The sequence below is a fragment of the Dermacentor albipictus genome, chromosome 1, assembly GCF_038994185.2.
Source record: "Dermacentor albipictus isolate Rhodes 1998 colony chromosome 1, USDA_Dalb.pri_finalv2, whole genome shotgun sequence".
In the NCBI taxonomy this organism is placed as follows: Eukaryota; Metazoa; Arthropoda; class Arachnida; order Ixodida; family Ixodidae; genus Dermacentor; species Dermacentor albipictus.
In genome coordinates this window covers 486297099-486441277 of record NC_091821.1, presented here as the reverse complement: position 1 = coordinate 486441277, position 144179 = coordinate 486297099, and the positions used below count along the sequence as shown (strand labels likewise).

Sequence of the window (144179 nt, the reverse complement as noted above, 5' to 3'; positions counted from 1 at the left end):
GGAAGCTTAGAGTTATCATTGAAAAGGAAGGTGTACAATCTGTGCATTTTACCAGTGCTGACATATGGGGCAGAGGCTTTGAGACATACAAAGAAGCTTGAGAACAAGTTAAGGACCGCGCAAAGAGCGATGGAACGAAGATTGGTAGGCATAACGTTAAGAGACAGAAAGAGAGCGGTTTGGATCAGAGAGCAAACTGGTATAGAGGATATTCTAATTGACATCAAGAGAAAAAAATGGAGATGGGCAGGTCTTGTAATGCGCAGGTTAGATAACCGTTGGACCATTAGCGTTACAGAATGGGTACCAAGACAATGAAAACGCAATCGAGGACGACAGAAGACTAGGTGGAGTAATGAAATTAGGAAATTCGCGGGCGCTTGTCGTAATCGGTTGGCGCGGGACAGGGGTAATTGGAGGTCGCAGGGAGAGGCCTTCGTCCTACAGTTGACATAAACTAGGCTGATGATGATGCTGAGACGGCCATTATTTACGATCTTGGCGCCTACGCCGCGCCAAACGCGATTGTCCTCAGCGAGCAGCAGTGCGCAGAGCCAGCGGACTTGCCGTAGAACTCCGCGGCAGCCGTGGCATCTGGGCAACGCGGCAGTCCACAACAACTTGCATCAGCAGTGTGCCTATCGGAGTGTTTGCTTTGTGCACGACCTGAGCGATCTAACATGGTCCGAGTGCTCGCTCGCGCTACTATGCTTCTGTCTGGTCGTGCTCGCAGTGCGGACTGGCTTGGTCGTGCACCAGCGTGAACGACGAATAGTAGGCACATCAAACTTACGCATTTTGAAGCGCTGTCAATGACCCACGAAGCGAAGTCTGTCAAGGCGTCTAACCAGGAGCGACCAAGAGTGAGCGTGCACTGGCGCGCATGTGTGTGGTGCTCCGACCTTTTGTTTCGTGCGGTTAGACGCTAGCTAAGTGTTCGAAACTAGCTAAAATTAGCGAGACCCAGGCGATAACGGCACCACTAAGGAGGGCGTACAAATTTCAATTCCTACGCAGGTGGCTACGGACCAGTGCGAGTTGACGATAGTCGGCTCATTCAGGAAGTTCGTAACTGTAATTGAAATTCGAAAGCAGATTTCTCTTATTGCAGCCTGTTTAATAAAGTATGCGTATAAATATACATTGCAACAGCAGGAATGAGTGCACTCATCCAAGCACACTCCTTTATTATTGTGAGCTATTATCTAATGGCAGTCGAGTATTGTAAAATGAACTCTATGATGAAATAAATCGGTCCGAAAAGAGTCAGGAGCAGACTTCTGATGAAAAGCTAACGTTTGAGAAAAAGGTGTCTTGGTGCTCCGCTTACAAGCTGCACAAGCCACGCACGACTGAAAAATTTGCCTGGGATGTTCACAGTAGCATATTCTGTCCGTGGACTGTTTTTTCACGAAGCCCGAGGGGTGGTTGAGCACCCTTTTAAATCCACAGAAGTATTTTTGGTTATTCTCCAGCAATCAAAACATTTACTGATGGCTGCACTTTTCATCGTCAAAGAAAAAAAAAGGTTATGTTTCTTTTGTATAGCCTCTTTCCAGCCAGACTGCTTAGGTTAGCCTCCATATCTCTAGGAAATGCGGTGGAACCAAGGCCAAAAGATCGCATGCGCTAGCAAGCACCTGTAATGGCCTGTAATTCTTTCTTCAGTAGTTTGATATCCTTCCTTTCAGTCTAATTTCAGTCGTTGAATAGGCACATGGAAAGCTAGAGGAAATTGTGGTTGCGCCGAAACTCTGTTGCCATGATTAGTTGTACTTTCGGCGAGTTGACGCATTTCTGATAGCTGAAAAGTATTCTCTATTTTCAGCAACACCTTGGAAGTGGCGTGTGATCTTCCCAAGCGTTCTCTCCACACGTGCTGTACTTACGCGATTTCCTTCCCTACTGCTGCATCAAGAAAGCAAAAGAAACCCACAATCAGGTCCCTATTCCATGCTCCCCTTGTAGTGCTTTAAAAGCCTCTTGCAGATCAGGTGACCATAGCTTTAAATTACTAACGAAGCATAGGTTCAATGAAACGCTTGTATCAATGTCTCAGTTGCCTTGGTATCCATCTTTATTTACAAGTCGCGGCGGTGGCTTGGCGGCCATGGTGTTTCGCTGCTAAGCACAAGGTCGCGCGATGAAATACCGGCCGCGGCGGCCGCATTTCGATGAGGGCTCAATGCAAAAACTCATGTGTGCCGTGCATTGGAGGCACGTTAAAGATCCGCTCGTGGTCAAAATTATTGCGGAGTCCCCTATTACCCTGTGCCTCATGATCAAATTTTGGTTTTGGCACGTAAAACACCAGAATTGAAACTTCATTACCCCCCCCCCCCCGTCCCTTCCTTTCTATAAAAAGGCTTTTCAAGTCGAACTATTGAGGTTACGCTTGTCATTTCTGAATTTCCTTTCTTAATAAGGTAATTTGTGTTAACGCGCCATTACGCTGTACCTGAGCCCATAGTGTATGCTGAGTGCCGCTAGGTTCCGAGAAACCATCCCATCCATAAGTTGCTACTGAAGTTACCTTCCTTTTAACTTCATTTTCTGTTAAATTATACTACAAAAATAAAGCATCAAGCACTAAACAAATACTTGCGTGCCGTCCGAGTGTCGTACGGTTCCAGAAAAGCACAATAACTTCGTTCAAGCAAAGCCTAACATTGCAATATATCGGGCTAGCTTCGATTCTGTTGTCGAATTCACAGAACACGCTCAACCCAGGAACGCAGTATGTATGCAACGGGAACATGCGCACAGGCGGTTTTCGCACGCTAAGTGGGGCCAGGAAGGCAGTGAACCATGTAGGAGAATGTAGATAAGGATAATGCAACAGAGATAACAGAACCATCTTCCATACACGGTTGACGAGACTGCAAATGTGTCAAACAAAAAGGACTCACAACTTACCTGACAAAACATTTTCAGTCGTTTGAAGTCCGTCCTTGTCAGCAGCTCCTGTTTCCCGTGTGTGCTTGAGGAGTGTGCAGTCTCGTGTGTGTTGGCAGTGAGTTGCTGATGGCCAGTTTTATATATATTGCCCCATGTCGGCAGCGCAACCCTTGCCCGTCTTTTTTTTTCCCTTACATAGAGGGCCTCGCGAGTACTACACCCTTCGCCAAAATGACGAGGAGGGCTTGGGTGAGAGAAACGCGCTAGAAATGTTTGCGGAATCGGTGACACCTCAGCCTTCGGGGTTATGCGGCGGGCCACTCGAAAGCAGACCGTGGCTGATCGAGGGGCGACCCCGCGGAGCTCTGGCGCTGCCAAGCAGGAAGCAAAAGAACGCGGGATATTTTCTTTGCTCTTCCTACTTCCGAGTCATATTATGAATGGGAGCAACAGCAGCACGTGCTTTGACACCTACAGCGCGTGTTCTTAAGAGAAAAAAAATGCTCGCTTGCTGTGTATGCCACAACAGAAATGAGCGAAAAGCATCAAAGCAGTAAACGAATCTCAATTTGATCTAGATCATAAGGTGGTTCATAATATCAGCTTCTTAGCGACGAGGATGCAATACACAACACTAGATATAGCGCAGCGTTTGGTGTTGCATGCGTTGCAGCACCCGCGTGCGCTCGAATAATGTCGCGGAGGAGCTCGTAGTTTCTTGAGCGCACGAGGTATGTAATTAGCGATAGCGATTCTACAGCGACCTTTAGATGTTCCTCAGCGAAGCGCCTTCGCGTTTGTTCATAGGTATTGTGTCGCATGCTTTCTTATTATTCTATGAACACTGTGATGCATATTACATGTCTTCGTGTCAAAAAAAGTTTGCCTGATTTTTAAAGGCTATAGTAGTCATCCCTCTCCTGTTAAACCTAGTTTTTATTTGTGGGTGTTGTTAACGGGTAGCGGCTTGACAATTGTCTCGAGTGTTCTTTCACAAATTTGAGATCTTTCAATGCTGGAACCAAATTCTCCAATAATTTAGCGAGCATTACCACTTTCGTTGTCTCTTGCAAAAATACCTGATTTTGAGCATGTATTGTATAATATAGTGATATAGTAAAATTAATATAAGCATATTAGTTCGTGTTTGTACGCACGGCAGTAAGCATGAGTGAATCAATGCATCTCCGCGCAGAGATTTCTTTTTATTGCGGACATCAGAACGCAGGTTTGTCATCCTTGCTTCTCAGTCAATGTGCGCTCAGTCAGCAATACATAGAGGCAGCTAGGCATATAAATGTGCAGTTAAATATACTAAGTAAATAAGTACTTTATTTGCCAGAAATAACATATCTGAATGTGGACAGATTCTGAGGAAAAGATGCGTCAGCAGCTTGACTAAGTCCTAAAACCTGTTTAATGGCAACAGCAGGGGAAACAACAATGCATGAAGAATGTTAACGATAAAGCAGAATAAAAAGAATAAAAATAATGCAAGAGAAACAAACACAAAAAAAAATTATAAACCATATCAAGTTACTTAGCTTACATAATATCACAAAATCAGCAGCATGGGAAAAATACGGCACTCAGATCAGTCGTGTGTACTTATAACAGATGATGCATCAAAACTAATATTGTGATCAACAAGTACAGGGTATTGAGCCCAAAACGAGGGCTAGAAGCAATAATAATTATACAGACTAGTTAACGAAGACTGCAAAACATGAATATCATCTGTGATCAGTGTGTGGAGTTAGGCAGGCAGCGTATAAACAATCATTTACGTTCCAGAATTAGCGTGCCTTGCGTTACATACCAGTATTCTGGAGATCATGTTTGATTATTTATTTATTTATTTATTTATTCATTTACCTCACAGGCTCCCGAAGGAGTATTGCGTGAGGGGAGGATACAGGGAATTACCAAAAACAGGAGTAAAAAAAATTATACATTGTTAGCGAGTAAATATGAAAGAACAAATATCTAACAATATAAATAACGGGATAAATGAAACAAACGACTGTGTGAAGTAACAAAAAAAAGTACCAAGAGATTGTACAAATGGTAGGAGGTGAAGGTGAAAGAACAAGTCTGTAATAGTGTTAAAGCAATTCAAAACAAACATTCAAACAAAACAAAAAGAAAAACCTATACAACTTCGCTACAAGTATTTGCTTAGGTGCGCAGTATGGTTTAGTTGTGACGAATTATGGAAATAATATGCATAAGCGTGCTTTGAAGGATACTGGGTCAAGAATGTCAACTATGTCATTTGGTAGGTTATTCCAATGTTGAATGGCACGTGGTAATGCGGAAGAATTGAAAGCATTTGTTCGGCCAAAGATACGCTGGAAACTGAGATGATTATGTAAACGCCGAGATGTACGAGATGGACGAGTGAGCGGCAGAGTGGACGGGTGCGTGCTATGGATTATCTTGTGAAATAGACAAAGCAATGCTATGGTTCTTCGTGATTCAAAAGATGAGAGAGATAAAGATGACTTAATGCTAGTCACGCTAGAGTCGCGGTGATAGTCTCTGACAATGAAGCGGGCGGCGCGGTTTTGGATCGATTCGAGAGATGCGATTAGGTAAGCTTGGCGAGGTGACCAGATAGGGGCTGCGAATTCCAGTTGTGACCTTACAAAAGTCTGATAAGCGAGTTGTCTGGTGAGGACAGGAGCATCACGAAGGTTGCGTTTAAGATAGCCGAGCGTACGTGAAGCTTTAGCAGTTATTTTTTCGATGTGCGCAGACCATGACAGGTTAGGTGTAAGGAGAATGCCGAGGTACTTGTATGAGTTGGAGCGTGTGACGGGGTTGTTATCAAGTGAGTAATCGAAAGCGGAAAATGTCTTTTTGCGGGTGAATGTTATCAGTTTGCATTTATCAGTGTTTAGAGTCATTTGCCAAGAAGAGCACCAGTTAGTTAGCGACGTGATCGGAAGTTGAGCAGATTTCACGATAGATCACACAATCGTCTGCGAACAGGCGAATGGATGACGTTATTTCGGATGGCAGGTCGTTAATATAGATCAGAAAAAGTAACGGTCCGAGTACGCTTCCTTGTGGGACACCAGATGTTACATCGCTAATACTAGAAATAAAGTTATCGACGACGGTGAATTGCTTACGGAATGACAAGAAATTTCTTATCCAAGATACTGTTAGGGAATCGATATTTAAGCATGAGAGTTTAGCTATGAGACGGCAATGAGCAACACGATCGAAAGCCTTAGCGAAGTCTATGAAGATGGAATCTGTTTGTATGCTCTTATCCATGTTTAGGAAAATATCTGTAGTCAATTCGAATAGTTGCGTTTCACATGATAGTCCTTTTCTAAATCCATGCTGATGTTTAAAGAAGAACTTGTTAGTTTCCAAGTGATTTGCTACGTTTGAAAAGATTATGTGTTCTAGTAACTTACCGGGAACGCTTGTTAGTGATATTGGGCGGTAATTGTTAACAGCGCTTTTATCGCCAGATTTAAAGAAAGGTATAACTTTAGCGACCTTCCAGTCATACGGAACTTCCCCTGTTGAGAGGGACTGTTGAAACAAGCAGGAAAGGACTTTGCTAGAGGAAACTACAGTATATTTTAAGATTTTTGAATTTATACCGTCCATGCCGGAAGAAGTTGACATCTTGAGGTTGTTGATCAGCTCAGCAACACCAGTGGTTGTTATGTTGATGGGGGCCATGTATGTACAATCGAGTTCGATGGGTGTTGGTATATTTGAAAGGTCTTCCTCTGTAAATACGGACGTGAAGTAATTGTTAAAGATAGATGCTGAAAGCTCTCGTGCAATCGGTAAGCCATAGCTATCACGTAGCTGTGAAATGTCGGAATCTTTAACGGGAGAGATCGTTTTCCAAAATTTTTTGGGGTTGTTTTGAAGTAGTGATTGCAGATCGCAAGAGAAATACTTTTGCTTGGCTTGACGCAGGGCATTACAGTAGGCTGCATCACAAGACTTGTGTTTGCTCCAAGACGCAGGTGTGTCAACACGTTTGGCCATCCTGTAAAGACGCTTCTTTTTATTCTTTAGAGTAAGAAGAGCTTTAGTGAACCATGGTTTCGATGAGTTAACGCGAAATGAAAGCTTTGGTATATGCGCATGTGCTAATTCCATTAACTTTTCCTTGTACAGGCACCAATTCTCGTTCAATGTCCGCTCAGAAAAAGTTGCTAAGAATGAGGACGTGAAGCTTTCCATACCATTGTTTATAGCGCTGACGTTTGCTCTTTTGTAATCAAATACTTGTTTAGTTTTCAGTTGACGTGAGCGTGAAGGTGTATGAACTGTGAATTGCAACAACCGGTGGTCACTGAACCCATCCGTAAAAGTGATAGCGTTAACCCTCTCGGGCGCGGATGATAGAACAAGATCTAAAATATTATTGATACGAGTAGGCTGGTTTATTAATTGCACAAATGAAAAATCAAGTGTTAGTTGAACGAACTCACAAGATGCACGTGATTGGCCTCGCAAGTTTTGCCAGTCAATGTCTGGAAAGTTAAAGTCACCAAGAAGAAAAATATCAGCTTTGTTATATTTGGATCGAATAGATGTAATGTTATCGTGTAATTCGGAAAGAAAATTGTAGGAGCTCTCGGGTGGTCTGTAGCATACACCATAAATTGTATTCGATTGGGGAAATGTTACGCTGACCCACAGAATTTCGAGACTGGATGACATCGGCACAAGAAATGACGGGATATGTTTTTTTGTGGCGAGCAATACCCCACCACCTCTTCTGTCGTCCCTATCTCTGCGATAGATAGTGTAAACATTAGAATCGGGTAGAACTTCGCCATCCGTAATTTCAGAGCTGAGCCAAGTTTCCGTAAGTGCTAATACATCACATTCGCAGTCGTCTAAGTATGACGAAACTTCATTGCGTTTAGGAAGAATGCTACGAATGTTAGTTAATGATATAGATAGGTGCGAGGGCACGATAGGCTCGTGTATTGAATTGGGTTTTTTCTTAAAGACACGTGTTCCCAGCCTAGGTCTTTGCTATCTGGGTAGGGGGATAACAGCGGCGGACGCTGCATCGTATGTGTACACATTGTTATCGATTCTTAGTTTATCGAGGGTTAGCTTAAATTGCGCGTTCTTGGTTTTTGCGAAGTCAATCAGTTTGCGCCGAGCGATACGGGTTTGCAGAGAAAAGTCCTCACGAACAGCATAATCAGTGTTCTTGAACTTGTGGCCTTTTTCTATTACGCGCTGCTTATCCTTAAAAAAGGCGAACTTGACTATGACCGGTCTATTCTTCTCATCGTTGTATTGACCGAGGCGATGCGCGCGGTCTATTTGAGCTGGATCGATAGTGATTCCAAGGTGTTGGTTACATATGTCAATGATTTTTGATTCTGATGATGACCATGATTCGCTTTTGTCATCTTTGATTCCAAAGAATAGCAAGTTGCAGCGGCGAAGTCTATTTTCTGTGTCTTCACAGCGCGATTGTATTGTTTTTAGCTGTGTAGAAATGCATTTTGCTATATTCAGTGATTCGGGCGATGTGTCGTTTACGGAACTTTTCATTGAAACAATATCGACTTCTACAGCCCGGAGCCTAGTCGACAGCTGCTTCAGCTCGACATCAACTGACGCCTGCCAATTCTTTAGTGCTCGCAGGTCATTACGAATCTCGTCCTGGCCGGATTCAATACGTTGCAAGGTTGCGAGAACGTTATCGAGCACATCCGGCCCGGGGTTTGATTCTATATCACCGGATAGAAGTAGGCGCAACCGACATATGCATAAACAAAACAAGTTTTTGCCACGCTTCAGTAATGACATTAGCTCACTGGGGCACGACACCGCAAAAAGACACCGGTTGCTACTTTTCAGACAAGAACAGCGGTTCAAGTAACCAACCTGAAACGTGAGCACGAGTGAGCACTCCATGTCCGAAGCGGTGTTGTGCCCCAGCGCGCCGGATGCGGATGGTCGTTTAAATACTGTGCAGCCTATGCTGTCTGTCGAAGCAGTTGGCTTTGAAGATCCTGGTTGCCAGCAGATGAACTGAGTTCCATCCAAGGCTGGCAGTTGCGTGCGATTCATGAAGCGGTCCGGTGGCTGTTTCCAGATAAATGGGCCAGTTGCGCACAGGGCAGCAGGCAACGCCAGAAGAAGGGACACCTGAAACGTGAGCACGGGTGAGCACTCCATGTCCGAAGCGGTGTTGTGCCCCAGCGCGCCGGATGCGGATGGTCGTTTAAATACTGTGCAGCCTATGCTGTCTGTCGAAGCAGTTGGCTTTGAAGATCCTGGTTGCCAGCAGATGAACTGAGTTCCATCCAAGGCTGGCAGTTGCGTGCGATTCATGAAGCGGTCCGGTGGCTGTTTCCAGATAAATGGGCCAGTTGCGCACAGGGCAGCAGGCAACGCCAGAAGAAGGGACACCTGAAACGTGAGCACGGGTGAGCACTCCATGTCCGAAGCGGTGTTGTGCCCCGTATGACGTATGTTCTGTTTAAGGTTAGCTATGGAACGGATATAATTGTTATTCGATTTACACTCCCCAATGTATGCACGGACAATACTTGTAATTGTATGAACTATGCACTTCGTGTATCTTCTTGGAACAGAGGTTCACTGGGGAGTCCCATTTGGTACATCACACAGATATTATTTTTTTTCTGAGGGTCAATAACCGACCTATACTTGTTACAGATGTTGTACCCCAAAAAAGGCAGCAATAATTCAGATGACTGATAAAAAGGGAGTTATATATGAGCATTTTTACATTGCCGTAGAAGGTACCTAAGGGAAAAAAACCAGTGCAACTATCTGTGAAATTTTAGTGACAAGTGATAGTATGTAAATATTCCATGATATATCGTAGTCAAAATGACCCCTAGGCTTTTAACTGACTTCACTGGTTATATTCTCTCCGAAGTAAGTGGGATGTCAGCACGCAGCGTGGCGTTTTTGTTCTTGGCTTGGAATAATATGGCCTTAGTCTTAGTATTGCTAATTATGAGACCATTTTAAACGGACCACTTATGAAGGTTTCTATCACTGCATTAGCAGTCCTTAATAAGTATGAGGTATAGCGAGAGGAAAACAGTATTGTAGTGTCTTCAGCACAGATTATGTATTTGGTGTCATTGTCAATATTGACAATATCATTACCATAGATATTGAAAAGGAGAGGGCCAAGTAGGTTCCCGTTGCGGCACTTCTATCCTTGTGTTCCTTAACTGAGAGAAGAGGTTATTTACGTGTGTAAACTGAAGTTTGGATCTTAGATATGATTTAAATAAATCAAAGGCAACGCCACGAGTACAATAGTTAGTCAATTAATTAAATATAAGTTCATGGTTAATGCAGTCGAACGCTTTCCTACAATCTATTAATACTGCAAGTGTGAGAATGCGCTCTTCGATGTTTTTGAGAATAAAGTCATTTTGATCCAACAGGGCAAGCTGTGTAGACCGATGTTTACGCAAGGCTTACTGACAGCGCGTTAGGAGGTTTTTATTTTCATGAAATACAGAAAGACGTTTAAATATACCCTTTTCAACGCCTTTTGAGAAGACTGGCAAAATGGATATGGGCTATTAATTTGTCATAAGAGTCCTGTGACCACGCTTGAATAACGGGTTTACTTTAGCGACTTGAATTTTATGCGGGAAGACTCCGGCATGGAAGTATAAGTTGTACATGTACACCAGCAATATGACAACAATGCATAGGACATATTTAATTGGTTTACCTGCAGATTATCTACATCCAGGCTACGGTTGTTTCTCAGTTCAGAGAGAAGGCGTGTTAACTCTGATTCATTGATTGGGTGCAAGAAAATCGTGTCTGGAACTCTTGTTCTTAGGAACTCACAGGCACTCATGCATACGGGAATATTATTATTATTACTGACTAGAAAATCATTGAATGCGTGAGCCAGTAACTAACCAGTTATTTGAACATCATTACTCACAATCTGCACAGGTGACTGGGGAGTAGGCGCATGATTGCGCAAATCATACAGCTGTTTCCATGTGCCCTGGCTGTCCCCTACACATGAATTGATCAATTCAGTATGATAACGGCTTTTTCGCGATGCTCAGCTCGTTCGTGAGACGATTGCGACAGCGGTTAAACTTGTTCCAGTCATTTGGATCTCGTCACTTGATGAATTTACCATAAAGGCTGCTTTTTGCTTTTATTTGATGGGGAACTTTTTTGGGACCCATGGCTTGCTTACTCTGGAAGGTTGTTTTTTCGTAATAGTAAAGAGAAAATGTCTGGCCACAAGAAGAAAATAGTCTGACGAAGAATTTCATATGGGAAATCCGGAATTTGCGTGCCATAAATATCCGTCCGGCCTGTGCTTCCTAATTCGGCACTGAAATGTTATAACGCATTTTGCGTGATCGCTTGTATGAAGGTATCAGTAGCACTTCATCATTGAAATGTATGGTTCAGACTTAGACATATAGGCGTATGGTCACTAAGGCCACTGGAAAACACCCCCATTTAATCTTACTTGAAGCAATGTTTGTAATGAATATGTCGATACACGTAGATGCATGATGATATGACATTGAAGCAAACGTGTGTGTGTATAATTGCTTCAAAATTTCGCTTCAAGGGATTGTCGAGCACCATATCGATATCGACATCGCCGCCCAACACGAGCTTAAGTTGCAATTCACACAAATAAAAAAAGAACTTTTCAAGAAACTCAAAGAAATGGTCTAAATTACCGCTTGGCGGACGGTAGAAAACTGAGTAGAGAGTTCGAGCCATGAAGACTGTAGGACTTCATAGTGATCATTAATAGAGCAAAATTCATTGATGCACCTTTCATCGGTGTTACCACGAACAAGCACACTAACACGACCGCCGCGCGATGCTTCTCGGTTTTTCATAAAGCATTGACATTTAGGCAGTTTCCATACGACTGAGTGCTGGTCATACCACGTTTCAGACAGCATGATGAAATCAAACTGACATGTCAAGCTGCTGAAAAAAAAGGTCGAGCGTGTCATGCTTGTTTAGCACTGACTGGAGATTGAGATGGAGGTATCGAGTAGATTTTTTTTGGTGTTGTCGAACAAAATGTAACAAGTCAGACGGGGATAACGAGTCAATGGAAGCCATGTCAAAACTAGAAAACGTGCGGACTTCAGTATCACACTTTAAGCTTTTCGAGATCGGTTTCGGCCTTGATTACATGTACACGGGCATGGTCTTCTTTTGGGGCTAATATTCTTGCATTGCAATGCCACAAAAATTTGAAATTGTTTACGGGAGCCCATTCCTTTGCAACCTTGAGCAACGATCTATTATACCCGGTTAGGTTTTCGGATATGTAAGTATTAGACTCTACCCTTGATATAGCCTTCCTTTTTTCGAGCCATTTGTGTCTTTTCGACTGTTGCGTGAAGCTAACAATCGCGGCTGCTGTCTCATCTTTTCGTGAAGGAAGACGGTGAACGGCTGAGACGGGCTGCTCGTTAAAAGGACCAAGTTCCAGTCCTTTAGCGAGGAAGTTTGTTCTGGTCATGAGGAACTCACTGTCACGTTTCGCCAGCCCATGGATTTCAAGTTTCAACTTTCGACTGTGGTATTCAAGGTCATTTACAGCAGCAGACACTCTCCTGAGTTCAGCGCCTGCTCTAACTTCTTCGAGTTTTGAAACTTTATTTTTAGTTGCTGAATTTCGCTTGAGAGCTCTGCGACGGTGACGAGTACCGTGCCATAGTGGGCGCACATGTGCGTTAAGAAAGCCTCCATGTCATGGATAGGGTTCTTCAGAGAAGCAGCTCATTTAATTTCCCGTTAATATCAAACAGAATCCCCGTGACGGTGCTATCACCGGGTTCCATATAAATGGGCACAGTTGCCTTAGTTTTGCGGCACGCCATACATTTCCAAGACTGCTTATAGTCGTGCCTCTTAGACTTATATATAGATTCTGACTAGCCTAGATAAATGTGATATGTTTGCTGTAGCAATGTAAACTGAACTTTCACTTTAGGAAGCCTTCCTTCCGCCCTTGTCGCGGGATCGAATCCCGGCCACGGCGGCCGCATTTCGGTGGGGGCGAAATGCGAAAACACCCGTGTGCTTAGATTTAGGTGCACGTTAAGGAACCCCAGGTGGTCGAAATTTCCGGAGTCCTCTACTACGGCGTGCCTCATAATCAGAAAGTGGTTTTGGCACGTAAACCCCCATAATTTAATTTAATTTTTCCTTCCGCCCTTGCGTCGGTGACGTCATGCTGCAGTTCTTCCGCGTACAATATTGCAGACACAAATTAGCTGTTTTAGCTTGTTCGCTCCGCCTTCCACGGCAGCAACATTGGATGCTGAAGATCAATTGAGCCGCGCTCAACCTTTTGGCGAATCATAATATTTTATTTCTATATAATTAACTCGAACCGGATCGATATCGAAGGAGCTTGATTCCCGTTCGGGAACAGAATCAGTATTTTTTTACACATATACCACAATTTAAATTGAAATTCAAATGCTTCGACTTCTTAACAGAAGCCGCTATAGTCGGTCAGCGGTAGAATGTTCGGTTGAACATTAGTAGCCGAAATATTGTTTTGGAATTAGTGGTAACCTGTACTTATCTGAGAGGAACGCAAATGTTTGGGGCGGGGACGTCAACATGTATAACATAGGTACGAATTGAGGCATGCCCTTAGTGTTTCACTCCTAGAAACATGAGGAACCGTTACGAATCGCCGGAATTGTTTCTCGTGCACTATAATGGCCAAATATTTGGTGCCAAAACTAAGACAAAAGTAGGCGAGTGTTCATGCGAATTCACTGCAGTGTGCTTCGCATCAATAATGTGTGTTTCTTAAAAAAAATATGATTTTCTTCATTTCACGTAAATAAAATTTCCTTTATTTGTCTGCAAGTATTGCCTTTCATACGATTTGTCAATTTTCATGCAACGTCTGCGTACCGCCTATACATTTTTTTCTATAGACTCCTATCCTATGACAACCAACAAAAAAAGCAGTTCTTTGGAAGCACATCACAAGATGACAGTGATCGCAGGATGCGCTATATGTAAGTGCTACGTGAAACTCGACTCCCACGTGCATACATAATTCACGTAGGATTTTCATGTGAAAATATACAAAGAAGCCGAACTCTCACAGTTCTGTTCAAGAAATGTAGCAGAGCTAGCCTCACATGTGCTCTGATCCATTCAAAGTGGTATAATTACGCGCAGACCGGCGACGTTCTCTCCGGTCGCGTGTTCTTAAGATGTGATGTTCTTTCTGATGAGCACATTGAGCACTTCGTTTCCGAGAATTCCACAATGACTTCCTAGTCATTCAAAGACCACGTGGTGTCCATTTAAACCAGGTTTCACATGGTTCCTGGCACATCTAAAAACTGTGTTTCATTCAAACTTCGCCTCAAGATATAAAATCAATCGTTTTTTGTTGCTCAAATTAATTTCTTCGGCTTAGCGGGAAAAAACTGCGATCTGATAGTGAAGTACCCTTAGTTGGAGACTCGGATTAATATTGGATACCGGTGACTCTTTAACGCGCAGCTAAACGTAAGTACACAAGAGATATTGCGGTTCACCCCCATCAAAATGGAACTTCCGCGATAGGGATCGAACCCGCAACATCAAGCTCAGCAGCGCAACGCTACAGCCACTGAGGTAACATAGGGAGGATATTTTGGTAGTCCTTGTAGCCACTTATACGAAAGTTATGAAGGCTAGGTCACAGTGATGTTAAGAACTAGGTGCACATGTAGTATCACTCGTAGCGAAAATTGAAACATCGCTTTCGCCATCGTTGTCAAACCGTCTGGCCACAGTCGTCCCAAAGCAGCAGTTTCAGAAACCATCGTCATGCAAACCTCGTCATCGGCCTCACACCTTCATGGCTTTTCCTTTATCGTGTCGTTGTGATCACGCACATTCGCCAGCCGTGTTCACCTGAGCATACTAGCCTTACACTGACATATTCAGCTATCGAGCAATACAATGATCATTCTTAAACTAAATAAATTGCCAGGTACGTGCAAAATGCTTGCGTTGAGACGTATTCTCCATTATGTGGGGTCTGTATAAATTAAATTCGCTATAATTTGCCTTTAAGTGAACTATTGGAGGCTTGATCTCTTCTACGCGTCAACAATTTTCCTCCACTTGCCCGCCGGCAAGTGTACAAACAATAATCAAACATATCAGTAAACATGTTCCATAGCACAGAAGTATCTTACTAATTTGCCCTCATCGCCCTAAAGACAGCTTCCCACGTACTGAACAATGCAAGCATCATCAGCCCTTCAACTATCGTTTATGTAAATAGGTCCCCATTTCACTCTATCCACTGTGTTATCTCTCCCCCTCTCTGATCCCATTCTTTAATGTTCTGTTCACTTCCTTAGCCTACAGATCCTACAGGTGACCACCGTTGAAATGTTATCAGACTGCGCTAGAAAGTTACAGCACAGTTACCAGTGATTTGCGTTGCTTAATTTTTATTTTTTTTTATTTTATTACGCAAGGGATATTTGCTTCGTATTTCAATTTCCTAGAAAGAACGGGATATCTATCAATATAAACAGAGGGACTAGGTTTCCTTTTTTGATCTCCTTTGCTTCAGTGATTTTTCAAATCCTGTGTTTACTATGGCAAGTGGCGCAGTAAGACTAGCAAAGTGGCGATCAGACTGACCTTTTTCACTTACAGCTGTGTGCTCGCGTGAGGCGCGTGTAAAAAGTATAGAGCATAGTTCAAATTCATCAACATTGCCAAAGAATAGCTTTCAAATTCAAAGAAATTGTGAGAGCATTGAATCAAATCCTGCTCGAATCTATGTCTTCTTTTGTCCATTTCGCCTGAAACGCTCGGGCTGAGCTTTTCGCAAATAAATATTTTAGTATCAAAGGTTCACTGTTGGGAAAGAGAACATAAGTTCCTGCAATTTAACGAACTCTTCAGGCGTGGCGTCGGTTAGTTCGCACATTTAAAGTACAATGCAATCACTTGAACAAGGGATTTCCATTCAGACATTCGCATCGTAGTGCCCAATTGGGTAGCAATGTCAAGGTCGACACTTTGACAAATGTTGCATTGGTCGCATAGTTTTCATGCTGTCATTCTTGGCTGAGAGGCGGCATCAGTATTTCATGAGCCATTATCAAAGTTACTTGGCAAAAGCAAGCACAACCCAGGGCAACGACCAGTAGGCACTTTGTGCACCCGCCAAAAGATTTCCTGGCGTTGTTTTTCAGGTTCCTCGGCAAAGTCTATTTCATAGAAAACTTAGCGTCTTATGTCTCTGGCTGAGGTCGGGGCCGGAAGGCAGTCGTCTTCCAATGTGGGTATCTGCCATAATGAATTGGGATTCTCAACGAATTCTGAAGAATCCACCTGCGCTAATGCCCTATTCGGGAATGCGTGTAGAGCAAGGCCATGGAACATTGAGGTGTTGATGCAAGCTTCCGCAGCTGCTTCGGTGTCTAACTAGAGCATATCACAGAGCAGACTGGGAAGTGGACAAACGAGAGGCGCTAAATTCCAACTAAAGTTTATTCAGGGCATGCGGCATGCCTATGCTATAAACATGCAAGGTAGGTACGCAGACCCGCCGCGTGAGAGCGTCCACGAACATTGTAGTCATCTTGCAATGCATACGCAAAAATGGGTAAGGCTGTACCATGGACGAAGCCGCGGTGGGGTACGTGCAAAATCTTGTACGCACTGGAGAGGGCGCGTGGGCACTAGGGTACAGAAATACATAACCAAATACACAAATTACATTTATTCTCGCATTAAGAAGCTTACGTGCTACAGTTAGCGAAATCTTGCAGTCTGATATTACAATTTCTAGTGGACCCGTTTGTTTTGTAGAGCGTGCGTGGGCACTAGTGTAAGGAAGCATTACGCTCTTGGTGGTGGCTCCCGATACTACCTTGCGCCACTCGAGCCCGCCGCACTCGTACATGTTTGCGGCTCCTCCGCTTGCCTCAACCTTCTGCGCTCTTGCTCGCCATAAAACGGACAGGTTCCGCCGTGGTCAAAGGAATTCTCTCTGTCTTTCTGCTCGAGTCTCTTCACGCCATTTCTGAACCACATGTTTCGAGTGCTGGGCGCCATAGCCGAGCAAGCGCGAAATTCCAGTAGAAAATTGCACAATTCTAGGCCTATTAAATCTTGATGATCTTTGAGTTTGACATGGAATACGCGTATTGTCGCTAAGTGAGCTCTCTCAAATGCGACCATTCCTGCTTGTTCTGACAAGCGTACTGCCGAGCCACGGGTCTCTGCGATTGTTCAATAGCAGTTCAGCTGCGATTGCAATATGCGTAGCAAAACGACAGTGAGGTCTGGTCTCATGTATAATCGAGTAAGGAGTTCTTTCCTCTACACAATGAAACCAAAGTAAAGCGCGGGGTTAGTGTGGTTACATTTAGAGACGATACTAACATAAAGTGTTTTTGTTACATGCGGTTTTAGAATCCGACCCCCTCTGACTTATTTCAAAGACGTTTTGTGTCAAGTCCAAATCAAAACAATCTTCTAAAAAGATTTGTCGCTGCCGATACAGAGATGTGTCACTAATACAAATCTTCTCGTTCTTGCTTATAAAACACGCTTCCAACAATTCGCGCGCAACCGTGTCTCCATTCTTACCCGGAATTCAGGCTCTAGGAATAAAAGGCTCGCAACCACAGGACCGGCCGACCGACATGCGATATGCCTTTATTGCTTTGAGACAGCTCGTATTTATGTGCTAAAATATTGATACAATGACCGATTGGTCAGATTCCGCATATAAACGAGACTTCGTAGACTATGCCAATGGCACACATGACATAAGGCCTGGCGTGCTTCTTCTCACAAGCGGGCTTCTTTGGCGGCCCAGAAGTAGGCGGGTATAGCCCAGTCAGCTTTTGACTGCGAAAACTGTAGGTACTCTGTACCTGTTCGGAATGTTTTTTTTTTAATTTGTGCGGTAGTTTTACCACGCAGAGCAGTACCAGAAGCTTCTTCGTTCTGATATTCGGCCCAAGGTTTAGTTTAATAAAGATGGCCTCGGTAAAAGCTGGGAAAGTTGAGCACGCGAAAGTAGCTGTCTGAATGGTTACCAATCAGATTACCAAACTAGCCTACACCAGGTAGGCGCTGGCCTTCAATAGGACCGATTCAAAGTACCAAAAATGTGTGCGTCATTTAACGATCGCACTATTGCGCTGAATCTAAAGGTAAAAGTATTTTACAGCACGTGAGGGTGCTTCATGTATATTTGTTAATGACTAAAATGCATGCTATTATATAAAATGTGGAAAGATTCATTATGAGGAACATTAACACTTTGCATTTTCCATGTCTAAATATAGATAAACTTTCTACCACTGCAATGCGGAATCGAGAGGGTTTGGTAAATAATAGCTCGAGAACACCAGGTATCTGAAAATAGCTAGAACTTTCCAGTTGGCGAAAATGATATTTAGGTCTCGGTCTCGCAGTCAAGAGCAGCTAAACATATTACAACCCAGAGAAGCAATACATGACCCTATACAAATGCCTACTTTGTTGCACGTACAGTTCTTTATCAAAAAAGGAAAAGATGGTTCTAATAAGATAAAGCTCGAATGCAACGATAAATTTATGCAGTGTGAGTGCCGTAGTATTTCGGAAGGTTATTTCATCTGTCTGTTGGATATAGGACTGAACACTGCAAAATGAAGTGGAATGTGACACTGTGTAAAAATTGACAAGGGTGGCGATTAGCGCTTGTTGGTACATCCTAAGTCAAGATAGTTGAGGACAGGAAAACACGAGGAGAAAAGAAACCACATTCTCATTCCACATCTGCGCCTGTGCGTCTAATGCGTCTTCTTTTGTAATCTTCGTTCGCTGCACTCCAACGTCGTGGGTGTATAGAATAAATATATGATACCCACTGCAAAGAAGAATGAGAAAGGAGGATACTTTATGCGACCCCCACCCAACCTTTCCGTCACGTGGCTATCGTTTTTTTTTTTGAACTTTCCCGGGCATTCTTTTTTACAACACCGAAAAACTGGATCGGTGGTTTCTGAAGGTGCTCTGCAAATCTGCTTACGATACTTCGGGTCCTGAGTGAATATTCAAAAAGTCGGTTAACTAAATTCGTAAGCTAGGGGCAAAATAATAAAAAAATGCCTCAATTACCCGGCCAGTGCGAATAGCGTTCGTTCGTTTCAATTCGCTGCCGACAAACCTTGCATTTTTAAAATCTCGGACCAAGTTACGTGGGACACCATCTATATACTCGCTATATCCCTTGAAAAAATGCAGTTTATATATATAGATATATTTAAATATATATATATGTATATATATATATATATATATATAAATATGTATGTATATATAAACGAGAAGAAAGGAGGTTAACCGAGGGACCCGATAATTATTAGTCATATAATGAGAAGCCAACAAACACTGACACCAAGTACAACATAGGGGAAATTGCATGTGCTTAATAAATGAAATAAAGTAATGATAAATTAATGGAAATTAAAGTGGATGAAAAAACAACTTGCCGCAGGTGGGAACCGAACCCACAACCTTCGCATGTCGCGTGCGATGCTCTACCAATTGAGCTACCGCGGCGGCGTTTCCCCATCCACTTTCTTGGGTATTTATGTGTACTAGTAGAACCCTGGGAGTGTTAGCCAGCGCCCCCACTCACAGACCTTGGCGGCGGACATGGAACGTCTTTTTTGCCGCAGGCGTCACGAGAACGTGATCTTTACGGGTGAAGGCAACTGGTCAATAAACCCACATATGCTACCTGAAGGCATCAATGTTGCCGGATTCGAGACCCTCGTTATAGAATAAACGAGAAGAAAGGGGGTTAACCGAGGGACCCGATAATTATTAGTCATATAATGAGAAGCCAACAAACACTGACACCAAGTACAACATAGGGGAAATTGCATGTGCTTAATAAATGAAATAAAGTAATGATTAATTAATGGAAATTAAAGTGGTTGAAAAAACAACTGTGAGTGGGGGCGCTGGCTAACACTCCCAGGGTTCTACTAGTACACATAAATACCCAAGAAAGTGGATGGGGAAACGCCGCCGTGGTAGCTCAATTGGTAGAGCATCGCACGCGACATGCGAAGGTTGTGGGTTCGGTTCCCACCTGCGGCAAGTTGTTTTTTCATCCACTTTAATTTCCATTAATTTATCATTACTTTATTTCATTTATTAAGCACATGCAATTTCCCCTATGTTGTACTTGGTATCAGTGTTTGTTGGCTTCTCATTATATGACTAATAATTACCGGGTCCCTCGGTTAACCCCCTTTCTTCTCGTTTATTCTATAACGAGGGTCTCGAATCCGGCAACATTGATGCCTTCAGGTAGCATATGTGGGTTTATTGACCAGTTGCCTTCACCCGTAAAGATCACGTTCTCGTGACGCCTGCAGCAAAAAAGACGTTCCACGTCCGCCGCCAAGGTCTGTGAGTGGGGCGCTGGCTAACACTCCCAGGGTTCTACTAGTACACATAAATACCCAAGAAAGTGGATGGGGAAACGCCACCGCGGTAGCTCAATTGCTAGAGCATCGCACGCGACATGCGAAGGTTGTGGGTTCGGTTCCCACCTGCGGCAAGTTGTTTTTTCATCCACTTTAATTTCCATTAATTTATCATTACTTTATTTCATTTATTAAGCACATGCAATTTCCCCTATGTTGTACTTGGTGTCAGTGTTTGTTGGCTTCTCATTATATGACTATATATATATATATATATATATATATATATATATATATATATATATATATATATATATATATATATATATATATATATATATATATATATATATATATATATTGTAGGCAAAGAGGTATTCTTCAGGCTGCCTTTCAAACGTAAGGAACTTGAGTGGTACTACAAGGTAAACAGAACACGCATTTAATTTCAAGAGTTTCGATCGGTGGACCGATCTTCATCAGGATTTACAAAAAAATGGCAGTTCGGCCCTGGTAGTGAAGCCACCAGACCGGGTGCCCGGTCGTTCTCAGATACATCAAACCGAGAGGGACAGTTGTGACAGTGATTGATTTTCGGCGCTTTGGCAGATTTACAGCTGCCTTTGGCAGCTATGCCGGGCAAGAGGAAAGGGGAGTCCCATGTATGTAGAGCAAGGAGGACAGTGAGAAAACAAAAAAAGAAAGATAGAGAAAAAGAAAAGAAAGAAAGAAAAAGCAAAACGCACACAGGAGGAGGGACACGTATGTCGGAGAGTGAGAGGGGCGGGAAGTAGCGGCAGCTAGGTTCCCGTTCACCCGAGGCAAGGAGGGAGAAAACGGTCGCTGCTCAGCACCAGTGCGCGTGCTGCCGTTCTAGCGGGAGAGAGGGCAAGTAGAATCGGGTGGCGGGGGGCACAATAGAAAAGGGGCCCAGAAGGAAGACAGAAGAGCGGCAACTTGTGGAAAGAAACACAGTGTCACAGTACACATATACAAGGCACGGCCCGTTCCGGCAACTCTGTGGTCCAGCTACGTTGTGAAAATATATATATATATATCCATAGTTTCAAAAAGAATATATGCGTGGGATTCGCAATGCAAGTGCGCCCCTGGGCTTAGATTTAGGGAGCAGAGTTAAATAACCTCCTTGTGGTCCATTTTTTGAACGTTTAACTGACAACTGACATCAAGTCAGCTTGTGCGTATTCCAAGAAGGGCAATAGGTCACTCAGAATGACCACTTGACTGGCAGGGTGCAGGAAAATGAACTTATTGGTATTCCGCTCGCCCCCTTGAAGCGCATGCGGAGGGATGAGCAAGCAGTGAATAGCCAGCGTCTCAATTTTAGAGTACAGAGCATGTATTCGTGTTTCCCATGCACTCTCACGGCATATCCCGGAGGCACGTCAGCCGCCCCAGACTCTCATTAATTCCTTTAGCTTGCGTTCCAAATATATGGATGAAGGGAGATTCTCTCTGCTCGCCTGCACGGGTGTGTTGGAAACCAGATTGCAAGAGCACAATGCTCACGCGTTCAAAAGCAGTGATCTGGCAGCCGAATGTGCCTGGAGAATGGTAAATTAGGGAGACTTTTCACATGCGCGCGGTGATTGTTGAACCGCAGGCGGTAAGGGGTCTCTGTTTGTCCGATATTTTCCTGCTTAAACACCTCGCATCGAATTTTGTACATGACGTTACTGGAATCACAGTCAAGATTTTCGTTAATTTTATATACGAAGGACGAGTTCGATGCCTGAGCCGTGTCTGTTGTTGTCATGTGACGGGATACCTTGCAACAAGGTTTCCCACACGCTCGACAGCCCTTGGGCGTGTTTGACTTCTGTGTCCTCGCCCTGGCTAACAAATCTCTTAAATTTTTGTTTCTTCTATACACAACCCGAGGCGGCTGTTTGAAGATAGTAGCGAGTCGGAAGCTCTGTTTCATGACATTGAAATGGCGGTTGAGAATGGCATTGACCCGCGGAGCACCGGTAGTGTATGTGAGGACCAAGTTCGGATCTGATTATGTATTGGTATTGCTTACCCTTTCTCCCATTATATGTGCTCCATCTAAGCTGCGGGAGCGTTCAATGGCATCGTCTACTATTTTTGGAGGATATTTTTGGCGTATGAGAGCAGATTAAAGTTCCTCCGCGTGTCGCTCAAATTGCGCAGATTCGGAACAGACTCTTCTGTATCTGTGGGCCTGGGAGTAGGGAATGCAATTTTTGCAGTGATGGGGGTGGCTACTATAAAAAATGCAGATATTGCTGACGATCTGTCGGGTTTTTGTATAGGGACGTGGAAATGCGACCACCACTCAGTGACAGAGTGACGTCGAGGAAGTGAATACTATCTTGGGAGAAGTTGTGCGTAAAGCAGATTGACGGGTGCAGAGAATTGAAATTGGAAATGAAGTCTAAGAAACTTTGTTCATTGTCGGCCCACACAAAGAAAATGTCATCCAGGAATCGCTTATAAAATATTGGTTTTACGGCCGAGTTTGCGAGGAAGGTTATTTCTAAAAATACCATAAAGATATTTGCATAATTTGGCGCCATCTTCGTTCCCATGGCGGTTCCGCTGATTTGCAGTTAATGCTTGTCCTCGAACTCAAAGTGATTATATTTCAGTACCAGATTTAGAAGAGTCTCAGCTGTATCTTTGTCTAATTGCCTAGGTTGGCTGGAGCCAGCATAAGCTGAAACTGCGGAAGCTATGCCTTCGGCGTGAGGTAAGTTGGTGTAAAAAGATGCGACATCCATTGTGGCCAAGTAACCCCCGGCCGGCACCGTCAGGTTTGATACCTCCCGAAGGAAGTGATTTGTGTCTTTAATGTACGAGGGGAATGGAGATGGGATGTCCCTAATGAGACTGTCAATAAAGCTGGATATTTTCTCAGTCACTGTTCCATTACTGGAAACGATAGGCCGACCGGGATTGTTTATTTTGTGAATTTTGGGTAGTAGGTAGAAACGGTCGGCCAGAGTTTCTTGGCATCAATGCTTTGAACGTCTTATCTGTTATCTGCCCTGTCTTGCGCAGAGTGGTTAGGGCGTCCTTTATTTGGCTTTCAAATTTCTCGGTAGGATTGCCTGGGAATACTGTGAAAAAGTTATAGTTGCCCAGTTGACGGAAACCTTCGGCTATGTAAACACTCCGGTCAAGTACCACCACTGCACCACCCTTTTCCGCTGGCTTAATGACAATTGTTTGATCATCACGTAGGGCACGCAGCGCCTGCTCTTCCTCTTTTGAGAGGTTACTGCGGATGGGACGATGCCTCCCGTACTCTTTTATAATGTCTTCTTGAAGAGCACAAATATACATGTCCAAGTATTTGTAGCGTGCCTCGCCAGGTGTCCATGATTTTTCGGGGAGTTCAGGTAGCTGATCAAGACACCCTTCTGTAGTTTTCCGATCATAAAGGTACTCCCGTAGTCGCAACTTTCTCGCGAAATCATCCAAATCTTGAAACAATTGGAACTCGTCCATCCTTCCTGACGCCGGACAAAAAGTTAGACCTTTCGAAAGGACATTTAGTTGTGCACTCGACAATGGGCTACTCGACAAGTTTATGACATTTGAGGGATTGCCCAGTGTCCCGTGTTTTTTTTTTTCGCTGATTACTTCAGAACAACCGGTTGCTTCGGATTCAAGGTTATGGCTTTGAGAATAACCTCTGATGGCCGTTGGGATATTGTCACGCTCCCGTTTTTTTTCTTTGTTGTTCTTGGATATTGTCACTTTTCTTTCCCTGGTAATTTACCAGTTCCAGCGTTTCCAATTCTGTGAGTTTTGACTGACGCAACAGCAGCTGCTCCTCGTTTTTAAGCTGCGATGCTCTACGCATGCTATGTTGTGCCACCAGCCGAGTGAGCCCAAGCGAGGCCTCCCGTAGTATAGCATTCCACTGCTCTCTTTCTTTTCCGTCAAAGGTGACCATTGCCAGCTTCTGTTTTACCTGAAGACCCTTCTGTGCGACGCCCGAGGCTAATTATTTATTCATATTAGAGGCATGCATCTCAAATCGCAGCCGCTTGTCAATTGTTTTACGCAACGTCATGAACTCGCGGGACCAAAAATGCTTCTCTGTCTTCCTTCTGGGCCCCTTTTCTATTGTGCCCCCCGCCACCCGATTCTACTTGCCCTCTCTCCCGCTACAACGGCAGCACGCGCACTGGTGCTGAGCAGCGACCGTTTTCTCCCTTCTTGCCTCGGGTGAACGGGAACCTAGCTGCCGCTACTTCCCGCCCCTCTCACTCTCCGACATACGTGTCCCTCCTCCTGCGTGCGTTTTACTTTTTCTTTCTCTCTTTTCTTTTTCTCTCTTTTCTCTCTATTTTTCTTTTTTTTGTTTTCTCACTGACATCCTTGGTCTACATACATGGGACTCCGCTTTCCTCTTGCCCAGCATAGTTGCCAAAGGCAGCTGCATATATATGCCAAAGCGCCGAAAATCAATCACTGTCACAACTGTCCCTCTCGGTTTGATGTATCTGAGAACGACCCGGTACCCGGTCTGGTGGCTTCGCTACCAGGGCCGAACTGCCATTTTTTTTGTATATCCTGATGAAGATCGGTCCACCGATTGAAACTGTGAAAATTAAAAGCTCGTTCTGTTTACCTTGTTGTACCACTCAAGTTCTCTCTCTCTCTCTCTCTCTCTCTCTATATATATATATATATATATATATATATATATATATATAAATAAATATATATTATAAAGGAGGTTTATCAGGGTTCGCAGCGGCCGCTGGTTCTACGATGCACCGAGTACAGTCCCCGAGCTCGAGCTTCTGCTGCGCGCTTGATGCTGCCGATGCTGCTGACCCAGCGCGCGTGTTCGTTATCTTCCTTACAATGGCCCCGCGGAAATAAAGGAGCCATCCTGGCGACTTAGGTTTCTGGAAGGACGGTAGGATCGTGATATGGCTTGAGACGCTGAACGTGAATGACTTCGCGGTTACGACGCCGCATGTCGGACGGCGGCGTTAGCGGCTCAATCAGGTAATTCACGGGTGATGTTCTCTCGAGAACGCGGTATGGCCCGTCGTACTTCGGAAGGAGTTTTGAAGCGAGCCCAGGCGTGCGGTGTGGCACTAGCAACCAGACGAGAGCGCCTGGGAGAAAGGTGGGAGTCGAGTTCTGAGCATCGTGAAGGGCCTTTTGACGGTTCTGGTCGTCCGAGGTGAATTGGCGGGTCAGCTGGCGACATTCCTCGGCGTGTCTGGCGGCTTCCGAGATCGGCAGGCATTCGGATGGGTCTGGCCGGTAGGGCAGAATGGTGTCGATTGTGTGCGAAGGATGACGGCCGTAAAGAAGGTAAAAGGGTGAGAATCCGGTAGTGGCCTGAGTCGCGGTGTTGTAGGCATAGGTGACAAACGGCAGAACGAGGTCCCAATTAGAGTGATCAGGTGAAACATACATGGCGAGCATGTCACCAAGAGTTCGATTAAAGCGTTCCGTGGTACCGTTCGTCTGTGGGTGATAAGCAGTGCATTTACGATGAACAATAGCGCATTCAGCAAGCAGTTGTTCGACGACTTCAGATAAGAAGGCGCGGCCTCTGTCGCTTAAAAGTTCACGGGGACCTCCATGACGAAGGAGAAAACGGTGAAGTATGAAATTGGCGACCTCTTGCGCTGTAGCATTTGGTAGAGCAGCGGTCTTCGCATAACGGGTTAAGTGGTCGACCGCAACGATTATCCACCTGTTGCCGGTAGGAGTCAACGGAAGTGGCCCGTAGAGATCTATGCCCACGTGATCGAAGGGTCGGGATGGGCATTGCAGAGGCTGGAGTTCACCGGCGGAGTTGTGTGGTGGCGCTTTACGGCGTTGGCACTCACGACAAGAGCGGCCGAACGTTCGAGCGAAATTGTACATTCCCCGCCAGTAATAGCGGTGGCGAAGTCTTTCGTAGGTTTTGAAGACTCCCGCGTGGCCACACTGAGGGTCGACGTGGAACGAGGAGCAGAGCTCTGATCGCAAGGTTCTCGGAATGACGAGTAACCAGGTGCGTCCCTCTGGGGCATAGTTGCGTCGATATAGTAGCTGGTCTCGAATCGCAAAATGAGGAAGTTGGCGCCGAAGCGTACGTGACGCTGGAACTTTCGACGTATCTGAGAGACGGTCGAGCAGAGATGCAGTCCAGGGATCTTTACGCTGTGCAGCAGCGATAGTGTCAACGTCCAGAGAGGATAGTGTACACTCGCAGGCGGAGTCGTCACGGGCCTTCGGGAGAAGCGGCGATCGGGATAGCGCGTCAGCATCGGAGTGCTTTCGCCCGGAACGATAAACCACGCGGATGTCATAGTCTTGGATTCGCAATGCCCAGCGGGCAAGACGGCCGGATGGATCTTTGAACGTCGACAGCCAACATAGTGCGTGGTGGTCGGTCACTACGTCAAATGATCGGCCGTATAAATATGGGCGAAACTTGCCAAGCGCGCACACAATGGCCAAACACTCCTTTTCTGTAACGCTGCAATTGGTTTCCGCCTTGGTTAACGTGCGACTCGCGTATGCGACGACGTATTCTGTGTGGCCAGGTTGACGCTGTGCTAACACAGCGCCAAGGCCCACACCGCTTGCATCGGTATGGATTTCGGTTGGTGCTTGAGGGTCAAAATGGCGAAGAATGGGTGGCGTCGTGAGAAGACGGCGCAAGGTTGCGATGGCGTCGTCACACTCTGGAGACCATGATGAGAGATCTCTAGCGCCACCAAGGATCTGCGTGAGAGGCGATATATTTGACGCAATGTTTCGAACGAATCGTCGGAAGTAAGAGCAGAGGCCGATAAAACTGCGTAGCTCTTTCATAATGGTAGGTTTTGGGAACGCAGTAACAGCACGTAGCTTCTCGGGATCCGGGCGAATGCCTTCCTTTGACACGACATGGCCTAAAATTGTGAGCTGACGAACAGCAAATCTACACTTCTTCAGGTTAAGTTGCAACCCGGCGTTGGTCACGAAAGTGAGTACGTGCTGGAGACGGAGCAGATGCGTTGCGAAATCAGGGGCGAACACCACAATATCGTCAAGATAGCAAAGACAGATGTTCCATTTGAGGCCACGTAGAACATTGTCCATCATCCTTTCGAACGTAGCAGGAGCGTTGCAAAGTCCGAAAGGCATGACGGTGATTTCATACAAGCCGTCTGGTGTAACAAAGGCAGTTTTAGGGCGATCGGCCTCTGCCATCGGAACCTGCCAGTAGCCTGACCGCAAATCCAGCGAAGAAAAGAACTCGGCTCCCTGTAAACAGTCCAAAGCATCATCGATGCGTGGTAATGGGTAGACGTCCTTCAGCGTGATCTTGTTCAAGCGTCGAAAATCAACACAGAAGCGGATGGAGCCGTCTTTTTTTGGGACGAGGACCACGGGAGAGGCCCATGGGCTTTGGGAAGGTTGAATGACGCCGTGACAGAGCATGTCATCGACCTGGTCTGCAATGACGCGACGTTCCGTAGCGGACACGCGATATGTTCTTTGTCGCAGCGGTGAGTGAGAGCCAGTGTCGATGTAACGCTCGACCGTCGATGTGCGGCCAAGAGACGGTTGCGCAACGTCGAAAGAACGGTGGAAGTGCTGAAGGAGGGCGAGAAGTTGAGATCGCTGCGAATGCGGCAGATCTTCGGCGATGAATGGGCTGAGGACACCAGTGCATGTTGGGTCGGGTACGGAGAGGGCACTCAGTTCATGGACGGTAGTAGCAGGCGCTTCGTCGAGGACGGAGACAATTCGTGTTGAATCGACCGACTCGACGTAACCAAGGCATTCGCGGCGGAGCATTGATAGCGGCGATGAAAGATGATTGTAAATGGGCATCGTGCTGACACCGGCGGTAAGGTCAAGAGCTGCAAAGGGCAAAGGAAACGCTTTTCGGCTAACAAAGTGATGAGAGGGCATGAAGAAGACCGTCCCGTCGGATATGATACTACAGAAGACTGGTACGAATGCTGAAGAGCGCGGAGGAATACAGGTGTCTTCTTTCACGATAATTTTAGCGGCAGGATGAGCATCGACGGAGGCCAGGTCACCAAGGTGGAAAAGTTCAATCTCAGCCCGAGCGCAATTGATGATGGCGTTGTGGCGTGAGAGAAAATCCCATCCTAGAATAACGGCGTGGGAGCACGATGAAAGAACTATGAATTCAATCGTGTACAAAACGTCCTGTATGGTCACACGGGCAGTACAAGCAGCGGTAGGGCGAATGGGTTGAGCACTCGCCGTTCGGAGCGACAAGCCAGACAGAGACGTCGTCACTTTACGAAGCGAACGGCAAAATCCTGCATCCATAACTGGAATAGCGGCACCGGTATCGACTAAGGCGACTGTAGCGACATCTTCGATAAACACATCAATGACATTAGCAGGTAAACGAGGAGGACTTCGGCATGTCGACACTTGCGCAGTTCTTGCCTCAGGAACTGCGTCGTCTAGTTTCCCTCTTCATTAGAGACGGGTCGCTAACGCATAGGGGAAAGCGATCGACGACGTGGGGAGGGTGACCGGAGGCGTTCAAAGCGAGGACGGCGATCAGTCGGGGAGTGAGCTGGAGGTGAGCCGAAGGGTTCGTGAGGCGCATTTGCATCAGGCGGCACATAGGGCGCTCGGCGATCGTCGTCGAACGCCTGCGATCGGCGGCGGCAGAACTTTGCGACATGACCGGGACACCTACATGCGAAGCATATAGGGCGATTGTCCGGCGTACGCCACGGGTTAGCGACGGCAGTGGTGGTCCAGGGGACGGAAGGGGGAGGGCGGTGCACAGGCTGCTGGAAGCGACGCACGGGCACACTGCGAGGGGCCATTGCAGCAACCGTAGCATAAGTGACTGGTGTAGTCACGACATCCTGCTGGTGAACAGCCGGTAGCGCTTCCGCGACCTCTTCATGGATCACGTTACGGATATGAGACGGCAAAGTGCTGGCAGACTCCTGAGTGACGGACACCAGAGATAGCTGTCGTGCGACTTCTTCGCGAACGAAATCCTTGATTTGCGTTATCAGGGGGGCGTGTTCTGGGCCGGTGGTAAGGCTGCAGAGGGATGCCGCATTTGGCGTGGGATGTCGCCTTGTCAGAGCTCGCTGCTTACGCAATTCATCATAGCTCTGGCACAAGCTGATGACGTCGCCAACAGTGCGCGGGTCCTTGGCCAGAAGCATTTGGAACGCCTCATCGTCGATTCCCTTCATGACGTGCTTGATCTTTTCCGCTTCCGTCATGGCAGCGTTCACGCGCCTGCACAAATCGAGAACGTCTTCTATGTAGCTGGTGAATGTCTCACCTGTGTCCTGTGCGCGTGTACGCAAACGCTGCTCGGCTCGGAGTTTCCTGATGGCGGGTCGGTCAAATACTTCTGTGATGGACGTCTTGAGCGCCGACCACGTTCGGATATCCCTTTCATAATTTCTGAACCAGAGACTGGCCACGCCGCGAGGTAGAATGAGACGTAAGTCAGCTTGTCCGAGTCGTTCCATTTGTTGTGAACGCTCACCCGTTCGTAGGACGACAGCCACTCTTCAACGTCGTTGTCGTCGGTTCCGCTGAAGATGGGAGGCTCCCGCTGGCGAACGGTGCCAGCGCAAGGGACGGGTGGCGATGGAAGAGTCTGCTGGTCGGCGTCCGGCATGGCGGAGGGTAGCGTCCGAGAACGGAGTTCCAGGATGGTAGAGTGGAACGTTACCTCGCACTGCTCCACCAATTATAAAGGAGGTTTATTAGGGTTCGCAGCGGCCGCCGGTTCTACGATGCACCGAGCACAGACCCCGAGCTCGAGCTTCTGCTGCGCGCTTGATGCTGCCGATGCTGCTGACCCAGCGCGCATGTTTGTTATCTTCCTTACAATATATATATATATATATATATATATATATATATATATATATATATATATATATATATATATATATATATATATATATATATATATATATATATATATATATATATATATATGGTATATGGTATATGGTAGGGCATCTTCTGAACGCTTATACATCTGCACATTTTGACTTATTCACCTGTACTCATAAGGTATTGCGTAGGATGTATATAGAAGGTAGCTCCGAACAATTTTCATCTTCAATTGTGCCAAAATAAGTATTTGCTTCTGTATCTAACATTTCATGTATGAGAGTGTGATAAGTAATAACAATCTTTTTATCCCTATGTTTACTCAGTGCTCTTGCGATGTATACCATTACATTTTTGTTCTTTTGTTTCGTTTATACGACACTTGAAGTTGAGTCGTTGTTTGTCTTCTGCTGCTGCCTGTAAAATGGGGGCTGCGGCTTTGTCAAGCTGTATTTTTTTTACAGCTTTTTCTGCAGCTCCTCTGTCCATGTATCTTTGAGGCAGAAATAAACTTTATTATTATTATCTGGAGGTGTTCTCACACCTCCTCCTGGCGTTGCGGACCGGTGTCTCTTTCCACTGCTCATGGACTGGTCTCGCCTGGACAGTTGCGTCGACAGGGCCTGCCGCTGCTGCTGCCTATTCTGCCGCTCTTGTTGCTGGATGACATAAGGCCTAATGAAGCGTTCCGGCCATCCTCTGGCACCCGCGACATGGCCTCCTCCGCACAGCATGCGTTTGGCCGCACGAGCGTGGCGTGGATCCTGGTCTCGTGTGCCGCACTCTAGGCAGGTTTGCGTTGACGGCGGCGGGCAGGCTGCGCCGTGGCTACCGCTTTGTAGCATACCCCGCAGGCTGACACGGTCTTCTTATGCAAGGTGCAAAAAGTTAAAAATCAACAAAGCATTGAGTATGCAACTTAACAAAAAATTTAGAAAAAATCATATTCATTGTTGTATGTCTTTTTCAATCAACATATTTATTTTTAGCATACGTATCACCGTCTGTAAAGCTCCGCTGGTCATCCACGTTCACAGAGTGGAATGACTGAATTTTTTCATAAGTAACGCTCCGTACCGCCAGAGGTAGCGCAGCACGTCTGGTCCCGCAAACGTTAGAATGACTGTTATCTAATCCTTTCCCCTTCTTCTTACCATGTCGATTTCCAATCCCTCCTGTTTTATGTTCTCATTACTCTCTTGGATAGTCAATCGCGGTAGCACACCTTGGATCCCTACTTTCAGGGGCGTCGTCGGGCGCCAGTGCGTACTTTTGCACCGAGTGTTGTGTTCGGTCTCCAATGTTGATCTTGCTCACTTCAATTATTTTCGTCTCCAATTCTTTGGTAGAAGTGCTTCCATTTGTCGTGTTTTGATTGTGGTCAATCTTTAGTGGAAAGTTTGCTTGTCGCCACGTCATATTTGTGGCCTGTAGTAGAGACAGCGACAGTAGAGACGGCGCGAGCTTACCCATGTCGAGTCCGGTCCACGGCCGCATCACTAGTTCGTAGTCGTACAAGGGGATAGGCGCTGGCCTGTGGGCTGGCTTCATCATCGTTAATCTAGATTGTCGCTCCGGGAGCGAAGGCGGTGAGGGCTGGCCGGCGGTTTGGTTTGGCTGTAGTAGGTATCGTCGGCGTGGCGCCATAGAGCAGGCCATGATCCATTCGCCTGCTGCCGTTGATTCCCTGCTCTTCTCGTTGTCGTCTTGTTGCATATGGTGGATTTCTTCCTCCGTGTCTTGCTTGTACTTCACTTAGCGCGTGGGGGCCACATTGCCAGCTTTGGCGGGCATCGCTCCTCGGCCGTACTCATAGCTAGGCCAAGCGACCCAACCAAACTTGTGTCTGAGCCTATCAGAGCAACGTTAGGCCTAGTCCACGTACATGGAAAACTGCCTTTGAATTCGCACAGCTCACACTCACCCGCGCAATTTTGGTGTACGGCGCGAGCTTCTCACGGGTGCCTCTCACTTGGCTGAATCCGATGGCTATAGTGTAGGCGCACGAATTATCGCTTTTTCGTGACTTCCGGTGTGTGATGTAGAGCTCATGGAACTCACGCATAGCTCAACGTGTTACGCAAGCGCTCCGCTTTGATATACATCTGAGTGCGCGTCCGTAAACTAGCTCCGCCGAACTAAACTCAGTTGCTTAGTGGGTGACTGATTGAAAAGCACAAAGCATAGCTAGGCGTGCCGCCTCCCGGTCGGTTGCTCTCTCCTAACAGCGCGCGCAGCATAACACGGGCGGCACCTAACACGGACGAAGATCGTGCCGCAAATGCCAAGTGTATGCACCTTGGGTTGGATAACCCGTACCGACTGCACTCCCATCGTAATTGTGGGTGATTTCCACATAGACGTGTCTCGGCCCAGTGGAAAGTGGTTCGTGGAGTTTCTCTTGGAAAGGTTCGCCATTCAATGCTATACAAACATCGGTGTGCCCACGACGCGTTATCGGCCCTGTATAGACCCCACATGGGCAAAGACCTATCCAGCGTCGTCACAGAGGCAGTGCGCGTATTTCATAGCGATCATAAAGCGATAGTCCCCTTGGTGACGAAATAATAAAATAAAAAAGGCAACAAAAGAACGTTAAAAATCAACAAAGCATTGATTATGCAACTTAACAAAAAATTTTGAAAAAATAATATTCATTGTTGTATGTCTCTTTCAATCAACATGTTTATTTTTAGCATATGTGTCACCGTCTGCAGAGCTCCGCTGGTCATCCACGTTCACAGAGTGGAATGACTGAATTTTTGCATAAGTAACGCTTCGGGTCTGCGCTAGAGCACTAGCACAAATTTAGTTTATGTAATAACAAAATTTAGTTCGCAAAATCCCTAATCAGCGCTTTTATTAGCGGAGTGGAATTCCTCGTGCTGTTTTTGCTTTCCTGAGCGGAATAAGGTAAAATTTAACATTTTTTTCTGTAACATCTATATATGGAAATAGACGCATACATACAGTCGCAGAGCTCTACAGTTTCTTTCGAACCGGACCTGCTCAATACCAAGAGGGAAAGAAACAGCAGACATAATGGCGTTGTGTTGACTTTGACAAAAAGAAGTCGCAGTTCCACTTGAAAAACGAAGCATTCACAATTGTAGAAAAGCGCTAGGCAGATACACAAAGTAAGGTTCGTAGTTTTATTGGCTTTAATAATTGCAGGAAATATTTGCCCCTAAATTGTTCATTCGTTGTGTTCATTCACCCGCGCAGACAGGCATGCGCAGCCACGGCCTCGCTAGAGGAGGAGACAGATGCTCAAATGCCCACGATAGCGAGCCATTAGCCACATGACGGCTAACGTTGCGAAAACACGGAACCACCACTTTCTCGGCTCACCCCAAGGAGGTTTTCCCTTCACCCGCAGTATACGTAGCGCTAGGAGTGATAGGATCTTATCGCACTTGGGAATTTACCGGAACACCAAGGCGACAGCGTCGACGAAAATTCGTCTGAAAAGTCTATGAAATTGATGTACTTATAGAAAAGAAACATGTAGTACATGTTGTTGGAGGAATAAAGCTCTCCCAACCTATCAATAGCTCCTGTATGGAGTGCCAGATTAGTGTAACATTTTTGCACGGAGGTTCAGTTCGTTCACTACGAGATTAAGCATAAGGAAAATAATAGATATCTCAATTCATGGTAATATGGTGGATTCGCCAGTTCTTTCACGACATACTGTTGTGACTGCAAGACCTCCTTCCGTAGCAACAATTTCAAAGAGGTCGCATAATGGGCAGACATGTATGACTCTGGGAACGCAAAGCGACAGGTAATCAGGACGTACGCCAACTTATTTGTTCGATCGGGTTTAGCGATGACAGAATAACCTCTGTCAAATGCAACATATTGAAGCTTCGTCGCTTCTTTTTGTGTAAATAGGTGGCGTCCATTCGCTTGCCCAATCGCAACCCCTTTTGCAAAGTCGGACTGCATCAGGAAGTCTCATTAATCAGCTCAATCGCTCGCATCTGTGTGTGTGAGCAGTGTAAATGCAAATCATACACCAGTGTGTGAGTGCATGGGGCCCAATGAGTGTGGGAAAAATGCTGAGTGGCCGCCAGGCCGTTACATGGAGGCTGGTAAAACCTCTGCCATTGTACTGTCACCGCAACAGCACCCCCTGACTGGACCTGAGAGTTTATGCTGGTTGCGGAAAGAGGAGTTTAGGACAACCTTCAAATTACCACTTCTTTCTTTTTTTCTTGTCAACAACTTACTTACTTCTTCCGGCGTTACCAATGGGATTTCGAATTCCTCTGGACTATTCTCTCTTCCATTATCGTCGTAGGTGCCACTGGTACTGTATAAATCTCTATAGAACTCCTCAGCCACTTGAACTATCTCATCCGTATTACTAATGATTTTGCTGGCTTTGTCTCTTAACGCATACATCGGATTCTTGCCAATTCCTAGTTTCTTCTTCACTGCTTTTAGTCTTCCTCCGTTACTGGGAGCATGTTCAATTGTAACCATATTATACTTGCTTATATCAGCTGTCTTACGCTTGTTGATTAACTTCGAAAGTTCTACCAGTTCTATTCTAGCTGTGCGGTCAGAGGCTTTCATACATTGGCGTTTCTTGATCAGATCTTCCGTGTCCTGCGATAGCTTACTGGTATCCTGTCTAACGGAATTACCACCGACTTCTATTGCACACTCCTTAATGATGCCCACCATATTGTCGTTCATTGCTTCAACACTAAGGTCCTCTTCCTGAGTTAAAGCCGAATACCTGCTCTGTAGTTGATCTGGAATTCCTCTATTGTCCCTCTTACCGCTAACTCATTGATCGGCTTATTATGTACCAGTTTCTTCCGTTCCCTCCTCAGGTCTACGCTAATTCGAGTTCGTAACATCCTATGGTCACTGCAGCGCACCTTGCTGAGCACGTTCACATCTTGTATGATACCAGGGTTAGGGCAAAGTATGAAGTCTATTTCATTTCTAGTCTCGCCGTTCGGGCTCCTTCACGTCCACTTTCGGCTATCCCGCTTGCGGAAGAAGGCATTTATTATCCCCATATTATTCCGTTCCGCAAACTCTGCTAATAACTCTACCCTGCTATTCCTCGTGTCTATGCCACATTCCTCCACTGCCTAGTGTCCAGCCTGCTTCTTGCCTACTTTGGCATTGAAGTCGCCCAGCAGTATAGTGTATTTTGTTTTCACTCTACCCATCGCTGATTCCGCGTCTTCATAGATGCTTTCGACTTCCTGGTCATCATGGATGGATGTAGGGGCGTAGACCTGTACAACCTTCATTTTGTACCTCTTATTAAGTTTCACAAGACCTGCCGCCCTCTCGTTAATGCTATAGAATTCCTGTATGTTACCAGCTATATCCTTATTAATCAGGAATCCAACTCCTAGTTCTCGTCTCTCCGCTAAGCCCCGGTAGCACAGGACGTGCCCGCTTTTTAGCACTGTATATGCTCATTTTGGCCTCCTAACTTCACTGAGCCCTATTATATCTTATTTACATCCATCCAATTCCTCCAATAGCACTGCTAGACTCGCCTCACTAGATAACGTTCTAGCGTTAAACGCTGTCAGGTTCATATTCCAATGGCGGCCTGTCCGGAGCCAGGGATTCTTAGCATTAACCGTATCAACAACTGATTTAACTTTTATTAGTAACGACATATCGACATACAACCTCCTGTATGTAGATGTGTTGGTACTAATAAAAATTTAATCAGTTGTTGAACAGGCGTCAGCGACTTCTCTGGTATACTGTGTGAAAGTTTGTTTCCAATTGCACATGGTCATAATATCCACTAACGGGTTAGTATGAGCACCAAGGAATGGAGCGGGGTTACGCCAATCAATGCAAGGAATATTAAAATCACCAGCGAGAATAATCTTCTTATTATTGAACAACGCCATGTGATCGCATAGTTTGAACATGTATTCAGGAGAACCCAAAGGGGGTCAATACGTACCACACACAATAAAATAATTGCCCCAGTAGGTAACCAGTAGGAAGAAACTTTCGTGGCCATCCATCTGGTTCATAAGAACACACGACAACGCATATTTTAAGACTTTGGCTATGTCACCACCCCTCGTTGGGCGCTCTCGACGAAAGACTATATTTTGAGGAGATAGAACCGAACCACTAATTTTATCGTGTACCCAGGTTACGATAATTGTTGTTACATGTGGGCCATGCCCAAGCGGCAACAGGTCCAGCTTTCGTACTTTATTTGCAAGGCTTCAAGCATTGAAATTTATTATTCTAATGTGTTTTGTATCCGCACGCGCATTATGTCAATCTGGGACACCCCGTTGTTTAGGTAATGCTACGCGTTCGTTTTAGCGTCGTCCTGTGCAAACAGTGTCCCATCAACTTTCAACTTATCATCAATAAGAGATACAGGCTTCTTACTCTCTCGACCATGTCTAGCACTCTCCAAAAGAAGTTTACGCACGCGCAGTGTTCCGGGCCTGTAGTTGTTTTCGATAAAATTATTTTTCCTTTAATCTTGCTCGCATTTGGAATGACCGTGTGTTTTTCAGTGTAATCTTGGAAATAGGAAATTACTGAGCGGCGGCCTCGATGGTGGCTAAGACGGTGAATACGGGCTATAGATTTGCATTTAACTACAAGTTTCTCTCAAAAACATCCGTAACAACACGTTTGTTAAAGATGCGTCGCTTTCATCGCTGTCTTCGAAAATACCATAAACAATAACGTTCGACCTTCATCTGCGTTCTTGGAGGTCGAGAAATTTTCTACTTTGCAAGGTTACCGCATTCTGAAAGGACACAGACGATGATTGCAGCGCTGAAATTAGCAGAAAGGTTTCTCTCTGTTCTTTCATAAGTTTGTAGTGATCGTCGTCGTGAGTTGAGATAAGGAATGAGTTGCTCACACTCATTAAACTTCCTTTTCATCTCAGCAAGATCAGCGCGAATATCGGCTTGCCCCATCAGAACGTTTTGAAGCATTTCAGCTGTCGTGGGTTCCGGGTGGTATTAAACGTCACTACATAGGAAAATTGTAAGAACTGCGTAAGAGTCATAGGCAATAATCATACAAGCGCCTGGGCATGTGGAAACCAGTAAGAAAAGTGCGTCTCCGCACCTAACTTTAGAGAAGGAACAACTGACCTGCATAACGAGAATAAATTTCTACCACATAAATCTAAGTACACGGGTGTTTCTCGCATTTCACCCCCATCGAAACGCGGCCGCCATGGCCGGGATTCGATCCAACGATCTTGTGCTCAGCAGCCCAACACAGCAGAAAAACCTGCATAACGAGAACAAAGTTCTTGGTCAGCGGCATGGTTGGAGCCGTTTCGCTGTGCCCACTAATGAAGAAATCCTGCGGCCGTACTTTTACACTGTCCGTGTCGCATGACGTCACGGACATGCGCATACCTTGGAGGGGTGTGTCTAACGTGCCTTGTTTGACTGATGACAATGATTGCAGCCATGTGTCGGGACTTGTGTTGATTTCGAAGTGTCCTCAGCCCACGGCGCGTGAAGTTATTGTACCGGCGATCGTCAGCAGAAAAACCTGCATTACGGGAACAAATTTCTTAGTCAGCGGCGTGGCCACAGCCGTTTCGCCGTGCCGAATGCTTATGATTCGGCTGTAACGAATATTTCTGCTCCTGCAATCTCTTTCCTTCGCTACACTTATCCTCATATTTTTTCATAATGTGAACTATTCAGTATTACGTGAGCGTCTCCGTTCTTTCCCTATAGATAGTTCCATTGGATGCATATAGGCCGTGCCGTCATCTTTCGTCTGCTGGCTTACGCCTTTTAGGTTCGTCATGTTGCTTCTGAATATTTCTCTGAATTCCCGTAAATATCGCCTGCATCTGAGTTTGTATTGCATTCGTTACTGTCTGAAATTCCTCCCGTAGGTTCTTTTCGAGGCGCTGGGTCTCAGTGTTTCTTTCCCACCTTAGGATGCTCGGCATCTTTGCATACGCTGAGTTTTGGGCTGTTAGTGGTTTTGACACTGACGGCACCTGCTTCTGCTGCGTCCTTGCAGGTCCTGCATGCTGGAGCTTTCTAGAGTTTGCCGTGGTTTTCTGTCTAATTGATCGCCCGACCCCACTGTTAGAACGCGTGCGTTTTTCTCGGTCTGCCAGCGTCTGTAATTCACGTTGAGGTGGCGTTGGCGGTGGTTGCGTATTTCGTTGGTCTGGTGGTAGTCGTTCGAGTTTTGCTGCAGCATTGCTCTGAACTGCAGATTTTTTTCTTAGTTCTTTCATTTGTTGCTCATAGTGAGCGGATAGCGTGGGTCGTGTGGATGTTCCCGCCAGTACTTTTTCAGACCAGGTCACTGTCCTCTGACCTTCTTCTATGTTCTGCACGACTTTCTTAATGTCTTTCGGTGCACGGCTAGGACATGCTGAGTTTACCGATATGTGGCCCTGTTTGTGGCATGAGACACAGAATAGCTCTTCATCGCATTCGTTGTCTTCAGGGTGTTTTCTACCACACTGTTTACAAATTTCGTCCGAAGGGCAATACTTCGCAATGTATCCCAAGCCGCGACAATTGTAGCAAGCTATAACCTTCGGTCTGTACTCATGCACCCTTGTGATCTCATAATCGAACACGAGCCTGTTTGGGGGAGATTCCGCGTTAAATGTTAGCAGCAGCATGTTTTTCTTCCCGAGCAGACGTGCCTCTAGGTTAGTTGCCCTCTCGCATCTCAAGTGATCCTTACTATATTCAATGGTCTGGCCGGGACGCACCTTGATGACCCCCCGACTGTGCCCCACCTTCTGTGTTGACGTTCTTTCAATTATCTTTTTACGCAGAATGGATCCACACTAAGACAGCAAATTAAAAAATTCAAATCCCTTGTCTTGCTTCTACAGGAGACAAGGGGACAATGCACTATTCGAGGTTACCGAACCTTTCAGCAGGCTGCGATACTACACCAGGACAAAGGAAACCAACAAGCGCAAGGCCAAGCTGCTCTTTTAGTAAGACATGACTGCACCGCAACCCAACTGCAAATACCAGATTTGTGTAATGATTTTTGAAAAATTGTGGCAGTAAAGCTATGTCCAGGAGGCCACCGGTCAATGGTTGCAGTCTCCACGTACTACAGACCCCTAACGGGCAAGCACCGGAATGACTCCTACCAATGGCTCAGTAAGGTGCAGGCACAAGCCGGAGGCCTTCGCATTTTAGTGGGAGGAGATTTTAACGCCAAGCACCAAACATGGGACTACGCCAAAGCTGACCCGAGAGGACGCATAGTGCACGATGCAATAGAAATGTCAACTCTCGACATATGGAACACACCAGAAACACCAACCCGCTTAGGGCTACACGCGCGACAACAGGACACAATGCGCGATCTGACACTAGCCACTCGAGGGCTCATAAGGCAATGGAACGCAGAATCGACGACATGGGGAAGCGACTACTTACCAATAATTATCACGCTCAATCGCAAAAACATCCGAGAGAGGAGAGAAATGGTGTTTTTTGACTGGAAAAAATTTAGAATGGCTACCGGTGACTCTTTTGCGGACATTGAACAATTCAGCGCTATGATACCGGAGGCATGGCCGGAGGCCAGAGAAACTATCCCATGCGATGACACTGCAACTCACATGGATATGCACCTTTCAAATCTATGGGGGAAGGTCAACCGCCTCACACAGCAATACCAGTATACAGAAAAGCGTCACAAAGATCTAATGCGCCTTAAACATCAATACCGACTCATCAAGGAATACCAACAAAAACTCGAAGCAGACACGTGGCACAATACGTGCGCGAAGCTTGTCCGGGAACCCAGTCTAAAAAGGCTATGGCAGATTTTAAGGAGCCTGCTTGGGAGCAAGAAAGGCGCATCTCCTCTCGCGGAGCTCTTTTTGCGAGAAGGGCCTGCCATGCTGGAGGACCGCGTCAGCTACACTTTCTTCCCACAGGCAGCTGAGGCGTCTCCTGAACCGCTGCTTTCTGCAACGATAGACAACGCGAAAGGGGAGCTAGACACGCCCTTTACGCTGTGTGAACTCGTAGCAGCCTTTGCACAAGGCAAAACGAAGTCAGCTCCCGGGCACGATGGAGTGACTTGGCAAAAACTTCGAAACCTCAGCAATGAAGCTCAAGAACAGCTCTTAAGAATTATCAATGAATCCTGGGAATGCGGACTAGTGCCAGATTCACTAAAACTATCTCTGATCCACCCTATACCGAAGCCGTGCAAAGGCCACACGAAACCAGCTAACCTACGCGCCATAGCTCTAACATCAACTGTCTGCAAATTGATAGAAACAATGCTACACACAAGAATGCAGCACTACATCGAATATGTACAACCGGGTTTGCATCCTGCGCAGGCAGGTTTTCGGCCGAACATGGTCACACATAACTGCCTCTGGTTGCTCCGCAGAGTGATCAACCGTAAGTCTCGCAAACAGATGCCTGACTATATTCTTGCAGTCGATATGCGTAAAGCATTCGATAGCGTGAAACAAAAGGCCATCTTACAGGTATTGGCAGCCAGGTAACCTAGCCAAAGAACATACAATTTGTTACGTACCTTCCTCCAAAGCAACCAAATCCAGCCGCATGGCAAGGCACCGGGATGCAGTCCGAAAACCTATTACTTGGATAGGGGAGTGCCCCAGGGCTCCATCCTCGAACCTATGCTATTCAATCTGGCCATGACACGTGTAGCAGAAAGTCTTGAGCGAGACACTTCAGCCCGTTTTACTGTTTACGCAGGCGATATAACAATATGCACGGAAGTGGCGGATTATTCCGACATACGGAGAATGCAAACTTAACTACAAGCAGTGATCCTGAGCCTTAGCAGCACTTTAGATAACCTCGGACGGCAACTCTCGCCAGAGAAGACAGAACTGATCAGCGTTGACGGAAAGAAAGCAACCAATGTAAACAAGCAGATCACTTTACACATCGGCCAAAGCGATATTACGTCGGCCAATGCACAAAATAGGATTCTTGTAGCACAGATTCCTAGCTGCAACAGACCCCAGCTATGGATTCGCGCACTAAAGCAAAAATGGAGACCGCTGTTGCACATGGTTAGACGAATATCGAGCAAGTATGGCGGAGCACGTCAGAAAACGTGCCAAACGCTTGCAAAAACGTCGTGGTTGGAAGGATTCTTTACGGCGCACTCGAGTACGAATTCTCTCAACAAGACCTCGGTGACATCAAAAAGTTACACAGGGCCACTCTCCGTACGATCACTGGGCTACTGAAGCACACGAGGAACTAGTACCTGCTCAAGCTCGTAGCGATTCCACCCATACGCGACATAATCAGTGAAGCACGAATTCGAATGCAATGCCGGTTGGAAAACACGGCCCAAGGAAAACAGATCATGGCATCGGATAAGCAAGTCCATGCGAAGCCAGAGCCCGCAAAAGTGACCATAGTGCCACCATGGAAAGCACCACTGGGCATACGGAAACAGCGCCCTATCGCCAGACGAAACGCGGAAGCTAGAAAAATATTTGAAAAGAGATTGGAACTAAGAACGCCGCAGCACACCATTGACATCTACACGGACGCTGCATTCACAAACGACATAGCAAGCATGACCTGGGTTAGCACATCTGCACCCCAACACAATGGCTATCACACATGTCAGCTTCCTGGGGGTGCAACCTTGCACGTTGAGCTCTTAGCTATATGGGGAGTGGTCAACACCATTCCCATTGACACGGGAGACATTGTAGAGCAGAGTCTGTGAAATAATTATCGGATCCTTACTGATTCGTATGAAGCAGTGGCCGAAATAACGGGGCCTACGACAGATGATGCGATGGCCAACGACACCAGAAAATCTAAAGAGAATACAGGACAATGGGACAAATGTTGAAATCCTATGGACACCGGGGCACACCGGCACGGATGGGGGAAACGCATCCGGCCACGCAGCTGCCGCGCAAGCGGGTGGGCTTGATTGGGCGTACAGCTCCCCACACTCCATTTCCTCGCCAAACCCCGTGGACCTAAATTCATACCTAAAGATATTGGCCGAAGGCTCTCCTCGCAGAGCACTGATGCATTACATTCGCACTAAAATAAAAGCAGACAGTAAACGGAGATTATTAGAAGCTATACCGGTACATGTGTTTGATGACAAGGGTGGGCTTACTCGCACGGAAGAGGTTTTTTTGAATAAGGTTATGGCCAACGCTGCATACACACCACACATACTTGACAAATGGCACCAATCCAGACAAGCTACGATTGCGAAGACTTATTTATACCTGATGTACACATTTCCAGGAGCCATGCAGAGCAGACTTGCAACACCTCATTTGGAGCTGTGCAGCTTTTTCACAAGGGAGATCCAGCATTCAGCATTTAAGGCACGGAGACATTAGAACACTAGGAATTGCAATACAAGCTAACCCTGAAACACAGAAAGCCATTGCGACATATGGTAGACAAAGTGGCCTGTTTCGAGTAGTGTAGAAGGGGTCGATCAGCCCATGTGAGAGCGGCGGAACTGAACATGCACCTGAGCCTGCATAAAGCGGAAGATCCAAGACTAAGATGAAGAAGTGCTTCAGCCAACAGTCTGGGAACCCACATTCCCTTCCCTCCTAATCCCCATCAGGGGCCTAGAGCCGTCATCTTCCTTAAAATAAAGGCTTAATTCATTCATTCATTCATTCGTTCATTCATTCATTCATTCCCTATAGATCTACAGAAAAAATTTAATAAGCTATGTGACAGTTTCAGCAAATCATTGGGTGGTGCATTAGCGCAAATCGTGAAACACGTTAGAAAAAAGTGTTATAACACTCCTACCATCTTGCATGACGAAATAAATGCTAAAATAATTAAACATTAACACTTTTGGCACACTAAGGTATAGTTACTTAGTGGTAACAAATACAGTAAAAGCTCGTTAATTCGAACCGCCAGGGGAAGCCGCTTCAGTTCGAATTAACGAAAGTTCGAACTAACGAAAGTGAAGGAGAGCAACAGTAAACTGCGATTTGGAAGCAGTAGGGCATGTCAGAAATTTGGCGTGTCAAAAAGTGATGGCGTGTGCCCGCGGCACACACCATCACCCAGAGCTTCAAGTCGAAGCTCTGGGTCGGACTGTGCCACACCACCGATGTCCACTGAAACGAACGTTAGCCGAGGCTTAACACCATCACAATGAATCACGACGGCCGATACCTCCTAAGCTGAAAACAGAGGTGCACAACCGATGAAGACTGCCGAGACAAAGACGCTGAACATGTGAAGGTGGCGAAGGCCCTGATCCGTTGGTTCTTGATTGCAAGCGCAGCTGCGACGTACTTGATTAGCTGTGTGTTGGCGCTTGCCGTGCCATCTGCACACAACATTAGCAGGTGTACAAGATTTGCAAAGCCTCCGAGATTCGCAATGGGCAAGACGTCTCGGAGGTTACGTAGAACGGAGAGGCGGCAGCCGCCGCTGCATTCTGGCTGACCCCACGTCGGTTAGATTTTTTTCCGATTTTGCCTTCTCTCGCCATTCTCTCCGTTTCGGAGGCAATACAGCCTTGTGTGTAGGCAGTAAGCGCGTTTCTCTGGCCGTGTGCCAGGCGAGCGTAGTTCGAATTATCCGTGAGGGAACCTTCTCGCGTTCGAATTAACGGACTTGTTTATACATAGACTTCTGTGGAGCTTGGCCGGACCAAATCGTACAGTTCGAATTATCCATAAATTCGAATTATTGAAGTTCGAATTAACGAGCTTTCACTGTAATAGGAAAGAAAAATGTCGCACTTCTCGAAATATATTAACCAGCGCTATATATATTCGCAAAAGAGAATATTAGACGAATCTAATAGTGTGTATATCTTGTAATTGAAACGCTACATGGCGCATTATCAGCTCAGTTGTCTGGCCATCATTTAGAGAATATAGAATGCCAGACTTGAAGATCTTAGGAATATCTATGGAATCCTTAGTAACGTAATTTATTTCGTACTTCTTTACCATTGGTCAAGCAATATGTAATAATGTACCTCTTCATTGTTCTATTACTTACCCGGAAATGACGACAAAATTATTGTTTTGTTGACATTAGAGTGGAAGAGATGGTGTCTTTAGCAAACGGCATGCCATCCAAGCATTACCCTGAACGCGGTGGAATATCCACAGTGGCCTTAAAGCGCGGTATTGGTATACTCTGCAAGCAATTAGAAAAAAAAAGTTTTATCTCTCTTTCTACACTGCTACTTAGCCAGACATATTTAAGATCACTAATTACGGAAGCACTATAATTATTTAGAAAAGTACCATCTTGTATCTGTTTTAAGTTGCCTAAACGCCGTCGTAGAAGAACTTATCGACAAACTTAATTTCTAGAACGTGAATACATTTTGCCATAGTGCCAGCATAGTTTTCCACCTTAAAGATGGACAAATCTATGAGTATTAGCTTTGTGTGACTACATAATTTCCCTACAACGAAGCTATTCCAGGCATCCTTCGAGATGTGAGAAAAGCGCTTACCAGTGTGGATTATGACACACTTCTAAATAGGTTAGAATGCTGAGGCTTTTGAGGTCTAACACGCGAATTTTTCCGCAGCTACCTTAATAACAGAAAACAACTAGTTGCAATTTCAAATACCGAATCCGACGTTTCGGACATTGTTACAGCTGTCCCACAAGGTTCAGTATCGCGGCCAATATTTTTTACAGGCACGAGCATCGAGTGACACTGCTGTATTTGGCGCAGCACTTCCGCGTCACCTCCTGAGTCGACCAGGGAAGACATTCGAGATACACAAGAAAAACTTTGAAAAGAAAAGTACAGTACAAAATTCATGGCTTTCTTTATAGATATGCTATCGAGCATACGTTTAGTAAGAAGTTGACCTGCTGAAATGTCTGGAATAATTTTAAATAATGGTATAATAATTAAAACTAGTAGAAATGAGTGAGATCGCAGGAGATGAAATTGAAAGTATTCCAGAAAAAATTGGAAAAATGGTACAGTACAAAATTCAGGGGTTTCCTTATATATATGATATCAGACAATAAGTTTACTTACACAAGTTGCGTTACTGAAGTGTGTGCAATAACTACAATGAATTAAAAATGACTGAGATGACTTCAAACGAAATTAAAAATGAATCAGAAGAAAAGAACTGAAAAGAATAAGTACAATGCAAAATTTATGGTTTTTGTTACACATATGATACCACAAAATAGTTTTAGTTACAAATTGAGTTATTGAAGGAGCTGCACCAATTATAATTGTTTAGTAATCAGTGGTAACCGCACACAAAAGCACAGAATCATAGGCTCTAGAGACCCGCCATGTGAGCACGAATTTGGTGAAATTACTGAAAATACAGAAGTAAAAAGCAGAACTATTCATGTCAGTAATGACGTCACAGAAAAGAAGGTGGCGTGATGGTGCCTTCGTGTTCGGTTTGTGGTTGCGTTCCCCTAAAGTTAACCTAAAGAACACCAAGCTCGAAATGCGAAGACCACTAAGAGACATGCAAGTCAAATATTAGGGTCGCGTACAACTTTATTTGTTTACATTTTAACGACCTTTTAATGTCTTTAACGACTTCTGTGCTAAAACGTATGGAGACTGCACTTTACTCTGTGATCTAGAATGCCTGGACAAAACATTATAAATCACTAGTAATGAACCAGCGGTTTTAGTCAAATAAGCTTACGCAATACCAAAACATAAATATATCAACTTCTTTGTGAAAAGCACCGTGGAATGTCACTGGCTTTCTCTGAACCATACTATAGTTGAACAGGTAAGTTTTATTTAATGCTTGGGTGTCACAGAAGATGAACATCTTAATTGGAAGCCTCACATTACATCGCTGTGTAAAAAGTTCAGCAGAGCTGGGCTCATTCTTTACAAATGCCGCTATTCGAGACTGCCAGTCTGAGAGTAATTTATTTAAGCATCTTCCACAGCCATGTATCCTGCTGAATTGCATCTTGCAGTCACACAAAAGTTTCATTTGTAGAGCCTATTACACTTCAGAAAAGCGCATTCTCAACTGTTCGACGAAAACTCGTCCAGCGAGGAAACATAATGGTGCCAAAAAACGTGCACTCGCGAGAAATGAAATAAAAATAAGGAACCGACGTTCCGGGTCCCGTACGGGTCCCGTACGGGTCCGTTGATAACAATGAAGATGTAAGCGAGAGCGCACGGCTATTTATGGGTGAGGTGGCGCAGTGTTCGGGTGTATATCTCGGGCAGATTACCCCGCGTCCTGTTTATCGTGTGTCTAGTTGATTGGATGTGAAACGATTCTCAAAGCAACCGGGCAGATAAGTCTTTTTCTTTTGTGATGATGGCTGCCGACTCCCAGTCAATGATGTGTCCAGTTAGTTCGTGATGTTCCGCCAGGGTGTTCGCTGCTGTGTGGCCCTTGGCGAAGTCATTCATGTGTTGTTTCAAGCGCCGTTTATAATTTCCGCTCTCGCCGATATACGACACGTCACACTTCTTGCAGGGTATCTTGTATACCACTTCCGGATAGTCCGCGTGTTGCAAAGAGTCTTTTGCGCGTACCAGCTGTTGGCCAAGTTTTCGGGAGGGCACGTGGGCGATTTGAACACCGTAGCCCTTAAACATTCGTGCCAGGGCTACGCTTGTTCCCGCTATGTAGGGTACCACCGCGCGCTTCCCTGTTTCCTTCACCGTTTCGCGGTGGGGCTTCATTACTTTGCGATCCTGCGTTCTGAGCAGCTGTCGAGGGTAGCCATTGTTCAACAGGTCCCTTTTTACAACCTGTGGCTGTTGTCTGCGTTGCGTGGGGCTGGAGCAGACGCGGAATGCCTGAGAGAAGAGCGCTGCTGCGACGGATCGCTTTTGCCCAATGGGCTGCGCTGAGTCGAAGCTCAGGTAGTTTCTCGTGTGCGTTGGCTTTTTGTAGACACTAGTCTTCAAGCAGCTTGAATTCCTTTCTGCGAGGACATCCAGAAAGGGAATTCTCCCATTGTTTTCCTCTTCAGCCGTGAACTGTATACTCGGCTTAAAGAAATTTAGGTGCTAGAGGAAATGTGCTGCGTGCCGGCTAGGAATAATGCAAAAGCAGTCGTCCACGTATCTTAGAAATAGCTTTGGACGCGTCCCGAATGAAGATAAGGCGGCACTTTCCAGATCCTCTAGAGCACTGTTGGCGCAAACGACGGATACAAAGGCTCCCATCGCTGTGCCGAATACTTGCTTGTAATACTGCTTTTCGGCACAGCGAAAAGCAGTTGAGATCCACCCCGACGAAGCGAATTGCCCCGGCTGGACCAGGGCAGTGAATAGAGAAAAGAAAGCCCTACCGGAGTCTCCGAAGTCGACGGCTAGCATGGAGACGCACATTGGCGGGAAAGGTGTTCGCCGCACGGCCGCCCCACAGCGAGTAATGAAGCCACTCGTAAACCCCTCAAGACTCCCGAAAAGGCCTTGGGACCATATACGCATCATCTTAAGAACCGTAAGACCAAGAGGAGGCCTCGACCTTAAGAAAGTCAGTACGGTTTGACTAGCCCGAGCTTTGGCCATGCCGATGGCCTTAGCTCCGCACGATGTGGGTGAAGACATCATCTGCCTCAACGCTGCTGAAAACATTCTCGTCGTTTCTACGGCGACGCCAGTGCTTACACCGCCGTTCAGCTGATACACCTCAGTGAAGAAAAGTACAATGTGGCAGCTTATTTGGCCGCCCGGACAACACATGCAAGGGAGTCATTCGCGGGGTCGGCGCTGACTTCAGCGATGCTAAGCAGCGGACAATGACTGTTAACCAACGGAACACGAAAGCGCTCGAGGTGAGAAGCATCAAGACTATTACGACAGCGGTAGGACAGTGCTGTTCGAAGGTATGACAGTGCCGAACGACGTCATCTGCGGCGCAGCCATGCTGCCCTGCACGCCATACAGAAGACAAGTGGAAGTGTGCTACAACTTTGGAGATTTGGGACATCGAGCTGATGTGCGCCCGAACAAGAGAAGGAAGAAATGCAGGAGATGCTGTCTAGGTTCCTCTGCCGAATATCTTCAGTGCACGCCAAAGTGTACCATCTGCGGGGGCCCTCACCTTACCGCAAGTGCAAGCAGCGATTCCAGCTGCCCTACACAGTACTACAAAGACGACACCTGCGAAGCCGCACCAAGAAGTCACAAGCGGCCCGGCAGGCTCATTCACGTGACTTCAGCGTGGCAAGTGCGCCTGGACGTGCGTGCCGGCTGAGGCCAGCGGCTCGTCAACGCAGCCTCCCCAGAGGGCGCCCCCGGGCTCGCTTCAGGGACCGCTTCCACTCAAGAGGTCCTGCCCGCACCAAGGGGCCCTCCCAATCACAGGCGCGCATCCAGGAAGGACCCTCATGGGTGGACCGAGTCAAGCCGAAGACGGAGAACGCGCCGAAAAAGGTAACGCAGGTAACATTGTCAGAGCGTGGAGAACACCCAAGATTGACGCAGTTCTTGCAAGAAAACACTAGCCTCAGGACAGAAATCTAAACATAAAAGCCGATTATGAGGGCTTTCGGAAAGCAAACCTTTAACAAAGGCAAGAGTCCTCTTCGGGAAACGGAGAAGCGCAGGCGCGTACGGCTAAACGTAAGACCACGTCCTCACAGGAGGCCGATGAAGAGCTACCGTGTTGGAGGCAGCAATGAAATGCTCGCTGGACCGTTTACAAAAATTCGTTAATGAATGAATCAAGGGCAATCGAATCCTGCTGTCTAGAGTCCAAGTTCAAGAAAACGTGCCTACTAAGCGCTCTGAGCCAGCCAGTATAGAAGTCGCTCCAGCGGCAGCTAGCTGCCGCTGGCAGCTAGCTGACGGCAGTTAGAGCAGCTAGCTGACGGCAGCTAGAGGGTCTCCCAACCCAAAACGTTAACAATGGTGGGCCGCGCTAAACAATTTGTCATATGACAGTCAAACTGCACCAGTTTTCAGAAGGGAAAGGTCGTACTGCAGCAGTTTATTGCGATACACGTGAACAAACCACACCTTACTTTAATACAAGGCACCAGAACTGACGTTTAGTCATTTTCAGGTTACCGAGCTTTCTCGGCAACCGAAGAGGGCAGACTCGGCCTCGCGGCCTTAGTTGCATAGAAATGCGCCTTTCAAGAGCATAAATTGCAATTTGCCAACACGAGGATGGAGGTAATGCTTACCGAAATCACTACCAGCAGCTCGCTTCAAAAGAGAGCGTTTTCATTGTAGAGATTTACGGTGGTTCCCCGAGAGACCGTCACCAACACTCTTGTCGATGGTAGCCAAGGCGGGGGACAAACCAAAGGATGTTCCCATTGTGGTAGCTGGAGACCTTAACGTGGCGCAACAGGCGTGGAGTTATGTGAGACACTCCCCTGTGTTGGCGGGGGGGAGGGAGGGGGGGGGGTTCTGACCAGGCCGTGAAGCGTGTCCTTCAGGAGGCCTTGGATTCTGCTGAAAGGTGCTTAAATGGGACAGGACTTTGTCTGTCACCGTCAAAGTCACAAATACTGCTTTATAGAGCAGATCACAGGGGCAAGAGACACTGTACCCTTCTCGACGAGATTTCCATTAACCAATATGCGAAATCTCGTCAGATGGTTCCCAGAGGTGAATCGGTCAGGATTCTATGTCTTATACTAAATGCAAAGGGAAGCAACAATCAAACTGCTGTCCAAGACAAGGCAAAGTCGGAGAACATGCTCCCATTAATCACAAGAGTCTCGAACCACAGAGGCGGCCGCAGTGAGATCAATCTCCATAGGCTGTATCATGCGTTCTTTGTGAGCCACATAAACTACGTGGGATCGGCGCTCATGTGGTCCAGCTCGAATGAGACCAATATTGATGCGCTGGTCAGCAGCAGGATCAAACGCATACTTGAAATTCCCACTAGCATTAGCACGGAGCAGTTCCTACAATTAGGGGCTCACAATACCCTGAATGGGGTAATCGAAGCACAAAGAACGGCATAAATTGTCTGGCTCTCGTCTTCGAAGGCAGGCGGAAGCAAATTAATGTCCGCAGGTCTGCCCCCTTGTTCATCGACGTAAATGCCATCATGCTTTCTCAGATCGTGAGGGCGACCATTCAGGTTGGCCCTTTCCCACGGAAAGTACAGCCCCAATATAATGTGGCTTGACGCAAGGCACGAGCCTGCTCTCTCATTGACATTACACACAAAAGCCTGCAATTACCTCCCGATGTAGGTGCTGCCCAGCATGGATGCACAGATTCATTTGCAGCTGTTGTAGCTGATCCTCACGGGAAAATTCTTACTACAGCTTGCTAAGTCACGCCACAGAAGCGGCAGCTGAACAGGCTGCCATAGCGCTAGCTATGAATGACCCCTCATGGCCTTACATCTACACTGCCTCGAGATCAGCCGCACGAACCTTTCTGTGTGGCCGCATTTCGAAAGGGGCGGCGGCTATAATCAAGCAAAGACCGACTGATGCTTGTCACACTATCTCATGGTTCCTGGCGCACATGGGAACCAATGTTAATCGCAGCAAACGCCACCCAAATGAGCTACTTTGCGACCAAGCGCGAGGCCTTACATTCCGCAATGGTCCTGATACGCTCAACAGCCGGGTCTGTGAGCATAATTCTGACAAGGTAATCAAACACTATCAGGTTGGGCGCAGGCAATTGTCCCGCTCCCACACCGAAAGCTAACCAGACCTCAATCTTCCACCCTGAAAATGTTACAAACGGGATCTTTCCCTTCGAGAGGAAAGTTCAGCCGCTTTGCGCCGGATATTGACCAAGACTGCTCTGAGTGCAATGAAGACTATTGCTCGTTAGCACACATTCTATGGCAATATTCTGCGTTACAAAACGCCTCTTTTAATAAACAAGAGTACTGCGAAGAAGACGTTAAAAGAAGTGATCCCCAGAACCAATTAAGGGATCTCCAAAGGGCCCACGAACGGGCGGACGACCATGGTTCTGCGGCGCCAACGTCGGAGCGGCCCGCACCTACGACTTAGTAGTTCTTTAGAACTTTAATAAAGTTTGTTGAGTGACTGACGTACCACGGAATAACTAATTCGCATGATTGTACTCATCTTCAGTCTGGTCGTGATAGTATCACTTTTTTGTGTCTCTGGCCCATGAAACTGAATGTTAACAAATTCAGAATAATGAAGATCTGCGAGAACGGAACTGACAGTACTATTTGTCTTTATTCTATCAAGAATGCGTCCGATCCTCTGTCAAATAATTATTTATTAAGTAAATTCGTTTTCACATCGATAACAATTTGACATGGAATAACAATACTAACCGCATTCTGGGTGCTTTCCGTCGAACTTATTTAGCGCCTGTTTGCTTAAAACTACTTATTTATAAAGCAATATAAGGGTAAAAACTCCAATACTCTTCTTAATTCGGCGACCCTGACTTGCCTGCACTTGTATCCACACTGGAAGGCATCCAGAGCCATTCAGTTCGGCACATTGTTGCGAAATATTTGCGTGCCGCCAGTAATACTGAGCAAAAAATTATCTTCTCCCTATTCTATCCGGTAGTCGAGAACTAGCCTGCTTATATCTTTTCAGAAGATCTTCCCCAACCCAGAGCTGAATTGCACCTCGTTCTCTCCCCCCTGCTACGTTTCATCTCATGTCGGCCATCACCTGAAAGTTGAAGTGCCAGTCTACGAAACCAACATGTACTTCTATTTGCTCGTGCCGAACAGGCCTTGTGAATGGAATCACCTTCCCGCCTCGTTCACTAGCAACGTGCACAATACTTCATTCAAAAGTGCCATTTTGGGCATGTTTTACTTCCACTTCTCTGTGTAAATTCATTATGGATTTGAGAGTATCTGAAGTAAATAAATAAATAAATAAATAAATACTTGGCACATTGTGTTTGGCAAATGATCCCTTCAACTGGCGTGAACAGCCGCTCCCAGGAATTGCGGAAACAGCATTTGCTATATCATTGCGCAAACGGAATTTTAGTCCCTTTAGTGCTCAAGCAGCCTTCGTAACATTTAGCCAGCTGTCGCAAGAAGTTAGGAACCTCTATAACTCATTTTTTAATCTGCGTGGCAAAACAGACGAGACGCCCACTGATGAAACCTGTTGCAATATTTCGCATATCTATGCCCTGTACTACAACGGCAGTCCCACTTAATTTAACGCCTATGATAAATTGATGCTTTTCTATGTTATTACAAGTGCAGAGTGACAACGATCACGACTTACTTTTACGCAACGGTCAACGCTTGCTATCCGTTCTGTGGCCGCTAAGAGCAATGGGCGCAATTCTGGAGCACGCCATTCTGGCACAATAGGCGTCGCATAGCGCAGTGTTGCCGTCACACGACCTCTGACTGTCGCGTCGATGACGACGAGGAGAAGAATAGATGACGAGTACGTAAACCCACATCTCCCTTTTCTCAGTCGAAGTGTTACTCTTCATTCTGGAGCGCATCTCGGCATTGTGGGCCTTGGGCGTTCTCGCTTTCCACGCGGAAGAATGTAAATTGAAGAACCACTAAACGAAAACGGAGTAAAGAAATGACAAGGAGTTCCGGAGGGCGAAGGTAACGGTAGGGAGGCCTGTGAGGCGACGGAAGCAAGAATGAAAAATCAAAGCTTTCACCCCGTCGGAAAGCGGGGAAAAGAATGGCAGCGGGGCGAAAAGAAAGTAAAGCGCACCGCTCTCTTCTGGAAGTGGGACGACGCCGACAAACGGACGCGGCGTGCCTGAAGAAGCCTGCAGCGTATAAAAGCGTCGGCCAGAGGCGCACACACGCACACACACATCGCACCGCATTGCGCGACGTTGAGGCACGCCGGAAGAGAGCAACCGACAACGACCACGCTGCAGAAATGACCGCCGCAACACAGTCCAGCCACGCCGCCGCCGCTGCATTTTTCGCCAAGGTGAGCCGAGTTTCTGCGTGCATGCATGCGAACGCGGGTGCCTTGCGATCCCGTGGAACGAGCAGGTGGCGCGTAGTTCTCCTTCAGTGCGGCGACGAGTGGACGATGCAGCTAAGGCGACGAAACCTCTAAAAGTGATGCAACGAGACTTGTCAAACTGTATACAGCGGCGGTCTCATTACGGGTGCCTACAGGGCACGTTGAACGACGACAGTCGGCGATAATGTGGCACCGCGAGCACTACAAAGGATAATGCCGGACTAGTAGGAGGATGAGTAAGCCAGCAGGGCCGTATTTGTCGTATACGTGCTCTGAACGAGCATGCAGTCTAAAAATATGTTCCGAGATAGCTGCCCCTTATTATGTACATGGTCCTTACGGACCAACCGCTGTAGGCGTTTCTCACCTCTTTAGGCATGGTTAAATTAGTGGCAGTGAACATTCTATCTTTAAGCATGCGCGGGCTGCTCGCCGCGCACCTCGCCGACGGACCTGGAGAATGTACGCTGGTAGATCTTGTAGTTAATTTATTAGTCCATTGCTTGCATAGCACGACTCTTTAGTGTTAATATCATCTTAAGTTACGTACGTCAAGTTAGCTAAGCTAAATAAGTTACCTACAGTAAAGTCTGCAATGGAACTTCAAGCGTCCGTGGTATTACAGGCAAAGGATTCTACTCAAACGGCGTGTCAAAAGTCTATGTAAAACACGAGGTAATCAAATCCGAGACTCGCTACTCAGCTCTCTCAAGCCAGGACTGAAAAATTACATGATCCTGACTACTTCTACAATAGGCCTTTAAAAACAGACATGAAGGAAAACCAGTCAATGTTTTGTCATGCAAATAGTAACCCTCCTCTTATTTGATCGCAAACGGCCAGCTATGCTGGGAGCACTCAGTCATCTAGCAGGATCTCAAGAACTGCTTCGGGGCCGTATTTTGTACTGATGATGACACTAATGCAGATTGCTGCAGTTTTATCTCCCTTCGCGTTATTCCTTGTGTACAGGTTACGCTTGCTGGTGTTCAAAACCTTCTCCTCAATACTGACGCAACTACGAGCGCTAAAACCAGACGGTATTCCTGCATGTTTCTAAAGCGACACATAATATGATGCTTTCGCTGCCTGTTTATTATCTCTAAAAATACTCGAGTTATCGACAATCCCTCTCATGTGGAAGCTAGCAAATCTTGTTCCAATGTAGAAGATTGGCAACAGGCTTCTGAACACGAACTATAGACGGATTTCGTCATTATGTACTTGTTGCAGGCTCATGAAACACATTATATCTAGGCACTTCATCCAGTACCTTAATGACAACAAAATATTATCGCGGCAGCAGCATGGCTTAGGGCACGTTATCGAAGGAATATTCAATTAATTGGATTCTCGCATGACGCCACTTCTGCTCTGAATTTTCATGACAATCTTTGCCACTTATACAAATGCCTTTGATACAGTCTGCTACAGCTGGCTCGTTTCCAAACTCAAGGTAACAATTAGGAACAATTCACTGGTCTCTTGTTTCTCAGACGAACTACCCACATTTACGGCCTCAGTTTGTTGGTCTGCAATCAGTTAAACCAAGCTCACTCCCGGTGACTTCGGGCAAGCAGACCTCAAGAATCCCTTTCAGTCCTGCCCTTATTTCGTATCTACATTAGTGTTGCTGTAAATGTAAATAATGACACTCGGCTAAACCTACAGCTATACGTTAATGATTGTGTCATCATTGAAACATCGCTGGTTATCTGAATTTTACTCGAAATTACGCTCACTTTCAGTAAAAGGCAGAAAAGATGAAGCAATGCTTTTATGCAGCAGGATTAAATAACTGGGCTTGTGATTTCAGGGTCGTGTACTACAGCCTTCTAAATCCATTGGATCAACCAAATGCTCATACTACCAGCTTCGAATTTTACTGATATCGACGGATGTTAGATTACAACAAACTTACTTTTTCATTTACTAATACTGGTGAGAAGCTTACATGTTCAAAGGTCCCAAAATAAGGCACACACACTCTTCCCGTTCTTTTCCTCTTATGTCCACTAATACAGTCTCTAGAGAAGTTTGCATAATTCTAAAACACTCAAAAAAGGAATATACAATGAAATCTGTTGTTCAAATAACAAAATAACGAATCCTTTATATCCTAATTCATGGTGGTACGGTGTCAATGATACACCTCAACTAATGAAAAAAATCGCAGTGAGATTATCCGGCCTCACGTTATATAGTCCTGCTTTTATATTAATAAATCATATATATATATATATATATATATATATATATATATATATATATATATATATATATATATATATATATATATATATATATATATATATATATATATATATATTTACATCTATGATTAAATTCCATGTGACCGCAGTTAAGTTAGTCTAGGTACCACATGCTTAAAATTTGACATGCGCGTAACTGGCTTTTCATTTCTTCCAGCTGCTACTGTTCTGTCTCATCGTCTGTGCCTGCGCTCAAGATCCGCTCGACGTAAGTACTACTCTAGGTTGGAGCAAACGGTGTATAGCCATTGCTCGGGACGCATGCTACGTCTTCACGCTTTAGCTTAGCAGGAAGGAACAACCTGAGAAGCTTCTCAATGTTATACTTGCATTCTTCATCAGCGATTCTAAGAGGTATGTTGTAGATTCAGCCAGCGCCCCTGAAATATGTGAGGGCACCTTTTAAGATCGGCTTCTACCTTCTTCTAACCTTCATTAAAGTAGCATTTTTTGAAAGCATGCTTATTGATTTTTTCATCGTATAAATACGCATACAAATCATAAACTCATACATCTCTCAAGCAAATTGTATTAGAGCTTAACAAACCCTAGTGAAATTTCTTTGCGTCATGCTTAACCAATTTCTTAGTGGATGCTTGTTGCCGATTAATTCTGCTTTTTTTCTTTTAGTTAGTGTTTACGTAATATTTCACGAACTATTTGCTTTCCGTTTGACGCCGGTCAGCTGTGTCGCGTTCATTTCTCTTGTATTGCAATACACAACTTTTTCATTTACTCTTACACGTGTCTGCGGCCAAATAGCAGCCTCCACAGCCGTACACGTTTGGCTTCGAGAATGTGGACGAGTACGGCACGCAGCTCTACCACAAAGAGTCGGGTGATGCCAGCAACGCCAAGAAAGGCTCGTACGGCTACAAGGATGCCGGAGGCCTGTTCAGACGCGTCGAATACGTGGCTGACCTGAACGGCTACCGCGCCACCGTGGACACCAATGAACCAGGAACTGCACCCGGCCGAACGGGTGACGCCGTCTTCAACGCCAACCCGATTGCCGTCCCCTTCGCTAAGTCGGCGTCCGCACCTGTGCCAGCATTTGCGCCAAAGCCAGTCGGAGCCGGCGGAATCCAGTTACCGTGGTCGATCTAAGAACGTTGTGAACTTTGCTTAGAAAAATACCGTATAGCAACAAATTTCTTGCCAAAAGAGAGCGATTACCTTTGGCTAGCGTAGTCCCGCCGGTGAATGTGTTAGGGCGAACGGCTCCAGTGTTTATGAGATTGAATTGTCGGGTTGAAGGCATTTTAGTTGCAAGTCACATGCTTATGCGACACGCTTGCTCTTCGCTTATATCTAAGCTGCTTTGTCTAAGTGCATTTGTGAAGTTCAAATCTTTTCTAGTTCAGTATGCTCCACTGCAGATGCTGCATTAGCCTTTTGTTTATTTGTATTTTTATATATATATCTGCTCTCTGTATTCCCGAGGGAAAGATCTGCGTTGACTTGCTTGCAAATCTGGTGTGAGGATCTCGCGGCTCTTGCGGTGCCATTTGCTTTGTTAAGACCGTGTGTGTTATGTTGATGTGCAGTTGTCCTTGTGAATGTTATTATTGTGCAAATAAACTGCATGAAATATACAATTTTGGCGCTTCGTTAGAGAGTGTCAGGCGTTGTGTTTACCGGAAATAACGCAGAAACGTCGGTTGACCTAATGTTCACCTTCCACAGACCGGTAATCTTTGACACTTTCTGCCCAGGAGGATTTATTACACTAATTTCAATGTAAGCCTTCCTGCTGTAATTGATTTTATACGGGGTGTCTAAATTGCGCTGTACATAATATTTTTCAATGCGCTGTGGGCATAGGAAACGTACAATTCCTTATCTGAACAATTCAGAGGTGACTGGGGCATGCTTTGACCAAATTAGCACAAACTTCAAATAATAACGTCTTCATCACATCACATCAGAGTTCGCAATTTTTTTCCGCAACCGAGCTGAGCGAAATCTGCACTTTCATAATCAAGAACTTGGAACATCTATGAATTTAGAACCGGTAGCATTAAACGACATAAAGCAACTGCACTTTAAACGGAACAGGCGTTATCGTCTTTTACGCGTCGTCCCTTTGCATACTGGAGCGGTTTCGCATTGTGCTTTCCACAAGTGGCATGTTCCGCATTTCTGGGCTCTGTACTTAGCCTGGAGCAATGTGCAGATCACATATCTTAAGATATCGTTTATCGACAGCTGTGATCAGGTTTTTCATCCACACTTTTTTATATCCTTTTTTTACCTTTGTTCTGACAATGTATCCACCATTGCATAGCAGCCGGTATATCCTATCCCGCAGATAGTGAACTGTTTAAACTAGGCTGGTCCTGCGAAGGGCGCAATAACACAGAGCGTCTCAAAGATTAAGCAAGTTTCCCGCTAAGCACGCGGGAAACTGGCGCACCTTCATGCCAGGCAAGTAAATTGTTGCTATTTCAGTTGACGCGTGCGCCATGGGTCTCCAAGCGCTAAGGTCGCACGTTGAACAGGTCTCGTAAGGTTTTTATTCGCTCGTTCCCTGCGACTCTGAGCTAACGGGCCGAAGTTTGAGTTGTTGCACTGCGCGAAGCTGGTTCAAATCCTTCCCTCAGGCGTGCAATATATTACTGCAGATGCACCAACCGAGGTGTCTCAGTCTAAGGTATGTAATAATACTGATGCACCAAACCAGGCAAGATAGTGACCTGCCTAGCTTGTTGGCTACCGAAGTATGCCTAGTTAGAAGCAAGTGACTTCACCTTAAAGAAAAACAGCCGCACACGCACACACGGACGACGCTGGAGGACGCAGAGGCTGTCCAGACCGACGACGGTGTAACAAAACCTGTAGAGTGATCCTAGAAATCCTTCGCAATAAAAGGACGAGCGTAGTGACATCCATGGTGGCAGCACAAGGACTAGACTCACAATGCATTTGTTATTTGAATACACAATACACTGTACTCTAATGTCACATTTTACCACCGAATATGCACGATCCTGCTTCCTTTTTTTTTGCGAGTGCTATATTATGAACACTTCAGGCCTATTTAAACCGTCGCCGTCACCATGATGTTCAGTGTAAAGCTTAAATGCGATAACACTATCGCCGAGCGCCCTGCGGTGTATGTGCCAGTGACAGCGTGCGAGGACAGCCGACTAACGCGGCTCAATCTTGTCCGTGCGAAACGAAGGAAAATGGGGAGCAACCACGCTACCTTCCGTAGCGCGCGAAGCATCGAACGTTGCGAGGCACCGACGGGAGGCGACGTTGCACTCCGGTAGCAATTAAGGTCCCTCTATTAGCCCCGAAAATTAGGAGTGGCGCCCTCTCGCGAGTGACGTCACGGCCAGGACGCCACTCGCTCCGGCTCGCTCGGCTGCCGCGCGCGCTCGTTCCCTTCGTGTATGCTTGGTGTATGGGTGGCTCGAGCCATACGTATTGAAGAATGCGTCGGCTTCTTTCAGCTGCCATACCTTATCCACAGTTTCTTCTTCAAAAGCGTGTGAGTCGAGAAACGTTGCGGCTTGGATATCGCAAGCTAAGTAGCGTCAAAGCGGTCTACTAGGTTTTGCAATGCATATATGCGCCGTGTCTATCGGTAAATGTTTACTAAAAAAAGAATATCTGCAAATTCAACGCGCGAAGTTGTGTATGATGCTTCGCTAAACATTTAACATTCCTTTAGTATTTAGCTATGAGAGGCATTGCATTTTACGTGGAAGAAAAATTTGGCAATTGGCGTCCCCATGTTATCTGATTTTAGAAAGACACTGCCCAGCGAAGCTCTCATCATGATTCCCGTTACTCTGGTGTGTTGTTCTATTCAAATATGGCCATTCATTAATGCGTAAAAAAATAGTTAGGCGCGCATTTCTTATGAAAACGTTTGCTGCTACTTTCATCCCCCTCTGAAACAGGTCTCCAAAAAACGAATTGCTCATGGCTGCTAACACGACGGCGCGTCATGTAGAGTATTTACATAGTTAATTCACAAACACCATAGTAGCAATCACCTGAGAGAAAAGTTTCGTTGTTAAGATCGAGAGCCACTCAATTGAAAGTGATGAAATGTTTCATAGTGGCCCTCAGTAGCCTTTATCGACAATATGGCGCACCCCTGATCACGTAACGGTAGCAATCGACTGTCCGTATGGCGAGGCACGCTATGTTTGCGAAACCCATCAGTTCACTACAACTTCAAATTAAAACCATAAAGCATGTTTTTTTACAGCGCCAACTGGAAATTCTCGAGCTGCTACACCGCAGCTTAGATTTCCTGTATACAAAAGGAAAATTCAAGCACCTTCTGTCTCACCATGTCTCGATCCAGCGTTATTCAATTATACAAACGGATAACTATTCGCTTCGTCGGTACACAAAAAAGAACCTTGCAGGCAAATTAAGTTTGCTCCAATCCAATCGCAAACATTCATAAAGAAAGCACCACAAGCCTCGCATATACTTTCACTTGATTTCTGACCCTCCACCGGGGGAATTTCGATATCTTCAATATGTCCCATACTACTAATCATTGACGCTTCGACTTCTTTCTGGCTGCAGCTATGCGGTCCAGCAGGCATACTTCACTAAAAGAATTGGGCCGAGCAGCCTGTGTCCGTTCGCCAAACAGATTCGTCATGTATATTCCTCAAGCAGCAAGCACCAGTAAATTTCTCAAGTGAGTTTGATTTGATTTATTAATTTCTATTTACACACACACATGTACAGAGGAGTGGTAAGTGGAGGTGGATGAGGGAAAAAAGTAGCACAGACGCGGCTTGAGGTAACCTCACCCCCTTAGGTACAAAATGGCTGCATGGGCTAACACATCAAGCGCCATATAAATTACATTTATATAGTGGCCATAAAACATTGCAGTTATACAATATATGAAAGAACAGTGCAATATTTCCACAATAACAATGCAAAACACACTGCGGCATTGAAATAAATCAATGATGTACACTTGGTAATATAGACAAAAAAGAGGAACATAACTTACATTATTAATCATTAACAAACGCGCCCTAAAGAGGTGAGTTGAACGTGTAACACGGAAAAGGAAATATATATTGGTACATTCCTATTTGTACTCTGTAAATAGCTGTAAGCCTTCATTAACTTCAATTAAAATTTCTGCCGCTTTAAAAAATAAACACGTGAAGAACCGCCTAATGTTGACAGGCAGTTAAAGAAGCAAGTGAGGCGTGTAGAATCTAAGCTCCAGTATTAGTTAAGTCCCCGTGCTACTGCCGAGCGTTTCTGTGAGGATATGCAAAAATTCGATATTATACCATGAACTACTCGTCGTGAGCAAACCTATTTTAGCGGAATAAAATCAACGTAACTGCTGTAGAAGTCATATATAGCCAGCTTTGTGACATACTTGTTGCACCGCGGCAGGTATGGTATCATAACTGGATTCCTATAGGCTATGCTTTTGCGATTGTCTATCCGCGCATGAAAAACCCACAATGGGCTGGTCTGCGTCGCTTCGGCTGGCACTGTAGCGTTGCCTTGGAGAGCTGCATTTTTGTCTAAGAAGTTAGCTCTTTGAATAAATGTTCGCAAAGGAAGACGTCCTAAAAATATATTTGAGACGACCACCATAAGTATACAAGCAGAGAGAAAGAGGGCGAACAAACGAAAACACCGCAGAAAGCGCCCGGACAACGCCCGAACTGTAGCAGACGACAGGCGCGAGTCCGTGCCCTGACGTCACGCGAGCGGCGCTCGCAGCGCCGCTCGCGTTCATTCTCGGGGCTAATAGTTTTCAAGGTAGCGACACTAAAACCCCTCAATCTCCCAAAGTAGCGCCATTCACTTCTCTCCTCCTCCGCTCGGCGCGGCCTCGACGGTGGCGCCGCCGGCAGTGGGCCTGCCGTAGCAGACGACGGCTAACACGCTACGGGAGGAAATCCGCGGAAAAGTTCGTTCGAATTCTGCGGAGCAGTTTTTTCAATCTAGATCTTGCTTTGTCAGTCGGTAACTGGCCTTAAGAATGTCGTGTCGGATTTGCGGAAGAAATAGAGAAAAGCACCATTATTCAAGGCGTATTTAAGGCGTAAAGCGCGCGCACGTTGAAAGTTCGTGCTGCTGAAACACGACACAAGCACGCGGTGTGCTCAGACACGCGAGTAATTACCAGAGTTTCAGGTTTTGACAGCGCGAAAGTATGTGCACGTGGTTTCGTAGGTTAATTTACGTACCTGCAGGATGCTTTTGTTCGGCCGGCGCGTGAGAGATTCCGACTGTCTGCGGTCAGCAATGCCTGGCAGCAGGGCCGTTTCTGTTCCGCGCCTTTTACAGATGTACGTAGCTCATGCACAGGTTGTGGTGGCCATGAGCAACGTTTTCACACATAGGCGGTATAGATAATTTTAACAACTTACCAGCATATGAAATCGTTATTTATTTATTACAGTGCAAATGGTTAGAATTTGATAGAAAAGAAAGAAGGAACTTGATGGGACAACTGGAAAGAGGTTCAGAAAATAATTATCCCCCTCCCTCATTGGCACCAGCAACACTTTTGTTGAAGTGCTAATTTTATCTCTGTATACTACGTGCGTCTGTATTCTTTTGCGTTGTAAGTTTTCACAAGGAAGCAGTGTTGCGTTAACTGGAACAGTCAAGGCACACAAGACAGAAGAAAAGTTGATTCTTGGGTTTTACATCCCAATACCACGATCTCATAAGGCACGCCATAATGGGGGCTCTGGATTAATTTTTTTTGCAGCTGGGGTTCTTTAACGCACCCCCAATGCACTGGACACGGGCCCGTTTTGACACGGGCGTCAAAAGAAGAGGTTGGAGGAGCCGTGTCACTTCACAAAGCCGCGCGTTCTTTGCCACTTGCTCGAAGTCAGCCCGCCCGATCTTGTGAATCCACACTTTTCTTCGTTTTGCGTTGCGCCCGGCGGATGGTAAAACAAAAAGCTTTTTGCCGTCACTGGGTCTGTTGTGGCAACCGTAGGCGCAGCAGCACGGCATCGCAATTAAGCACTCGGCCCTAACACATTGTATAAAACTACCGCGCTCCTTCAAACCGCCTGCCGTACTTCGTCGCGGAGGCCCAAGAATGGGGGTCGCAGGCCCAAGATTGGGGGTCGCAGCGCGCTGGAAAGAAAAGATATACAAAAGCGCGGCGCCTGCTCTGCGACGGAAAGAAAAAAATATACAAAAGCGCGGGGCCCGCTTTCACGTGACACAGATTGGCCAATGGGGGAGCGGAGGAGGCTGGGGCGACAGGAGGAGTGGAGGAGGAAGCGCCTGGGTGAGCGGGGTGGCGGAAAGATCTAAGAATGGCGCTACTTTTGGAAAATTGAGGGGCTTTAAGCGACACTTGCCGTGCGCGCCACCTAGGAAGTTCCTGTAGCAGACGGCGCCCACGCTAAACCGCGGCGCCGCGGCATTCGTGAGGTGAAAAAATATCTGTATACGCGCGGAAATAAAACCTATTGGTGCATGAGTGCGGAGAAAAACGAAACAAGGACCCGAACTGATAAATTTAAGCCGTTAATTTCAAATGAGCGCTCCAAAAAAAAAAACGCTCAAGAGAGCGTAATGAGGGCTTGATCGCCTCGATTCCGCATGTTTACATTTCGTTCGTTTGCGCTCAATCACCGCGCGAGCCTTGGTGATTGCTTGCGCTTAATCCCGTTTGCTGTGTGAATTCTTTTGCTTCTAAGTGTGCTGCGTACACATAGAGGTTGGTTTGAACGAAGAAGTCGTGTAAAAATGAAGGCTGACAGTCGCTTGGACCGAAAAACTTTAGACATAACGTCGCTCAAACGTGCGACTCTTAAAGCGCGCGACCCTCACGGAAACTAAACAACATCCTTTGTGCGTGTGGAAACGAGTGCGCCAACAGTCTTCTTGCCGCTGAGTGTGTCTGTCGTGTAGCGATTACACGACGACTGCTGTGTCTTGTGGTTTAATGCTACGAGCCAGTGCAACTGTCGCGACAGGATGAAGCGGCGGTATGGATCGTGTCAGCGTGTCTCCTCGATCGTGTTCGGGCTGCCAGCGCGATCTGATCTCGCGGCACACCAATATCAAGAGTAGTGTGCGCGCGTGTGTGAATGCGGTTGACTGTTCTCGTGAACCGTGCGACGTCGCCACGTAAACTCGAATCATGACGCGCATTGTTGTGTTTATTCCTTTTCGCCTCCGTGCACCGCTAAAGCTGCGTAATAATTAGAGGGCCCTTATACGAAACGCACGCGGATTGGCCCAGCTATTACTGCACTGTGTTTTGCTGGCAATCCGTCTATCGCTTGTGGCGTTTTTCTTATGTTAATTTGCAGTTGTGTGTTTTTCATCAGTAAAATGGCATTGCCGATTACTGAAACATCTTCGAGTGTAAGGGAAACTTGGAAGGAACGAGCTCGCTGTTGTATGTAATGTAGTTTGATATACTGTATTAAGCTTTATTATTTGATGGCCAGTAGCAGTGGCTATGCAGTATTCGTTTTTAAAAGCAGAGTAATGTGGGCACTTAGGGATATATTTATTCACATATGCGATGCACAAAATACTATTAGGATGTTGGAAATGACATTTTGGACATATTGAGAGTTGGAAATGACTTTTTGGACATGTTGTAAAGCGCAGTTAGCAACGCTCGCACAAACACAGGAAAGTGCAAAAGTAGAATTCGCTGCTAAATTTTGTTATTTCTTATTGTACGTAACGCAATGTGGATATTTGTCAGGGAGTTAGTTCGTTTCTGCCCCACTATTTACTTGCATGCTAGGTCATACTGCACTAGCTAAGTCAACGGGCTCGTAATGCTATAAAATCAGTAATCTCCACAAACTTCGGCCGTCAACATTCATGCGCGCAAATGAAATACTACTGCAGCTCTGCACACACAGGTCTATACTTTCTCTCGCACCTACGTATCGCTCTACGTTACTCTCCTCGCATAGTCGTGCAGTTAACGACGGTTCAATCTTTCCGTCCATTTCTATGCAAGCACACTTACCTTCTGGTTAGGTTTTGTTTGCCGCGCGGGATGCAAAATACCTTCTTGTAGTCCTCCGTCTGATCTCGGCACCCATCCGCACAGCAACAAGGCATTTCGGTCCTTCGCATCCTAGGTCATACTGATCTATTTAGCTGTCTCACAACGAACTAAAATAAATTATCTCCATAAACTTCGGCCCTCCACATTCATGCGCGCGAGTGAAATACTATCACCGCTCGATACACGCACGTGTACACTTTCTATCGCACCTTTGTACCACTCTACGTTACTTGCCTCGCGTAGTCGTGCTGTTACCGACGGTTCAAAGTCCGTCCGTCCAATTCTGTGTAACCATACTTTTCGTCTTGTTAGGTCCTGGTTGCAGCGCGCGATGCAAAATAACTTCTTGCCATCCTTCGTCCGGCTTCGGCACCCAACCGCAAAGCAACAAAGCATTTCGGCCCTCCCGGAACAAAATTACCGCAGCGATGTGCATAGCACAACAGGCGAAACGCGCGCACTTCGCCCTGCGCGCAGGAACTTTCATGGCAGCAAAGGGCCGGAGCAAGGTCACATTTCACCGATCAGCCTATCACAGGCGTTGTCGGCTGGATCAAAGCCTGTCGGTACTTTTAAATTATTGAGGGATTTTAGCAGCAATTGCGTATGCGGCGGCTGCGCGCGGTCGCGCGGCCGGATCTTTAGTGCGGTCTGCGTTGGGGGCAGAGTCTAAGTGCGCCGACGGCTCGTATCTTTGCGCTCGCTATGTGTTCTAGTCGCTCAGCTTGCTTTGAAGCGACAGCCAGCACAAAGGTGACTTCGCTTGCCGCTGCTACTGCTCTTCCTAGCGCCAGCGTTTTCATAGCGAGTGTCCGCGGTCATCGAGTTTGATGTGTTCATGTTTGCTGCGCGCTCTGACACCAAAGTTTACAAATTAATACGGAAGAAAAAAGTACCACCTTTACTTCGTATGGCTGTGTGCTAATTTGCTATTACAGTCGATGCTTAGTTTTTGCAGCGAAAATGCCACTTTTTATTAACATTGGCTTATGTTAACATTGGGTTGGCGCCTTTGTGATGGCACCGGCTACTCCGTTCACTCAGCAAGGAAAACAAATATGCACGAAAAGAGTTATTAGTGTCATAAAATATGGCACTCAGTGGAACACCAGATGCATGAGAACAATATTAGCGGTGAGAAGTTGAAATGACATCCTCTCACGAGTGACGTCACGACCAGGACACCGCGCGCGCTCGTTTCCTTCGTACATGCTTGGGGTATTGGCGGCTGGAGCTTACTTACTGAAGGATATTTTGGATTAATTCTGCTGCCATGCCTGAACGGGAGTTTCTTCTTCGAAACTGCATGAGTAATGAAAATTTGCGACTCTGATATCACGGGCTATGTAGTGCTCAAGAAGTCTACATGGCCTCCATGCATATATGCGCCGTGTCTGTCCATAAATTTTGCTTAAAATAATGTCTGCAAGTTCAACACGCAAAGTTACGTATAATGCTGTTAAAAACACTAAACATTTTCTTAGTATTTAGCTATGACAGATATCCCGTTTTATACGGAAGCGAAACCGTGATATTTGGTGCCAGCAGTATAAATTTGTGTTAGAAAGACACTGCCCAGCGAAGCTTTCATCATGATTTTTATTACTATGGTAAGATGTTTTAGTCAAATGTGGCAGCTGTATTAAAGACTAAAAGGTAGAGTTAGGTGCACATTTTGTGTGAATAGGTTTGTTACTACTTTCACCGTTCTCTGAAGCAAGCACCCAGAAACGCATAGGCTGTTACCACGAAGGTGCATCATGTATAGTATTTACAGAGTGTTTAAGCCAGCGCCCTAAAAGTATGCCGATGCAATGTGAGAGGACACGACCAAATGCATGTTGCTCTCTTTTGTATGTAGTGTGTCAGCCTATTTTCTGTATTTTGCCTAATTAGATTATTAGTCAAGGTTAATTAACCAACTTCTGAAGCAACGAAGTAAGGCGAATAATTCCAGTTGGAAAGTTGTAGAGCGCTTTGCAAAACGGCCCATTAGACCATTTCTAATTCTCTATCTATTAATTATTAGAGTTCTTCAGTTTGCTGCGGATGCCCGCAAAGTACAAAAATGCACCACGTGGCACACCCGCTTGCGCGCCGTGATCGCGACGTTCCCAAAGTGTCCGCGTACAAACGAGCATAGCATCTAGCAGGGCGTGCTGTCGTTTAAAAGGCGACAGGGCAGTGATGAAGGCGTTGGCTGCGCGAATTACGCCAGTGATGTACTTTCCTCGCGGCGGTTCATGATAGCTATAAGCAGACTAAGCGGCAGCATACCAGGCTAAATACTAGATGTTCGTTTGTGCGCGGAGCACTTGAAAGCAGTGAAATCACGACGCGCAAGCGGGCATATCACAGGCTGTTTTTTTTTTGTATTTCGCAGGCATCCGCACTAAGCTGAACAACTCTAATACCTAATAGATACAAAGGTAGAAAGTGTTTATTCGGACGTTTTGCAAACCACCCTGCAACTTTCTAATTGGATTTTTTTCCTAGTTTCCTTGCTTAAGAAGTTAGTTAATTATTCATGGCTAGTTATCTAATTAAACAAAGAACGAAAATATCCTGACACACTACATACAAAAGTCAGCAACAGGCCAACAATTTGGTCGCGTCGTCTTAGAGTGGATCGGCATAATTTTAAACTCTGGCTAAAGTTAGCGGAAACACCCTGTATATTGCAGAATGGTTGTTTGCTGGGCAACCTGTATATACTTCACGAATAATATAATAGCAATCACACGAAACAAAATGTTGTGGTTAAGATCGAGAACCAATCAACTGCAAGCGATGAAATGTGTCATAGTGGACCTCACTAGCCTTTCTCGACAATATCACACCCCTCCCGCAACGGATGCGACTGACTGTCGTTATGGCGAGGCACGCATTGTTCGCGAAAGCCAGCAGTTCACTATAACTATGAATTCAAACAATGAAGTTGATCTTTACAGCGCCAATGACAATGCCTATAGCATACGCGAGGCTCTAAAGCACGGCTTAGGCTGCCTTGAAATAGAAAATTCAAACACATTCCGCCTGACCATGTTTCGATCCTGCATTGTTTATATACACAAACTAATGGTTTCGTCCGTACAAAGCAGAGAACCTTGCATACCCGCCTCATGAAGAAGACACCACAAGCCTGTCACGAATTCACTTGACTTTTGACCTCCGCTGGGGATCAATGATATCTTCAATATATCCGAAACTATAAATGAATGAAGCTTCCGCTTCTCGCTCGCTGGAGCAAAAGTATTGCTCATCTCCCAACCTTGATCATTTCCCGCCTTACCTAGATGAATCGACACACATGTTTGCCCTGAGATAATGAAGTTTTTTTTCCCGAGCAGAACAGAAGGAGCACTAACGTAGTAATAGTTTTCACTAAAGATACAAAAGGCTTAAAAATTTTCCGGTTTTTCTGATTGCTGAATTTGCGCAACATGCACGTTCGTTCGGAAAACGCCTGCATGCTGGATTGTGGGAGCAATTGCGAATGGGGTCGGCTATATGACCAGCTCCACTTAGTGAAGTAGCATTCCTGCGATGTTCTACCAGGCGTTCATTCAGACAGCGCCCGGTTGTACTTGAGTGATGGAAAAAAAAAGTTTTTTCACCTTTTTTTCACCTTTTCACTTCTATTTTTATTTTCACTTTCTTTTTCGTTTCGACGCCTGTGATGATTGTCGCCTGTACCAAAGAAAAACATTTTTGTGTGGTTCGGTACACTAACAGCGTTCCAGAATTTGGAAACCTGCAAGAAAAAGTGATGACTACGACCACTGCGACTTCTACGGAAAGGGTGACACCGACGTACCTAACGATGCCGAACGCCGAAGCGCCGACGGCTTTTCATGGCGACACACTTAGAGAGGTGGAAGACTGGCTGGTGCAGTTCGAACGGCTGGCTACGTTTAACGAGTAGGTCAACAACCCCAAAGTCAGGAACGCCTACTTCAGCCCCCAGGATGGTGCTCGCACGTGGTTTATGAACCTCGAGAGTGCCCTGTCATCCTGGCCTCAGTTCCAGCGCAAGCTACTGGAGCATTATCCCAGCCCCGATCGCAAGGAAAAAGCGGAGTGAGCCCTACAGTCACGCGTTAAAAAGCCCAACGAGAGCTTCACAATGTACGTGGAGGACATGACGCGTCTATTTCAGAGTGCCGATCCGAGCATGTCGGAAGAGAAGGTCCGTCATCTGATGACAGGCGTAAAGGAACAGCTCTTTGGCGGTCTTGATCGGAATAGGCCGAAGACTGTTGCGGAGTTCGTTACCGAAGCCACCGCGATGGAGAAGACGCTTCAGGAACGGTCGAACATGTACAACCAACAAATAAATGCCACCTGCACTCCAGGTGCGACGTCGCCTTGCTTTGCGAGCTGATTCGCTAAGTGGTTCGCGATGAGCTGCAGTAGCACCACGGCACGTCGCCACCTCCAGTCAGATCCCTCGCCAGCGTCGTACGCAGCGAAGTACAACAGGCAATGCAGGCATCTCTTTCCAGCAGTGAAACACCACCTCTGCTAAGCGAGTCCCGGCGCAAGGCTTACGGAGAAACATTACTGAGCCCCGCCCAAGCTTTCGCACCTACTCATGTTGCGTCGCCAGTCGCGTTGCAACCGGCGCAAGCCACTCCGACAACTCCGCTACCGTACTTCGACGACCACCGAACACCCGCGCGGAAATCAGAGGTTTGGCGAGCAACCGATCACCGACCGTTGTGCTGCCACTGCGGCGAAGCTGGTCACGTGTATCGGGAGTGCCCCTACCGATGACTCGGACTGCGGGGTTTTTCTATCAATTCGTCTCGACCTAGGTTAGACCAAAGGCCTCCCGACATCGCAGAATTCCTCGAACAGCAGCGCAGGTGGGGCACATCGCAGCGGCAGTCACGCTCACCCTCACCGCGGCGATATTTCCCTGCTCATGATACCACCTCGAGGACTATCCAAGGGAGATCACCAAGTCAACGCCGGGAGAACTCACGTCAGCGACCTTCCGAGGCGGGGCCGCTGATACTCGACGCGTTGAAGCCCACGTATCGTGCCGACCGCAGAAGAACGAAAACTCGATGACGCCAGAACCAGTTTCCGCGAACAATGTTGCACTGGACTCACATGTGTTGATAGACGGCGGAAAAATGAGTGCACTTGTAGATACCGGCACCAATCACTACATTCTTAGTGGCAAACTGCCGAGCGTTCTCAAAACGATACGTTGCCCTGGAATAGGACACCAATTCGTACTGCAAGTGGCCACGTCGTCGCACTGCTTGGGCTATGCAAGGCCAGAGTATAAATTCACGGTGCTGCTTTTCTCACCACTTGTCTGGTTCTACGCGAGGGTTCCCGCGATTTAATTCTTGGGATGGACTTTCTCCGGGAATTTGGTGCCATTATTGACCTTCAAGAGCGCTGCATCACTTTCTCGACACAATGGGCAACAACACATACCGACGCCATTGGACACAGATCCGCACTTCGCGTCTCGGACCACACATCACGATACCGCCCCGTCCGAGTGTTGTGGTTCCGGTCAAGTCCGACGAGCTACAATATGGTGAAACCATAGTAGAAGGCAACATTTCTATGTTGCGGCCCCAAAGTATTTGTGTAATGCGAAGCCTTCTGTAACTTCGTGATCGCCAGACAGTGGCCCTCGTTACCAACTTTACCATTGAGCATCGGCACATTTTTCGTGGCACTGCCGTCGCCGAACCATCAACGGTCATGGTCGGATGCTTTGCTTCTGAAGTGGTCACACACGACGTTTCGCTCAGAGACATCGATGTAAACTCCGTGCATACAGACCACCAAAAGAGCGTACTTCAGACACTCTTGAACGAATTGCGCGCGTGCTTCGCTCGGTCTACTAAGGTGGGCCAAACGCCAATCACTAAGCACCGAATAACACCATCCGTCGACGCACGCTCCATCAAAGAATAGCATTATCGTGTTTCGCCGAAAGAACTTGAGACTATTCAAGCCTGAGTCAAGGAGATGCTAGATGGTGGTGCCTTTAGCCTTCCCACAGTCCATGGTCTTCCGCGATCGTTCTGGTCAAGAAGAAAGACGGGACGCTTCGTTTCTCTGTTGATTATCGACGTCTCAACGATGCTACCAAGAAGGACGTCTACCCACTACCACGTATCGATGACTCTTTAGACAGGTGGCGGTGAGCTAAGTATTTTTCGTCTCTCGATCTAAAGAGCGGTTGCTGGCAAATTGGGGTAGATGAACGAGAACGCGAAAAAACTGCTTTCGTCACTCCAGATGGCCTTTATGAATTTAGAGTACTTTCCTTGGGTCTCTGTTCGGCACCAGCAATTTTCCAGCGAATGATGGACAAAGTTCTCGCTGGTCTGAAGCGGCAAAGCTGCCTGGTCTACTTAGACGACATGGTTGTTTTTTCGGTGACATTTGACGACCACCTAAAACGACTGCGGCAAGTTTATGAAGTCATTCGATCGACCAACCTCACCATTAAACCTCAGAAGTGTCATTTACGGTACAAGGAGCTGATGTTTCTGGGACACGAGGTCAGCACGGAAGGCGTTAGCTCCGATCCCGCGAAAACTGCCCTTGTAGCCACGTTTCCAGCACCAACCAACAAGAAAGGTGTCCGACGTCTCCTGGGCCTTTTCGCATACTACCAGCATTTCATCGAAAATTTTTCGAAGATGGCGGATCCGCTGACTCACCTCACGAGTGTCGATGTATCGTTCGTCTGGGCCTGAGAGCAAGAGACTGTTTTCACCGAGCTTCGACCGCGTCAGGTGTCAGCACCAGTATTGGTCCACTTTGACGAGGAGGCGGACACGGAAGTTCATACAGACGCCAGTACCGTTGGTCTTGGTGCGGTGCTTGTACAACGGCAGAAAAGTATTGAAAGAGTGATCGCCTATATGTATACGCAAGTCGCACACTATCGCGTGCAGAGACCAACTACACCACCACGGACAAAGAGTCTCTTGCCGTCGTATGGGCGCTGGCCAAATTTCGACGATACCTTTACGCACGCCCTTTCAAAGTTGTTACTGATCATCACTCGGTATGCTTGCTTCCAAATCTGGAGCACCCTTCTGGACGACTGGCATGGTGGAGCCTACGTTTGCAGGAGCATGACGTGACCATCGCGTACAAGTCGGGCCGCATACATGAAGACGCTGACGCACTCTCGCGCACCCCTATTGACACTACCGAGCAAGACAAGGAGGACGACGGCGCTTTCCTTGGGGCCGTAAGCGGTACTGGTTTGTCCACACGGCAGGGCCTAGATGACGCACTACGACCTATAACCTATATTCGAACCTATGGAAGTACGAAATTCATCAATACCCCGTCATATCGCTCGAGGATTGTCGTCTTTTTGTTTACGACATGGCGTATTGCATAAGAACTCCGCTGCCACCAACAAGACGTACCTTTTGGTCACTCCAGCAGAGCTCCTTGCCGAAGTTTCTTGCGCCTATCATGGAGAGCCTCCGTCTGGCCATTTGTGTTTTACGCGAACGCTTGATAGAGTGCGCAAATCCTACCTCTGGCCGAAACTTGCCGAGTGTATTGAGCGGTACATCCAAGTCTGCCGTGAATGCCAGCGCCGAAAGTCGCCAGCTGTGAAGCCTGCAGAATTCCTGAATCCGTTTGACCCACCTGCAAATCCTTTCGACCAGGTCGGCATGGATCTTCTGGGCGTGTTTACGCGGTCATCTTCTGGCAACAGGTGGATAATTGTCGCCACAGACTATTTAACGCGATCTGCTGCGACAAAGGCACTGCCTCGAGGCACAGCTTATGAGGTTGCCCAGTGTTTCTAACAGAGCATCGTCCTACCGCATGGCGCCCCATCGCACGTCATCACAGACCGAGGCAAAGCCTTTACAGCACAGCTCATTGAAGACTTTTTGAACTCAGCTGCACGACCCATCGAAGGACAACTGCCTATCATCCGCAGACAAACGGCTTGACCGAACGACTGAACAAAGAGATGACTGACATGCTATGTACGTAGACGTACAGCATAAGACGTGGGACGACATACCCCCTTACGTAACGTTTGCCTATAACATTACTACGCAAGAAACAACACGCTTTCCGCCGTTTTACCTCGCTTACAGCCGTGAAGTGCAGACTATGTTAGAAGCAATGCTGCCGTGCGACAACATCGATCATCTCGACCTCGCCCAAGATGCCGAATTTAGGCTGTTTCACATGCTGCGACTGCAACGACGAAAATCGGTGCTGTCGCACGCGTCGCAATGCGATTTTTAGAGGGCTCATTTCACATGATTGCGATTTCAACAGTGCGACTGGTGCGACGCCCAGGGTTGCTTAGTGCCAGGTTTCGCGGCACACGCTGCATAATTCTTTTATTGTAGTGAATAAAACGTTTACACTATAATATTATTGACTTCTTTTGATTATAAGCAAATAATATGTACGTTTACTCATTTAAAAACGTTAGTTAAGATTTGTCTTGGGGTGCGCGACGGCGGTTACTGTAGTTCAGTGCGACATCGCGCACGTAAACAGCTGTTCGCAGGTGGTTCAGCGATGTGTGTTGTCTTATCTACCTTCTATGACCGTTTCGTTCTGCCTGTGCTACAACAATCTGCAAGATGACCTATCGACAATTTCATATAGCTACCCTCACCGTATATGCAGTATTCGGAATTCGGCTGCCACGAAGTTGTCGTGTCAGCCCAACAAGATCCTCGAGCTACCCGTGCTCAGCGCCAGCTTCTGAAGAAACGATGCGTGTATATTGCCCGTGATTGCGCATATGTGGTGCCTGCTACTAGCCATATTCTTACGCCAAACGCAACAAGAAGCACCAACCCGAACGCCCGCGTGTGCCCCTGAACGAAGCCTCAAACGATCTTTGTGATTACGACGTGGAATGAAAATTGTGTTGTGAAATTCAACCTTAGCGCTAGCCTGGTTCGTCCATCGCCGTGCTTGCGCTGCGAATATATATATGGGAGCCCCCTCTCAATATTTCTAAAGGCGCAAAAGCCGACGCATCAAATGTTTCGAGCAGTTACCGTCACTTTTGTAGAAACCTGTACGTTGTAACGTAGCATTCTAAAAGACAGGCTTCTCGTCCACTTTGTTGTCCCGTGTCTCGCGCTGGTAGTATACTCGGAACTTCTAACAAGAAGGCCATGTCAGTACGCGCTATTCATAATGCAGGATCGTGGGCCCACGGCAGGCGCACTTGCCGTAGAATTTTTCAGCTTTCTGCTCAGCCTCGCACGCCTCTCACGGTTAGCCTGTTTTGTGGAAATAAATATTATTATTATATTATTAATGTTATTAGATATTATACTTTCTTCACTGTAATTTATAGCAATCATCCAGATTTCTTAAGCTAGTCATGCATTTAACCTGTATTAGATCAACACTGTTACGACATGCTTATGGGAGTCATTTCAAACTAGATTGCTCAGCCAGAGAAAGTACAAATGCAAGCCTCAATGTTTATTCCAATTTGGTATTCCTAAACATTATATTGACAGAATTTTATGCCTGCTTGCATTTCCTGCAATTCAATGTTCAGAGCTGGAAAAACTTATTCCTTTTCTTGCTGTTAAATGGCTGCTTCAATGTTGATAGCAAGCTATAATTATTCATTTCGAAAGTGTTAAGCAATGACTATATGTCTAAGCTTACCAATGCGTTTTTGTTCCACGAAGACAATTAAGTTTTCTCTCTCCCTCTCATTGACAGCCATGGAATGAAACCGTTCACTTTCATAAGTATCAGGATGCAAACATTCTGAAATTTGTCCTGAACATTTGTCTGCGTCCTATAGTGTGCATGTTTGTATTAAGTTCTGGGGTTACAATCGCAGTGATCTACACATATTGTTATACTGCAACAAACAAATTTATTTCACTTTGTTTTCAAATCTACAATGTGGCCATGCAGTAACGACTGCATTAATAAGCAAAAAAGAAAACTGCAGATTCAGTGTACGTGTTGGAATCTATGCGAAGTGAAGTTTTTGTCAAGTGGTCAATTAAATGCTGTTAAAGTAACTGCGATATATACAATTTGTCTTATTTTCAACAATCCAACTTGTCATCTTTTGCAAGGTTTGCTTATGCACCACATAGGTCACAACCTTAATGTCATGTAATCTTTATGCATTACACTGTTCACAAACCATACCGAAACGCAAACGGCAGTTAATGTAGATGCACGCTGTGAGACATCAACACAGTGACGTTTGTTGAGCAAGGAATGGTGCGAGGTGTATGCAGATGAATGAATGACGTGCTTATGTACTTATCTATTTATATACCTCGCAGGCTGCAAGGTTGGAGTATTATGCAAGGGGGAATAAAAAAGTTGTTACAAAAGGAAGAAGGGCACAACATTAAGAAAAAAAACAGCAAAAAAAGCAGTACCACTACATTGCACCAACTAGCCCAACGTGTTTTACTGGCTCAACATTATACAATACTTAACAAACAATAACAGAAAAAGTTACTGCCCATGCACCCTGTACAGACGGTAAACCAGCGAAGCCGAAATGTGCGGCCCCGGTGTTTATCACTGGGTTAATTCCAATGGCTTATTCAAGTCTTTCTATATTATTGGTTATGTCTGTGTTTCTTAATGAGGTTATGCACATGTTTGGCTTGGGTTTATCACGTTGTTTATTTGTAATGCCACACATCGCACTTTGCAAGATCACCATCTTCGAAAGTGCAATGAGCAGCGGTTCGTTGTGTTAATCCAGGTGGTCCATCGAAGTCTTTCTTAATTATGTTACGCATTTGTGTTTTGTAATGCGTTAATCATAATGTTTATGACTCAGTAATGCACTGTAGTTACCAAGTGACACACCGGGGCTGCACATTTCATTTAATTAAATACAGGGACACATTTTTGAACCTATAGGGAAGTCTGAGAGAGACTTCTGCACGCGCGCTCTGCTGCTAGAGAGAAACGACGTCACTATCGGTGTAGCCAATGGCCCGCCACACCTTTGCTGCAAGATAATTATGACATCATGATCTTGTCTTAACCCAGTCCCACTCTGTGTCCCTTCCTTGCAATAATGCGTAGATAAATGTTTATGTGTTAAATGCATAAGCATTTCTATGTCTACCCAACAAGAAATGTCTCCGTCCCTCATGTAAGACGAACAATGGTTCACAACCCCCGAAACAATGGCTCATACCCCTACGCTAGGGTTCTTGTGATCGGACCATCTAGGCATATACAGCTTCACTCTAAAAAGAATGAACACCTTTCTGCTAGATACCAAGATAATCTCGTGAGGTGTACTAACAAATGAATGTTTATTGACAATGCCGAGTAAATGCTGGTCGACAAGCAATAAATCGAATTTACACAAAAAGCAGAAGCAAGATCTGATGCGTGTCCATACAAATCCCAACAGCAAACGCATCCATCTCTGAAAGTGTAACAGCGGCCATGCTGACACAAGATTCTCCCAGTGTATTTGCATCTACAGCATCCATAATTTCTCTAGGCAGCCGATCTCCACAGAATGCTAGCTTCTTCCTCTACAATGCACTCTCCACATCTGAGCGTGCATTGTAGAGGAAGAAGCTAGCATTCTGTGCAGATCGGCTGCCTAGAGAAGTTACGGAAGCTGTAGATCTAAAAATTCTGGGTTAATCTTGTCATCACGGCCTCCGTTAGAAATGGATGCATTTCCCGTCAGGAAATGCACATGAATTTTTGCTTCTCCTTTTTGTGTATGTTCAGTCTATTGCTTGTCAGCGAGCATTTACTCGGTGTGTACATTAAACTTTTGATTGTTAGATCATCATGGTTTTCTTGTTTGTCCTATTTGTTCTTTGGTGCCATTTGCAGCCAGGCTATTCGTTCTTTTTTTTTTTAGACTGCAGCAAGTCACTTTAATGGCCCTCATGATACCTTATAAAATCTTTTATTTCGCCAATGTAGCAAGAATGTACAGTGTGAAGCAGTAAGAACAGGGTATGCTAACTTCTAATTAAAAGGTTTATTGTGAAAATGCAGTGATCTATAAAGGTTACCACAAAGTAGTACAGCAATAAAACCTGATAAGGACTAGTGCTTGATGAAACCAAACATAAAAGCAGGAAAGGGGGAAAATACATATAGATATACAAGTCCAGGGAAAAAAACAGTGATCACTAAGTGTGCAAGTGGCTACCTTCCAGGAAACTCATTTTTTTCCCAATGGCATGGAACTGGAAGAATGTGCTTGCATTGCATAAGCAAGCTGTCAGCCTGTCTACTGGAATAACAACAGTGTTTCTTGAAAGGTGCTGGCATGCAGGATTGGCAATTGTAATTATTTTTTCCTGCACTTGGAATTTTTCTCTATTTTCTTTCTGTAGCATTTTTATTTATGTTTGGCTGCATCAAGCACCAATTTTTATCTATCCTTCAGAGATGTCTTTCTTTTTCTGGGGAAAACTCGGGAAAGGCAGGAGATGGAAATTCAAGACGATGAGCAACATGAGAAAAAGGTGAAAGTAGGAGCCAACGTTTCCACACGTGGACCTTGAAGAAGACAAGTCCACTTGTCGAAACGTTGGCTCCTGCTTTCACCTTGTTCTCGTTTTGCTCATCGCCCTTTTACAACTCGCCACATTTTTACAAATGAACCTCAGTTGAAAGTTAGTCCTCATCCATATCTAGTGTCATCCTGTTGATACTGCTTCATGCTATGCACTCTTGCAACATTTGTGTGTGTGTGTGTGCACACGCGTGGATTTGGATGCGAGATCGGGCCCTTGGGCAGAGGTATCATTCATCTCCTGTGCAGCCTTATGAATTCATTAACTATACTGCAACAGAAATGCGATGGACCGGAACGAAGTGAACACACAGAGCGCTTCGTTCTTGTGTGTTGTCTATCTGTTGCACTTTAGTTAATAATGAATACACACAAACTCATCTAGTTTTCAGTTATTACGTCAGGCTTATAAGCCCGCTTGTGTCCTGGAATATCTGCATGGCTATGTATCCTGTAATTCAATTTCTGGCCATGTGCTGGCAAGTCGCATGTTAATCTCCTGATTTTCCTGTCAATCTTGTGTGATGTGCAGGCCCAGACAGTTTCTGGTGAATCCGTGCAGGGTGTTGTGCAGGGTGTAATCTGCATTACAAGTGCTGCTTTGATTGCTTTCCGTTCAGCTTTTCTAGGTGTAGGTTGACATGGAATGGTACTCACTTATATGGGGTTTAGTTTTATGTAGTGTCATACTACTGTTACACTGCTATTGCCAGATCAGTGTACTATATGTGCCTTATGTTTGCTTGTATCTTCATGACTAGCAACCTCCTCTGTGTGTTTGGCAGTTGCATATAGTCTCCTGGCCTAATTGTTTGCCCCCATATTCCATGGTATGGGCCTGTTGTGTTTCAAGTTCAGGTACTCCCGAGGTTGTGTTTCTGAAGGGAGGGGTAGTCGTGTTTGCATCTCATATGCTAGCTGGCATAGCATCTTGGTACGAGGTTCTGAGCTCTTGAGACAAAGAATTTGTGCTGCTGGCAGCAATTCTACTCTGTCTAGGTGCTTGTTCGTTAGCTCTTTCTCATAGAGGTCTTCAAGCATGGTACAGTTGGAAAGACCTGTTATTACTACCCAATACCTGTATTCGATGAGTTGTCTTTTTTGTGTGCTGCAGGTAATTCATACCGTACCATACCTTGGACACAAGCAAAGCATCTGCAATTTTCTATAGTATCCACTCGTCCACCCCTATTACTTGGAGATTATTCTTTTCACCAGGTGTGGAAGTTGCGTCCAGGCATTGCATAATTGTTTCACCCACGTGCTGGCTCTGCCGTCATGGGCTTACACTTGCTGAGGATTTGTGGACGTTGACTTGCGGGCATACTTGTCCAGCTATGTGGATCACAATGTGCAATCTGGGGTAGTTCTTGATTCTAGTCTTTCTTTTTTTTCTGACGTCGATATGAGCTGACTTATCAGAAAGCGAGAGGCCAGACTGGCCAAAAAAGTCTGCAGTGTTGTCGAGGGCTTGTTGCATCATTCTTGATTTCTGTATAAGATAGCTTTCCCACAGACTGTAATACACCATAGGCTGTAGTGTTTCTTGTAGTATGCCCGTGTTGTTGGTGTGTGTGGGCTAAACGTACCTCCAACTCTCACCTGGAATTTTCTATCTTTCAGAAAGTTAGTTTAAGTGCTCTACCAGAAATGTTTTTGCTCATCGTTCCTCTTATTAGAGCAGCATGAGGTACTGCTGTTAACCCTTTAATGACGAGACATATAAATACCGAGAAAACATGTTTATTGTTCTATCTAAATATGCAAACCACATCAAGAGTAAACATAATCAACAAAAAGAAAAAATATTTTGCAGAAGCTTTTCAGCAATAGAGGGAAAACTCCAGGCAGGAAACTGGAAGTGGGCTTCACCCCAATGAAGTCACCTAGCTTTATTTTCAATTTGTATAGACAGCCCTTATCATATGTGAACCATAGGTGCCCATTTCATTTGCTTTACATCAGATGTGCGACACCACTGCAGCTGCATACGTTGCATTGGCCTGTCTCCTCCGAACTTGCTTGCACAAGACAGTGAGTCGCATGCCAAACTTCTTCCTCGTCCAGTGTTCCTGCTCTAAACCAACAAATGACGCTTGCTGCCTGTCATTCAGTGTTGGCCGAAGACATTTAGCTAGAAACTTCGTACTCGATACTTAAACTCGACAAGAAAAAAAAAATCTTTTTTGGTGTGTTGCCTGTAGGCAACACTCGTCAATAAAGGGTTAAAAGCCTCTTCACTCTGTTCATTCTTTCATAAGCGGTATTACACAATGTCCTGCAATAAAGTTTCTGCTGCTTATGGCCCACTCATATCTGCCAGAAGGGACAACTCTTGAAAAAGGTTTTCTTTGTGCTATGTGTGCGACGTAGTATGAGCATTCATGCCTTGACATTTATACATCTGCAGAACCAGCTTCTTGACAGAGTACTTGCTATACCTGATCATGCTTACTTGTACAGTGCTGTTGAACAATACATATTGATGCAATGAATATTTACACACTTGAATTATCACGAAAGATGATTGTTTTACAATTCTGCACTTTGCTTTCTATTGGTGTTAGATTTTGCATAAGCACGCCCCAATAGCATTTTGAAGTGTAAGGGTTCAATAAAAGGTGATGAACTAAATCCAAGTGCAAGAGCTTTTTTTCGCACCTATGACTCCCATCGAAATGCGACTTCCATGGCTGGCAAATCAATCCCTCGCCTTGTGTTAGCAGCAGAATGCTATAGCCACAGTGGCAGGTGAACAAATTGAACAATATTTCTGTCTATAATTTTTTTTCTTGCCTGTATGTAAGTAAAGTTTGGAATAAGTTTGTCATTGCAAAAAAGCCCAGTTTGTGTTCTTTTATTGAATAAACCACATATTGTGTATTGTTGAAATGCATAAATTTGTTCTAGAATCCTCAGGTGATATATGTTCTTGCAAGTAGCATGGTATTTCATTACTTATAAAGATAGTAATCGCAGCTGATATCGTTATATGGGTTTACACACTAATATATGTGACCACAAACTTATTAGAAACTTACTAGAAACATGTAAGGCATGAATGTTTCTGCATACTCGATCAGTTGTGAACGTGCAAGAACTGCTTGTACTGGCTGACTTCACTGCACAGTGTTGATTTACTTTTCTTCGGCGTGTCGTTTTATACTGTTTTATCCCCACAAGAACAGGCCGTTTGCCTGCTTTTCGCATTGTTGCACGAGTTCTACATAATTGTGCAGGAGGGTACGTTGTCACTGTATTTAATTAATCTCCTAGCTGTACAGTTAATTACCTTGCACAGCACGTGTTCATACAGATGCAGTAAGGATAAAAAGTCCGCAACATAGTCAATGTTTATTGGTTTCTGTGCAAGAAAAAAAAAATTCTCCAGAGAAGAGGTGCAACTAAACGTGCATGTAATATTTTATTCAAGCCACGGATTTAATGCTATCGCAGCAAACTCATTACGATAGCCTACACTTTTGCTCTGTCAAATTTAATAAGAGGCAAGATAAGCTTTCAAGATGCATCGGGAAATTCGTGCTTGAAAACCGACAAGAAAATGCAACTGAACGGTACCGCGTTCAGCGCTACGTTGAGACTTCGGGTACTTTGCTGTCTTGTCATTTGCCCTTGCCGAGGTTGAAATAATTCAAGCTGCTCCGTAAGCGCGATTTTTGCATGCTACCCAACAAAAGAAAATTGTGACGACCTCGTCCTCTGCTGGGGATCGAACACCTCCTAGCACTGACAACTCGCAAAGGCGTACGAAGCAAACGTGAAAATGCACTTCATTTGCTGTGTAGCGTGTCAACGAACGCATAGCAATCGGAGAATGCAATGTGCGGTACAAGTTTTTTATTCTCCCTTCGCGTACGTGCCGAATTCGACGATCCACGTCTCCGCGCATTGCACTTGTCGTGCGAGGCGCCTTTTTTCCAAAACAAACCGGCGAAATAGCTCTGTTGACAGCTCTCCGCGCAATTTCGACGGAAAATCGCAGCGATCGGTGCGACGGTGCGACTGTGCGACCAACCGGTTGGTCGCAGCCGAAAATCGGGGGGTCGGCACTGCGACTGCGATTTTCATCGCAAACGACGGAAATCGCACTTCCGGTGCGACGAAAATCGCATCATGTGAAACAGGCATTTCTCGTGCAACGCGCGGGAGAAGTCCGTCAGCTTGCTCGAGTACACATTAAGAAACAACAGAGCATCGAAAAGCACCGTTACAATCTCCGCCATCGACATGACGAGTTCCAACCTGGTGATCAAGTTTTGGTCTGGACTCCGGTGCGCTGAAAAGGACTATTTGAGAAGGTATTGTGTCGCTACTTCGGACCTTACAGAATGTAGCAGCGAATTCGTGGCGTGAATTACGAAGTCCTTCCTGACCCAAGTCAGCCTCCCCGAAGTCGACAACCGCAATCTGAGATTGCGCACGTTATGCGGTTGAAACCATACTATACCGCCTTATATACGACGTTTTCAGCCGCTTAAGTCAGTTTTTTTTTGTTGCTCGTCCTTGAGCGCCTTGTGACCATATCACACACCACAGTGATTGTGACAGTAGACTATGTTTTTGTGTTAGGCCATGGTATGCATGTTTTCCTTCTTTATTTTTGAAAAAGGGGTAATGCCACATGGTGTGGCACAGCAAGGGGACTGAAGAAGAGGAGAACGAGGTTCTTCTCGGCATCACGCATCGATGCTCACGTTTCGTGAAGTGCAAACACCTGGTTCTTCATTAAGCATGCATACTACAGCAGGTTGTACGCGACAATATATAAAGAATAAATCAATAAATTCTTCATTCAATTTCGGACGTACGTATCTCACGAAGAGTTTAGATGAAAGAGGATGTATTTATGCCATATCATTAGCTCTCGCGCCGGATGAAGCGGATGAATGAAACAATTAACAACGTATTATGTCATGTCAGAAGAGATGGTACGAGACAGAAAGTGAAGAAGAAGTATGTATGCACATCCCACATACTGTGGGTATAGGAGAAAGCTAGGCCTTCATGAGCCAGCAAGGCGAAATGGACGCCGTAAACTTTGCGCCAACTTCTCCTTATATTATATCAATAAAAAAAGGCAAAATGGAGTCATTGTGACGAAAGACAGGCTGCGCATTTCAGTCACGAACACGTCCCTTTGCTCTAATACCTAAGCCACAATGTTGTATCTTGAAGAGCAAGGGGAACGTTTATTCAGAAGTAAAATGGGCTGACCTTCCGGGAATGCGCTGCGGGTCACAATACCATGAAATATCCGCAGCGACTTTCGGCGACGAAGACCTTCCGTAGTTTCTACCTTCATTGTCAAGTATCAGGGTTCTTATATACTTTCCGTGCTGTAGAGAAAACGTGCGTGCAAATTTTTTTATAAGCGTCTGAAAGCGCTAAATTGCACGGAAAAAATTGATATGGGTGTTTCATTGCACCTCTTTACGCAAGCGTTCGCGTCATAATGATCAAAGCATGGCGTTTCTATGCTGTAGAAACTGCGTTACACACAAAAAAACATCGGTTGTGCAGTCTGTTATTGCTATAGCAATTACGCGGTGGAGCGAGCTGAGTTCACGCCATCGCCGTTGGCACCGGTAGCCTTGTTGTCGCGTTGTACTGATATCGGCGGCGTATGTACCACTCGCATGTACAGAGTTGATCCCCAGGGACGAGGAATGCGTTTTACTGAAATAGGGGTAAAGCTTCGCGGACGTTCAGTCGGCTCTGTGGTAAAGCAGGGCCCGCGTTGCGTCTTCTGCTGCTTGCACTAATGTTCCTGCAGAGCCATTGTGTTTATGCGCTGGTATGACCAGGACTGACAGTTAACGTCGACCTAACGTTGTGCGAGATTTCGCTGAATACTGCATAGCGCTAATGATTTCCCTTCGGTATAATTTGTGAGCCATCGAGGCGTGACTCCATCAACGCCATGGGTGACGGTCCTGCTCACGCCAGCGTTCTGAGACACCCGGTAGCGACCAGGTGGCTGTTCATTCTGCGAAACAGCAGTTGCCTTGCGTGCTGTGTGGCACCAGCATGTTGCTCCCACGTATGGTTAGAACGCCAACCGAAGAATGCCAAACGAACAATAAACTTTGCTATTGCTGCGAATATTCTCTTTCTTTATTTTGTTGTACGCGACGGCAACTTCTACTCGGTGTCAATGGGCGCATGTGGAATGCGTTCGCAGCAAGTAAATAGCCGTTAGAAACGATGACCAAGATTGGGGGAAGAGCTTAAGGGGATTGTGTCTTTATTCTTCCCTGTTGTCCAAGCTACAAGGCAAGCTTCTAGAGCTTCCCTATACAAATTATTCCAGCAGAAAACACTGACATGGACAGACAGGAAGAACGCAGACAACCAGAGAAGTGTGCGTATTCTCTTCCATTTGTCTCCATGTCAGTGCGTTCTGCTGAGAACATTATCTTCAGAACAAACACATCCCGAACTGCAGCACGCGGAGAAGACATTGAAAAACAAGATTTTTATTTATTTTAATCAGACACCATCCTGATTAACACTTGCACAAAATGCGTGCTTGCGGCTACAGTACTTCTCTTCAAAACCAGTTGACCAAAAGTTCACAAGCGTACAGCTCAAATTACCTCAGCCCAGCGGAGTTAACCATGAACAACCATGCCTTGACTGGACGTCCGCACTGGACTAAGCGAAAGCTCATCACCACGCCACGTTGTGCATCTGTGTGAATTGTTGCATTCGGTGCCCACAGGTGGGAGTTGCGCTGGAGGAGCATTACCTGTGTGACTTGACCATCCATATTTGATGATTAAAGTGACAGAAACAGAAATTTGTTAAATTGCAGCTGTGTGCATGCAAAAAAAATGACCTTTCTCGAACACATGTTCTCGCATTCTTAAGATAGTGCTCTTGAACGGTAGAGAACAAATGAGATTTTAAATTGTATTTGTTACTTCAGAAGGGCAACGAAGGTAAGCATCTCAACAGCTAATCAGGTTCATAAAGGCTATTTAACGGCCCTGTCGGCCGCAATCAGCTACAATATAGAAAATAAACATGAATTTACAAGTGGAAGAGTTCCCGTGATCCTGTGCCAGGTATTGTTGCGAAATGTGAGTAGATTACAAGAGATAATGAAAGCATCCGTAACATGCACAAACTTCCATATTTGTAGCTGAGTCTGTGAGTTCGGTTGCTAGCACTTTACGCATTTTCCGCTAACAAATCTTTATGTTTGTCCTAGTCAGCCAGTGGGCGTCTAGACGGCGTCGTGACGCTATATGAGTTCGATAGCGTGCGTCTGAAGACACATCCAGTGTTTGTATTTACCGTACAGTTCGGCCACCACGTCAATAGAAGTAGAACATCTTCGCGACATTAAAAAAAAGATCTGTGTGCACATGAAGACGGTGCAACGTGTTAAAAGCTGAGCTTTCCAAAGGGAACGAGACGGTTTTCGTAATGGCTAAGCTTGCTGTATTTCCTTTTCTTTTGCAGCTAATGCGCTGAAGAACGTTTCTGTCTGTAGTGTTATGTGTGCCACTGTAGTTAACACAAGCACCTGTTTTCAAAAAACATGTATATTTTAGATGTAAAATAGGCGACTCCCTGTGCACAACACTGGATTCTAAGATGTACGTTTGCGTGTTTCAATACTTTGCTATCTGCACATCGTCAAAGTATGCAGTAAGTAGTGGTAGATGCACGCTGCTCAACGCTATATCCTAGCTTGCGAGAATAGTGCAATTTGTGTTTGAGAGGGAGAAATAAAGTGAGAGTAAGGATATTAATTTCTCCTGTTGGTGTGAATCTAGCGATACACCACTGTAAGCTGCCCTGTGTGCAAAGTGAGATCATGCAAATGTGAAGACATTCTTCGTTGTATTGATTGAAAAATCCTTACATAAATAGTTACCTTCCAAACAGCATTTAGTATCAGAGGTCAGATATCTTGTGCGCATACTTCACACCGGGAATAATACAAAAAGAGGAGGAAAATCACTGCAAACGTTCCATAAAAGCAAACAGGATTTAGGGCATTGTGTTTTTGTGCTCCTCGACCTTATATAGTTACGACATTCTGACAAGACAACCAAATACGTGTTCTCTTTAAGCTAGCTACGATTGTGAAAGTCATGGCTATATATTGCGGGATATGTTTGCTATGTATATTTAGCAGCATTACCCGCACCACATTAGGTTAGGAAAAATAATGACATTGTGTAAATACTAGCAACAACTACGCGCAAAAATCACACTTGTGCTCTTCATTACCAGAGGCGTCGAAATACCAACCTGTCAAGCTTTCTTGGGAGCTGAAGAAGTTATGAAGCAACTCTTCCTCCACGGCCGACCTTTTCGTCAGGCATGCAACTTTTGAACAAGCACAATCATGATTAGTAGAACACTGGTTCTGTTTAAAACAACATGGACTAACCGAAGTCATCTTCAGGTCGTACGCAACGAAAGAACGGAGACCACAAACTTCACTTTCCAAGTCACTGAGTGCCTCGCGGGTCCGAAGTAACGCTGGTTCAATTTTCTTCATCACACTTACAGCCGCATTCGCCTGCTCCCTCCAATAGTCTCTTTCCGCGACGATGTCTTCAAGCTTTAGTTCCAGTTTAGCCGAACGGATCTCATCCATGCTTCTCCCCCAGTGGTCACATTCCTTGTGAATAGGAGAACGGTAAACTCTGACGTTTCGTAAAGGAGGTCGAGGAGAGTTGGTAACCAGCCCATTACTGACGCCTGTCACCGCTTCCGTAGTCATGTAGGAAGCTACATATTTGTCCGTTGAAGGCGAGTGGTTCTTATTTGCAGCATTTAACTTCATAGATCGTCTGGCACCCCTAAGCTTGATAAGACGGTTTAGAACGTTCTGTAAAAACGGCACACTGGCGGAGTTCTGGACCACTGGCTGCTGCTTGGCCTCTGTGGGCTGCTGGCATGAATACGCCGCTGTAAAGAAGTCGCAGGAGGCACAGTAGACGATTTCTGTATTTTCGGCGGCGTTGTCTTCCTTTCCAGCGTCCGAGCTCATATCCGGAGGCGAGACAGCAAACGTAGCTTTCTTCCACAACATCATGCACCGTCAGTTTCTTCGATGGAGCACTTTCGAAGAGAAGAACACAGCACTTTAAGCCACCACTTCACTCAGGAGACTCGGGCACGGCACTTTTGTAGTCAATGCCAACGATTTGCTGTAATTAAGCCTTTCAGCACAGTAAATGCTGCCGCAAGTGTTCAGTAAGGGATTCACCCGACGCAACCTGCCTCGTTTTCACTGAATCTGAGATGCCGCGTCTGGCCAGGTCTAGGCATACGCAGTAGGTGAGAGAATATGCTGCGACGAGAAGGCAAGGGTTTGACGAACTGGTTTGCGTCTTTCATAATACTCTAGTTCGTGCAACTGAGTGGTTGCGCTAATCCAAAGAACGTAACCCGAGGCGTTGCGGTTTGATTTAGCAGTGCCTTTCTCGCAAAACTAGGATCACGCAACGCACTTCCAAGCGAAGTGCAGACACAAAAAATAAATAAACTTACCGTGCTTGACACAAAACGTGAAATGTGGAAGCGAAAGCAGCAACACAATGACACAGTGTCTTGACAAACAAAATGCCGCTGTCTATCATCCCAAAGAACAAAACTGTTGCGACGCTTCCTAGTTCTGGGACGACGTGTCAAAACGAGAGGAAAGGAGCAGGAGAGGATGGCCGTTGCGGAAGGTAATGTTGCATACACTATAAAACGCCTAGCGTGTCCGCTGAGCAGTCACACCGCTCTAAACTGCTTGTCTCTCCTGAAACACAAGTACACAAGTCATAGAAGGTTCTAAAACTGCTTTGCCGTGTAGGCGTAACCCAAGCAAAAATGTTTGCCAAAGTAAGTATGTGTTCTTCCGGAAAACCAATCTGTTGAACATTAGTGTCTCACAGGGAAATTCTCAGTGTAGAAGTGTACGTGATATTTATGCCTATATACTGATTTGTTGGGCGCGTGTCTTAGCGAACGGTGCTGATAATACTGTCTTTAAGTTTAATATTGACGCAATTTAAATCTCCTGGCCAATTCGTAATAATAAATCAGAAATGTATTTCTGCTGAGGAAGAAAACCGTACGCAAAATAAAATAATATTTATTCGTTTGGAATGCAGTAAGGCTTTGTTTACGATAATAAAGGTGTAACTCATGCGCCACACCTAGGAGAACACACCGGAAAGACAGGAATGACGAGGTTGCGGTACTCTGGCCTTTTGTTTTCCATAATACTTGCCATTATCATACGTACATTTAAGTAGACGCTTATTTTGACGAATCTAAAGTGTGTTACGTATGATATTGTTTCCCGCTTCAGATCATGGTCGCTACCCTCATCCCCGTCGTCCTCTCTGAGGGCCCATTTGGACCACAGGGCCACTTCTTCGGCGGCTTTCGCGGACCTCTTGTAGGAGCAGCCGCCACCCCAGGCATCTCCTCGGTCGAGCCAGTCTACGTACGTATTCAGATGACAGGCATTATTTTCTATAGCTGTGTTGCACATGTGTGTGAATGCACGAGCTGGTACCTGGTTCCGTTATCCATCAGTAATATTGAAAAAGCCAAAACGCAGTCAAAGATTAAATAGTGAAGTGTCAAAGGCTGTAATGCCCGTTCCAGAAAATACTTATATACGTAAGGTTAGATGAACTGTACCTACCCACTGAGAAATGTTTCGCTCTCTACGAATATAGAATGCTATTGAGTGGCATAAAATAAGTTTGCTTACTAAAAAGACGCAATAGGCTCCCTTAACAAAACATGAAGGAAAATATACGCCTTTTATTGACAGAGCTTCAATGCCGCAAAGAATATTCTTCTTCTTGAAGCCCACAGTGAATAATTTATTAAGCCATACATACGGAATCATAGAAGGGTAACTAAAAATTAGTGCCGGTTATTACAGGAGCACCTCTTGCACTGCTAGTTCTTGCTAGTAGAGGATTGTCTATTACCAACACCCAGAAGGGGACATAGGAAGGAAAGATATTTTTTCGTTGTCGAGATCAGACAGGAATAAAAGTATGGATTTCGTAGGATATGCGCTTCGGGCGTTAACCTTGACGTTCTCTGAACTACAGCCCCCGCAGCCATACAGCTTCGGCTACGATAACGTGGACGAGTTCGGCACGCAATCCTACCACAAGGAACAGAGCGACGCCAACAACGTTAAGACCGGAACGTACGGCTACCGCGACGCCAGCGGCATCTACCGGCGTGTGTCGTACGTGGCTGACGCCAATGGCTTCCGCGCCACCGTCGACACCAACGAGCCGGGAACGGCCCCTGGCTACAGCGCTGACGCAGTCTTCAATGCCAAACCGGTCCGCGTTCCTGCTGTGGCAAAGTCGGCGTCAGCTCCGGTCCCTACCTATGCTGCGCCATTTGCCTTCGGCCAGGCTCCCTGGTCCGGCTAAAGGATGGCGAGCAGACTTGAAGGGCGACTACGGCGATTTCTTGATGTCCCCTCATGTTAATAAAATTTTGAATATACGTTCTCTTTTGAATTCTGATTTCTTTGTGCCAAACTATATGGCTTCAAGCCGTCCAGTTTTCCTGAAAATGAAATTGGTATCGTTCCAGACACGTGACATTCTACTAGGTACCCTGTGTTTACGATGTCAGAGCCTACACCCCATTGTCACTCGATTCGTTGCTTAAGTCGCCGCTGTGTAGTTCAGAAACAAGTAAAAGCTCGCTGTGTCGTCAGGAGACATCATCAGCTTCACTTCTGGGGTGTTAGCGTGTACAGTGTGTTTAGTAGGCGTTCTGTGTGTTTACATGATGGTAGAGTACGACCTCTGTGCAGTCTCGCCTAGTCAAGTGGTAGCCGTATACTGTTGGTTAACTACTCCTCGTACAAAGACACACACACATATATATATATATATATATATATATATATATATATATATATATATATATATATATATATATATATATATATATATATATATATATAGACGTATGAAGTGTGCAACCCCTTTGAACTTCTGCAGCATATAAAAGTGTGTCACTCTGCCACATACGAATGCATAATATGGCCTCCATAGGGACTGTACACTGTAGTAGGCCCGGATTTGTGCAAGGCTATTATACTTAGGGAAGTTTTTCTAGAGAAGTATCTGTCACACCTAAAAATGAGGAATGGTGCTCCATTCTTATCTCTTCAACCTTCACGCGTAGTATCCGCATATTGTCAACTTGTTAGCTCATGAAGCTGGTGAGTGTAGATCTAGTTTTAGAAGTCTTTACAGCAAACGAGACTTGCGTACACTACGTTTGGAGTAAAATTAGCTCATATTGCATTTGTGACATGATAGTCGCGACGTTAGAATGCTGAAACAGAAGTTCAGTATCGTATAGACCATACTGCCAGGCTTGTTCGCTCAATATAACTACGCTAAAGAATCGCCTGGCCATTGGTTGTCTCACCACCCACCACGTCGCTTGCATGGCGCTTCGATTCCCTGTTGTGGCGGACATGTTTCCAGATAGGTAGAATGCAAGGTCCTCGTGTGTATATATTGTTACGCACAGTAAAGGCGTTACCTTGAAGCCGGGTAGCGTTAGATGCGATGGCCTTGATCAGCTGAGCGCCTGTCGAGATTCAACTAGCCAGCCACCCGTCGTCTTTTTCGTTCACCACTCTTCGGTGCCCCTCGCATACTGTTTGTTTAGGCGTGAAGCCAATATGCACGTAAGAGCGTTACATTTCCCTCCGCGCAGACGAAGCCCGCCGGGCAAGTCACACAGGCTGTCGAGAAACAAAGGGCTTTAAACGGGCGACATGGGAATGTTCAGTCTTTGCTGACCATCGGTCATTTGATGTGAGACGTGCTATGCGGTAGGTTAATTCGCTGATACGGTCAATAATAACATAGGGTCCAGTATAGTGGGCCAGCAGTTTTCACATAATCCACGTTTCCTGTTTAGTTTCCAGAGCAACACTAAATCACCAGGGTCATGTATCACGTGTCGGCGTCGGTGGTCGCAGCGTACCTTCGAGCGCTCTTGTGAAACAAGAGTGCGTAAAGAAGCAAGTCGTCGGGGTTCTGCAACAAGACAGACTGTCTCTGATAAACAAAGATTATCGTGGCTGGAAAACGGGAAGATAGTGTCTAGTTTATAACGAGGTGGATAAGCGTAAAGAAGAAAGAAAGGACTGCAGCCCGTAACTTCATGCTTTGAGGTGTTAAATGCGTACGTAATCAAAGGTAGCACGCTGTCACAGTTCTTATGATCTGACGCGACATACATGGACAGCATGTTAGTAAGAGTTCTGTTCGTGCGTTCCGTAAGGCCATTTGTTTGGGGATGATACGGGGTGAAATGTCGAAACCTTCAAGGACATAGACGAAGCATCTCTTCGACTACGTCTGTAGTGAACTGCCGCCCACGATCGCTGATGATGACTCTGGGAGGTCCATGTCGGAGAATGACAAAACGCAGCAGAAAATTACACACTTCGGTTGCAGTAGCCGATGGTATTGCAGCTGTCTCACAGTAGCGTGCCAAATAATCGGCACACAAGATAATCCAGCGATTCCCATCGGATGAACACGGGAAAGGACCGAGGAGGTCAATGCCAACTTGCTCAAAGGGAGTGCTGGGGGGCGACACTGGATGGAGTTGACCGCTCGTCGACTTCTTCGCACATTTTTTAACGAACGAGCATGGTTCCATGTAGTGCTGCAAAAGTACAACTTGCGCTGAACTTTGAGCAGGTGAAACTAGAGCTGGCATTTGTCCACCTCTGTCCGGAGGCATAGGCCAAGTCGTTGGCAAGAGACCGGCAAAACGACGGCTCCGGCGAAGTTCTAGATGTTGCGACTCCGTGGTACGTTGTGTCGTACCCCGCACCTCCACCACTCTGTTACGCCCACAAAATGCGTTACTTTGAAGCCGGTAGCGTTAGATGCGATGGCCATGATCCTCTTCTTCGTTCACCACACTTCGGTGCCCCCCGCATACTGTTTGTTGAGGCGTGAAACCACTATGCACGTAAGAGCGTCACAATATTTTTATGCACGTTGTATGACACCAGACGGTCTAAATGTATCTGGAGCCCCCTCACTTACGCGTTTGTCATAACCAACTGTGCAGATTGAGCAAGCGAAATTCCGCGTTTGCGTAAAACTATTAAATATTCTGCGAGTGTACGCGCTTGAGTAAGGCTGTTTCCTTGCTGGCAGATTCACAACTGTGGCTTTCCCACAGCGATCTTTGTACTAGACGCTGATTTGCTCACAGTGCTTTCTGTTCACCATGACGAAACATCGAAAAAAGGTGCACCACTCTTTAATGGAGTTCTGTTCACGCAGTCTTTCTGAAGATAATGTCATCCCAGGCTTTCTTTGTGTTCGTTTCCTTGCGCCACAACCCCGGCATAAAATTTCGTATCGCCACTAAGCTCAAATTACGGTCTTCCTGCGGCGAAACAAATTTTGCTATTATTTTTATATAAAAGGGAAAGATTCCGGAAAAGTACGATGACCACATAGCATCGCAAATTAAGTACAAGCTAACTCGCAGATGCAAACATTATTTCCTGCCCTTCACTGACAACCACGCCCAATCCCTTAAACTTACTGAGACTCGAAGTCGCACTTCGGAAACGTGTGCACTCCTTAGAGATTATACCGTCCAGTGAGTTGTTTACATTCGTTACGTAAGAATGTTCGACCTGGTACATCCACTTCGGCACTCCGTCCATGTCTCGATCAATGCAGACGATATTGCATTTGTTCATCAGGGATGACGCGTCCCCATGCCCGTGTCAGACTCTCAATATGGCCATACTAATACGATGTTATCTTCGCGCACGAAGTCTAGAGGTGAACACCGAGAAGAGCTATATGGTCCCTTCACGCGCACAATTATTGGGCAACATAGCACTTGCTATATGAATGCAACAATGAAACCGCGGCCCTCAGTCCCCAGCAGCTGCGAAGCAACTGACCACGGCAGCGGTCAGACCTGTGATGCAGCAGAGGGTGCTAAGAATCCCTAGATCCGGACAGGTCGCCATTGGAATCTGAACCTAGCAACGTTTAACGCTAGAACGTTGTCCACTGAGGCAAGTCTAGTAGTGCTACTATAGGAATTAGAGGGCAGTGAATGGAATATGATAGGGCTCAGGGAAGGTGGGATAATAAAAAAAGCATATACAGTGATAGAAAGCGAGCACGTCCTGTGCTACCGGGGCTTAGCGGAGACACGAGAACTACGAGTCGGACTCCTGATTAATAAGGACTTAGGTGGTAAAATCAAGCAATTCTATAGCATTAACGAGAGTGTGGTAAGCCATGTTGTGAAACTTAATAAGAGCTACAAATTGAAGGTCTTACAGGTCTACGCCCCCACATCCAGTCATGATGACCAGGAAGTCGAAAGCTTGTATGGAGACGTGGAATCAGTGACGGGTAAAGTCAACACAATGCACACTATACTGATGGGCGACTACAATGCCAGGGTAGCCAAGAAGCAGGCTGGAGAGAAGTAAGTGGTGGAATATGGTATAGCATGGGAGACTTACTAGTATAGTTTGCAGAACATAATAATATGCGGATAATTAATACCTTCTTCCGCAAGCGGAATAGCCGAAAGTGGACGTGGAGGAGCGCGAATGGCGAGACTAGAAACGAAATAGACTTTATACTCTGCGCAAACCCTGGCATCCAACAAGATGTGGACGTGCTCGGCAAGGTGTGCTGCAGTGATCATAGGATGGTAAAAACTCGAATTAGCCTAGGCTTGAGGAGGTAACGGAAGAAACTGGTACATAAGAAGCCGATCAGTGAGTTAACGGTAAGAGGAATGTAGAGAAATTCCGGATCAAGCTACAGAACAGGTGTTCGGCTTTCACTCAGGAAGAGGACCTTAGTGTTGAAACAACGAACGACAATCTTATGGGCATCATTAAGGAGTTTGCAATAGAAATCGGTGTTAACTCCGTTAGACAGGATACCAGGAAGCTACCGCAGGAGACGCAAGATATGATCAAGAAACGCCAATGTATAGAAGCCTCTTACCCTACAGCTAGAATAGAACTGGAAGAACGTTCCAAGTTTACCAACAAGTGTAACACAGCTGATATAAGGAAGTTTCATATAGATAGAATTGAACATGCTCTCAGGAACGGAGGAAGCCTAAAAAGCCGTAAAGAAGAAACTAGGAATAGGCAAGAATCAGATGCATGCGATGAGAGACAAGGCCGGAAATATCATTACTAACATGGATGAGATAGTTCAAGTGGCTGAGGAGTTCTATAGAGCTTTACACAGCACCAGTGGCACTCATGACGATAACGGAAGGGAGAATAGTCTAAAAGAATTTGAAATCCCACAAGTAACGCCGGAAGAAGTAGAGAGAGCCTTGGGATCTACGCTAAGGAAGAAGGTAGGTGGGTAGGATGAGGTAACAACAGATTTGTTGAAAGATGATGGGCAGATGGTTCTAGAAAAACTGGCGACCCTGTATACGCAATGGCTCATGACTTCGAGCGTACCGAATCTTCGAAGAACTCTAACATGCTCCTAATCCACAAGAAAGGGATGCCAAAGACTTGAACAAATACAGACGGATCAGTTTACTTTCCGTTGCCTACAAGGTATTTACTTAGGTAATTGCATATAGAATCAGGAACACCTTGCCAACCAAAGGATGAGGCAGTATTCCGTAAAGGCTACTCAACAATGACCGTATTGGCACTATCAATCAGGTAATACAGAAATGCGCGAAATATCACCAGCCCTTATGTATAGCTTTATTTGATTATGAGAAAGCGTTTGATTTAGTCGAAACCTCAGCAGTCATGGAGGCATTACGGAATCAGGGTGTAAACGAGTCGTATATAAAAATACTGAAAGATATCCATAGCGACTCCACAGCCACCGTAGTCCTACATAAAGGGAGCAACAAAATCCCAATAAAGAAAGGCGTCAGGCAGGGAGATACGATCTCTCCAATGTTATTCACAGCGTGTTTACAGGACGCATTCAGAGACCTGGATTGGGAAGAAATGGGGATACGAATTAATGGAGAATTCCTTGGTACCTTCCCTACTAGAAAATCCTATTTGATTTCAAACGGGTTTCATCAAATAGGGTTATGGAACGGGACCCCGTTTGATCCTGTTCAGTCCTGACCTGTTTAAATCCCGTTTGTTCCTGTTTAAACCTGACCCGTTTAAATCCTGTTTAAACCTGACCCGTTTAAATCCTGTTTAATCCTGACCCGTTTAAATCCTGTTTAATCCTGACCCGTTTAATCCCGTCCTATCTAACCCAGACCTGTTTGCCCCTGTTCAGACCTATTTTTTGCTACATTCATACCAGGTCCTTTCAGAATGGATTGATGTTGCTTAATATAATTTACTCTTTACACATATTTTGTGCACTTGTGTATTTGCGATCAGCATTGAAGAGAAGTAGATCTGCATTAGGTTCGCAACAAGAAGCCACTTTCATATGTAGGTTTGCCTGGTACATTGCTTGATACGAAGATGAACACAATTTTCGGCATAAATTGATTAGCACTACCAACACTGATGTGATACATTATGAACAAGTTTTGTATGACCCACGAGTACGTTCTCTATGTATGACCTACAAGAAAATGCACCCTGAAGAAGATTGTACCTCCTTTTCATATTTATACTACAAGTATGCAAATGTAATTCTTGCTAGTTTAGAATATGTTCGATTACTTGTACTCGTCTTAATGCAGTGCTTCTTGCTGTAATGGTTTGTACACAAATCCACAGTAAAGTGTAATTTTGGGGTGAAAAATGTCAGGCAAAGTATTGGCATGTACTTGTAAGTGAAAAAGACAAGTATACTTTACGTAGGTATTTCTGTACACCCACTTGAGCTTTCATTAAGCCTGAAGTCCTCCGGCCTAAATAAAAGCATGTCATAAATGTCTCAAGCACTGTTTATTGGACCTTCTAACGGTATTTCGATGCATCCAGTCTGCCGAGAGAAGACCGCTGGAGTGGGTTGCTTGGGTGAGAGCGAGCAGGGCACCTGAAAAAGTAAAGCCAATAATTTATCTTGACTCATGCAACAGGTTAGCACATAGGCAAATTTGCCTATGTTCTCACAGATAAGAAAGGTTCAGCATTCCGGTCATAGAAGATAACGAATACATCTTATTGAAAAATATGTGGTTTCATGCACTGCCTATGTTTCAAGGGAACATGGATTACTGTGGGAGAATAAGCTGTCATAATTAGCAGGCGATTGAAGCAAGTCTTATAGGAAAAAGATGGACACATCGTTTGATTAACAATAATTACTAGTATTGAAGCAACAGAATACAAACATGAAATACCTTTAAAAACAACACCGACAGGTTGAGATAATAAATTATTCAGAAACTAAACCCGTCTGCCAGCAAAATACCGTAGTGTACTGGCTTTGACATTGCGCTGCTCAGACAGAGGGCATGGGATTGAATCCCAGCCACAATGGCTGCATTTAGATGGCAGGGAAATGCCAAAACCCCTATGTAAGGTCTATTGGGTACACGTTAAAGGAGACTAGGGATCCCGCCAACTTGAAGTTATAAAAACCGGGGTAAATTTCGAGATAAGTAAACTCACAAAAGTAGAAGGCCCTGGCCATGCGAAGACCATATAAAGCCTTTTATATGGTATTTGGCCCAGACCTCAGGATACGCATACGTCTGGCACTCAAACGGTAAAGTTTTGGTGCGAAAAAGGAGCGGCGACCGAGCTGTTGTCATACGCGGCGAGGAGGATCTGGCCAGTCTTACAGCCTCGAAGTGATGGCGGCATACGTGATAGCAAAAGATGTGTTATGTTTACTAAACCACAATGGCGACCCTGGAATTCAAATTTTCTGGGGACGTCGCGTCGTTAAAGAACCAATGTCCACTTTCAATATTTCATTTTAATGTGCGAAGTTTGAGAAATAAGTTTGATGAAGTCAGTTTGTATCTGTCTGAGCTGCAACACTGCTTCGATTTGCTTTGTTTTAGTGAAACGTGGTTTACATCAGAGGATGAATGCGCTTCTATTTTTGGATATGACTGCATCTCTGTTTACCGAACGAAAAAACTAGGAGGAGGAATTGCTATTTATGTCCGTTCTGGTTTGTCGTACAGTATAATCCCCGAGCTCAAGATTGTTAACGAATGCTATGAATGTATAGGTCTTCAGTGCATGAACACCTTGATTTCGGTAGTGTACCGCCCGCCATCTGGATTCATGTGCAAGTTTTTAGAATTTACTGAAAAATTATTAGAACTCAGCACCGAACTTAAACTTGAAACAATATTAATGGGCGATTTTAATATAGATGCTTGCCCAGACAACCTAGAATATACGCGTTTTCAGGAAACTTTTGAATCATACGGGTGTTCAAATGTCATCAACGTGCCTACTCGCATCACACCTACAAGCCAGACAACACTTGACCTCTGTGTGACGAGTTTTTCTGCTGAATATGTAAGGGCAGGAGTCTTGATGTGCGATCTTAGTGATCACTTGCCTATATACTGTCTGCTACCTCATAGACAGCCATCCAATATATGCCCTGAAAGCTTAAAAAGAATTTATTCAGAACAAAGTGTTAGGAAATTTGTTGAACTAGTCTCTGGTTATCGGTGGGACGAAGTGACCGCGGAAACTGATGTAAACAAGGCTTACGATGTTTTTATATCTACCTTCGCGTTGTTATACAACAGATCTTTCCCACTTAAGAAATTTAAAAAACACAACAAAGCTAGAAAGCCTTGGATAACTCGTGACCTCTATAACAGGATAAAATGTCGTAACAAGCTCTTCCAAATCTTTTTGAGTAGCAGAAGCGAAGATGACTTTCGGTCTTTCAAATCTGAGCATAACAAATTGAATTCCGATATTAAACGCTCTAAACAAGAACATTACGCGAACAAGTTTTTTGCTATCATGGGAAATTCAAATCTCATGTGGAAAGCGATCAATGAAGTAATTAACAAAGGCGCTATCACAAGAAAAGTTGCATTTCAGCATAGTGAATTGTCAGATACTGAGGTTGCAAATACTTTTAATTCTCATTTTATTGATGCTGGTGCATCCTCACAAAATGATACACGTCTCTTGACGGAATATATATTAAATCGATGTTCTTCTACGCTGTTCTTGGCGCCTACTGAGCAGCACGAGATACAAACAATACTTTTATCGTTGAAAGACAGTTGTGCTTCAGGTGAAGATGATATAAAAGTGAAGCCGTTGAAAGCCGTCAGTGAAATTGTAAGCACGCCTCTTTCACATATCTGTAACTTAATTTTTTCCAACGGTGTGTTTCCAGACAGGATGAAGCTAGCCCGAGTGACAGTCATTCATAAGAGTGGCCCAGTTAACGACATGAATAACTACAGGCCAATATCCGTTCTTTCTGTCTTCGCGAAAATTGCTGAGCATGTAATTAATAGAAGACTGTGAGTTTCTAAACACGTATAACATAATAGCTCAGGAGCAATATGGTTTCTGTAAGGCTAAATCTTCAGAAACCGCTTTACTTGAAATAAAGGAACAAATCCTTGACAACATAGAAAACCGAATGTTAACTCTAGGTATCTTTCTAGATTTTAGGAAGGCCTTCGATTGCGTGCAACACGATGTCCTTTTGAAAAAGCTACCTTTTTATGGAATTCGTGGTGTCGCATTATCCTTAATAAAAAGCTATCTGACCTCTAGAACACAGTACACAACAATAAATGGAGTTAGTTCCGAAATTCAGCACATTAAGTACGGCGTGCCGCAAGGATCCGTCTTGGGGCCTGTTTTATTTTTACTCTATATTAATGATATTGTCAATATTCAAGGCTGTTCCAATATTATATTATACGCGGATGATACTAACGTGTTCTTCTCAGGAAGGGAAATAGGAAATCTTTTTGAGCGAGCTAACATCTGGTTACAGCAACTAAGCTTGTGGCTAAATGCGAATAAACTCCAATTAAACATAACTAAAACTAAGTATCTAGTGTTTAAATCAAAAGGAACAATAATCCACCCTCAGATAACACTCCAGTTTCAGAAGGTCAACCTCGAACAGGCAACAACAGCCAGATTTTTAGGAGTTATATTCCATGAAAATATGTCCTGGTCACCGCACGTAGACGTTCTTAGAAAAAATATCGCTCGTGCTGTCGGTGTGCTAAATAGGTTGCGATATTTGCTACCGATAAATGTGAAGCGCAATATTTACAACGCGCTTATACATTCTCGATTAACGTATTGTTTGCTAGTTTGGTCAACCACTACACAAACTAACTTAAAATCAATTCAAGCACTCCAAAACCGCGCACTGCGCGCGATAGGTAACTTAGAACGTACTGATACCACTAAACTATACTATAACAAATATAAAATATTAACAGCATCAAAACTTCACACTTACAAATTATTCCTCGAAATTTCACGGCAATTCTGGGAAGACAAATGTTCCTTCCAAAGTAAATATCATGGCAGAACGACAAACTATAACCTCAGAAAAACTCTGATAGGAAAACCACGTTGCAGAACGAAATACGGAGATCTAACCTAACCTAACCTTCCAAACGACTACCCCTTGGTATTGGACCTGCTAAATTCTGGAATTTCAAAGCAAAGCTTTAAGAAAACGGTAAAAGAATTGTTACTATCCGAAGACTAATAGAAAGGTTGAACTACACGTATAGAAAATTTTGTTCATGTTTCTTGTTGTTGTTTTTAGAAAACTGTGTAAACTTTAACCTTTCAGCTACAGGTATGGAAAATTTCGTACATACTTTTTTTTTCCCTGTCGTTGTTGTGCTTCAATTGATTAGAAAACTATATAAACTTTAACCTTTTTTTTTCTTTCTTCTTACGCGAATTGTGTACTCAAGTGTTGAAAATGTGTACTACTTTAATTTCATGTGTGACCTCCTGAAAGCCTGCCACTGTCATGTTGCTGCCAATGTACGGGTGGCACGGCCTAGTCAGGCAAATGTTTTGCCTTTAGCCGTGTCCCCTAAGACAATCTGTTCATTGTCTTAAATAAATCAATAAAGAAAGAAAGAAAGGTAGGTGCCAGCAGCCGCTAAATTTCTTGCAAAAGCGAAATATAGCAGAAGCGGTATTTTTCCGTAGATCACTTTTGCAAGGTATTTTACAATTTGACACCCGACATGTTGGGTATCTACAGGCAACAGCAATTCTGGCACAGATCATAGCAAACACTGTTGCACCTAGGTATACATAGACACATAGGTATAGGTACAGTCGCCGACTGATTTTCCGGACATGAGTACTCGGTCTGCTTCACGGCACCGCCATTCTCCCCATGGACCATAATATATAACAACTTCCGAAAATTCGGACGCCTTGCAACCTCTCGTCTGATTTTTCGGACACTCCTTGAGCCAACTTGATCGAGAGCACCATGCACCGACTCTCACCGTGGCATGGTTCTACTTGCTGAACGCCATTTTTGTTTTGAACGAAGCCTCTTGGTGCCCCACGAAGTGGCGCTACTACAAATCCCTGCTCATCATCATCGTTTCTGCCTGGTTTGTAGCTATAGCAGTTCTGGTCTCAGCTTAGTATGCGATGCCAAGACAATCCAGCAGCTGATTTGTTTGTTTCTTCGTGCACGACGCTGCAAGTAGGCCAGGTTTTTTGTTTGTGCAACTGATGTCGGCGTGACGATGTTTGACGAAGCAAGATGGGCCAATTCATTTCACTAATATTTAGAATAGCTACCTGTAAGCACCACCTACCTTTCAACAACATTTGCAAAGCAAAAAACCTCATCCTGAAAATCTGCACACGAAGACATCGGTAGCATCATCAGCGTGGGGGCTCAAGATAATTCGGCAAGCCAAGAAATTACTGACAGCACGAGTGCAATCATGCCAACAGGAAATCTGTGGCTGAATAATGCACCTTCTACCACTTGGCAGACAGTGCATTTTCGCAACGCCCTAACTACGGCAGATCATTGTTAAGGAGTTCCCGAATGCACAACTCTATGCCATTTTCCCGCTGACTCTAGGGAAGCACCTCTGCACAGTTGCAAGAAAAAAAGCTAGATGCCCCAAGAGAAATGAGCCCACTCAAGCCATGGAAGTTATGTTTACCTTGTCTTCCTACAACTACTCTAAACCTAGGACTGCTGTTTTGCACAAGGGAACAAACGTCAACATTGGTGCCTCGCCCAACACAAGTGGTCTGCGCCGTAGAAGGTGCCATCAGTCAGCCCACAGATGAGGCCCACACCAGTGCTGTCAGTGTGCTGTACAAATTGCAGAAGCACAGCCTACAAGCTTGTCTGCCTTAGTGTGATCGCAATAATGAACGAAAACCAACGAATCAAGTTTGTTTCGTGCTGAGAACAGTTGCCTCATGCTGGATTTTCCTACAATTCTTTCTAAGCACAGATAATGCTTCGTTTGTTGTGTAGGCATGTAAATAATGAAAAGGCCTGCATCACTATCTCTGAAAAAAATAATGTAAGAAAGCACGTACAGTACACAGGTGAAGTGTCTATCACATACCATTTCGTGCAGTAGAGGCTACATCGGATAAACCGGCAAATGTATAAATGACTGGCAGCGTGACCAAGCAAACTTGATGTGTGGGTCAGTTAGCAGTGGTAGTGCACTACTCTCGGTGCACATGCACCTATGTTTAAAAGCTGCTTGATCGTGACAAAATAAAAAGACAAAAGCGCTGGAGAGATATCTGAAACTTTTCTTATATGTATGACGAGGAACCTAGCACTAGCTCCCCATGCAGAGAATTACTAGACAGTGAGACTGCTTCTTATCATTGTAAAACAAATGTCACACTCACCATGTGATGCATCCTTTTCGTTTCTGTGCGAACAATATGTATTCAGATCTATTCTTCCCCTTTCACCTTTTGCACAATATTACTGTGCGAGCTATAATACTGAACTGTTAGTAGCACTCTGTCCTGTTGCCTCCTTTCTTTCCTTGTGAATTGTGTGCTAAATACGGCTTTTTTTGGTGAAAGAGTGCTAGTTTAACGCATAAACTAGCGCCGTGGCACTTTGCAATGAAGGACTGTTATAATTCTCTAAAAATATGTCCATGCAGAACAGTGTCAAAAGAACACCTTAAAGAAAGAACATGAGTGTATCTATCATAAAGACCAATCCTTGTCTTTTTTCCTTAACATAATTTTCAATACCGATATTGAAGTACAAGCTCACCATATTATATCACCTTGTCAATGAAGCAAGGCACAATGGCGCCCAACTGTCACGGGACCAACTTGGATGTGGAGATCAGCGCAGATCAGCAACATAGCATGGTCTGCTTACACTTCTTCTCCAGGTCCAGCCATACCTATAGCAGCTATAAAACAAGTGAGCTTAGAATAACAAGCGAAACAATATAAAAAGTGGCAGTGAACAAAGCAACTTTCGGTAGGCATAAATAGGATCGCATTGCTGGCATTATGCACATAAGTAACTTCATTTTGAGCAACAAAGCATCCAATTTAAGAAACATTATATGTATGAGCTATCTATGTGAGAAAGATTAATCGAACGCCCTCTATTTGCTACACACCTCCCCTTATGCATGGATGTCTCCCTGACTGAGTGAGCTGGGCTGATCCCAGGTATAGTGTAAGTAAAGGGTGTCACTTGGTGGGCCAATCTCGATACCATTGCATGACTTGTACAATAATTTTAATGTGTATAGTAATGCTGGCCATCCTGCAGGCACTGCAACATTATAGCACCCATAAGGCTAATGGTATTACCTGATAAGGTTAACTAATAAGTGTCCCCAGAAGCATAACTCGGCATGTATACTCGGAGGCCATCATTATAAGAGAAGCAATAGCAGAGGCGAAGCTCTATCCTGTGCCATATGCAAAATGGCCGAGCACGCCCAGCTTTTGGTTACATTCTCACTTGTGACCACTGCAACAGGCTGACTGACATGCGTAACCAGCAGTTTGTAGGACCACATTTTCATAACCTGCATTTTTTTTACATCTGAAGAGATCAGCCTCAAGCTCCATGCTGCGCTGCACTCGAGAAGCATTATAAACTGGCAACATTTAAATGCTATGCTGCATGGTTTGTTGCATGCTTTAGGAATTTACTTATTTATTGTACACATAGCTCATAGTCTCCAGTTGGAGTATTGCATGAGGTGGCAAGAAAACAAATTCTGAACTAACAAGGAGAACATTCAACAAAACAAGTCAGACCAAAGAAAAAAAATAACATACTCTCATAATGGGACTATGTATCTGGCAGCTAGCTTATAAAAAAGACAATTAGGAATGTTTTACTACTGGTAGCGCTTTAGGGGATGGAATGTAGAATTCCAAGCATCATACACTTTTAAGCCACCTTTCGTGGTTTTTTGTTTTGAAGTCCTATTCTCTGTACTATTATAGAAATGAATAGCCCCTCCAAAATAAAACAAAGAAAACATGTAATGCACAACAGTGAATACTTAGAAAAATGTAATTAAGAACATGGAGTCTATGTGGGCACAGATGTTAGATGTCTACATGAAAGCATAATAATAAAGGTGGGCAGAGCATTTATGCTATTGTCGGGCAACCTGCTGCAAGACATACAGGTAAAAGGATATGCATGCCTCACAACACAGTCCCTAAAAATATATGTCACAATACAGTGAGTAGGTATATCATGCTTATCTACAATAGCTCCTAATTATATTTATTTCAGAGGGGGCTACCTATGATCCTTGATCAAACTGAAGGTGGGCCAAATTCTAAATATACGATTCAAGTAGACAGAAAAGGGACGTTATGAATATGGCATCTACAGCAAAAGTGTTGTACATTATTGTTGTACATTATGTCATACCTGCCAACCTGTGAACATAATATTTTGTAAAAATGCTGCAGACACTAAATTCTTTGTTGGGGACATAACACACATTATTTTAAAGCTTGCTCTCAGCACCCCCATTGTTGCATACACACACACATTATTAATAAAGGGAAAATCGCACATCCACCCACTCGTAGCAATTGCTACAAAAGAAACCCGTACGGATTCCTCGAAAGGAAAGCCTCATAGTTGAAAAAAATAAACCGTCCAGGTCCGGGACTCAAACCCGGGACCACCGTCTTTCCGGGACAGCCGCTTTACAATCTAAGATAACCAGGCGGCTAGCAGATGGCCGGGCGAATTCGACTTTGTCGACAACATGAAGCAAAGGCAAGGGTGTGACGTAATAGTTCTGCGGAAACGCGCAAGGTGTAGAGAGGTAATTAATAAAGGGGAAAAAAATATTACGTCAAACCCTTGCCTTTGCTTCGTGTTGTCAACTAATTCGACTTCGCCCTGCCATGTGCTAGCCACCTGGTTATCTCAGATGGTACAGTGGCTGCCTCGGAAAGGTGGTAGTCCCGGGTTCGAGTCCCGGACCAGGACGAATTTTTCTTCAACTGTGCGGCTTTCCTTTTGAGGAACACATACGGGTTTCCTTTGTAGCAAATGCTACGATGCCTGATTTTCCCTTTAATAATTACTTCTCTCCACCTCGTGTGTTTGCGCAGAACTATTACGTCACACACACATTATCAACCATTATTTAACTTGTCGTGCAGCACAAAAAGCAGCAGCGAACTTGAAACCTGTAACTGACAACTTTGTTTTTTCTTTAGATTACAGAGCTTTTACAGCGTGTTTGCTGCTGCCGCTTTACGCTGCTTCATGAATTTATCTGACCAAACTTCCCTAAAGCAAGTGCCCCTCTGATGTTCTCGTTAGAGATATTGCATCGCTAATAATAAACCATTACAAGTACCATTACAATTAATTTTTACGTGCATTTTAACAATGTCATGCCCTTAATCTCTCAACAGCTTTAAAATATCTTAACCAACACAACTTCATTGTCTTTCTAAAGTGACATCCATAAAATTGTAAAATGAGCCCACATTTGTAAACCCACGGAAAATTCAGGAGAGTTTCCAAACATGGATGATACCAACAAAATCTACAGCTCGTGTAAGTGGCAGCAACTGCTTTGCACACACCTTGTCACAGCATGCACATCAGGTACTTTGCCGTGCTGTTGAGGCTGCAGAAGTGCCGCAGGTGCATATCTGGAGGTGCCTCTGGTTCACAAAATCTTGCCATCCCTAAACAATAATAAATGCTTAATTTATTGTAATCTCTGCTGAAACTGCAAACTTGTGATATAAAAAGATCACGTCATATTTTGAAAAAAGCCTCATACAACCAGTTACATGAAGCTGCAACTGGTTGTGCAAATATCTGACCGTAACATCACAGGCGGTTAAATAACACGTAAATCGTACTGTAGCAAACATGAATCTACTATGAAAAGGTTCACACAAACGTACAGCTGTATAACGTGAAATGTGAATTGTACTATCAAAAAATTCCTTAGGACATGAAAAGCGTTCCAAAACCTAATTTGTTTATGCGGCGCAACAAAGCACTGCTCCCAAAGGACGATGCGCTCAAAATTTCAACAGACCACCTCTTTTTCTGGAGAGACAATACAGAAAAGAGAAAGATTTTTCGATTAAAAAGAAACATTGCTTTTGTAATTTCGGCTTCTCTGCAAGATCGGAACCCTTTACAAGTACACGAAAACACACAGGACACTAATACACGTCATCTGACGACACTCTATAAACAGACGAATTTCCATACAAGCTGAAAATCTGGCCATGCGTCGACGAAGAAATCGGGTGCTATCTCGCGCAGCTGTTAGCTGTGAAGACGACACATCGACGTACTACTTCTGGAAATGCCTATACCATTTCTCAATGAAAAATTATGTACACAAGCAGTAACTTTCTTTGCTTGAATTTTTGTGCCCATTTAGATCAAAGAACCACCCGCGCTAGCGTGCTTCATAGGTGAAAGTAAATAAACCACAGATAGAGCTGTTGGTAACATGAATACGTTTTAGGGCAATTTCCATGGAACTTTTTGCTAAATGTGCACTGCGACATGAAGAACAACCATTTGAAAAGCACATTTATAATTCTTGCTGCTTTACTCATTCGGATTCGGTTGTTGTACGGATCTTGCGATACGTACAAGAACGCACACTTCACGAACCATAGACAGGAAGAATGCGCGCAAGCGCCGGACTTACCTTTCTAGGCGTACTCGGAAAACGCTCCTTTTAGCGTCACAGGTGCCGCGGCATCGACTGCACCAACGGTCCTTCCGGCGCACACACTGTTGAATTGCGGATCAACTACAGGACGTAAGAGCACAATTTTCACCAAATTCTTCCGTACAGTGTGACACGATGCGAGAGTGCCAGAGGAGGAGATCCTTTTCGTGAGCCCGGAACAAAGAAAGTGGCGAAGGCTCATACCTTCGACATCGGCGCACCACACGAAGGATACTGCGAGCTACATTACGCGGTCCCAGGGGTTTTGTGATTCTCAATGAATACAAAATGCACCACAATTACTCTCGGCACAGCGTACACACGATTAAACAGCTGCATCGGACGGCGTCAATGCAGCGCGCACTCACATGTAGCTAAGGCTGAAGACGGCAAAATAATATCACCTGTAACTTTACCGGCGCTACCTGTGCTGCCATCTGTAGGCCGCCACCGAAAGCGACCGTGCTTTCGGTGATCTCATGGATGGTGACGGCGTTGTATTTCGATGTTATGCGAGTCGTACAGCGTCTTGTACGACGTGTTTCAGCAACGTTGCTTTTAATGAAGAGGACGGCAATGTGCGTATACGCCTTATAGACGGCTCACCCACTTGAATAACACAACAGGAAATTTTCAGTCTGTCGTATTTTGGGACGTTGTGACTGTCGTTCTGTTCTCTATTGTGTGACGTATTGTAGTCGAAAATTCTGTAGCATCTGATCAATATATTTGATTAAAAATTGACAGACACCTCTTTAAGGATAAGAAAAGTTATTAATACAAAAAAAATGAAAGAAAAAAAAAAGCTTTCGCACAAGATTTGAACTGTGGACCTCACGATTCCGAGACAAGCATCTTACCACCGCACCACGCCGAATTTTTTTTTTTTCTTTATTGCATGGAATTATCGGTACTGTCAAAGCAACGCAGTTACATTACATATGAACATACAAGAGAAACAAATTCACAGCTAGTATACAGTCCAATGACAGTTCAAAATTCTGGCAAACAAACACAAGCGTCCAGGTCTGAAATCCATTCAGGGACGGGATCATATGTAAGCACCACACTACGGACTTGAGCAGTCTCTTCACGGAAGATAGACCTTGTCGAGCGAGGTGGCTCGGCATGTCTGTCGATCATTCGACTTCTCCATAATGAATAAAGTCCTAATAACATAAACAAATCATATGGTGTATTACTGGCTGTATTTTTGAAAGGAAGGAACCGGATACCATAACATGTGAGAGGAAAGTCTTTTTTGATAGTTCTTTGTAAAATGTCCCAAAAAAGAAATGCGTCACGACAAAGTATAAAGCAATGTTCTATTGTCTCGGGTTGATTGCAAAGCCTACAATTTGTATTCCAGGGTACATACAGTCCTTTTTCCTGAAGCCACGTTTTAACTGGCAGTGTGGAAGTGTGCAGCTTAAAGAAAAACGTTTTCGCTGCTGGCGCAATGCACATTCTACGGACACGGCAAAGAACATCTTGACCAAATAGAGACAGATACGGCTTTCGGTACAGAGGTTCAGGGAAAAGGTTATCTATAAGTGCTACGTTTAGCGACGTTCGATTAGCGGTAAACAAATATTCAAGGGTGAATCTGGCTTTTAAGAATGAAATAGTGTCGACAAGTTCCTTTAGGAAGCCCCATAGCGGTAGTTCTTGAGCAAAGTTTGTCGTGACAAATAGAAAGGGTAGGTGTGACGCAAGACGTGCTCGATTAACTGCGAGAAGGAATGGATGATGGACATTTTTAAGGTAAAATAAGCGCATGACCAATTGTCGCACAAATAAATGCACAAGACCCAGGCCTCCCTTTTCAAGCGGGAGAAAAAGGTTGTCCCTTCTCATAGCTTCCCATGATGAATGCCAAATAAAACATGCAAATATTCTATGAAATGCCTGGACATGGACACGTGAGCAGTGCAAGACCTGCAGAACATAAAGAAGTTTAGTAGCGAGAAATGTATTGCATGCCTTAGCTCTCGCAAAAATGGAGAGATCACGTCCCTGCCAGGTTGTCACCTTTCGACGGATAGTGGTTATCGTGGACGTCCAATGAGGTCCACTATTACGGAAGTTATCGAGAGGTACTCCAAGATATCGCAACGGAGACTGATTCCAATGAATATTCGCGAATACAGAGGGAGTGAGTGCCCACATGCCTAGCCAAAAACCCCTACTTTTGTCAAAATTTACAGTAGCTCCTGCAGTCTCACAGAAACGCAGGGTAGCGTTTATTGCCTTGGTAATGCTTGGCTTATCGACGCAAAAGAAGGCAATGTCATCTGCATAAGCTAGCACTTTAATTTCCTCACCGGCATACATGTATCCTTTAATGCTCGAGTCGCAAAGCACGCTTAAGCAAAGCGGTTCTAAGTATATGGCGAAGAGTAAAGGCGAGAGCGGACAACCTTGACGAACGGATGACTGTACTTCTATTATATCTGAGAGGGTACGGTTCACAATTAACTTTGTTGTGCAATGTTTATAACAAAGTGTTATACCATTGTATAATACATCCCCTAATTGTAGATGTCGCAGCAGTTGGAACAAAAATCCGTGTTGAACCTTATCAAAGGCTTTGGCGAGGTCAATCTGGAGAAGAGCTACTTGATCCGTACTACCCTCTATGCACTCAAGGACTGAACGTGCGATATGAATATTTGTCTGTATAGAGCGGCCTCGAATTCCGCATGTTTGATGATCTCCTACTAATTTAGTAATGACTGTCTGCAATCTATTGGTCAGTATTTTTGCAAATATTTTGTAATCCACGTTACATAACGATATCGGCCTATATCCGTTTACCCTCTTTATTGTTTCATCATCAGTGCTTTTTGGTATTAAGGCTGTGTGGCCTTGATAGAAGGATGGAGGAAGCTCACCATATTGATAGGCTTCTTCGAAAAGCTGCTCCAGAAAAGGACACAGGAATTTCTGAAATTTTATATAAAATTCAGCACTAAGGCCATCAGGACCAGGCGTCTTGTTCTTTTGCAGCGTTTCGACGGCAAAATTAATTTCGTCTCGAGTTATTGGCCCATCAACGCTGAGTCGATCACCTTCTTCTAAGTGTGGCATAAGGGAAATAAACTGATCAGCGTTTTCTTCGTATCCATTTTGAGGCTTAACTGCAGCGAAAAGATCTTTATAGTGAGCTTCAAATAGGCTTATTATTTGGGACGTGTCGGTGTATATCGACCCACCAGACTCAATTTCTAATATTTGCTTGGAAAGCGCGTATCTCTTCTCATCACCGAGAGCCCTTTTTGTGGGCTGTTCCTCTGTGAAGCGAGTTGTGCGCGAACGCACCATTGCTCCTTTGTACACTTCCGTCTCATATTTCTGTATTTGTGCGCGAACTGTGTTTATTTCATCGCTATACAACCCTGGTTCCTGGCTTTCGAAAGCGTGCAGCTTGTGAAGTAGATCATGAAGGTAATGCTTTTCAGCTTTTTTTCTTTGAGACAGCTCACATGAAATGGCAATCGCTTCATTTTTCACTCTATTTTTGAACATTTCCCATTGAGCAAACAAAGGGAGCTGTTGACATTGTGTTATTTCTAGCCATAATTCTTTCACTTTGTTTACAAAACTTTCCTCTCGCAAAAGTTGTGTATTAAGTTTCCACAGTTCCCAGTTTGGAGCAAACCTGCGAAATTTTCGGGGACCCCATGATACAGCTACTAAACAGTGGTCTGTAAAAAATACAGGCTTCACGGCGTAGTTGTGAATGTTAGACCAGAGATTTGTCGAAACATACACACGATCAAGTCGAGCATGGGAGACGCCTTGAAAGTGCGTGAACCGCACCAAAGATGGTGTGTAGGCGCCCACGTCTATTAGATTGTGATCTTCCGTTAACTGATGCAGGAAAGTAGCACTTGCATCATAACGATTAGTTAGGTATGAGTGGTCTCTGGAATGACAAACACAGTTGAAGTCTCCCAACAGTACCAAATCTCTGTCAGTATCTAGGAGCGGAGCAAGTGAGAGGAAGAAAGCCTTCCTGTCACTCACTTTTGAGGGAGCATAAACGCAAATAAATCGCCAATTACGGGAATGAAAAGAGAGGTCACAGCATATAAGGCGGCCTTCCCCATCAACCCGCAGCGACAATGAAGAATGATTTAACTGCTTGCTGACTAACAAAAAGCATCCAGCGGAAGCACCACATGCTTGGCTAGTACACACCTCGTAATAAGGTTGAAAAGTTTGCAGCGCAAGGTTGACATCACCAGCAGACGATATCTTTGTCTCTTGCACTGCACCAACATCAACTTCATGCTGCCTAAGCACGTGTAGTAACTGCTGCTGACGCCTTATATGCCTCAGCCCACGTACGTTGAGTGTCGCTACACATAAGGGGAGGGTGAAGGCGGTAGCCATTTTGCTCACCTAAAGCTTTTGTGTTTCATCGCCCTTGGCCACAGGTAAATCTGTGGTCTTGCTCCCTTTGGACTTCTTTGTGGCACTCTCCTTACTACGCTGATAAAACCGGCGCGGCACATTATCACCAGGAGAGGGAGTTCGCTGAGCACTAGCAGACACTTTCTCGGGCGTCTGTAGTGCACTTTCTGTTGCGTCGTCGTTGCATGGTGCCGGACGTTTCCTTGCCTGACTTATGTCCATCGCCTCCTCCTCTTCTGCCTTGTCATCAGGGGGCTTTTCTTTTAGGCTTAGGCCAGGTGGGCAAACTGAGTCATCCTCGCCGGTAGCTTCGCTAGTATTACTTACTTCGTTAGTATTACTAGTAGTACCACGCCGAACTCGCCCACAATTCGACTAGGCTAGCAATATAAATCTTTCTCTGGATTGCTGTTTACATTTACAATTTAAAAGCCAAGATGCGCTTTCACTTCACCGCGTCAACTGCCGCATCTCTATATGCGCAGAAGTGTTGTTACCATCGCCAGGTACATCGTGGAATGCTAGAACATCAATTTTGCTGTAACGATATCCATATTTATTAAGAAATTCAGAAATAGACAACGGTGACCGGGGACACTGCAGGTTGTTACTGCTAATTTCGACAGTTGTCTCTTGCTCTTTACAGTTTTGAGCTCGCATATAATTCGTGCGTTCAATGCAAAATAGCTACATAAACACTCGTGGGTGAGTCTTGATCCGGACAGTATACTGGCTTCTCACGGCAGCGCTGTACCAGATTAATGAGACCCGAGCGAGAAAGCTTTTCACGCAACTTTGTGGAACAATCCAAAACTTCTTTCCCGCTTCGCATAAGCTTGTGCAATATTTCTGGGAAATTAACTAATGTGTCAGTGTAACCGCACATGTAAGTCCACAGGACTGTGTGCCCCATCTTACCAAATAAAACAAAGCGGATACGCAGCCATTCCCGCAGATGGTATGATTTTGATCAGCGGCCGATTTTGAGGAGGCCGGTAGCGCGTTGCTGGTGCCGCGTCGTCACGGCACAATTATAACAATTGGCCACGTCGACTTTAATACCGGTGTCGGTGCTATCAGTATTGCCGGCTTCAGAGAAGCACGATTGAATACCGCGCAAGAGAAAAGTACAGTGTACACCACCGATGCGAAGCTGACATTTTAAAGGGCCGCGACGGAAAGTGCTTCTGTTGCGACTTCAGAACTCTTGGCCGTCGCGACCGAATGTTTCTGTTGCGACGTCAGAACTGCTGTCGTAACGTCAGAAATGTCTGTCGCAGCTACAGAAACTTAAAGAAGGGAATTGCGCTAAAAAAGACACGGACGAGTAAGGACATGGACGGGCGCACTCGTCCGTGTCTTTTTTAGCGCAATTCCCTTCTTTAAGTATGTACGACCGACTCGCCCAACAACGTGCTCTCCTGAGCTACAGAAACGTTAGGAACTTCTGTCGTACAACAGAAATTTCTGTATTTGCAGCAGGAATTCCTGTTGTCTTTTTCAACTGGGCAGGACCGGGAATCGGTTTGAAATTCGCAGCTAGCATATCGCAGTTTGGTCTGTGAATGTTCCGAGGTGTTCACGCAATTTCTGCAGAGCTTGATAATGGCCCAATTTAGCACTAGGGGTTAAATTGTCAGGATGTCGAACAATAAAAAAGCTCCTCCCCAGTTATATTCAAGCATTAAACTGGTATGCATGATGCCATCCAGTATAGTTGCCAGAAAGCTCCAGATTAAACCAGCTTTTGTGTCAAACAGGCGACCCTATATGGTGCCACTGCGTCCAGTATAAGCCAGTTTAGTTGCAAACAGGGCCCCTGTTAAGACCCATTTCTGCGTGAACTGGTCATGCCTATACCTGCTTGCATGCCAAACGGGACCCCGTTCAGACCTGTTCGTGTGTGAACTGGTCCTGTTTATACCTCCTTGCATGCCAAACGGGACCCCGTTCAGACCTATTCGTGTGTAAACTGGTCCAGTTTATACCTGTTTGCATGCCAAACGGGACCCCGTTCAAACCCGTTCATGTGTAAACTGGTCCAGTTTATACCTGTTTGCATGCCAAACGGGACCCCGTTCAAACCTGTTCATGTGTAAACTGGTCCTGTTTATACCTGTTTGTTGCTAAACAGGTCCCTGTTAGAACCAGTTTAAACCTGTATAACCCAGTCTGAATTTAAATAGGATTTTCCAATAGGGTTACCATTCGCTGATATTGCCTTGCTTAGTAACTCAGGGCACAAATTTCAATGAACGCTCACTGACCTGGAGAGACAAAACAAAAGGGTGGGTCTAAAAATTATACTGCAGAAAACTAAAGCAATGATTAACAGTCTCGGAAGAGAACAGCAGTTTACGATAGGTAGCGAGGCACTGGAAGTGGCAAGGGTATGCATCTACTTAGGACAGGTAGTGACCGCGGATCCGGATCATGAGACTAAAATAATCAGAAGAATAAGAATGGCGTGGGGTGGGTTTGGCAGGCATTCCCAGATCATGAACAGCAGGTTGCCATTATCCCTCAATTGAAAAGTGTATAACAGCTGTCTTACCGGCATTCACGTACGGTGCAGAAACCTGGAGGCTTACGTAGAGGCTTCTATTTAAATTGAGGATGGCGCAATGAGCAATGGAGAGAAGAATGATGGATATAACGTTCAGGGATAAGAAAAAAGCAGATTGGGTGAGAGAACAAACGCGAGTTAGTGCCAGCTTAGTTGAAATCAAGAAAAAGAAACGAACAGGGGCAGGACATGTAATGAGGTGGGAAGATAACCGATGGTCATTAAGGGTTACGGACAGAATTTTAAGGAAAGGGAAGCGTAGCAGAGGCCTGCAGAAAGTTAGGTGAGTTGATGAGATCAAGAAGTTTTCAGGGACAACATGGCCACAATTAGTAAATTTGTGGGTAGTTGGAGAAGCGTGGGAGAGGCCTTGTCCCTGCAGTGGCGTAATCAGGCTGATGATGATGATAGCACCTATGGAGGCACATTTTTCTAGTAGTGATAATAGATCGAGGCCTCGCCTGGGTTCCACATGTCCTACCTGAAAAGAAACTGGCCAATATAACCCTTGTCGTCAAACTTCTTCTGGGAAACTCGTGGAGTGTGTCTGTGAGGGCGATGCTCCAACTCTATAATGCACTCTTCTTGGGTCTACTACGCTATACTTTACCTCTAGTGGTTCGCACTGGCAACACCAACCTTTGAACCCTACAGTCTGTGCAATGTCAAGCTTTTCGAATATGTCTATCATATGTCAGGTATACGTGCAAAGTAGCCGCAATAGCCATCGCGCTTTATCATCGCATCAAGGCGTACATTCAAGTGGGCGCTTTAGAGGTGCCCATGAGGCATTTCGCCTGATTTCTACTCCATTATCTCGCCTCCATTCCTGACACTTAACCTCGTTCAGCGTTTAGGAAGATTATCACCACCATCCACGGAACTTTGCCGTCGAACTTTACGCCTTCAGCACGACCACCTCTACCGCTGTGGTGCCCACATTCACTCCAAGCCCTTCTTGTCATTCTTGGCATAAAAAGAAAACGAAGGTGAAAACCTCCTTAAACAAACAGTGTTTTCACTCATGCATGAGGAGAGCAGAGAACTGAGCCACGTTTACACGGAGGGTTTTGTCTTTTCGCTATTTCGGATGGAACAGTGGTAATTCTCGCGATTTCTGTGACCATCCAGTTGAAGACATCTCGCATTACACCATCGACGGCTGCAGCACTCGCAGCTGTCCGTGCTGCTTTGGGGTCTATTTGTCCCAAATCATCACAGTCATGGTCTATCGTTTGTGACTCGAAGTGTCTGCCTAGGGCCCTAGTGTTGGCAATCCCCGTTAAACTGCTGATTTAACGTGCAATTAGTCGCACACATCCAACTACTTCACAACCACGCAACTGACAAGGGTCGCCACATTATCTACCAGTGAATACCGGGCCACCGCGAAATCTACCGATATCACAGTGCGGATGACGCTACCCGATCGGCCACGATGGTGCCTATATTACACTGATACCACAGTCGAGAACAGATGCAGGCCCAAGGCTTTGCTCCCTCGCAAGCGAGCGCATACAGCCGCGTTAGAACGCCAGTGTCTTCACCAACACACGTATCCACAGAGTGGATCCACATATGCAACTCGGTTTTCCGCCAGGGTTACTCCGAGCAGAAGCAACACTTCGGTGCGGCATGCGGCTCGGCGTTGCATTCACAGCACCTATTCCTTCCGCCGATCCCAGCATAGTGCAGGGTGTAGAAGCTTTAGGTAGGGTAAAGTGCAGTGATCATAAGTCTAGGATTTCGGTCGATATGACGAGAGAGAGAGTAAAATTTGTCAAGAAGAAAGAGGCCAACCTATACGCAGTAAGGATAAAAGTAGGCCAATCCTGGCTGGTGTTCGCAAACAAATATGAGGCTTTAGAGCAGAGAGGTGAAGACGACTTATAGGGAATGAATGAAACCGTAATTAGGCTGATTTCAGATGAAACGATTGTACTGGAAAGTAAGTAACCAGTAGGTAAGCTCTCCCAAGTAACGAAGGACCCAATGGCGAAATGACAAAGCATGAGAGTGCCCAACTCAAAAGATCATACAGAATTCGGCGAAATGTCAAAACTGATTAACAAGGAGGAAGTAAAAGATATTCTAAATTACAACGTGAGGAAGGCGGAAGAAGCGCTAAAGAAAGGGACGCAGCACGAAATCAGTAAGATGAAAACTTTGCAAAGGCTAGGCCAAGATGTATTTACTGAAATATATGCAGGATAATATCAGAAATCTCGAAGATATAGTAAAAGCTGTGGAAGAAATGCTGTACCCAGAGCAGCAACGATACCGTCATATGATGTAGTAATGAACAGGATACAGAGGCTCCTTTTATAGCTAGCGATGAAGTTAAAAGGGCCTTGAAAGACACGAAGTGATGATAAACGGCAGAAGATGCAATAAGAGTCGATTTTATCAAATATGGTGGAGACATCATGCTTAAAACCTGCACCCCTTCATACAAAATGTCTCACGACTTCAACTGCTTGGGAGATTTGGAAGAATTCCAACGTTATACTAGTCCACCAAAAGGGAGACGTTAAAGAATTAAAAATTATAGGCCTATTGGGTTGCTTTTTATATTGTACAATCTATTGACCAATTTCCATTAGAATAAGTGCAACACTTGACTTCAGTCAACCAAGAGAACAGGCTGGCTACAGCAAGGGACATGTTCTAATGGATCACATCTATGTGATCATTGAGGTAATTGAGAAATCTGCAGAGTAAAATCAACCACTATATATAGCTATCATAGATTATAAAAAGACATTTAATTCAGTAGAGATACCAGCATTCACAGAAGCATTACGCGATCAAAGAGCACAGGATGCATACGTGAATATATTGGGAAATATCTACAAATATTCGATAGCTACCTTGGTTATCCACACGATAAATAGAAAGATACCTACAAATAACGGGGTCGGGCAAGTAGACAATCTCTACGATGCTATTTACTAGATGCTTGGAAGAAGTATTCAGGCTATTAAACTGGGCTACTAAACAATGGATTATGAAACTATTAAATACCTCAGCAACCTTCGGTTTTCAGATGACATTGTCTGGTTCAGTATCACTGGGGACGGATTGCAACAAATGATTGAGGACGTTAACAGAGAAAGTTTAGGAGTTGGGTCGAAGGTTGATATGCAGAAGACAAAGATAATGTTCAATAGCCTCTCAAGGGAACAACAGTTCAGCATCGCCAGTCAGTCTGTAGAGTCTGTAAAGGACCACATTTATCTAGGTGAATTACTCCCATTGAATCATGAGAAGGAAAGTTACAGAATTATAAAAATGGGTTGAAGTGCACACTGCAGGCATTGCCAGATTCTGACTGCAACCTTACCGCTATCATCAAAAAGAAAGGTATACAATCACTGCATTCTACCGGCACTAAAATATAGGGTAGGAACTTGGAAGAAGTTTGATAAGTAGTTAAGGACAGCGCAACAAGCCTTGGAATGAAAAATGTTAGGTGTAATGTAAAGAGACACGAAGAGAGCGGTGTGGATGAGAGAGCAAACGGGGATAGCCGATACTCTAAATGACATTAGGAGAAAAAGATCGAGCTGGGCAGGCCATGTATTGCATAGGATGGATAACCGATGTGCCACTAGAGCTAAAGAATGGGTGCCAATAGAAGGAAAGCGCAGTCGGGGCAGCAGAAAGCTAGTTGGAGTGAGGAAATCAGGCAATTTGTTGGCGCAAATTGGAATCACGTGGCGCGGGACAGGGGTAATAGGAGATCGCACTGAGCGGCTGTCGTCCTGCACTGGACATAAGAATGGCCTGCTGATGATTATGACCTCTTTCGCATTGGAATGGCCGAAAGCCCTGCTTGCGAGAACTGTGGCTGGGATTAGACGACCAAGCATTTCTTCTGTGACTGTTCCCGCTACAATGTGGTATGAAAAGTGCTGGCGACCACGCTCGAAAAACGGCATGATCGTCCCTTCAGGCAGGAAAAAGTTCAAGGATACTCGTGCGGATGCGTTTTGGTACCCAAGTCCGTCAGGCATCTGCTCAAGTTCTCAAGGTCTTGTGAATTGTACTACAGAATTTTAAAGTTGTAGCGCGTAGCCTCGCGTTTTTGTGTGAATGTTTATTTCAATATTTTTGTTTGTTTCTTCTCTAACTTTTTTTTCCCCTTGGCCCTTTGCCCAACACAGGGCAAACAGCCCGTACCTAAAATAGCTACCCTCGCTGTCTTTTCTTGGCTTTTGTCTCTCTCTCGCTCTCTCCCTCGAAGCTAAACAGTTAATCATGAGCCACAAAATAAACGAGTGAGAGATCATCTGCATGTTATGTAACTACTACAAAAGTTCAAAACATTGATTTTTTTAGGCTCAGGTTACCTGATGTAATCTAGAGCATTTGACACATTCTGTAGTGATTACGAGAAAAATAACTAATGTGGTGACATCGCACCAAAAATACTTTGCAGAACCAAAAACATCACAAGCTGTAAGTCGAAGCAATTAGTAATAAAAAAGCAATAACATCATACAGATGGCAAATATTATCTAATTTAGTACAGCGATTGAAATTATATACAACTGTGATACGGAAAAAAAAATTCTACCCCTACCTCCCATTACGCGTACCGTACGGAAATGCACTCGCGAACGCCACCGGTGGGGTGTGTGCGACCCATGTTGTCCCATAGCGCTAAACGGTGAGGCCCGGGTTACAACTTAACTTACCAGCCTTAAGAAGTACGGAAATGCAACATTTGGAGAAGGCACAGTTATCTTGTAGTGAAGGCTACACAACATCTACATTTCTCCCAAAGCGTTGGTCAAACTTTCGGGCTGCTCACGCAGCCATTGTCAGCAATACCTGCTGAAAAGGGGGCCCGCTGTGCCGCGTCGACGTCGTGCGCTGCTCTCGCAAAAGCAGCGGCAGCGGAGGCCGGCAGGCAAATAATGGGCGTGTCACCACATGATCAAACATGGCGACGCCCACGGGAGGAAAGTGAGAAGTTGTCACGGTAGTATTGAACGACCACAGTTTGTACTTTGGGGCGTGCTTAAGAACGGCAGAATGGGAGGTCAAATTATTCACGGATTCTTCTTGGTAGCTGATAAGTAGGAATTCGTTTAGGAAAGTAGGGCTTGGACGTGCCACATTATATCACTAAAGCGTAAGTAAAAGAATGTTATCATCAGTGCAATAAAATGCCTTGGAAAAGGCAATAATGAGTGAGCCAGTTTTATTACTATTTTCATTGGAAGATTTAACTTTAACAGTGAAACAAGGAATCGCTAAGCCTGTGGAAAGTCCAGCCTAACTAAATTTAGCATAGGTGTTATTAGGTTGAAATTTTTAGACATGACAGATTCGCATTATTCAAATTTTAAAATATTTTGTCTATGGATTTAACTTATAGAAAGTGAGCCTACCATGTTCCATTGTATTTAGATCTATTGAATTAAATGCAGAAGTCACTTGAGCAGTTTCATGTTCTTTAAGAAACATACCTGTCTTGAAACATTTGAATTCGTACTTTAAAGGAATACTGGCAGCAAAATTTTGCGTTCTCCTTATTTCTGCTTTCTAGGCAGCTACCGACCCTATGATGGCAATATAAATCTTCAATCGAGCGCCACAAATAGTTGCAGCACCTGTACTATGCCCTCTTGAAGATGCCCGTCAAGTGCAGCGCGACTTCATACGCAGAAAAAAGAGGCTTGTCACGCCACCGAAACTAGTCGTGGCCATGTGTTATGAGAAAGAATTTAAGATCCCGCTAGTAAGCCCCTTGTGGTGGCTATAGGCCGTGCAATGAACGTGTCACCGAAAGCTGCTAAATCGGACCGTGCATTTGTAAGCCTCCTTTAAAATCTGAAGGGGACGCGCTTTCCACTCTTGTGCCGCCGAGTACTGATTGAACTCAGCTTTTCGTAGCAAGGTCATTTAGTTTGACCTTGCGTCAGTGGTGTTTGGTATTACGAGATCACCACCACAAGTCCAGATAACCTGATCAGGCGCCTTTTTTAAGCCGGAAGCCGCGCTCGTCTTCCCGCGTGTTTTGAACGCGTAGCATTGCAGGTAACAAAAGATCTGTCGCACTCTCAGCACAAAGAAAACCGCAAAGCATATTTGCTGTATCGACGGCTATACAATAAATCATCGAAAACAAGCGAAAAGTTAAGAATTTCTCAAGCCTGGGGGAAAGAAAATAGATATCCAGTTTATTATGCCTGCTGTCAATATTATGTTGCCACGGGCCAGTTTATTCTAGGCTAAAAATACATGACTGAACATCCTCTGGGCAGGTAGAGAAAACAGGAATCAGAACTCCGAGGATATTCAGGCAGCCGCATTAAGATAATCAGTCTACGAAATGAAATTACGTCTGAGGGCACTGTAGCAGTACACCGGGTCAACATAGACTTCAATGTGCTGAGTTGTTCACAGATATCAAAACAGTGAGAACGTTATCGTCTTTATATCATCATGTTTTAAACTAGTCAGCCTATATTCCCTGCTTCTAATTGTTCAGTTTATTAGGCGCGTTGTGTTTAATTAATGTCTTGGTATAAGTTCTTCACTCCCACAAATTCACCTCGACAAATACCGTTCTGTTTTCGTTTATTTTGTCGCTCTCATTTAGTTGGAACCTTTTTATAAAAACCAACACCGAACACAAAGTGCAGTTTCACCTTTTTGAAGTAGATTGCAGGAAGACTAGGGCTTTAGTTGTGCGAGAAATCGCTGTGCCCAAATGATCGTGAAATACTCGCTCTTTTACTTATTGACTTTAGGGCACACGTTCTAAATGCAACATTGAAGCCACGTCTGCTTAACAATAGCCGCCCCAACATCTCCTAAAATATGCGTTTGCGTTACGCTCAAGGCTCTTGTAAATCTGTTCACTGGAGCGTCAATGTATTTCGTAGAACATTTTCAAGTTGCATATCTCTAAAGGCCTGTTCGTTTTCCAATTTGTGTTACGCACAGAGGACCTCACTACAGCTGGGATTAAATTTCGCGATTGCAAGATTTGGGCCAATGGGAATAATTAAGAAGTTAATAATGAATATTTTTTATAAGTCATCTGCATTATTTCATTTCTGATGCAAACCACATCTTGCATAAGTGCAGCTGTAAAGGCGAAATAAAACTGTGTGTCCCAGGCGATGTTTAGAAAAGCTGTTCCAACCAAAAACAAAAAAGCAGCCAAGTGGCACACCGGAGCTCAGAAGCGCGCGTCTTTTTACAAATCGTTCCTCTTTGCCGAGTGACGCTGGAATGCCCCGTCAAGGAAAAATAAACAGTAAAGTCACGCAACCCAGTGTGACGTGCAGTGTAACCGGAGAAAGGTAGCATGCCAGGAAGTGCTGCAGCGTAACTGACGACATCAGCAATAACAAAAAAGGTGGAGTGAAAGAGCGTCTTATCCCGTGCCTTAGTTGGCTGTCACCACATCATTCTAAAACAAAAATCTGTGACGTCTGCTTCCTTCTGCGTCGGCATTGGGGAAGACAAGTTTCGAAATAGCACGAAAAAAGTGTCCACGCACTATAAAATTGGCTGCCCGCACACAGAGATCTCAAACACCTCCGAGCAGCTGAAGCAGTTTCATAAAAGAAGAATTTTAATTTTCGGTACAACGGTGAAACATGACCTCAGTCGTAAGTATTTCTTGTTTTCTGTTAAGCTACAACATTGCATACTACGGAGAAAAGAGAAAGAAGTCCACGTTCTAAGACACCCACATTGAAAGCACGTTTTGAAGTGCAGCTCCAATATAATTGGTGATATTGAGGTAAGAGATAGAATCAGTTCTTTAATTTCGGCATAATACCAACATGGAAAGACTATCAAAATGTCCGCAAGCTGTGTTTGTTACCTTATATGACATCTATTTGAACACTATTTTATATCATACTCGCAACAAGCGTAATTGTGCGTATATTTATGCAGAAATAACATGCGAATGAAACAGCAGGCAGGGATTGTATTAAAGGCTGCCTTGAGATAAATGAGTCCAGCTATGTCCTAGCGATATCTTTCGAAGCCGCTCATGGGTAGTCTTTACAGGACGTCGAGCAGAGTAAATTCAATACAATTGCTGGATTGTGCAAAATGTTCTGTTTTAGGCTCTTCTGGCTTGCCTCTTCTCCTGTGTCTTTGCCGAGCAAAGGTACAGTGATCCCGGCTACTTTTATGACAGCTTCCAGGGACCTCTCCTAGCTGCTGCAGCCACACCGGGTGTAGCGGCAGCTGAACCAGTCTATGTGAGCATTCATTTATCATCGCTTCACTGACTAGTAGTTATCCTCCTTCGCGATGACAAATAGTTTTTATAAAATTGTTTATCTGCTATATGGAAGTAGATACGGAAGTCTATGGCACACACTAAGGAAACCATTTGATTTCTTGCTTCGCACATCTGCGTTTACTAGGAATAGGGAAATGCATAATTATACCTCAAACAATAAAGTAAGTCACTTTGGCTTCTATCATTATTAAATAATTTGCTTTGTTAATTGACTTTGGTGCGTTACATCACTGCAGTACTGTGCTAACAATAAACATTAGAGTGATTTCTAGAATGCGAGCATTAGCGTTTATGTCTTGTACTATACACGGCCATAAAATCACCTAGGATGCCTAGTCGAGGGCGCAACTTCATTGAAGAATAAATTGACGCTCCGCTGCCTGGTAGATTCTTCAGCTATTGTATCCTGTTTTGGTCATCATGAAAATTATGCATAATTTTATTGTGGCGGAAAGATTTAGAAAAAATTGCTGCCTCTCTGGGGAGATGTTCATGTGCGACTGGCGGGATTACGTCAGTTACTGCCGTAATTGTTATGTCGCAGCCACCGCAGCCCTACAGTTTTGGCTATGACAACCTCGACGAGTACGGATCGAGGAGCTACCACAACGAGAAGAGTGACGCAAACAATGTGAAGACAGGATCGTACGGCTACCGAGACGCCAATGGCATATACAGACGGGTCACATACATCGCCGACGCCAATGGCTACCGCGCTACCATCGACACTAACGAGCCCGGCACAGCTCCGGGATCCAGCGCCGACGCGGTGTTCAATGCAAGACCAATTCGCGTTGCCGATGGGGCGAAATCTGCATCGGCTCCCGTGCCGGTCTACGTTGCCCCTGCCCCATACGGCGTCTCTCACAATCGCTACGGTGCTCGCATCCCGTGGTTTTCATGAGGCGACTCGTGAACTCTCTTACATGTACAGCTAAGCGACACAAGTTTTGTAAATAAACGGATTTTGTTGACTTGTTGACATGCTGGCTTATAAATGATCATAAAAAGTAAATATATGGCTTACATTAAAAATCCGGTGCGTGTGATGCCAGGGGGCTTGGCAAACAGAATAAATCTGCAAATACACAGCTAGAATACCGATACAGGAGTGATAAACAATCCAATACACATATGAAATCGTACCCTCTTTTCTTCATGTGAGAAGCGAAAATTTCAAATTTGCTTTTTGAATAATATCACGGCGCTATTAGCACCTAAAATCTAGTTTTAAAAGTGAGAACAGTTACAGAGGGCTAACAGATTTGGGAAATATGTGTATGTTTCCCAATAAGAATACAGTATTTGCTGATTGTATAACCTAACATTTATTTCTCCTTTATTAAGGGTTATCTACTGAGACGATGATATTGTAATTCCATATCCCACGTAGCTTCCTGTCGAGCAGTTGGCCATAATAACACCACACATAAAAGAATGCGGGAGAAACCTATTCAATAAAACGCATGACATTAAAAAATATGAGTCAGAACGCGAATGCAGGACATCGCACACAAGTAAGGGACGTTCGCGAAGTTTTACGGACATGCCAAATTTAACAAATACGGAAGAGAGCGACAGCATTCATGCAACCAGCCACTCGCGTCAAATGTGCGTTGCAGAAATTCACGGGGAGCCTCACCTAAAAACAATTGTGCTGAAACCATCGACGACAATCGTTAGCCAAACCCTTCAGGAAGGATATTCCCTATACTACAGAACTGTTGAGCTTGAAGGCATGTGAAGGCGCTGGCGTGGAAGGCGACTGCCATTCTTTTGACACCACCACAGTGTCAGCCGGTTGCGGAAGTGGAGGGATAGCGTCATAGCGGAGCACCTGAATCTTCAAATGCTCAAAAGCGGGAATAGTGGACGATCAGGGACAGACAAGCCCCGCAAATCAGATAACGCGATATCGTGCGCACATTCCTTCGGTACCTTTGTATTGGCGGGCAAACTTGGGCTATCCAGCGCTTACTTCGAAAATGTACGATGCCAACAAAATAAGAAACAGAGCCAATTAGCTTTAAGACAAGAATTGCGGGTCGTGGACCCAGCTTCCACATTTAAGTCAAGGGCGATCGATAGCTGTTCGGGTTCTAGCAATTGGAAATGTATCTCTGAGCAATATTTAGCAGGGTCAGTCTGCATAAATGGAGACAGAGCTCAACAGGGTATTGAACCCGAACTGAACCGAAAACCAGACAAGAAAAAATGTTCATTTTTGTTTTGCTCCAACTGAGACTTACCGAGCTATACGACTTTTTTTCACTCCGCAGCGAGATTGTAAATCAAAAAGTAACCGTTTTTGGTTCAAGTTGGTCCCCAATTTTGGATGTTTTCATCCCTGTATTACGCTAACGTTTGGCTCAATTAAATTTGCCTCATTAGCAAATATAGGTGATCTTCGCGTGCTTTGAAAAATAAAAGCTCCGTTAGTGTATCGCAGTGTATTGAGCCGGGGCCAGACTTGGCGCTGTGTGCATGCGACAATATATGCATCGCATACGACGCGCGCACTCAGCAGACTGTGATGCGGGCAAAGGTACCTGACACCATGGAGTACATATACTTGTAGCTTGGCCCTGGCGTTGACCAGGGCCAAGCTACAATGATGTAATGATGAGGCGTTGACCTCATCATCAGCGCCAATTAAGAACAAGGCATTCTGTTAAAAAGTATTCGTGGATTCTGGCCCAGGCACATTAGTGAAGCCAACCATCAAGGCTTTCTTAAGTTTTTTTGACTTAATACAAGCTGTGAATCGTGAATTTTATATTTGTGAACGGAACCTTCGAACATGAACACGTATGCTTTTTATAAATGGTTGTAGGCGCAAAAGTAAAGAAATGGACGACGGAATGACAGCCACGGCGAGGCGCACACTGGCAACTGGTTTTTATTGTTCGCGATGCCTCACTTATATTCCGTAAGACATGCGAACAGGAACATACACAGGTGAGTTCACATAAGATAAAAATCAAACCTTATCGTAACTTATCAACCAGGAAGCGACAACGACGGCACGCTGCTACACAATCCGCTGAACTGTCTGATATACCTCGCCTATGGTAGGTTCCGTGCCACCGTTTCCTTACTTTTCCGTAGTATGCATGTGTTTTGCAGCAAAGGTTAACGCCTGTACACTTGGCAGCGATATGGCAAATTCGAGTCTGTGCCATTCCGAATTTCAGAGGCAACTGTATCTTCTGCTTCTACTCAGGCGTAGGAAGAAAACGGTTGGCTCTTCAGGTCTCCAGGTTCTGGGGGACATTCAAGTCCCGGATAAGGTTGCTGTGGTGCGGAAGCACGGGCCTAAATTCAGTGTTCAGTCTACCATTACTGTCCACAAGCTGCTCTCCGTAAATAGACATGTGGTCAGCGGGGCTAAGACAGAAGACCGCAAAAGGTGCGTTCTGGATGGTACGGATATCTTGTCGAGGAAGTTTCCAAAAGAAAAGCGTAGTGGCCGTGATCCTTTGAACTATGTTGTGTCTTTTCTGAGACAGGATGACCTACTCCTCCTAATAGCTGATAAAGAGGGTGTGCGGGGGGTGGGGGGGTTGTACTCATGAACAAAAGGGCACTTCGATCTCAAGACTACGGGAGCTATACGAAGAAATTTCAGAAGTGTGTGGCTGTCGGGCCCGATGGTAGAAGCTAAGGCTGTTGTGTAATGATCGTGGCCTCTTTTGATCAGAGATTGCAAATTCGGTAATCTTTCTGTGTTGTTTAACTCTAAAACTTATAAACCTGCGATTCCTTTCCGGTGCATATTCAGAGAAAACAATTTTTGGCAGGTACTCATCAGTCTGTATTTGTGCAAGCAGTTTAACAGTCTTGTATTAGCCTACCCGCATTTAGTCAAAAATTTCTGGTGACAAAATAGCGTTTCTTTCAGGACAATCGCTCTATCGGGTATTTTTTCTCCATTGATGTTGAAGAGCGGTTTTACTCTATCCCACACAGGGAGCTTCTTATGGCTGTGGGGTCATGCATTGAAAAAAATGGGAATGTGCCCTTTGAGAACAAGGCTGAAGTTCCGGTAGAAAGTATTTAGCTGCTTTGGAGTTTTATGTTGGGGTAACGTTCATTTTTTTAAGAGGTGCTGTTGTGCAGAAGAATGATATATGTATACGGTCGTGGGGGCACCTGTGTTATGCAACATCTTTTTTCGGAAGCATTTGCCACCACTTGGAAACCGCTTTGTGAAAGGACAAGGTTTTGCAAGTCTTTAGGTATGTAGATGACTTGTTGATTGTTTTGAATAAATAACAGGACTGTGCCTACACAGAGTTGGTTAAGGACGTATTAGACACTTATAAACTGCTGGGACAAGGGCTCAGGTTTACCCGTGAACTTCCTACTTTTGACAAGCTGCCATTTTTAGACCTTTATCTCATCCTTCATGAAAACCATGTTTGCTGGATGTACCGCGGCCGTGCACAGAAAGAACTGTTGTAGTTTCACTCCCCCATTGGAAAACAGTAAAACAAGCTATTCCCATGACTAGCTTACAGGTGGCTCTATGTCTTGGCCCCACGTTATTCAGGAAAGTTTTAATTTCCAGGTGTCTAGGCTTTTCTCGGCGGGCATCTCTCCTTCTTTGTTTATTAAGTGAGCGAAGCTTTCTGCAAGAAATTTCGGTGTGAGCCTAACAATGCTTGGGAAAATGCGAAAAGAAACGGAAAACGTTCCCTGTTGTCATTCTGTTTATACGCAGAGTCGTTAATTCGTTAAAAGGTAAAGAATGTTGCTTTTAGGTACGATGTACCGGTAGTGTTTTGCGGCTCCTCGGAAACTTTCTCGCATTTGTGCGCACCCGTCTCCCGTAGAATGGGCCGAGTGTGTAAATACTGTAATTGTTGTAATTAATTATTGTATTGTAATAATTATTGTAATTAGCCACGTTCAGTGCTCTTTTTTTTTAATGTTCGGCTGGCGTCATTGATGAGATTCTTTTAGACTGGGGCAAGGTATACATCAGCCAAACTGGGCGTTGTATAATAGATCGCCTGCGAGAGCATGTTCTGTCAATCAAGAATGAGACAGGCTCAAATTTGCCGTATCACTACAAGGTGTGCACGTGTGAACCTTTGCTCTAAAACACATGCATAATACGGTAAACCTAGGCTACGGTGGCACGGGAACTAGCAGAGGTGACGTACATCAGAAAGTTTGGTGACCAATGTATCAGGGTTCCGTCGTTGTCTCTTCGCGAGAATGAGTTTAGTTTCCTGGCTGATATGATATGATTAGGTTCGCTTTTTGTCTCATGTGAATTCACTTGTGTATGTTCCTGTTCGCATTCCTGAGGGCATATAAGGGAAGCATCGAGAAAAATAAGAACTGCTGCGAGTTAGCGCCAGTCCGTCCCTATTGAAAAATTTGTGTGAGAAATAGAACGAGATGTATGCATGTCGCACAGATTTGACGAGAAATAGAACGAGATGGATGCATGTCGCACAGATTTGACGAGAAAAGAACGATATGAAATGCATATTGAACGAACTCGCAGAGAAAACGGGCGAGATCTGTGTGATGCGCTACGCAGACATTTACGAAGTGCACGAGATTTATGCGATGTGCGATATGAATGCATAGAGCTTGAGTGACATGTGTGCGATGAGTTGTGTAGACCTGACGAGATTATGTATGACGTGTGTGAGGTGGCATGTGATGTGTACGCACTGTAGTCGTATGAGCAACTCGATCTTTGAAGATGACTGAATTGTATAAAAAGTGTGTGCACTTAAGTCGTAGTGCATACAAAAGCTCATTAATGACAGTCAGATTTATGAGCTGTTCGTAGTAAATGCAAGAGTGTGATCAATGTGCTGTATGATCACATTGAATCATTCTGACACATATATACCAGCATAAACTACAGAGCAAATAAGACGTTCAGAGCTCAACTTCTGGAATTTCATCCCCATCAAAGCTGGTGTCGGTACTTTTGATGCAATGATTTTCACTTGGGGACATATTCTCGGATGAACATTTATGGCGATACTACTGCCTTTGCATGACGCATTCCTCGACCAGCCAGTAAGCACTGGATAGCACAATGATATTGTCAAAAGCTATCAGCAGAGTTTGAATCCCTAGTACAGAGAGTAGATCTGCCTAAGATTTTATTGCAATATAGGAGTCAGGTACCATAAAAGTTTCATAATAAAATGTTACATGTTTGTTTGTGCACGCAATAAAATAATCTGGCAATGTGATTATAGCACTTTGGAGATGCTTCAAACAAGGACGAGTTGGCAAAGTTTATTGCAAGCAGTTTGATCAGTGATAAATTATGTATGCACTTTGTCACATCCTAATAATATTGCTTGCATCAGATATATCAGTCAGAGGTAGTATAAGGGCGAACTTGAACCTGCATATTTTCCAAATAGCCAAGTGCGTCAATCACAATAGTGTCAAATACAAATCTGCTAAGAGCATGTTAGTGCCTGTTTATGTCCAATTGTAGAAGGCAAGCGTGCGATTGGCCATGCATGCCCACATATAAAAATAAAAAGCAGAACCACAAGACAGTATAAATAGGTTGGTGAACAGATAGCCAAAATAGCAGTCAAAATCCATCGCACTTTGTCACAAATAAATTCAAAATATTGTAATTAAATAACAATCTCTAAAAATGTCATGTGATCAATTGTGGTAATGATCACAGTTACTGCTGTGAAAAATTATTTGCACTAAGTGTTTCACAACTTGCTGAGAGGGCTTGACCTAGTAAAAAATCCTCATATGTGCACAGCAGTGGCAAAAAACGAGATGAGCGTCGCATCTTGGTGACCATTATCTCCCTACATACTACACAAAACTGAATTTGAAATTAAAGGAGAAATAACAAAGCAGTTCGTGTGCCAATGATGGTTAAGCGCACTGCAATGCCTTGCCATGCGTTGAAAGCTGACCTCCAAGCAACCAAAATGTAAGTGACCCTACATTGAAGCAGCGTCTCTAAATGACGAACGTGTATCGCATCCTGGCATTCGCAGACGCAGTCACCAAATGAAAAACACCTTTGCAAATCGCAATAACGACGAATGTCACACGCGTGCGCACACAGACAGAATGCGAGCAGTTTCCGAAAGCACTCGCGAAAGACTGTACGGACGTTCCTACGCGTTCCACGCATATCAGAAGCGCGCGCGCGCGCGCACACACATACACACGCACACACACGCACGCACAAAAGGCGAGCAGTTTCCGGAAGCACTCGACAAAGACGGCACGGACGTTTTTACAAAAAAGCAAATCCCACCGGCGTGGCACCATTTCCCGATGCACAAACAGCACCACTCATTAACAGTACACATCCGTAGAACGGCGCACAAGCCGGAACAAAGCGCACACCACTCGACGCCAAATCCGTCGTCGATTACGCCGCTGAGAAACGAACACCTTCTAACATTCACAAACCAAACGACGATGTGCTGCGAACTTCAAACAGATTTTACGGCCCTGTCCGGTTGATAGGGCTGCTCCACAGGCTGTCCTCACTGTTGAAAGCAATGTCAGCAAAGTTGTTGAAAAAGGCCGCCTAAAACACGCAAAAACATGGAAATAATACGCCTCTACTACCCACGCTGCTCATGCGATCACAGTTACCGGAACCACAGACGGCGAAGTAAACAAACGACGTCATTTCCCTTCATTTCGGACCGAAGTAGTTTCTCAGTTGCGCGAGTCTTCCTTTCGAGCAGGGCGCGACTTGTTCCGGGGACTGTACTGTTGTTCCGGTGACTGTAGAGAAGAATAAAGAATTAGTAGAATGCATAAGCGCTGATATTAGGGGTTTCGGGAATGGTGCTGAGATAGTCCTATTAGGTGACATGAATGCCCACATAGAGGATTTAGACGGCTATACCGACAATAACGGGAAGTTAATGCTAGACCTTTGCGAGCAACATAACCTCGTGATTGTGAATACAGGGCCTAAGTGTGAAGGACAGATCACGTGGGAAGTGGGAAACCGGCAATCGACCATTGATTACTGTCTGATGACAGAAGGAATTCAGGATAAGTTGAGAGAAATGGTCATCGATGAGGAAGGGTTTAGCAGCATAGGGAGTGACCATAAACGCATCATTTTGAAAATGGGATATGTAGTTGGGAAAGAGAGCAACGAAAGCAAAATGGCCAGCCCAAATTTGAACGCTGAACAAATAGCAAATATAGTCACTAGAGTGGAGGAAGAAATTGGCAAGTCGCCAAGTAAGGGGTGGGAATATGGTGAGCTTCTAAGTGTAGTAACGACAGAAATACGGAAAGAGAAACAACACGTTCATTGGAAAGGAAAAAAGAAACCGAAAAGCTGGTGGAACAAGGAGATACGAGAAGCGATCGCCGAAAGACAGAAAGCATCTCGAGAGCACAGGCAGGCAAAGAAGGCGCAGTTCCCACAGGATGAAGTAACCGGTAAATGGGAAATATACCGGGAGAAAAAGTCTATGGTTCAAATACTGGTGCAAGCAAAATTAAAAGGTGAAAGTGAGAGTTGGTTGTCAGAAATACGTGAGAAAAAGAAGGCCGCACCTAGAATATTTTGGAATCACATAAAATTATTAGGCAGAAAATCAACAACAATACAACAACATATCCTAGACGAAGATGAAAACAGACTGGAAGGAGAAGCAGCAATAAATTACATCCAAAAAGTAACAGCCGAATCTTTCCAAGGCAAGGACGAGGTTGTATTTGAAGAGAAAAAGAGCATGAAAGAGACCCAAGGGGGAAAGGAGCTAGTGCTTACAAATTTAAACTGGAAGAAAGCGGAAGAGAAAATACCTAAGCGCACAGCCACAGGGCTAGACGAGGTTCCCGTTAGGCTGATAAATGAACTGGGACCAAAAAGTAAGGAAGCTCTCGTGAAAGCAGTTGAAAAAACTTTAAAAGATAGACGAATACCAGACAGTTGGCGACAAAGTAGAATGAATTTAATTTATAAAGGTAAGGGGGAGAAAGACAGAATTCACTCGTATAGACCGTTGACCATTACATCGGTAATATACAGGCTAGCAATGCAGGCAATCAAATTAAAGCTTCAAGCATGGGCAGAAAATAATGACATTTTGGGAGAGCTTCAGAATGGCTTTAGAATAGGTAGGCGTTTGGATGATAACTTGTTTGTTCTTACTCAGTGTATTGAAATATCAAAAGCAGAAAGCAGACCGTTGTATGTGGCCTTTTTGGACATTACAGGAGCATACGACAACGTAGACCGCAGCATTTTGTGGGATATTCTGGAAGGGGAAGGCTTAGGTAACGATTGTATACAGCTTTTGAGAGAGATTTACCTAGAAAATACTGTTTGCGTTGAATGGGAAGGGATGAGGAGCGCGGAGAAAGTTCATATCAACAAGGGACTGAGGCAGGGGTGCCCTTTATCCCCGCTGCTGTTTATGATGTACATGGTGAGGATGGAGAGGGCGCTAGAAGGAAGTAATATCGGGTTTAATCTCTCATACAAACAGGCAGGTACAGTAATAGAGCAGCAACTCCCAGGTTTATTTTATGCAGACGACATTGTGTTGCTCGCAAACAACCAAAGTGATTTGCAACGTCTGGCTAATATTTGTGGACAGGAAGGCAACAATTTAGGTTTGAAATTTAGTGTTAGAAAATCAGGTGTTATTGTATTCAATGAAAACAGTGAACAGACAGTGGAGATACAGGGCCAAGAAATACCTCGGGTAACAGAATATAAATACCTTGGTATATGGATAAACGAAGGCAACGGATATATGGAAACACAGGAAAAAACCATAACAGTCAAGGGGAAGAGAAATGCAGCCATAATGAAGCACAGAGCGCTATGGGGATACAATAGGTACGAGGTCCTCCGAGGTATGTGGAAAGGGGTAATGGTTCCAGGACTTACTTTTGCAAATGCGGTTGTTTGCTTTAAATCAGGGGTACAATCAGGACTCGACGGGAACCAAAGGTCAGTGGGTCGCCTCGCATTGGGCGCTCACGGGAAGACTACAAATGAAGCTGTGCAAGGGGATATGGGCTGGACTAGTTTTGAAGTGAGGGAAGCTCGCAGTAAAATTGAGTATGAAGAACGGCTGAGGAATATGGAGGAAAGTAAATGGGCTGGGAGAGTGTTCAGGTATCTGTACAGGCAAAACATTGATTCACAGTGGAGGAAAAGAACTAGGAAGCTTACCAGCAAGTATGCGGCCTGTGGGGTGGGCAACACAGCAACAAAGATGGTCAAGCGGAAAGTCAGAGAGGCTGAATTAATCTCATGGGTGGCGGCAATGGAAAAGAAACCTGCCATGAGTAACTACTTAAGGGGAAAAAACGAAATTAGGAAAGAAACCATTTATGATAACTCAAAGGGAAGCTCATTACTTTTCGAAGCGAGATCGGGATGCCTTAGAACACGCACGTATAAAGCGAGATATAAGAAGGAAGAAGAAGCATGTGCTTGCTGCGGTAAAGCTAGGGAAACGACGGAGCATATTTTATTAGAATGTGAAGACATCTATCCAGCGGTCGATTTAGGCACCACTGGCCTCCTTGAAGCCCTTGGGTTCAGCGGGAGCAGTGGAAAAGCAAACAGGTCCGCAATAGACATCAGTAAGAGGCGATTGGAGGATTGGTGGAAGAAAAGTAGGGAAACGACAAAGGACGGAGACGTACAAAAGCACAGTTCGCAATAGGGTATCAGAAAATTTGGACGTGGTAGTTCATAGTGTGTTTTTTTGTTCTCATGGGTTAACCTAGGTAGGATATTAGGCAGCATAGTAGCAAGAGCTTGGTGGCGCAAGCCACCGCCCCGTTCCAAAGGGGACGCTCATAACATCCATCCATCCATGTGAGGGCGCTGCGGTCGAGCTCTGCACCAAGTGAGCGGCGCTGCTCTGCTGACATGTGCACGTTACTTGCGGGTGTTTGCGCTTCTTGTGCTGTAGCCGATTTTATTTTCTCATTGCGTGTGCCTTGTAACTGTCCTCGGGCACGTGGCTGGCGGTCGAGGTCTTTTGCGTCCGGTCCAAGTTTTGCGCTCATGGAGACGCCAGTACCGGCGACGTGTGGGTCACCAAGCGTTAACATTGCGTGTGCACTTTGGTTTGTAGGCCCACCTTTTTTTCCATCTCACTTTCTTCGGACGTGCACTCTCAGGTATGGTGTCTGTAGAATATTATACTTCAGCTTAAACAACAACAGAAAGAAATAACGGCTGCTTTATTCAGCGAGCACCATGTAAATGCCGAGTGCCGCGACTAACAACCATAACTGTGCCAGGCTATAGCAGACGACGCTCGGATGCTTGGCGCGGAGGTCGATGGCAGTGCTGCGGTGGCGGGAACGGCAGCGGGCTGCATGGTGCGCATAGCCGAGGAATTGGGATACTTAAAGAGGACTATAGGCCATCGCTCCATAGGCGTTGTTGCGGCGGGCGGCCGATGTGGTGCTGATCGTTTGATCATATTTACGCGGTGCTTAGAGAACATGTGCTCCTTTTTTTTGTGTGAATTAACGATCACTAAGCCCTGGGGCCTGTGCAACGCTATTAGCTCGCTGTATGTTTCTTGCGGTGCGCCGTTGTTGATTATCGTAGTGCGGTCAATTCGCGCTTCTTTGTCTCGCCGCTCCCGCATCGGGTCACAGTGCACGGAAGAATGTGTTGATAGTTGTGCTGTCGCGTGCTGTAGTTCACCGCAATTCAACACTACGCTGGACGGACTGTTGGTGCAGTCGATGCGGCGTGAACGGACACAAAGGAGCGCTCGCCTCAGACGGTAAGTCCGGCGCCTTGCGCCTTCTTATGGTTCATGTAGTGTACAGTGCTCACGGAATGAAACGCGTCAATTTAGGGCTTAGTAATGCGCATATATTCGTTTTCACCGGCTGTAGTTCGTGTCACATCGACGTAATTTTGGTGCGTACACGTACATCGGAGTCCTCGTCACCTTTGGTCACCAAATTCCTTGCGACATGACATGGTCCTCTCGCGTACTTTGCACGTTTGCAAGGCTTTACTAAATGCTCCGTGTCGCGTTTCATTCCGTGAGCACTGTACCTTGTCATGCGCAGCAGAAGATGATTAGTACAGCTACAAGAACAATAACAGTGATTTCCTAATGTTCGTTCGATATCGGAGTGCACATTTAGCAAAAAGTTTCACGAAAATTACCCCGAGGTTAATGTTCTAAGTGCTTCATCTATTGTTTATTTTCTTTTTGTTATGAAGTATGCTAGCGCCGGGTCATCGCTTCGTCTGAACGGGCAAAAAAATTCAAGCAGGAAATGTCACTGCTTCTATACGTAATTTCTCAGCAAGAAATCGTATAGACAATTCTAGAAGTACGTTGATGTGTTGCGCAAATGTTTTCACAGCTAACGTTAACGCGCGACGGCATCCAAATGATCTGACTCGTGAGAAGATTTTAGCTTGGATGCAAACTTTGATGCTTATAGGTTGTCGCCAAGGCAACCTGTATTTCTTGTGTTTAGTGTTGTTTGTTTTCGTGCCTTTGACACGTTGAATAACCGCCTGTGATGTAAGAATGAAATATTTAATTTCTCTAAGCGGATGCAGCTTCATGTAGCTGGCTGTACGAGAGCTTTCCCCAATTTGACGCGATGTTGTCAAATCACAAGTTTGCAGTTTCAGCAGTGATTACAATAAACTGAACATTTATTGTTTAGGGATGTCACAATTTCCTGAGACGGAGGCATCTCTGCACCACATAGGCTGCGGCACTATGCAGCTTGAACAGCACGACAAAGCATCTGATCTGCCTGCTTTGACAAGGTACGTACTAAATGGTCACAGCCATTTATGTGTTCTAGGGTCTGTTCGTGTATTTGGCACCTGTCAACTTTTCTGAGTCTCTCATGCAATTTATAAATTCTTGCTATTCTACAATTTTACTAATGTTCCATTAAGTAATGAGAACGAAGTTTTATTAGTGAAGATGTTCTAAAGCTGCTGAGAAATGGGGTGGCATAGGATTGCGAAAATGCACGTAAAAAATAGTCCTGGCGCTTTGCTTTCTTAATTGCTAGCAATGAAAAATCCCTAATAAAATTAGCAAAGGGACACATGCTTTAGGTAAGTTCATTAAGATACGTTCCAGAAGCAGGCTAAGTTTGCAGCAACAAAAGCACTGAGAAAAACTCACTGATCTAAAAACATGTTAGTTTCTGCTTTTCCAAGTGTGCTGCTTGTGTACAGTGTGTCAAGGTAAATAATGGTTAATAATGTATGCATAGAAAAGTGTGGATGCTGAGAGAAAGCTTTAGGAAAGTGCGTGCTGTCTTTCCAACACAGGATTTCTGTCTAGAATTTTTGTAAAATATGAAGTGCACAGGCTGGCAAACAATGTTCAACACTTTTGCTTTAGATTTTAATGTAGCCAGTTCATTATGTGTCCCTAGTATAGCTTAGCGTCAAGCTTCAAGCTGATCTCTGATGTCACATCAGTTGCAGGATGCAATAACGTGGTATCACATACTGCTTGTTACGCATGTCAGTAAACCTGGTGCAGTTGTCACAGGTGAGAGTATAACTGAAAGCTGCGCATTCTTTGCCCTTCTGCACAAGATGTGGGATAGAGTTTGAACTATGCTATAGTGGCACCATCTCCCTCACCTTCTCTTCCTCATTATTCTGTCAACTTGCAATAATATGCACAACTTCTAGAGGCTTGATTATGGTGTTGTCTGCTGAACTTGGCTGATGTGAATTTCAGTAGTTTGGGGTACCCTCAAAGCTATGCTGTACTTTTCATGCATTTTAAAATGGTCAGTTTGACATATGTGATTGGCTGTGGCATTCTGAGAGAAACAAGGCCTCTTGTGAATAATGCATATATGCATTATTAGCATTTTCTAATACTCTTTCAAGAAGCAGCCTACAGGCTGCTCCCCGAAGAAGTGACCACCTTTGCTTACGCTACGTGGCAGTCTGGTCCAGTTTACTTAACCTGTCTGCCATCTATGCACGAAAACGAGGAGAGAAGCGAAAAAAGGGACCTTCGATTTATGTTTTTGCACAGATGGCTCATACATTGCACTTTTCTTATCTCGCATGCTTTGTTAACTCAAAGCTTTCGATGGGCGAATATCATTTCATTCCTATTTATACCTAATAAGAATTACTTAGTTCACAGTGTCACTTTTTATATTATACTTTTGTGAGACTAAGCTCACTTGTTTTAATGCAAGTGTGGCTGGGCCTGCAGAAAGAGTAAGCAGACTACTGTGTTGCTGATCAGTGCTGATCTCCACGTCCGAGCTGGTCCCACAACATCCAGGCACCACTGTGCTTTGCTTCATTGACAAGGTAATATGATATAGACACCTTGCACCTCAGTATCAGTTTTGAGAAATATGCTAAGACACAAGGGTTGGCCTTGGTGATAAATACACTCGTGTTCTTTTTTTTAAGCGTTCTTCTTGCAGTGTTCCTCATGTACATGTTTTCAGAGGATGCTTAAATGCAAACTGCCATGGAACTTGTTTATGCCTTAAAGTAGCACTCTTTCACCAAGAAAAAAGCCTTATTTAATGCACAATTTATAAGAAAGGTGAGGAGGTGACAGGACATAACAGTCTAACAGCCATCCAATTTTACTGCTTGCAGAGCAATATAAAGTGAGAGGTGAAAGGGCAAGAACAGATAAATCCACAATGTATGTTGCTCACACAACTGCGAAAAGAAGCATGGCTACTATGACACTTGTTTTACAATGATAAATAAGCAGTCTTGCTATCTGATAATCCACTGGAGGGCGAGCCAACTCGCAGATTCTCTGTAACACATGTAAGGAAAGGCTCACAAATCTTGCCAGCCCTATGCTCGTAACACATTGCCACAGTTGCATAGTTTTCAAACAAAATAATGCAAGTGAGCTTTGCACCACCAAATGACCTGAGCATTCAGTTGACATGGTTGCAGATCCAGTCATTTATACATTGGCCTGTTTTGTTGACGTGGTGTCTACTGCACGACAGTGGTATTTAATATCCATCAACACCCCTGTGCTCGACGTACTCTTTCTTGCATGCTTTTTTTTCACAGGTAGTGGAAGATTACTTGATTCCAGAACAATTTGGCTTGTTCTGCACATGATAGTGAACTTTCCAGTCTTATATTAAGCATGGAATTGGGTAGGAAGATGTGGTATTTTTTATAGTGCCCTGTTGCATTCAGATTGTGCAGAGGCTTCAAGCTTGTATTGACAAAAATTGGGATGAAGCCATAAGAGGAGAATTGTAAAAGTGTAACGAAAGCCTCCTGATAGATATGCTGAGTTGTGCTGCTGTGGACACTTATTGGTTATCCCTACTGGGTAACGCTGTTAAAGTTATGGATGCTTTGACACTGTAGGGCCTACAAGGTGGCTAGCATTACGGAACACATTAAAACAACTGTAGGGATGCATGTTGTGCTATTGTATCATAATTGGCCCACAAAGTGACCACCTTTGCTTACACTATGTGGCAATCTGGTCCAGTTTACTTAACCTGACTGCCATCTATGCATGAGGAGGAGAAGGGACTAAAAAATGAAGGGACCTTTGATTAATGTTCTTGTACAGATGGCCCATACATTGCATTTTTCTTATCTTGCAGGCTTTGTTACTTAAAGCTTTCTACGGGCGAATATCAGCATTTCATACCTAATAAGTATTGCTTTGTTCACAGTGTCACTTTCTATATTTACCGTATTTACTCTCATAATGATCGCACTCACGTAATGATCGCAGCCCTGAATTTTGTCGTCCAAATTCGATTTTTTTTATTTCCTGTGTAATGATTGCACCCCTAACTTGCTGCAGCGATATGTCATGTGCCAAGTCTAGCTATTAATGATCGCGCTTACCATCTGTCGAATGCTACGCGAACAACTCTTCAAGATAAACCAAGTGGTCTGCACGCACCAAACATTTTTAAGCAGATGCTCGTTTTCATTCCTTTCATTACTTTCCGCACTTCCATGACAAAAAAGCTACAACCAAAATTGCCTTTATTATGTGTAGGCTTTGTAATGGTTGTGGTCAACAGCAACAAAAAAGATGCCTTTCGATTCTTCTCATCTGCACTCGTGGGCACGCAACAAATCACGAGCGGCAACAATAGCAGCCACGTTTACACTGATACGTTAGAAGTGTACCCTATCCATACGCCGACACTTGTAACACAGCTAAGATATTTGCCCACCCTTAGCACAAACGTGCTGTATTAGGATAGTAGTGAAGACAAATGCCGCAGTTTCTGCAGCATGCCCGCCGTGTCTTTCTATGTCACTGGCAGCTAAGCGTGCCCATCTGTTTCTGCCCCCTCATAGTGGACATGGCGATGTTATTGCCACAAACTTACCGATATTAACGATATTATTCATTACTGATATGGAAGAAGCTTTCAATGCAAGTAATGTACTCGAGAGAAAAAAAATCGCGTTTGGCGCATTTGGTGTTTTCAGCTTGCTATGCTGGCCGCCACTTTTGTTTCGGTGTCCCGCACTACATACAGTGGCAGCCACTTATTTCTTGACCTATTGCCATCCCGCAGCAAACGCGGGATGAAAAAAATTCTTTTTGCGGGAAATTTAACCGGCATAATGATCACACACCTGAATTTGTGACCATTTTTCTTTACAAGAAAATGCGATCATTATGCGAGTAAATACAGTACTTTGTGGCACCAAGCTCACTTGTTTTATTGCAGGTGTGGCTGGGCCTGCAGAAAAGCTGTAAGGAGACTGCAGTGTTGCTGATCAGTGCTGATCTCCACGTCCGAGCTGGTCCCACAACATCCAGGCACCACTGTGCTTTCACAAGGTAATATGTTGTGGACACCTTGCACCTCAGTACCAATTTTGAGTTTGACTTGATAAATATTTAAGAAGACACAAGGTTTGGCCTTGGGGATAAATACACTCGTGTTCTTTTTTTTGAAGTGCTCTTTCTGCAGTGTTCCTCATGTACATGTTTTCAGAGGATGGTTACACTCCTTAAATGCAAACTCCCTTGGAGCTTGTTTAGGCCTCAAACTAGAACTGTTTCACCAAGAAAAAATCCTCATTTAATGCACAATTCATAAGGAAGGTAAGGAGGTGACAGGCAGTGTCTAACTATCCAGTTTGACTGCTTGCCCAGCAATATCAAGCGAGAAGCGAAAGGGCAATGCTAACAGATAAATCGGCAATGCATGTTGCTTGCACAACTGCGAATGCGACACATGGCATGGCTACTATGAATGCTGATATGACGATAAAAATATTGTAGTTTTTACATTAGCCGGTAAGCTTATTAATATTTTGCACCAGCAAACAACCAGTTTGGTAGCTGTAGTTGTTGCACTGCTTCAGGAGTAAGATATTCTTTTTAATGAAAATTGAGTAGTGCTGCGGTTAGCGAAGCTATTTCTGCCTGTACAATAAATTAGGCATTTTTAAAGAGGCGGCATATAACAATTGTGTTGCTGTGCCACATAATTAGTAAAGTGAGGGGAGGTTTAAGTAAGCAAAAGAGGAAGATTAACCTTGTCGTACAAACAGATCCTTGTCTCAGCTGTCGTCACTGTGATGCAACGGCTCCCAGATAACTGGGGGGGGGGGGGGGGGGCTAAAATTAGCCTTAAAAAACTGACGCAATAATACAAAAAGCCATTGAAGAGTGTGGTTGCACCTATGTTTGACCAGTGCAGTATCGGGAGCAGGGCCAGACAGCAGCTGAAATGTTGTGTAATAGAAGCTGGTCATATTGAGTGCTCTAACATGCTAACAAAAACTGTCATTTAGTTTCTATAGTGGTATTAAAGGTGCATTAATCTTTCCTATAAACAATTCTGCACTGGCATCTATGCAGTGTTTTCCATCTGCATATTCCGCAGTGCGGTAGCAAAAAGCTGTGAAATCTGTGTATTCACTTGCATGAGCTGGTTATGCTTCATGAATACTTTGTTTAGCGCAAAACGACACACACAAGACGACAGGACAAGGCGCTACTCTCAACTGACATCATTTTATTGTGTCACTCCTTTATAGACCGCTCAAACCAGAGGAACATGCGCAGTGAGCGCAATGCGGTGAAGCCACCACCAACATCCGATCCAAAGAGCGCACTCATGTGACAGAATCCAAAAAACCAAATTCAGTGCTTTACTAGGTTAAGGAAGGCACACTAATGCACTGTGACTCCAGTGACTTAATGAAAAATGCTTCCGATAACTCTCGGGCGGTGGTGTCACGGCTCTTTTTCAAAATCGTGGTATCACGAAACATGGGTTTGCATTTGCATGTTTTACAATGCTGAGCCAAATGGGAACCTGTGCCTGTTGGTATGGATCGCTCATGTTCTCTAAGGCGCTCGTTAACACAGCGGCCTGGCTGCCCTACATACACTTTGCCACATGACAAGGGAATCTTATAAACGACACCGACGCTGCATTCTACAAACTTCACGTGGTTCTTTTCACAATCAGGTTTTTTACTTGTTTTAGAAATACGGCTGCACGACATTGACAGTTTCTGAGGAGCGGAAAACACTACCGGAATTTGGTATTTAGTGGCGACATTCTTTAGATTGTGAGCCACTCTGTGGCAATACGGCACAACTTCAGGCCTCTTCTTTTGTGTGATGCAGTTACTTTTGTGCCGCTTCCCTTTCAGTTTCTGAAGCAATACCTCCGAGACTGACGTCACCACCACACTTGGGTAACCAGCAGCCTGCAGCCTATTTAACTGTGCAATGAAACTCATGTTCGCAGAGTGATGACAAGATTGCATTAAGGAAGATTCTAAACACATCAAAGCAATGGCGCGTTTCACAGTCTTTGAGTGCGCAGACGCGTAAGGTAAAAGTTCCTTACGTGCGCGTGGCGAGTACATCTGACAGGCGTGGCCTGTTTGTAAGGATAGCTTCAAATCTAAAAACTGGAGTTTACCGTCCCTAGATAGCTCATGTGTGAAAGTTAAACCTTTGCCATTGTCATTGAAAAGTGTTAAAATATCAGCTACCGTCACGGAGCATTCGTTGTTAGTCTGTTTTATCACAACAAGAAAATCGTCAACATATCTAACAATTTGAACCGAGTCATTGTTTAAGGCACTCTTAAGAGCGCGGTCGACAAAAGATAAAAAAATATTACAAAGAGCAGGCGCCACACATGAACCAATACACACACCATTTTTCTGGATAAAAAGGTTATTTTCGAACAGGATAAAAGTTGCACTTAAATAAAATTCAAGAAGGGACATGAAACTTTCCGAAGATAACCCGGTGGCATTGCAAAAATCTACCTCGCCACTTTCTTCGATGCACATCATCACACTGCGAAATAGCTCATCATGCGGTATAGAATCGTAAAGATCTTCGACGTCAACAGAAAAAATGTTGGCTAATGAATGGTTGTCTTCCAGAAAGGAAACAACATCGAAAGAATCCTTTATGCCATAAGGATCGTCAATAGTTAAATGATTAAACTGTTTTTGCAAAAAGCGGCTAACCAAAACCTGCCAACAGTTGTTTTCACTGACTATTGTACGGAAAGGCACATCCAGTTTGTGCGTTTTTGCAGTGAAAAAACCTCTAAAGCAAGTAGCTTACATTGTTTTACATCTTTCACAATCTTGGTGAGGCCTATGACACAGACACACAAATATCAGGGCCCACTGATATTTGTGTTCTGGTCAGTCACATAGCTTTTGCTGTGTGCCGTGCAAGGATGCTTACGTTCTGCATGAAGAATGGACATGTTCCTCAAGATGTGGCGAGTCTCTTCGGGAACGTCAGGCCTTCCGTCGGTCACGTGCGGCGAATGTGTCGGATTCTTCGTTCTGAAATTTGGGGGCAGGTACGCCTTCTGTACGACTGGTTGAGAGCTGTGTGCTACTCGCGCGATGCACCTATTGTGGCCTAGAAGAAGTTTCGTTTCTACAGACTTCTATCAACTTGGACTACAGAATTCTGGTGGACACAGCTGCTGCTACTCCTCCGGTCCAGACTACCGTGCAGAAAGGAAAAAACGCAACCGGTCACCGCTGGTTTCCAGGTACTCGGTGACGTCAGGCTTCCTGACGAAGTTGCTGCATTGCTAAAGAATGGGCCGAAGTACAGCACGGAACCAAGAATTCCTGCACATGAGCTACTGGCTTTGAACAGGCGCATCGCAAGGAAAGCAGAACTAGAGGACCAGGAGTGGTGCCTCCTCGATAGGGTGTACAACCTTCGTAGGACCGCCACTGGGAGCGCGCCACCTTCGACAGCTGTGATCAAAAGGACAGTATCTTTCTTTAGAGACAATGAACTGCGGCTGTTACTGAGTGACAAAGAGGGCGGGTTTGTGATAGCTCCGTCTGCTGTCTTCAACAAAAAGCCATTGAGGCTGTCAACAAACACTTCATTCTGGCAAATGAGAAAGCTCAGAAGGTAAAACGCAAAGCCATTTCTTTGTTGGAAAATATAGGCCTCACCAAGATTGTGAAAGATGGTAAACAATGTAAGGTACTTGCTTTAGATGTTTTTTTTTCACTGCAAGAACACACAAACCGGATGTGCCTTTCCGTACAATAGTCAGTGAAAACAACTATTGGCAGGTTTTGGTTAGCCGCTTTTTGCAAAAACAGTTGAAGCATTTAACTATTGATGATCCTTATGGCATAAAGGATTCTTTCGATGTTGTTTCCTTTCTGGAAGACAACCATTCAGTAGCCGACATTTTTTCTGTTGATGTCGAAGATCTTTACTATTCAATACCGCATGATGATCTATTTCGCAGTGTGATGACGTGCATCGAAGAAAGTGGCGAGGTAGATTTTTGCAATGCCACCGGGTTGTCTTCAGAAGGTTTCATGTCCCTTCTTGAATTTTATTTAAGTGCAACTTTTATCCTGTTCGAAAATAACCTTTTTATCCAGAAAAATGGTGTGTGTATTGGTTCATGTGTGGGGCCTGCTCTTTGTAATATTTTTTTATCTTTTGTCGACCGCACTCTTAAGAGTGCCTTAAACAATGACTCGGTTCAAATTTTTAGATATGTTGACGATTTTCTTGTTGTGATAAAACAGACCAACAACGAATGCTCCGTGACGGTAGCTGATATTTTAACACTTTTCAATGACAATGGCAAAGGTTTAACTTTCACACATGAGCTATCTAGGGACGGTAAACTCCAGTTTTTAGATTTGCAGCTATCCTTACAAACAGGCCACGCCTGTCGGATCTACTCGCCACGCGCACGTAAGGAACTTTTACCTTATGCGTCTGCGCACTCAAAGACTGTGAAACGCGCCATTGCTTTGATGTGTTTAGAATCTTCCTTAATGCAATCTTGTCATCACTCTGCGAACATGAGTTTCATTGCACAGTTAAATAGGCTGCAGACTGCTGGTTACCCAAGTGTGGTGGTAACATCAGTCTCGGAAGTATTGCTTCAGAAACTGAAAGGGAAGCGGCACAAAAGTAACTGCATCACACAAAAGAAGAGGCCTGAAGTTGTGCCGTATTGCCACAGACTGGCTCACAATCTAAATAATGTCGCCACTAAATACCAAATTCCGGTAGTGTTTTCCGCTCCTCAGAAACTGTCAATGTTGTGCTGCCGTATTTCTAAAATAAGTAAAAAACCTGATTGTGAAAAGAACTATGTGAAGTTTGTAGAATGCAGCGTCGGTGTCGTTTATATAAGATTCCCTTGTCATGTGGCAAAGTGTATGTAGGGCAGTCAGGCCGCTGTGTTAACGAGCGCCTTAGAGAACATAAGCCATACATGATCCATAGCAACAGGCAAAGGTTCCCATTTGGCTCAGCATTGTAAAACGTCCAAATGCAAACCCATGTTTTCTGATACCACGATCTTGAAAAAGAGCCGTGACACCACCGCCCGAGAGTTATCGGAAGCATTTTTCATTAAGTCATTGGAGTCGCAGTGCAGTAGTGTGCTTTCCTTAACTTTGTACAGCGCTGAATTTGGTTTTTTGGATTCTGTCACATGAGTGCACTCTTTGGATCGGATGTTGTTGGTGGCTGCACCGCATGGTGCTCACTGCGCATGTTCCTTTGGTTCGAGCGGTCTATAAAGGAGTGACGCAATAAAATGCTGTCAGTTCAGAGTAGCGCCTTGTCCTGTCGTCTTTCTTGTGTGTGTCGTTTTGCGCTAAACAAAGTATTCATGGATTCGCACCAACTAGCCCGCCAACGCATTGTGCTGGTTATACTTGTTCATTTAATGTAAAATACTTGTGGAAAAGTATTAGACTATTTCAGTGGTCTTGTATTGCAATTCTGCAGCCATTTCTATTCTTTGTGAAACACGAACATTTAACAGAGACGAGAACAAGACAATGCGAGGACGAGCACTTGCTTTCAACTGCTGTGGTTAATCTTGAAATATCAATTTACGTAGGTAGAAAACTCATGAGCCTCCGTGTTCTCTTTTTCCTGTTTCTCTGTGAGATGTTCACGCTTTACACACAATATCATGCAAGAACCAGCCAACTCAGTTATGCAGTGGAGCTACCTATTGTGCATGTCAGTTCCAATGGCTTGTTGTAATCTAACAGGGCCGGCTGCTTTGTTTACATTTTTGTGCAGATGCATACGAGCACTGTTTCAAAAACGCCGAACACTGTGGATACGGAGGCAAGGAGGCTGAAGGACCTGAACAAGCACCTGGCCACGATGCTTCGGAATACAAAATAAAGATGGTTTGTGTTAATTGTGGGCCCTAAAAAGTGTCCTCTTTGTCTCTGAGCTGGCACATCGGCCGACTCACGTGATCGAAATTAATCGCTGCAATGTTGGCAGAATGTGTTACTGTGTGGAACTTCACCAAAAATATTGCATGAACAAAAGAACTCATTCAACACAAATGCGAACACTTGTAGAATGCAGCTAAACAAGAATGGTGTCATTTTGCATAGCTGAATGAGAACATTTTCATGTAGCATACACAAACGAGAACGATATCGTTTCGCATTGCCGTGCGAGAACTATCTCGTCAAGCACAGCTATGCGAGAATAATCTCGTTTAATATACCCACACGAGAACGATCTCGCTCATTGACGATGTCCACTCGTACACATGTGATGTACGACGTCGTCGAGTCTACGGAGCAATAATAGCGTACAGAAGTTCTCGTGAAATTCTCATACATATTTTTTCAATAGGGGTGTCTTTTATTGTGTTGTTCGTGTCCTATATTTCCGCGTAATACTATTTTTAAATGCCAAGTACCAACTAGCCTGACAGGTGACGTTAATGAACACGTATATAACCGCGTCCTACAGCCTTTTCTAATACTTACTCATCAGTCCACTATGTTTCTACTCTTCCCTTTTCTTCTGAGCACAGAGCAAGCTGAAGGACTCTCGGTTGTTTCCACAATATATTCTATTTTCTCCCTCCTTCTTCTTGAAGAAAGAATATCTTCTCAAAGACCGCAGCATTCGTTTTGGATCTGCACGATTCTTTCGTAAGTACTTGCGGGCCGATTAACAAATAGGCGCGATCGTCCAGTGCAGCTTAGCAGCTGCATCGAGCTTTTGATATAAAACAGATGTGTGTCATTCTCAATTGAACATATGCAGTTATGCAAATAAACTTGAACCGTAACTGAACCGTTTTCGCTCAACCAAAACGGAAACCGGACTGAAAAAAATTTTGTTTTGGCAGTCCGCACCTCGCAATATGCGTGCAGATTGCGAATGAAATTAAGCTAGACTCAGAGGGACAG

The 144179-nt window shown here is 44.8% G+C and overlaps 4 protein-coding genes and 2 long non-coding RNA genes across 8 annotated transcripts in view; 4 read left to right on the top strand and 2 right to left on the bottom strand.

Annotated features, from left to right (window-relative positions):
* Positions 1–2980, bottom strand: part of LOC139059711 (cuticle protein 16.8-like) — a 14283-nt gene extending 11303 nt beyond the window's left edge. The window contains exon 1 of the mRNA XM_070538150.1: positions 2917–2980. Coding sequence (XP_070394251.1) covers positions 2917–2928 — 12 coding nt within the window. The 5' untranslated portion in view covers positions 2929–2980. The remainder of the gene's footprint in view (positions 1–2916) is intronic.
* Positions 2981–52899: 49919 nt separating this feature from the next.
* On the top strand, positions 52900–57048 carry LOC135912148 (cuticle protein 10.9-like). Of its 2 annotated transcripts, none has more exons than XM_065444541.1 (3): positions 52900–53122; positions 55592–55642; positions 56200–57048. In XM_065444541.1, the coding sequence occupies exons 1-3, from the start codon at positions 53069–53071 to the stop codon at positions 56539–56541; spliced, it is 447 nt and encodes a 148-aa protein (XP_065300613.1). In that variant the 5' UTR covers positions 52900–53068; the 3' UTR covers positions 56542–57048. The 2 variants fall into 2 exon arrangements, with proteins under 2 accessions (XP_065300613.1, XP_065300608.1); XM_065444536.1 differs by having other exon boundaries at positions 52914–53122; positions 56197–57048.
* A 29446-nt stretch (positions 57049–86494) lies between these two features.
* On the top strand, positions 86495–88533 carry LOC135912138 (cuticle protein 10.9-like). Its single transcript, XM_070538143.1, has 3 exons — positions 86495–86882; positions 87355–87492; positions 88118–88533. Exons 1-3 carry the CDS (start codon positions 86871–86873, stop codon positions 88451–88453), a joined length of 486 nt encoding a protein of 161 aa, XP_070394244.1. The 5' UTR covers positions 86495–86870; the 3' UTR covers positions 88454–88533.
* Positions 88534–94955: 6422 nt separating this feature from the next.
* Positions 94956–105569, bottom strand: LOC135912612 (uncharacterized). The gene is made up of 4 exons (XR_011511573.1): positions 105174–105569; positions 104077–104181; positions 101252–101396; positions 94956–95065 (listed from the first exon to the last, which is right to left on the bottom strand). It is a non-coding gene; the product is annotated as an uncharacterized lncRNA (long non-coding RNA).
* Positions 105570–105676: 107 nt separating this feature from the next.
* Positions 105677–121393, top strand: LOC135912127 (cuticle protein 10.9-like). 2 transcript variants are annotated; one of them, XM_070532552.1, is made up of 3 exons: positions 105677–105775; positions 120285–120422; positions 121011–121393. In XM_070532552.1, the coding sequence occupies exons 1-3, from the start codon at positions 105677–105679 to the stop codon at positions 121368–121370; spliced, it is 597 nt and encodes a 198-aa protein (XP_070388653.1). In that variant the 3' UTR covers positions 121371–121393. The 2 variants fall into 2 exon arrangements, with proteins under 2 accessions (XP_070388653.1, XP_065300591.1); XM_065444519.1 differs by lacking the exon at positions 105677–105775 and adding an exon at positions 119645–119816.
* Positions 121394–131342: 9949 nt separating this feature from the next.
* LOC135912605 (uncharacterized) lies at positions 131343–143161 on the top strand. Its single transcript, XR_010567728.2, has 5 exons — positions 131343–132234; positions 133145–133250; positions 134666–134783; positions 137171–137283; positions 143038–143161. It is a non-coding gene; the product is annotated as an uncharacterized lncRNA (long non-coding RNA).
* The last annotated feature ends 1018 nt before the right edge of the window (positions 143162–144179 follow it).

Coding starts and splice junctions, on each gene's coding strand:
- LOC135912148 (XM_065444536.1), top strand. CDS start 53,069: ATGACCGCCGCAACACAGTCCAGCCACGCCGCCGCCGCTGCATTTTTC. Junction 53,123..55,591: donor CCGCTGCATTTTTCGCCAAG/GTGAGCCGAGTT, acceptor CATTTCTTCCAG/CTGCTACTGTTCTGTCTCAT. Junction 55,643..56,196: donor GCGCTCAAGATCCGCTCGAC/GTAAGTACTACT, acceptor GCGGCCAAATAG/CAGCCTCCACAGCCGTACAC.
- LOC135912138 (XM_070538143.1), top strand. Junction 87,493..88,117: donor CCTCGGTCGAGCCAGTCTAC/GTACGTATTCAG, acceptor TCTGAACTACAG/CCCCCGCAGCCATACAGCTT.
- LOC135912127 (XM_070532552.1), top strand. CDS start 105,677: ATGGATGGTGACGGCGTTGTATTTCGATGTTATGCGAGTCGTACAGCG. Junction 105,776..120,284: donor TTAATGAAGAGGACGGCAAT/GTGCGTATACGC, acceptor GTTCTGTTTTAG/GCTCTTCTGGCTTGCCTCTT. Junction 120,423..121,010: donor CGGCAGCTGAACCAGTCTAT/GTGAGCATTCAT, acceptor GTTATGTCGCAG/CCACCGCAGCCCTACAGTTT.